Source organism: Pogona vitticeps, chromosome 1 (assembly GCF_051106095.1).
Source record: "Pogona vitticeps strain Pit_001003342236 chromosome 1, PviZW2.1, whole genome shotgun sequence".
Classification (NCBI taxonomy): domain Eukaryota; kingdom Metazoa; phylum Chordata; class Lepidosauria; order Squamata; family Agamidae; genus Pogona; species Pogona vitticeps.
Window position 1 is genome coordinate 11,455,525 of NC_135783.1, and position 144,179 is coordinate 11,599,703.

The 144,179-nt window shown below is 40.3% G+C and overlaps 3 protein-coding genes across 5 annotated transcripts; 2 read left to right on the forward strand and 1 right to left on the reverse strand.

The window, feature by feature from the left end:
* The first annotated feature begins 2,329 nt into the window (after positions 1-2,329).
* On the forward strand, positions 2,330-36,652 carry PNPT1 (polyribonucleotide nucleotidyltransferase 1). 2 transcript variants are annotated; one of them, XM_020808503.3, is made up of 28 exons: positions 2,330-2,694; positions 6,029-6,089; positions 6,213-6,287; positions 6,933-7,038; positions 8,438-8,487; positions 9,854-9,917; positions 10,017-10,064; positions 11,656-11,769; positions 13,311-13,497; positions 15,429-15,480; positions 16,560-16,617; positions 18,206-18,302; positions 19,053-19,155; positions 21,878-21,948; positions 23,257-23,293; positions 23,810-23,876; positions 23,959-24,048; positions 24,437-24,490; positions 24,591-24,700; positions 25,007-25,078; positions 25,177-25,240; positions 28,732-28,815; positions 29,454-29,537; positions 32,024-32,130; positions 33,146-33,201; positions 34,036-34,114; positions 34,609-34,656; positions 35,855-36,652. In XM_020808503.3, exons 1-28 carry the CDS (start codon positions 2,345-2,347, stop codon positions 36,029-36,031), a joined length of 2,565 nt encoding a protein of 854 aa, XP_020664162.3. In that variant the 5' UTR covers positions 2,330-2,344; the 3' UTR covers positions 36,032-36,652. The 2 variants fall into 2 exon arrangements, with proteins under 2 accessions (XP_020664162.3, XP_020664163.3); XM_020808504.3 differs by having other exon boundaries at positions 2,557-2,694; positions 6,217-6,287.
* Positions 36,653-43,926: 7,274 nt separating this feature from the next.
* Positions 43,927-86,162, forward strand: PPP4R3B (protein phosphatase 4 regulatory subunit 3B). Of its 2 annotated transcripts, none has more exons than XM_072987169.2 (16): positions 43,927-44,298; positions 46,319-46,374; positions 52,664-52,762; positions 53,879-54,502; positions 65,667-65,744; positions 67,545-67,661; positions 68,468-68,584; positions 70,969-71,118; positions 73,113-73,215; positions 74,720-74,761; positions 77,104-77,262; positions 79,419-79,588; positions 80,463-80,602; positions 81,841-82,013; positions 82,525-82,727; positions 83,704-86,162. In XM_072987169.2, exons 1-16 carry the CDS (start codon positions 44,157-44,159, stop codon positions 83,797-83,799), a joined length of 2,469 nt encoding a protein of 822 aa, XP_072843270.2. In that variant the 5' UTR covers positions 43,927-44,156; the 3' UTR covers positions 83,800-86,162. The 2 variants fall into 2 exon arrangements, with proteins under 2 accessions (XP_072843270.2, XP_072843279.2); XM_072987178.2 differs by having other exon boundaries at positions 70,969-71,100.
* A 2,140-nt stretch (positions 86,163-88,302) lies between these two features.
* Positions 88,303-106,414, reverse strand: CFAP36 (cilia and flagella associated protein 36). Its single transcript, XM_020808516.3, has 10 exons — positions 106,090-106,414; positions 101,601-101,665; positions 100,951-101,052; positions 99,701-99,815; positions 98,433-98,520; positions 94,429-94,486; positions 92,223-92,331; positions 90,499-90,626; positions 88,847-89,005; positions 88,303-88,515 (listed from the first exon to the last, which is right to left on the reverse strand). Exons 1-10 carry the CDS (start codon positions 106,208-106,210, stop codon positions 88,429-88,431), a joined length of 1,032 nt encoding a protein of 343 aa, XP_020664175.3. The 5' UTR covers positions 106,211-106,414; the 3' UTR covers positions 88,303-88,428.
* Positions 106,415-144,179: the final 37,765 nt, after the last annotated feature.

The window sequence follows — 144,179 nt, forward strand, 5'->3', positions numbered from 1 at the left end:
TACCAAAAGGTTGAGCGTTTTTCCAGTTTCCTTTAGTAGCTAATTCTGATATCATTCACTGGAATATTTCTGTAAAGATACAAATCAAAGAATACTTCCCTTAGTGCTAATGATTGCTTAGAGACTGACATTACACTGGGATCTCTATAAACGTCCTTGAAAATAACATTGAAAAATAACTAACTGCTAGTCCTTATGCAGGAGTAATTACCTAACTTATAAGTTACTTGCAAGTTACTGATTACACCTAAAAGTTATACTACTTATCACCCAAAGTAATTAATTATATGTAGCCATGTCACTCATAAATATTTACTTTCTTGTTCTGTCCAGAATACACCCTTTAAAATCAGTATGTCTTAAGCTACTTACAGTTAACAACTCTCATAATAATAATAATAATAATAATAATAATAATAATAATAATAATAATAATAATAATAATAATAATAATAATAATAATAATAATAATTTATTGTCATTGTAAGTATACCCATACAACGAAATTCACAGACACCCAGAGACCAGACACACGCACACACATAAAATTCCCCAAACACTCCCCACCCACTAAAAGTCCCGCACTAAAAATACAAACATATACACCGCAGGCCAAGTAACGCAGTCCAACTAATTATTCACTCCTGGTGGTCTTTAAGCTCATTATTAATTGCAATTATAGCTCTGGGATAAAAACTATTTAGAAAACGTGTGGTCCGAGTCTTAATTGTTCTATATCTTCTGCCAGACGGTAACAGTTCAAAAAAGTTATAAGCAGGATGGGAAGAGTCTCTCAGGATGCTGTGTGACTTCCTCAGACAGCGGGATGTGAAGATGTCATCCAGGGTTGGTAGCTGGAGCCCGATAATATTCTGGGCAATTTTAATGGTTCTCTGTAGAGCTTTTTTGTCCGCTACAGAGCTACTCCCAAACCATGCCAGAATGCCATAGGTTAGGACACTCAATGGTGCTACGATAGTAGGACAGAAGTAAATGCTGAGATAAATTTAACTTGCCAAGCATTCTCAGGAAATACAGTCTCTTCTGTGCCTTCTTCATTAGCATGTTGGCATTTATAGTCCATGAGAGGTCCTCTGAGATGTAAGTACCCAGAAATTTAAAACTACCAACTCTCTCCACTTCCTCACCGTTTATGTACAGTGGTAAATGTACATTTCTCTTCCTTCTAAAATCAATTATGAGTTCTTTAGTTTTTTTGATGTTAAGTGTGAGATGATTTTCTTTACACCAAAGTATCAACCTTTGTACTTCCTTTCTATAAGCAGACTCATTGTTCTTATTTATGAGCCCCACCGTCGTATCATCCGCAAATTTAATAATTGTGTTGGTGTTATATAGTGGGGTGCAATTATGTGTGTACAGGGAATAGAGGAAGGGACTCAGCACACAGCCCTGGGGAGCTCCTGTACTTAGTACCAGGGTAGAAGAATGGTGAGATCCCATCCTTACTGACTGTGGCCTATCTGTCAGAAAATCCTTTATCCACATGCAGATCTCCTGAGGTAATCCCAGGTTGATCATTTTTAAAAACAACCTATTTGGTAGAATGGTATTAAAAGCAGAGCTATAATCCACAAACAACAGCCTCGCATAGGTTCCCTGATGTTCTAAGTGGCTCGATACAGTATGGAGCACAATGGACACAACATCATCAGTAGATCTATTTTTCCTGTATGCAAATTGCCATGGGTCCAAAAAAGGTGGAAGACTAGCCTTAATGTAATTTGTTTCAGTAAATAGAATCAGCTTTAGGTTTCGCCCATCATTATTTCTGCACGCTTTTCCTGTCTTTCAAACCAACCTACCATGCATCATAGGGATAATGCAGAATAAAATTAATCAATTTTGTGTTTTATTCAATCATATAATGATCCGATACACCCGTGATTCCCAACCTTGGGTAACCCAGGCGTTATCGGACTGCAGCTCCCAAAAACTGCAGCCAGCACAGCTGGTGGTGAAGATCTTTGGTCCAAAAACAGTGCCTTAGGTCTCTTGCTGCCTAGAGTTCGATTCCCCCGTTTGCCTCCCTGACAAGGGCTGGACTCCATGATCCATGGGGGTCCTTTCCAGCTCCGCAGTTCCAGATGATGATGATGATAATGTAGCCGCCTAGGATGAGGATGCCGAAAAGTTGCTCAAAATCAGACTTGGACCAGCAGCATAGAGACCGAATTATTAGACCTTCACTCCTCGGTATAAATAGGTGACACAGCATCGGCCACTAGAGGGCGGACGCGCGCTACTCCTAGGCCATCACCCGAACAGACTCGGGAATCGAAAGCGAGCATCGTGCCGTACTCCCCGTAGGCCCCGCCCACCAATGGCCTCCTCCATTCATTCGCTCCTTCCTCCTCTTTCGTCTCTTGCGCCGCGCGAAGCAGCCAATGGCGCGGCCGCTTGTTGCGGCGGCCCAATCAGTTCGCGGCTTAGTCGGAGGCGGCCCCTTTACCCCGGTGTCATGGCCGCCGCCTGTGTGAGGGGTGGTTTTCTGTTGAGGCGGAAGGCGACGGCCGGGCTGCCGAGGGTCGCGGCGGCTTCCCAGGCGGCGGGCGCTATGGGGCCCTGGTGGAGGGCGCCCGTCGGCCTGTTGCCGGCGAGGCTGAGGATGGCTAGAGGCCTGTGGAGCTCCGCGAAAGGCCCCAAGTCGCTGTCCGTGGACGTAGGGGGCAGGTGAGGAACCGGTCACGCGGCTGTCTCCTCAGCTTGGGAGGGGGAGGGAGGCTCGTTTTCGCCCCTCAGCTGGGAGCCGGCCCAGAGATCTCATCCCAAAGAGGCGTGAAGCTAGCTCCTGAGGACGTGCAGAGTGCCTTTCCCTTTAAGTGCTAGGAAACCCCTGGCCGCTTAAGCAGCAAAAAAAAAGGCGCAGTATTACCTGCTGGGACACTTTGCACCGAGATTGCTTTAAGAAGGTGCAGTAAACCAAGGGACTTGCAACATTTTTTGGTTCTTCGTTTTTTGCTTCTGAAGTTGAAACACCTCTTTCAGACACGCGTGAAATAGGTTTCTCTCAGCCGAGCGCCTGGAGGATCACCCTAAAGTCAGTGAATGTTTTACTGATGAATTCTGCATTTCATTTTATTCTATATGTCTGAAGAAGTGGACCTTATCCCCATAAGCTCACATTAGAATGTATAAGAGTTAAAGGTGACACATGGGTTGTTGTTGGTTTTTTCCATTTCTATTTTGCCTAAGACCGAGGATCTGTGGAAGCATATTTAATCTGTGGAAGCTTCTAGGGCAGATAGCATGCCTCTCAACTTGGCTTTGAGCCTCGAGACATTTTGAAAATAAACACATATTTCTTGTAAAGTTGTAAAAAGCTGAACTCTGCTTCCGTTCCCTCGCCCCCCGCAAAGTTCCAAAAAAAATCCTGTGTGGATTCACTTGAAGTAGAAAATTTGACAGGAGGGGGCAATCTGGAGAAGACTCAGGAATTGACCGCCTTTGACAGCTCTTTGTGTGGCGGATTTTAAACTTCATTTTGGTGGGCTTTTTATTTTTGAGCCAATACTCTGTTTTGAATTGTTTGGCTTAATGGCAGGTTTTATGACACCTTTTCCTGATGCAGAGTTATGAAGCTTATCTTACCTGTAACTTTTTGGTGATCCAGTAAGGTATTGCTCAACCTTGCGCTTAGTTGCTATAAATGGATCACAAGATTGTTTTCTGTATTTCTTGTTCTGTTTTATAGTTTTGCATATGTGCATTTCTTCCCAGGCACTTTCCTCTTTGGTTCAGGATTTTTCAAGCTTTAGTTATGGTTCACTCGAAAGGGAAGGGGAAGTGGAAGACCTAACATGAAATGGATTCACTTTATAAATGAGACTGTGTTGCGGGCTTGAGCTTGTAAGATTTGAGCAGGCTTGTAAAAGATAGTACCTTTAGGAGGTAATTAATTGATCCATCATCATACAGTAACTGTTTAACACGCTTTAATCAACCTATCTTTGTGTTCCTGGTTCCAAGGCTGCCACTGATATTGTGTGAAAAAATTGCCAGCTGGTGTTTGCCCAGGGGAAAAAAACAGATTTTATCTTTAATATTCAGATTTTTAAAAACTTTTCAGGATGTCTAGTGTATGGTGTACACACAGGTTTTAAATAGAAGATTCAATTTCACATACACCAGCCGGCCTTTCACTTCTATTGTCCATTGTTTTTGGGCTACTGAAATAAAGATCGCTCTGTTTCACATAACACAAAATGTTTATTTTATTTATTTATTTATTTATTGTATTTATACCCCGCCTATCTAGTCATTTCGACCACTCTAGGCGACTTACAACATAAGGATAACAAGTTCTAAAAAAATTTATAACAATTAATTAATTAAATGATTCGATAAGATGGGAAAAATAAAAATAAATCAAATAAAGAGGGGGGAAAAAGGAAAGAGGACAGGAATTAACTGGAAGGGAAGGCCTGCCTATACATCCATGTTTTTAGTTGGTTCTTAAAAGTACCCAGCGAGGGTGCAGTGCGAATCTCCGGAGGTAGGTTATTCCAGAGACGAGGAGCCACCACCGAGAAAGCCCGGTTTCTAGTTCTTTCTTTCCGGGCCTCCCTCAGCATCAGGCTCCTCAGCCTCACCTCCTGGCTCGCGCGGGTGACATGGATAGAACTAGTTGGGAGTAAGCGTTCCGCCAAGTATCGAGGTCCTAAACTGTTTAGGGCTTTATATGTAAGCATTAACACTTTGAAGTCAGTGCGGAAACGGATGGGCAGCCAGTGCAGCATGGCCAGAGTAGGAGAGATATGTTGGTATTTTCTCACTCCAGTAAGGAGTCTGGCCGCTGCATTCTGCACCACTTGAAGTTTCCGCATCAGCTTCAAAGGAAGCCCCACGTAGAGCGCGTTACATTGTATTTGGTTGTATTTATATTGTATATATTGTATTTATATTGTATATAAATGTTGATTGTATTTGGTTCATAACTCTATGTGGAAAATGAACTGTTGGAAGTGTGTAGTCATGGAGCAGAACGTTTTGAGTTGGAAGCATTTTGTATATTTTGCTTTTTCTGTGTGGAAAGAACATGAGAGGGTTGTGTAAGTGGCTGGAGGTACAAATGAACATGTAGGAAAACATACACACTGAGCAACCTGTACTTGGCAAAGCCAGAGTAAGCAGTTAATACACTTTGTAATAGGTTTACATTTTTTTCTTGCAGGATCACTTTTTGAGTGAATGCTCTCAGATAGTGGACTGCTAGCTAAAATGCATTGTACAGCTATTAGCCATTCTGAAAACATATGGAAAAACTGGTGAAAAACAAAGGAGGGCTACATATGCAAGATGTTATCTGGACCCCCTGTAAAACTTTGTGAATAAAGGAGGACAATTGTAGAAAAAAATACATTAGTAAGAAGTACCTAGAATATATTCTGTTCTTCCTGGTAGTTTCCTTTCTATGCTTTCTTGCTTCCTGTACTGTATCTCTTTTGAGATCATCAGTTCCCAGATAAACAGAACTAGATTTGGAAGGGATCCCAAAGGCCATGTAGTCCAAACCCCCACTGACAGGAAATAAGACAGAGTATATTATATAGGAACAGAAAGGCTTAACAAAGTAAAGGTTCCCTTTGACATTTAGTCCAGTCGTGTCTGACTCTAGGGCGCAGTGCTCATCCCTGTCTCCAAGCCATAGAGCCAGTGTTTCTCCATAGACAGTTTCCATGGTCGCGTGGCCAGCACAGCTAGACACAGCATGCTGTTACCTTCCCACCAAGGTGGTACCTTTTTATCTACTCGCATTTGCATGCTTTCAAATGGCTAGGTTGGCAGGAGCTGGGACAAGCGGTGGGAGCTCACTCCATCGCGTGGATTCGATCTTATGAATGCTGGTCTTCAGACCTTGCAGCACAGAGGCTTCTGTGGTTTAACCTGCAGCGCCACCAAGTCCAATAAGCCTTAGCTAAAGTAGGCTTTCTTTCTTTACTTACTTACTTACTTACTTACTTACTTACTTACTTACTTACTTACTTATTTAAATTCTGTTTTCCAGGACACTGGAAATCTCTTCTGGAAAACTAGCCAGATTTGCTGATGGATGTGCTGTAGTACAGGTAGAACACCTTTGTATACCTTTACTGTGAGATGTTTGAGAAATAGACATGCATCTGCTTACTACTGTGAATTCAAGCAGTATGGTTAATAGCTCTTTTCCTTTTTCCTTTTTAAAATGTAAGCTAGGTGATACAGCAGTGATGGTGACAGCAGTTAGCAAAACAAAGCCTTCTGCATCTCAGTTCATGCCTTTGGTGGTAAGTATTACAAGGAATCATACTGAAGTGTTGCACTTAGTATGTAACTGTGCTTATAATTACAGAAGCTTGATATACTCTAAATCACTGAACAAAAAAGTAACCGTAACATTATTTCATAGCTCTATGTGGACCATATAAGCTGGTATCTTAGTATGTCTGTATGTGCAGTGGTGCCTCACATAACGAGCGCCCCGTTTAACGACAAATCCGCATAACGATGCGGATTTTGCAATCACAAAAGCGATCACATTGTGATGTTTAAATAGGGAAAACATTGCATTGCAATGATTGGTAGGCGTTTCGCTTACCGATCTTCGCACTGTGGTGTTTTAAAGCAGCTGATCGGCGGTTCCAAAATGGCCGCCAGGTCAACAGAGTGGCCGGCCGCAGTGTTTTCACGCCGATTCCTCGCTTACTGAGGCAGCGAAAATGGCGGCCGGATGGAAGATCTTCACATAACGGTGAGTTTATCACCCATAGGAACGCATTGAAGGGGTTTCAGTGCGTTCCTATGGGGTTTTTTGCCCCAGATAGCGACATTTCCGGATAGCGACGATTTATCCAGAACGGATTATCATCACTATGCGGGGCACCACTGTATTAATAAAGTAAGTAATAATAATACTGTCTCTCCTTCATAAGGTTGATTATCGTCAAAAAGCTGCTGCAGCAGGAAGAATTCCTACAAACTACTTGCGAAGAGAACTAGGTCTTACAGACAGAGAAATTCTTACAAGCAGACTAATAGGTATGCCCTATAAAGATTGACCTGTATTCTGTTATAATGATTGCAATAATTTCTTTGAAGCATCAGAATGACTGTTTATAGTTTGTTTACTGGATGCCCAGCATACTAATCACACCTTTCTCAAAAGAGAGTGAATTTAACTGAGGAACAAGAGGAGTTAAAATATTAAAACAATTAAATTGAAAACAATTTGAAACGGGAACAAAGAAGACAAGATATGAGCTGAAGGAGGCTTAGGTCCAGAATAACTGTTTGCATCCCACCTCTGGCCTTTTTGAACTCCTCTAATTCTCCCTCCCCCCCCCTTTATTTATTTTAAACATAATCATCATCATGTGCCCCTGGGTCAGTTTTGACTTACAGCGACCTCTTTCAGGGTTTTCCAGGTTGAGAGTACTCAGAAGTGGCTTACCATTCATTTCCTTTGGGGATGTCCCACTTTATATTGCAAGCTCTCAGGGAGGATTGCAGAGCCATGTAAGACTGTTTAGAATCCTACATTCTTGAAAGCAATTTAAAATTAAAACAGTTTAATACACATACCATTAACATTTTTGCATCAAAGAAGGATGCTTTGATTTGGCATCAACATGTCAATGTTGGTGCCAGTGAGTCCTCCAAGGGAGGGACATTCTGCTTTCAGTGTAGTACAACTGAGAAAGCCTTCCCTCACGTTTTCGTATAATACACAGTGCTCAATGGTGAGATGCAGAGGAGGGCCTCCCCAGCAGATCTTAGTGATCAGGCAGGTTTTATATAGGGAGAGGCACACCTTCAGATATCCAGGTCCCAAGCTGCTTCAGGTTTTATAGGTAACCATCAGTGTCTTGAAGTCACACGGCAGAAGTACATTGGCAGCTAGTGCAGATCTTTCAGAACTGGTGTCATGGCCTTTGAAAGGTGTTCGTGTTAGCAGCCTACATAGGATCGCCCTATATAGAGTGCATTGCAGTAGTCTTAAGTTGGAGGTTACCAGGGCAAGGTTGCGCCTCTCCAGGAATGGTCATAGTTGACAAACCAGTTGAAGCTGGCCCCAGATGCTCCAAGGCACTGGCCTCATATAAGCCTTCAGTTAACAAAGATGAATCCAGTAGCCTACACATCCGTTCCTGCAGTGGGAGAGCAACTCTATCCAGATCACGGCTCCTACCCAACCCATGGAACTGTGAATCACCAAACTACAGACAACAGTTGCTTGGTTAGTATGAGGAAGAAAGATTTCCTGGATCCCATTATTACAGGCTTTTTGGAAAGCTGTGAACACCTATCTGTTTTCCATGCCTTTTTCTTGATAGTTCTTTATTGTAGTGTTACTGGTTTTTATTTCCCTTGTGCTTAAAACAATATGAACATATTTTAAATAAATTGAATCTCATTTTTATTTATTCTTGTTTTACAGATAGATCAATTAGACCACTGTTTCCAGAAGGCTATTATTATGATACACAGGTAAGTTACTTTAGTCAGTTACTCCTTTTAGACTCACTATTAGTGTGCTGTTGATGTTATAGAACTATGAAATGGCGGTTTTGTATTTTAATCCTATTTAAATATCATGGGCAATGTCACTTTATTGTTAGACCTGGCCTCCCTTTAAGAGGCTATATGATGAAGCATTTCTCTTTTCCTTTCATACAATGCTAGAAAATTGTGTATAGCTATCATGGCCACACTTGAAAGCACATAGCATTGTCCAGTTTTACATGTGAAACTTGGATGGGAGTCCAAAAGTTTAATTGAGTGGAAACTGTTCCTTTTCTCTGTTTTTAAGCACATATCATAAGATAAATAACATCAGTATTGAAGCTCAAACTGAGCTAATAATGTAAACAGTAATAAAATTATGAGCAGTATACAAAGGATATTTGATTCTAATCAGGTAGGTAAAGTGTGGCATCAGAATGAGAGACTAAGTCTCAGGATGTAGAAAAATATCTTTATTCTGGTTTTAAAATGCACAACACATTTCAACCTTCTTCGGGAGCGATGTATAAAAACAGAAATAAATTATTTATAAACAATGCCGAAATACATTGAGCATTTTAAAATCAGAATAAAGATTATATACATTTGTCTACACCCTGAGATCTCGTCTCTTATTCTGACTTCTGATACCATTGGATGTATGAGTTCCTTGTGTTTTTGCGGTAAAGTCTGGAGCCATTATTCACTGTCCGAAAACAGACAGATTGTGACGAGGCAAGCGAGAGGAACACGAGGCTGCAGCCAGGTGGGCATCAGTGAGTGACAGTGGCATTCAGTAAAGTTGGTGCCATAATTGAATGGATCCTCCTGAAAGATGTGGAAGAGCATGGGGGAGAAGGCAGCCCTTATCCACGAGTTCTTGAAGGCAATCCATTCATAAAGTAATTGGTTTTTGATTATGGGTAGAGATGGGCATGAACCATGACAAACCAGCAGCTTATTTCCTGGCCAAACGGCTGATCGGTTTGGTGCCTTATCCCCTCCAGCAGGCACTTGAGTGGGTGCTGGCTGGAGTGAGCAGGGCACCATCTCTACTTATCTCTACTTATGGGCCACAGATCTGTTGGAAATAACACATGGAACATTTAATTGCACAGGCTTTCCACCCTCTTTTGACAGATTATCTGCTGCTCAGTCACTTGACTGATTTCTCTCTACTATTGCGTAACTGTTGTGCACACAGCAGATGACTTGACAAATGGGAGAAATCCTGGCCCAATTACTCTTCTGCACCCGTGGTTTTTCTTTTTCCATAGCAGGATTCTGGCCATGAAAACTACCTTGAAATACCACTGCAAGAAACCATGTTTTCCTTTTTTTCTTGTACTAGATCCTTTGTAATCTTTTGGCTGTAGATGGTGTCAATGATCCTGAAGTCCTGGCAATCAATGGAGGTAACGATTTATTGCAACCTCTACCCTGTCCCCACCCACTGAATGTATAATCTTAATGAAATGAACAGTTTCAAATTTTAAAAATCTTACTATTTTTAGCTTCCGCGGCTCTTGCTTTGTCTGATATTCCATGGAATGGTCCCATTGGTGAGTAAAAATGTTAATGTAGAAACACAAAAAAAATGTTTAAATGATAATATATTTCAAAAGAAAAAGGGTGTGCTAGTCTTACTAAAGTGTTAAAAGTAAGATAAGTAAATAATTCTCAAATTCATATACTATGATGACTAGAACTCAGAATTTTAGTAGCGTTAGAGAGTTTAGTTAGAGTTTTAGTTTAGTTAGAGAGTTAATTTCATTGTTTTCATTATTTCCATTATTTTTCTCTCCCAGGATTGTTATTAAGTACAGTAGTCGTATTAAGTTACTGTTTCGAATATGTTTTTAGTATTACTTTTGTTTACCATTCTCAGAGTGGTATTTGTTTAATCCTTTTAGTATTTATATACTTACTGGTTTTAGCTTCAAATAATTGCCTTTTAATGATCTTGGGTCCTTTTTTTAGAAGAAACATGGGGTAAAAAATTAAATTCAATAAATTTAAAAAAGAGTTTGAAACAACTGAGAATATGAATATTTCAGAATATATAGAAAAATGGGGAAATACTTGGAATACGAATTCGTATAAAACTTTTAGAAACTGCAATTTCAGAAGTAATTTGCTGTGCACCAGGTAGGATGATGATTACTACTGCTGCTGCTGCTACTACTGCTACTAGGATGGGGAACTGCTAAAAATGCTGTAAGAACTATATCCAGAATTGCTTTTTATCTTGCTTACAATACCCTGTGTACAGGAATGTTGCCTTACTGGCAAATAACAGCCAGCTCAAGCAACAGTGCATTTACTTGTTTAGATTGTTACAAATCTACTCCATATTGATAGTGAGAAGAAGCAAGCTGTGATTTATTGACATAGCTAGAGTTTAAAACAAGAAATCTTTACTTTCCCATTCACAACGAGCAACTCAGCTAGGGGTGTCTAGTTAATTTAAGAATATTGTGATGCAGAAAATGTTTTTCTGTGATGGAGAACACATTTTGCTCCCATCCATGTTGTTGCTTTTGTGTATTTTTATTATTGATTTTATTTACCGTTTTTAATAAGATACTGTATTTGTTTAATTCTTTTTAAATATTTGTATACTTACTCTTTTTAGCTTTTAAATATTGTCCTTTTAATAATGTAAACTGACTTGGGTCTTTGTATAGGAGAAAAGGAACAGTTAAATAAATATTGTTAGCTTAACACCCCCAATGTAGGAGAAGGCTCAGAATAAGCCTGCACTTGAATCTTCTGATATTCCTCCTCTACTGTTGAGACCAAGCCCTGTAACTGTAAAAATAAGTAAAATTGATCACTGTATTATAAAAGGACTGAAATTAATTATCAAATGACTTATAAGTTAATATACCTATGCCTAATTATCAGAAAGTATTGATGATCAGTAACTTGTTATTGTACTGGTTATTTCCAAGCTTTGGTTGGAAACTTGCATGCTTGAAAGCAAAATGTCAGGAATAAATTACCTTGACAAATACTATCCAACTTTATGCGTCAATCTTTCAGTGTTACAGGGACTTTTGACAAGTAGTTGCATGAGCTCTTGAACTAGTTTTGTTTCGATTGCAAAAACATAATGAATGGACTCCCTTAACTTCTGGAGTATCTCCTTAGGTGCTGTAAGAGTAGGACTGATTGATGGAGAACCTGTTATTAATCCTACTCGAAAGGAAATGTCTTCCAGTACTTTAAATTTGGTGGTTTCTGGAGCTCCTTCTAGCCAAATAGGTAAGTAATTAAAAATCACTTTTAATCGTCAAGTGTCCAGAAAATAATCTGAGACTGTTCCAAAATTAAGCATTTGTCAAACTGTTTGTTATTGCTTCAAAATCTTCCTTAAGTCTCTTGGAGGACCAGTTTATGCATGCCTGTTCGTTGATGATTGTAGCATCAAACGATGACTCGCAGATAGACCTCCCATATTGGCTTGAGTAACTTCAGAGTGATTTCTGGTTCTCATATGGAGTGTTGAGGGAGAAGTGAAGTCTGTGAATGTGTGAAGTCAGATTATTCCTGTGATTAATGCTTTACTGTATTTTGTATTAAGTTTGTTAGTGAAACTTCAACATCCATAGTGTTTGTGCCAAAGGAGGAGGGGGATTGGAATAGTAGTAGACAGAGGGAGTACATTTCAGGCAGATTTATTGTAGCTGGTTTGGGAGAGTGAAGTTAGAAGCTACAGGATTGGAATAAGAGGGGACAGGAAGATGATGGGTCAGTGGGGAAAACATGGAATATGTAGTTTGTAAATGGGAGGTATGTAGAGAGATCTGTAGATACTAACTTACCTGGATAACCTGCCAAAATACATAGTCTAAAGTTAATCCTAAAGAGGAGTGAGAGAGAAGCTTTCTAAGAACAGAGGGATCAAGCCAAGAGAAACTTTTTTTAATGTGTACAAGTCATTACTTGAACCTGCAATACTGGGCATCTGTTTTCAAAGCACACACTGGCCACTTGGATTTCTTTAAGATAAAGTAGGCAACCACAGTATGTCAGTTACAGACTTTGGTAATGATTGATTTTGATCTTGTTCAAAATGCATACTGAGGGTTTGGTAACAATTCTGATGTATAACTTAGTCGAAGAAGAGAGCAGTCACAATAATGTGCAGCATTAACAAAAGCATGTAATCGTAAAGCTCACTAACGGTGTGCCAGGCATACATAACCACACTTATAATATGCCATGTTTGCTATATTTTAAGACATATGTTTGGTACATTTTATGTGTGATTGTGCATGCCTCGAGTGTGGCCTGTGACATAATTTTAATGAGCTGTACAATAATAACATATTTGTTAATATATCAGGCAAAAAGAAAACCAAAATGAAAAAATAAAAAAGACAAAAATGTTGTGGCATCTTAAAGACTAAGTACTATATTTTAAGGTGAGCTTTTGCGGACAGGTCCACTTTATTAGACATTACAGATCCCATTCTCATGTCAGAAGAAGTGGACTTGTCCAGAAAATCTCACATTAAAATATAGCAGTTAGTCTTTAAAGTGTTTGAATTACTGTATTTTAGTTTTGTGCATTGATTAATTGACTTGCAAGATATATGAAGATTTTATGGGTAATGACTTTAAGATATAACTTTTTTTCTTATTTTCCTCTGTATTAGTGTTGTGACTGCCTTAACAGTGTAATCTGAATTATGTTTAATGTCTTTTGCTGGTCTTGGACAACAACAACAATGATAATAAAAATGAAAAAAAATAATAGTATTAGTAATAATTCATTGACTTCTATCTCTCAATTTGAATAGTTATGTTGGAAGCATCAGCGGAAAACGTATTGCAGCAAGATTTCTGTCATGCCATCAAAGTCGGTGTGAAGCATACACAGAAAATAATTCAAGCCATACAACAGCTGACAAGAGAGCAAAAGGTTACAAAGAGAACGGTCCAGAAATTATTCACTGCTCCTGAGGAGATTGTGGAATATACCAAGAAGTAAGTGGGCAACCAATACATTAATGCGCTGGCTCAAGTTTTTGTTGCTGCTGTTTATATGTTACAAAGAAATACACCTACAGGTGGAGTCTTTCGGACTCCACTTTTACATTGACTCCATGACAAGCCTGAAATGTAGGTAAAATGTGTTTGTTGAAGTCTTGGAGATACAACCTTCCCAGAAATCGTTGAAACTGTGGCAGTTAAACTGTTTGAAGGAAAAACGGAAGAGGCTGTTAACCAGTAATAAGTCTCAACTAGAGTAGGCCACTTAATCAGTGGAGATTTGGTAAATCAGCTCCTTCTGAGTTCCATTGATTCAGTGGACCTGCTCTAGTTGTGACTTACTGCTGGATGTCAGACAGAGTATAGTAGTAAGTTTCACTAGAGTAGGCCCATTGAATCTATGGGGATTTATTGAGTCAGCTCCTCTGTAAGTTCCATTGATTCAAATGGGCCTACTCCAATTGTGATTTACCATGCTAAAGTAAGTGGCAACTAGAGTAAGCCTATTTGAATCAATGTCGCTTATGGATGAGTTAAACTCTCTAAATCACCATTGATTCAGTGGGCCTGCTCTGCAGGATCATAATCTGTGGAGTGAGGAAAGCCCGACTACAGCCGGGCTTTTGTCTCTATTTTATTTTATAAATAAAACAAAACATGCCCTCCCTCTGGGCCTCTTCTATCAGCCCATTTTTGCCCTGGAAGTCTTATTTCTCTCCTCTTGGATGTAACATATTTAGTTTCCCTGATCAGTGCCAGCCCATGCCACTCTACACACATAACAGCTATCAGATTATCAATGCTGGATTGCAATTAGTGACTTCACTGTGTTAAAGTAGAAGTTTCTTACAGAAATCATGAGCTGTTTGTCAACCTTAATATTCATGTTTACTTTGTTCCATCTTATGTTAGCAAAATCTGGTGGGTGCATGTAGCTTGCAATTTCAGATGGGACGGTGGGGAATAGTAGGCCCTTAGTGGCAGAGTTCCTGCTGCTCCTTGCTCATCTCAGCGATTTAACACAAAAATAGGGGTGGCTTTTGGGTGATCCTTCTGATTGTGTTGACGGGATAGTTTAAATGTGGAAACTGCTGCATATATTAATGTAGTTCTTGCCATGGTGAAAGATCGCTCTGCAGTAAAGAAACAGTGGCACCAAGTAGCTCAGGCTTTCATACATCAGTGTTTGCAGGGAATTGAAGAAGGAGGAGTTAACAGAGGATATTAAAGAACTATGCTCTTTTCACTTTCCTCGGGGGATCATCGTGGTCTTTTGATGTCGTTGTGTGTGTTGTGTGCTGTCAAATTAATCCCAAATTATGTCTGTCTTTGTAAAGTTTCCAAGGTAGCTGACATATGTAAGGAGTGGTTTTACCATTTTCACACACACCCCAGTGTGTTTCAGTGGCTGAGTGGAGACGTGAGCCCAGGTCTCCTGAATCTTAATATACACTCTAGTCACATGCTACATTGTTCCTCTCTGATTTCATTGAACAATCCATTTGCCAAATGACGGTTTCATTGGCCAAACAGCAATGTGACCCTCACAGTCACTAGAGATAAATAACCTGAGCTCTTATTTACCAACAGAGTTGCTGTTTTCTTGATTGCATTGGGAGAAGAGCCAACCTGTGCAGCTTTGGACCAGCTACGCAGGCATAGAGCACCCCAAAAAGAAGGGACTGTTGAACTGCTTCTGAGTACTGTGTACATGGAAGACCCTGTCACCATCAATCAGAATTGACTTGAGGGCACAGAGTCATTGTCACAGTCCGTTTCAAGATGTGTGGGATGCTTCTATAGATGTAGTTATTTATCAATGCCATTGGATAATTGTTTAGGCATAGCCCTTGTCTGTATTTGAAAATTATGGAAATGAGCAATTTAAAAAAAAGTCTTTCTTCTCTCCCACTTGCTCTGCACAGCCTTGCGTCAGAAAAGATCACTTCAGTGTTTTCAGACATCACCCATGAAAAAGTGAGTAATTAAATTCATTTTGATAGAGAGAACCCAACTCTTCCGTTTTTTTACCATCTGTTTTCAACCTGTTTAACACGTCCAACTCCGTTTAGCTGTTTGCACTCTGAACATCTTACTCTTGTTTCATGAAGTGCAAATGTGCATGTAAGAAGTGTTCCCCGCCTCTTGTCCTTAGTAGCCAGCACACTTCTGCTGTGCAGTTCCCTGGTGCTGTGATCCAGAAGTACCTCTGAAGGCTGCAGGTCCACTGATTTGCTCCCCCTTTTCACAAAATCACTTGAGATGGAGAACAGAAGCCTCTTGTTTCTTCATTCGTTTCTAAGTTTGGGAGGAGCCTGCAGGAAAGCCTAGGTACAGAGGCAACAAATGTTCCTCCTTGGTGATCTCAACACAAAGGGGTTATTTGCATTTGACGCGATGTATAGACATTTGTCTATCAGATGAAATATTCCATGGATAATTCTGTTGTCCTTTTCATTTAAAGCATTTATATCACAGTGTAGTATGACATGGCTCATAGAATGAAATCCTTAACAAGAAGCAGCTTAACAATTAAAAGTTTAAAATTAAGGTTTGGGACAGATTATAATGTCTTGGCCTGGCACTGAAAAGATGATAGGTTTCAGATAAGCCTCTTTAAGGGGCATTTCATAGACGGGCACCACTGCCAATATTTTTTCCTTGTAAAATAATTTACCTCTAGGAAAGGGGGTATCTAGAAAAATGTCCTCATTAAAGATCTTAAAATATGGGTAGATTGATATGGAAAAAGAAGTGTTTCTTTAGTTATTTGGGCTTTTATCTTGAGTCTCAGGCAATGTTCCCTCTAAGCTGAGTAGGTGTGCGGCTGTGCAGCACTGCATCGGAGCCATGCACCCACTGCCAGTGTTGCTGCATATTTTGTTGCAGTTACGGCCAGCACCCCACCCGTGCACAGAGGGCAGGGCCCCTGCCCAGCGCTGGTGGAAAAATTAGAGGGAATGTTGCTCTCAGGTATAGGATGTGGTTAGTGATTCAGAATCTTATTTTAATTTTCAAATATTATTTGGAGTCATAATGCAGATCTTGCTTTCTAGATTTCCAGAGATGAAATGATTAACAAAATCAGACTTGAAACAGAAGAACAGTTGAGAGGTTAGTCATCACCTTTTAGACTATACATAAGATTGGCCGAAGCGTTCTTGAGCCGTCGGTCTTATCAGGCAGCCATACCTTACCGCACATATCATCCTGCAGCAAGGATGATGTGACCATTCCCCCTTCGGGAGGCTTCTCATGCAGTTGGACCGGTCCTGGCCAAAATCACCCTCTTCCAAGGACCCCGTCCTCGAGGGTGTACTAAAACTGTCCATTCCTCTGGTCCCAGTCCTTCGATGATTGGTTTCCCTTCTTCCACCTTTTTCTCCGTCTCCTTACGGTCTCAGCTTTCGAAGACCTATTCCATTCTGTGGGATCTAGTCAGTCCTCTTTCAGCAGCACCACCTTTCATGTCTCTCCCAATTCCTTCCCCTCCTCCAAAGTTAAGAAAACGTCTACCTCCCTTCTCTCTCTCTTTCCCGACTCCTCCTCCTCCTTTCCCACCTTTAACCCTTTCATCTTTGCTATGACTTTCCTTATATCTTCCTTTCCAACTTCTCTATCTTTTTCCTCTTTTACAGACGTATGAGGGGACGGCTCACTCTTCTCTTCCTTTTTATCTTCTTGCTCACACCGGCAGTGCTGTCTTTTCTGACTCTGCCTGGCACAGAGGCTTCATCTGTCACACAGCGTGCTAGGCATAACTTAGGGTGTACAGTGGTGCCTCGCTTAACAGCGATAATCCGTTCCAGGAAAATTGCCATTAAGCGAAAACATTGTAAAGCGGAAAAAGAAACCATTGAAACGCATTGAAACCCCTTCAATGCGTTCCAGTGGGGTCAAAACTCACTGTCCAGCGAAGATCCTCCATAGGGCAGCCGTTTTCACTGCCTGTCTTGCGAGGAATCTGTCCCAGAAAACAGCGGGAAGCCATTTTGTTTACCTAGCGGCCATTTTGAAACTGCCAATCAGCTGTTTTAAAATCGTCGTTTTGCAAAGAATCATTTCCCGAAGCAGGGAACCGATCATTGCAAAGCAATCACAAAAAGATCGTCGTAATGCGGTTTTGTAGTAATGCGGGGCAATTGTAAAGCGAGGCACGACTGTACAGTGTTTCTCCTAACCTCCCAATCCCTCATCTACTAAATTACCAGAAGTGGGCTTTTTGTTTCTCTTGGGGTGGGATTCAGTTTCTTTGACAGAAGGATTGATGAGACTGATGTAAGATATGAAAGACTGAGAGACACTGCACTAGGAACCATTGAACTGCACCCTAAGCTCATATTATTGTCCCCTTTGTGTGTGTTCTGGTATAGAAGCATGTGCTCTCTCCCTTCCTTCTCCCTTGCCCCCACCCTTCCCTTTCTGACCTTCAATGGCACTCCAGACTCTCTTCTTGCACCCAGTACTTGCTGAAAGCAAAGATACACAAACAGCATTAACAGTTCCTATTGTTTTAGGTTCTTGAAGCATGCCTCCGTTCAGTTACTAAATTTATAACAATTGTGGAGGGGGGAGAGGGGCACAAAAAATTTTTGAAACAGCTTCATGTTTGGGAATTTTTCTGTATCTTTATCTTTTCCTTGTGTGTTTTTGTTGGGAATATAACTACATGAAGCTTGTGTTTTTACTCTTTTATCTATAGAGAAGTTCCCAAGCGCCGAGCCTTATGAGATCATAGAATCATTTAATGTTGTTTGCAAGGAAATCTTTAGAAATCTAACTCTGAAAGATTATAGAAGGTAAGTAGGGGATGTGCTGTCACTGTATTGCAACATGTTCATCCACAGAATAGGAGTGCTAGGAGCGCAGAGGCAGGATGGCTTTTGCACAAGCTTATGATTAACCTATGGGACATGGTGGCGCTGTGGGATAAACCGCAGAAGCCTCTGTGATGCAAGGTCAGGAGACCTGCGTCGTAAGATCGAATCCACGCGTTGGAGTGAGCCCCCGTCGCTTGTCCCAGCGATTCGGTTCGAAAGCATGCAAAATGCAAGTAGATAAATAGGTACCACCACAGTGGGAAGGTAACAGCATTCTGTGTCTAGTCGCACTGGCCACGTGACCACAGAAGTTGCCTACGGACAAACGCTAGCTCTATGGGTTGGAAACGGAGATGAACACCACCCCCTAGAGTCGGACACAACTGGACAAATTGTCAAGGGGAACCTTTACCTTTACCTATGATTAACCTTGCCCATCAGCAGCATGTGCACGATGGTCATACTCCTTCAGTTTTACTGTACACGTTAGATTCTTAGAAATACATCCTGTGTAAGACTTGTATTTCAGTTTGATACTTAATGCATGTTGTTCTTGGGGTGGAACTAGAGTGGCAAGTCATATTCCTGCTTTCGTGCCACATATTGGATCTATAAGTTTAGGCTCTGCAATAGACGCTTAGAAAATCAGACTAGAAGATTTTCTGTGTATCACAGTTAAACAAACAGGAAACTGCCCTGTTTGTGAGTTTCTTGACTTCATTCCCATAGGTGTGATGGCAGAGACTTGACGTCACTCCGAGATATATCCTGTGAAATAGACCTGTTCAAAACCCTTCATGGATCAGCATTATTTCAGAGAGGTCAAACCCAGGTACGGGGGGGGGGGGGGGGGGTTGGTCTTTTTTGAAACGTTAATGTAGTTCAGAATGGCTGGGTATGCAAGATGTTTGTTTATGATGATCCTGTATATTTTAGTTCCTTTTCTGTATTTCTGGTTACCAGTCGAAGATTCTGGTCAAAAGTCTGAAAGGAGATGCATTGCTCAACGTTTGAATCCAAGCATTTTACGCATCAAGTCTCAGGTTTAATTTCCTCGTAGGCTTCATGTCAAATAGAAGAAGGCATCTCTTTGAAACTCTGAAGGATTGTTGGCTGTCCTTTTCTAAACGAACTCATGATCTTACTCAGTGAAGTCAATAAAATAAAATAAACTCAGGGTTCAATCCAGCAATTTTACAATTGTAGTCATTTCAGTAGAAGAGGTCAAAGTGTGTTCTTAGCTTTGTTCAGAAATTAGTGGTTACTCAGTGTACTCAATGTTGTATTTAAATTTATATGGTTTTGAATGAAGTTAATAAATGAAAGTGCATCTGCCCTGAATATTTGTATTAACAAAGGTGTAAGGAGGGCCTTCTGAAGTATATTTATTTATTTATTTTATTTAATTTAATTTAATTTAATTTAATTTAATTTATATGCCGCCCACTCTACCCAGAGGTCTCTGGGCGGCTTACAATATTCTTTCCCCCCCTCTTATAGACACTAATTTCTCTATATATGGTGTATATATTTAGCTGTTCTGATTCAAGGCTAAAACAAGGGTATCCTTTGCCTCTGTCTCTTCCAGTCACACAAATTATTGAAATGTCTTTGGAGCTAGGAAACCCACGTCCTCCACAGGGTGACAAAAACCTGTTTTTTAAGACCATTGGCTGCTGGTTGCGAAAGGTTGTGCCCAGTCTCTTGTAATACATGTGGCTCCCTCTCCAAACCCCAAAATCCTTAAATAAGAGCTCCAAAGACAATGAAGAAACCAAATGACAGAATTGGAGACCAACAAGGTTTTGGGGGACAAGGATCATTATTTGATCCTGCGTATCACTTACATGTTTTCCAGCCTTTTTGGAGTCATAACCCCCTTTTATGATAGCCATGTAACCTTAAGCTTTAAAACAGTGGTTCTTAACCTTTGTTACTTGGATGTTTTTGAACTGCAACTCCCAGAAACCCCAGCCAGCACAGTTGGTGGTGAAGGCTTCTGGGAGTTGCAGTCCAAAACTCCTGAGTAACCCAAGGTTAAGAACCAGTGCTTTAAACAAACCAGGGGTTTTTCCCCGTTTGCCTATAAGTAAGCGAACAAGTTATTCTAGAATGTCTTATCTCTGTGTTAGACACCGTAAGGCAATCCACCAGTAAATACTTGGCGACCTTGGGGTTTGCGAGCTTCAAGTTGGGAACCCATGATTTAACAGTATATAGTTCTTTGCTTGTTGGACATGGTTAATTTGGTGCAATAAGCCCCAGCTATTAAGCTGTAATGTGGTAAATGGTAGCCTTACCTCTGCCTCTACTAGACCAGGACGGCATTGCGACAGCTGTGTTTCACTGAGGTGGATTCCTACCTTATTGAGATTTTTTTATATGCTGCAATGTTGTTAAAAAGAATCAATCTTGCAATGGATGGAAATACTGTTTGTAAGTGGAAACGCTACTGATGAGCAACCTGAGTGAAAAAAACAGTACAACAATAAGAACAAAATAATAAAACAGTCACAAAATCATACACATAGTTAGGAAAAGCAATTGTTTAGACCAGAGGTCTCCAAACTACGGCCCATGGGTCACATCCAGCCTATTTATCCGGCCTGGCGTGCGTATGTACATGCGGGCGGGTGCGAGTGCAGATGGGCAGGAGTGTGTACGTGCATGTGCATACACATGTGCATCTTCCTTAATCCTTTGAAAATGTGGTGCATATATGATATGGCCCTCCCACTGAAGAGTTTGGAGACCCCCCTGGTTTAGATTGATAGGTGTTTTGTTTTGTTTTGTTTTTGTTTTGTTTTTTAAAAAATGTTGGTGCATGTCCTTTTCTAAGCTACTGTAGAATATTTTGAAATAAAATTAGGGTCCCTGCAGAAATGTAGAGCCATTCCTAACTTTCTCTGTGTATATTTATAACATTTAACTGCGTATGCTCTGCATCACTTTTAAAAGCGGTGTGTGTGGGATGTGCATGTCAGTGAATGAAAAGGTCCCTGTGGGCAAACTGCCTAAAATAGCAATATCTATGAATCAGACCTGCTGCTCTGCTTAAATTAGCAGGTGGTAAATTTTATTTTTGCTCTAGGTTTTCTTTTTTCCTTTTTTCTTCTCCACTGAAAACCAGTTCCTCAGAAGTGTATGTGACTGCAACTTTTTGTGACCTATGAAAAGTTAGATAATGGTACACATCAAACAGTCTCTGTGGCTTGTGCAACTGAAGCACAAGTCAGGTGGTGACCTCCTTCTGTAGAGGATGTTCAGAAGACTTTGCCTGCCAATGTTTTCACCCCTTCTGGGTCACTTTCATCAAATGGGCCTGGAAAGTAATGTAAAATAAAGGGATAGCAAACCTCACAGCAAACCTAACATGTGGACCAGCAAATAATCACAGGGAAGGGAGCTTGAAGTTGTTACCTTGAAATGCCGACATCTTGCGTATCTGAGTTCCATTTGATGTTAGCACAGATCTTCATATGAGGAGCTGTGTTTTGCATTACCTTCATCCTACAGCCACCAAACAGCCATATTTTTCTTTGTTGTGTTTCTAGGTTCTCTGTACAGTTACATTTGATTCATTGGAATCAGGTGTGAAGTCTGATCTCATTACAACCGCCATAAGGTACCTGTCACCGTTTCTGTTCTTTCCAACCCCTTTTGACAAGGGTAGTATCTTTGGGATCTTCGGTCATCATTTTCAAGGAAGTGAAGGGAAGCCATCTCGCAGTGGCTGGAACATTTGTTTTGGCATTCACAAAATCCCAGATTCCATCCCTGGCATCTTCAGTCTGAAGCCTCTCTAGAAGGTTCTCTGCTGGAGACCGCAAAGAGCTGCTGCCTGTTGGCTGCACTGAACGCACTATTAAGTGCCTAGTGCGTTCAGTGCAGGCTTCCTCAGAAGTAAAATTGAGATGTTCTCTTGAAAGAATCCAGACCAATCCTACCATTCAAAATAATATACAAGACCTGTCTGTTACATAACCAAGCCAACCTCAGAAATGTGTCTTGTAGCATTTGATCAGAACCACACTGTTGTTTAACCGACACTGGTTTGGGTAAACGGACATGGTCCTCCTTACTGTGTTGAGGGAAAATGATGGAAAACATGAGCTCTTTTCTACTCATGGTATGAAATCATTGTTCAGCTGATTTTTTTCCAGCCCGGCGTCCTCTAGATCCCATTCTTTCCAGCCTAGATACCACTGGCTGCATTGACTAGGAGTTGCAGCCTGATGCATTTAGAGAGTGCTGGGTTGGCATAGGCTGGTTTCCTGTTGCATATGAGCTTAACCAATGGCTGGTAACTTACGACATGAGCAAAAGTGTTATTTTGCATGCTTTCTGATATCATAGGCAACCACTTCTAGCTAAAGTACATGCTTAATTGAATAATCAGTAAAATAATCAATAAAATAATGCATTTATGTATATGCTGTCCTAAGATCTGAACACTAGATGTGAGTGTGTGTAATCCTGTTTATCCAAGATCACTTCCCATTGAAGCACCCAGAGGTCAGGCTCAGACCTACTTAATTTAACAATATAAAAGCATTCTGTGTCCTCAGATGACTCCCTGATCCCTGTTACGTCATGCAGGGCTCCCTGGGACATGAGCCATGTGGGATTTTTTTTTCCTACACAAAAAGGACGCACCGTGTTTTCCTAGCTCATTGAGCAACGCGGCTAGGTTGTAATTAAAGCATGATGTCTTCTGAAGATTTCAAAGAATTTGCGGGCCCAACTCACTGGAAAGAAACACTTCTAAAACTGAAACCTCTCAGGCTCTTGTGATAAATAACTCACACCTCATGTGTAGTCACCCATATTCACGAAGAAAAGACAGGATAGACAGCTTTATAAAGCTATTCATGGATGCGTTAAATTATGTGCAGCTTATCTAGCTTTACATAACACTGATTTCTATTTTCAGCGGAATAAAAGAAAAGAACTTCATGCTCCATTATGAGGTATGATAGACGTTGTTCTGCTTGAGATTTTTTTTAAAGCGTCTGTGCTTAATCATTAGATGTAATTACTTTAAAACTTAAGTCTGTCTCCACTTTAATATTCTTAACAAAACATGTAATCTGGATCAAAAACCTGTTTTTGTGCCTAAAGGCAGCATTCATAGTATATACATACCCCCTTTCTAGTAAGCCTTCAATAGCCTATGCGTTATTTTTTGACAAAGGGAAACAACCCCCACTGCTGATGCGCCTTGCTCTGTGTTTCTCATTTGTTTTGATAGAAGTTTTTCTTCCTGAGCAGACAAATGGAGAAACAGCTGTTTCTCCTTTTGTTTGTTGTGGCTTTTAAAATGTTAAATTAATTTGTTTAACCTCTTCTGCATCTTCCTCTGCAAATGACTAAATACATTTCATAGCCTGCAGATTTTTATACTTCTTGATGAATTGGGGAAGGGTTGCCTTAATATGAATACTCGTGGAAAAGGGGCATTACACAGTCTTTTCTTTCTTTTGTAGTTTCCTCCTTATGCAACTAATGAGACGGGCAAAATTTCAGGTGTAAATAGAAGAGAGCTTGGCCATGGTGAGTAGAAGCTAAGGAAGCAGAATATTTACACTGCAATGAAAATATTCTTTGTATTTATTGTAATTTTTTTAATCCTTAGGTGCACTTGCAGAAAAGGCTTTGAAGCCAGTGATTCCCAATGATTTTCCTTTTACGATAAGGGTTACTTCAGAAGTTCTGGAATCAAATGGTACCTATCCATCCATCCACCCACCCATACAAGGGAAAGAAGAGAAGAGGACTGTTCTTTTTGTGATGTCTCTGTAACTTAGTTAAAGAAGGCTAAAATTTCAGGGAGTTTGCAGATTTCATAATGGATCCCCTATTCTTTCTTTCCCCTTTAAAGTACTGTACAGGTTTCTAGCCCATTTAATGTTATAATTCAAAAATCCTGCAAATTTACACCTAATCAGTTTGCCAGTTTAAAGTGGCTACTGTCGGTACTGTAGATGTCCAACAATTGTAGATGTCCATTTTGCTGTCAGGAAACTTACCCATATGTAAGTCAGCTAATTTGTGTGTGGGGGGGTAACTACTCTAAAAAGATTGTCAGTGTAACATACAATCTGTATCTATAGGATCATCATCAATGGCCTCTGCTTGTGGTGGGAGTTTAGCACTGATGGATGCAGGTATGCAATTCACAATGATAAATTTGAATTTTGTATGGCTTTGCACATGAAATGGCATTAGAATAGTATCAAAAGTCAAATCTTTCTCTTTTACTGTCAGGTGTTCCAATATCATCTGCTGTAGCTGGTGTGGCTATAGGTTTAATTACTAGGCCAAGTTCTGAGAACAATGGAGACATAGAAGATTATCGTTTGCTAACAGATATTCTGGTAAGACTTCCTTACTGAGTCTGTTTCTTAATTTGAGATTATAGTAGTTTGGAAAATCTGTACCTTGCAGCTAAGATCATCAGCATCCTCCACCAAAGTAATTAAAATTCAGAATTTAGAGAGATTCTTCCTATGTAAAGATTGTGTCAGCATAGGCTTCAGTTATAAAGAAATTGATCTACCAACTGCAATGGAAGTTGCAATAGATGTTATAGCCATTTAATATGTTCAGCACTGGCATGTAAGGCTGTTTAGTCTGTGAAACCTCTAGTCTTGGAAGATATTTCAAATGTACTTGTTTTTTAGGGAATAGAAGATTATTATGGTGACATGGACTTCAAAATGGCTGGAACAAATAAAGGAATAACTGCTCTACAGGTATCATTTTCCGATCCCCTTAATTCCAAGAAAATATATTCTAGCAAAAAAAATACTCTTGTTAGAATATTTAAGATCCTTTCATTTTGTATTATTAGGCTGACATCAAGATACCAGGAATACCCCTCAAAATTGTGATGGAAGCTGTTCAGCAAGCCACAGGTAATTACAGGGTGCACAGAATTCAGTTTTTGGCTTATTTCTGGGACTTGTTAAAGTAAAAGAAGATTGATACATAGGTAGATTGGCCAAAATCCTGTTGCACAGCTGTGCGCACACAAGGTTGGGCCAACAACAGTTGCAATAACACCAAAGGGGACATTTTGCACAGCTGGTCATGTCAGGTAGGTATAAGCAATTGCACCAACTGAAGAGCGCAGTCCTGCTAGTGTAACTTTACATTATGCTGGCACGAGCAGGATTTTTCTCAAGGTTAGACTCAGTTGCCTGTTTAGGTAGCACTCCATGCAGATAGGCCTTCCAAATAAGAGGCTTTTATCTCTATATACTACAACAGTAAAAAGGTAAAAGTTCCCCTTGACATTTAGTCCAGTCATGTCCGACTCTAGGGGCAGTGCTCATGTCCGTTTCCAACCCAGAGAGCTAGTGTTTGTCCGCAGACAATCCTCCGTGGTCACGTGGCCAGCGTAACTAGACACAGAACGCCGTTTACCTTCCCACCGAGGTGGTACCTATTTACTCCCATTTTTGCATTTTGCATGCTTTCAAACCACTAGGTTGGCGGGAGCTGGGACAAGTGAGGGGAGCTCACTCTGTTGCATGGATTCGATCTTACGGCTGCAGGTCTTCTGACCTTGCAGCACAGAGGCTTCAGCGGTTTAACCCACAGCGCCATCACGTCCCAATATTACAACAGTATTGTCTGGCAAATTAGGTTCCTTATTTTAGCTTGTGGGGCTTGAGCTATAAAATACATTGCTGGTGAGAGTTGCTAGCTATGCCACACTTCATGGTTGAGCTTTCTTCATGCACAGTTTAATGCAGCGATGGCAAACCTATGGCATGCGTGCACGGAGAGCCCTTTCTATGGGCATGTGAGCCGTAAGTCCCCGGATCGCTACTTCCTCCCCCACCACAGACACTTCAGGAGGAGGTTTCAGCTACAGTGCTGGTGCTTCGAGAGGCAGCGGGTCAGGATCTGGAGCAGCTGGCTCTGGCAGCGGATCCGGAGTGGGGTCTCCAGGCACTTCCGTGCCTGGGATTCCCCCTTCTGCCGCCATTTCTGGCTCTGCCGCTGCGGCACGCCACCCGCTGGGGTCCCTCCCCCATTTGGGCATTCGGGCCCAAAAAAGTTCACCACCACTGTTCTAGTGCTTAATCTGAACCCATTAAAAATACCTTGCTTTGAATACGTATCTATATTGTTAATCCATACACCTGAGTTATAAAGCACTGGGCTATAGAAAGCCTGCCATTATACACTGCGGCAACTGTGATGTATTTTGAATCATTGTACCATATTTGCAGACATTTATTGGAGTTTTTTAACAGAAAAAAAACCAATCTCGTCTTAACTTTTAAATAAGTTGAGGCTAGGAAAAATGAATAAACACAACAGAACATAGAGAAAAGCATTCAGCAGTAAAGGGGGGTGTCTAAAAACATGCTCACCATTTAATTGACATGTATTTCAATGCTATATACTATACTGTATGCTTGATGTCTCCAAAATGTTTTTAAAATTATGCTCTCCTAAATCAGATATTCTGCATTCCCATTCTCCTGTTCCAAATACAGAAATCTCAGGGGAATGGCAGTAGTGATTTTGATGCATGGGGAAAGATCCACCCCTTTTTTGAAAATAGCTCTGTTCCTTAGTAAGTAACTTAGCGATGTAATATTAGTTGACTCTTGGACGTCTGATTCTATATAAGCAGAGAGATCTTAATGGACAAAATCCTGTAATACAATTGGCTTAAGTGGTGAATTGCCACAAATTAAGGCATTTGTGTAGGCATTTGCTGCTGTTCATTGAGTTGCATGACATGCTACACAACAGCAAGCATCTGCACTGGCTTGCAGCAATTTGCCACCAAGATTTAGGCCAACTGTGCTTTAAGGGTGGGAATAACTAGCAGGTTTTTGGCCAGTCTACAAAGAAAATTAACAATGTTCGAAAAGTTATTGACTGACTTAACATAATCCACAGAGATTTAAAATGTAGGCAGTATTGATAAATGTGTAACCCAGAGCTCTGAAATAGAGGATTAGAAGAGGAAAAAGGATCCGCATATGACAACAGACTGTTCATTAGTCAAATATAGTGCTGAGGTATTCCTTGCACATAATATAAGATAAAAATGTTAAGCTACCATTGTATCAAGTATCTTAATCATTAAATGATTTTAATTGCTTGGATGACTTCCCTTTAAGCCAATTGATTGATCATATAAATTGGAATACATTTTCATATTATGAAACTTTAATTTGATGTCTTATTGGAGTATGAACTTACACTTAATAAAGAAACTAACTGTTCACTGGCTATAATCCAGTAGTAAATCATTAGACTAGACCCACTGAATCAGTGAAATGTACAAAGGAGTTGACTTATCAGTTCCCCACAGATTTAATCGGCCAACTCTAATTGTGATTTACTACTCAGTTTCAGCCATTGTTATCTTGAAAGACTATATTTAATGTTTTCATTCATATTTGTATCTCTGTCCTTCTTAAAGCAGAATAGCCTTTAGAAAGCTATAATAACCAAAAGTGCCTGCAGTTGCAGTTCTAGCAATTAATCAGCTTAAAATTGTAGCTAATTTACCTACCAGTTAAAAGTGATTAAAGTTGCAGGCCTCCTCCATTTGGGAAATCTTCTTTTTGAATTCTGAATTTTGATTATCTGCTTTGATCTTGATCTTGAATCCTAGTCTGTTTCTTTTTCTAGACAAACTGTGGCTTATGGCTAGTGAACTGTGTCATCCAGCATGCTTGCTGTTTCTAAAGAAAGAAAGTTCCTCTCCTTTCTTTGAGGAAAGGATTTTTGCTTTATTTGTATCTGCTGTCTTGCCTACTTGTAGAAAACCCAGCCAATGGCTTATGCAAAGCCAGATGTAACTAACAGTATCAGGGAATTTATTGAAATAAATGTGAAGTGCTTGTCTTTTCTGTGCAGACCCAGTATTTAGGTGGTAGTGAGGATATTGCAATTAACCTTGAACACTTATCTTTTTTTATTTGAAAAAAAAATCAGAAAGGTGTGTGTCTGTGTGTGTGTGTGTGTGTGTGTATAGCCATAAAAGACAAGAAAATAGCATAAGAAACAAAAGAGGGGTTTTGAAGTAAGAGTGCTTTATTGCACAGTGGGCTTAAGCTGTTTGAAATGTGACATCCTTTCCCTGGGGGCAGATAGGCTTTTAAAAGCCCTGAAAATAATACACAGAGTTGGATACAAAAATTCATTGCTCTTAATGCCCATACGAAGCATAGGACTGGAAACTTTGCTTTTTGTTTAATACAGGTCCTGAAAAGTGCCTCAGAGCTTTCCTTTGCTACAAAGGTTGGCTTGGTTAGTCATGTTAGGAGCTTAACAAAAGAAGCTTAACAAAAGAAAGAGGCCACTTTCCCTGTTAACCAATGTATTTTCTTTATTTGAGTTAGAAATGTCTTTTCTTCTTTTTCCCCCATAGTGGCAAAGAAAGAGATCTTGCAAATCATGAACAAAACGATTGCTAATCCCAGAGCGAAGAGAAAGGAAAATGGACCGCTCGTCGGTAATAATGCACACATCTAACTGGGGGAATTGGGTGGTAGGGAGACTGACTGTTTGGTTTGTCTCTGAAAGAATGTATATTAAAGAAACATCTTTCAGTAGGGAAAGATGCAGTCTGAGTACAGTCAATGCAAAGACTGTTTCTTCAGTTCCCACAAGAGGTCTGTCAGAGGTCAGTTGGGCACAGGAAAAGACCTCTCAGAAGGATTTTGAAGCCTAGGCAGGCTTGTATAGGAGAAGGCAGACTCTCAGTTATCTGTTCCTAACTCCAGAGCTGTTTAGGGCTCTCTCAGTCATGACCAGAAAGTTGTTGGGATTGTACCTGGAGGAGATATTGTGGCTATTGTGACCCAGGAGTCTCTTCTGGAGAGTTATGTCAGCCTGTGTAGTGCTTTAGGGATGTCGTGGGAAGGAGAACTAGTGAGAATCTTCTCCAGCAGGTGCATCCTGCTAGCAGGGCTCACTCATAGGAAGCACTCCTATGAGAAGAAGAAACTGATGGGACCCCAGGGAATAAATCTCAGGCTTCAAAATATGAACGTTTGTTTACTGAGCCAGGAAGAGTGGGTGAATTACAGCAAACTGGCCCCATAATCTCATTATCACAGTGCAGGTGTAACTTGAACCTCTGCATTTCAGAAACTGTTCAGGTACCTTTATCGAAAAGGGCAAGATTCATGGGCCCTGGAGGATATAATTTAAAGAAACTTCAGGCTGAAACTGGTGAGTTTTCCATTATTAAGATACGTACATTTACTATACTATGTTCATTTCTGCTGGGCATGGGTTTTTCTTCATATAGCAACCCTGAAGATGCAGACACACAAAGGAAGTGAACTCTCTGATAGTGTGAGGCCATCACCTCAACCAGGATCAGGAGAGTGTGCTGTCCGACGCTCAAACAAAGACAGAAGAGCAAGAGACGGGAGTGATAGAAAGGGAATTAAGTAAATTAGAAATAAAGGAAGAGGAAAGGGGGAAGAAAGTGGGGGAGAGGTAGAAGCATGTTGGGGAAGAGAGGAGAAAGAAGATCCAAGAAGACCCTTGGACAAAAGAGAGTGGGTGGAATTCAAAGTGCCCCGTGAGTACACTGAAAAGGAATGGAGATGGCAGATGTATAGAAAGCCACCTTACTGGGGGGGAGACTGAGGAGAGAAAGCAAAGGAAAGAATGCAAAGCCTGGGTAAAAGGGGGAGAAGAGAAAGGCAGAGATATAATAAGTCCGGGGACATCCCGTGGGCCCAGCGCCTTCAGACCCCGACGGAGAACGGTTCATGGCTTAATAAAGGGGGAATGCCAAGAAGGTTCGATGTCCAATCCACAAAACTGAAGTGGGAAGAGAACACATCAGAGTTGATGAGTGCCAAACCTAAGTGGTCTCACGGTGTTACTAGTTAATCCCCGTTGCCATACCATGAAGAGATGCCCAGTTTTAATAACATTAAGACTTACGATTTATTGTGGAATTTGGATGATGAGAAACAAGACTCAAAAATCAATGGAAATATGTTAAACAATACAGCAGTTTCATTAGAAGAATTGTGTGTGACAACTGCTTCTTTTGACAAAGTGAAGAAAAGAGGTAGATGGCAGGTGGCAAGATTACAGATGGAGCGAAGCTTTTTCTCATATCTTGGTCAGAGATATTCAGATATAGGACATATTTTAATAAAATGAATGAGTAAACAATGTAGCTGATACACATGATAGTGCTAGGAGATGTTGAAGGCAGCAGGAAGAGAGGAAATATGACCCATATTGATTGTAAGGCCTTGAGTTTGCAAGAGCAAGGCTATTGAGAAGATCATTAAGAAGTCATTCATTCATAGGGTTGCCATAAATCAGAGGCAGCTTGACAGTGCCAAACAACAACAACATGTGACAGAAATGGTTTCTGTTTTTTGCAGCTGCCAAGGCACCCTTGTCTTAACAGACCTAAAACACAGTCACTTTCCCCATGAAATGTTTTATAGTTGAACAGTACACACTGGAGTCAACAAGAGCCAAAAAAGGTTTCCATGTTCTGGTGATGATGGGTTGTGGTTTATCTTGCTGCAAAGGAGACTGTTTTCAAGTGGAGAGAAACAGACTAGGAAAGAGTTGTTCTGGGTTTTTCGGGCTCTTTGGCCGTGTTCTGAAGGTTGTTCTTCCTGACGTTCCGCCAGTCTTTGTGGCCAGCATCTTCAGAGGACAGCAGCCTGTGCTCTGGTGTAGTTGGCCAAAGAGCCCGAGAAAAACGGCCAAAGAGCCTGAGAAACCCAGAACAACCATTAGATCCCGGCTGTGAAAGCCTTCGCGAATATAAATAGACTAGAAAAGAATTAGACTATAGCACAGGAATGGTAATGTGAGGTTTTCAGACCATGTGTGGTTCCTAGGACTATTTCTGTAGCATTTCTGTGACTCCACCCACCCACCCAGCAAATCTCCATCTCCTGATTTTTAAAAATTTGCAGGAAAATTGCTCAAAAAGTCCCCTTGAAGCTCTTCTAGGGGATGAGGGGTAAATTTCACCACGTCTTCAGAAAAGGTCCCAGTATTTCCTTGGGCCCCAAAATCCCTTCCAAATGTGCAATGTTTTAAAAGAATAATTTTTGACCATAGAAGGGAACAAGGCAGCTTTCATTTAAATATATATATATTTAAATTAACCCAATTTTTTCAGTTAACAAAGCAACTTTTACAGTCCATAACCTTTCCATTATTGTTGTTTTTTTGAACACATCAGATGGGCAGCTTAGATTCTTTGGTTGCACCATTCCTCTTGAGTTCTTCCCTTTTGGGGAGGGAGCCCTCGGATTGCTGCTAAACCTGAGAAAGGGCCCTTGGCCCAACTGAGACTACCCACCCCCACTGTGTGCAAAGAAGGAAAACATTCTGCCCTGTCTTGAGTAATTCCCATCCCTCCCCAGCTTGGCTTAGCCTCAACAACAGGGTTCCCCAAGTTAGCTGGGTTCAAAGTTTGGTTAAAATGGGAAGCCAAGATATCATTTGAACAATTTGGTAAATGGTCAGAAGCGGGATTCGTTATAGAAAGGGTGGACTTTCCAGAGCTTCTGACTGAACTCTGGATGCTGTGCAAGAGACTGGCTTATTATTTATTTACAATATTTCAACTGCACTCCTGTTTAGTAGCTTAACATTTAGTGTATAAAGCTCAGGATTTTTTTTAGAATAAATATTAATTCTACGCACTTTTCTATTCCAAGGAGTAACTGTGACCCAAATAGACGAAGAGACTTTTTCTGTATTTGCTCCGATACCGGCTGCTATGCACGAAGCACAAGAATTTATTACTGAAATCTGCAAAGATGACGTAAGGGTCTACTTTTAATAACACTTTTTTAACATTTTATTCATGTCTAAAAATACAAACTTGAAAAACATGAAATTATTTTACAAATAATTAACCAAAAAATCCACAACTAAACATCCGTCCTTCCCCTGTGGATCAGAGATTTCACCGTCATCTGTTCATCAGAGTATCTTCAAGGGATTCCAATGAGCACTGATTCGCTATAGAGTAATTTCCCCCCCCCCCCAAGTTCCTGTCGTTTTCTGGGCCCAATTATATATCAACTTCCAGCTTTGCTTTACAGAGTCTCTTGGTTGATCCCGTAGTGCCTCTGAAAGCATGTCTAGTTCTGCAATGTCCAATAGCTTCTTTAAGAACTCATCCATCGTTGGTGTCTCTTCCATTTTGGGGCCCAGAGTAACCTAGCTGCTGTGAATAGATACAGTAGACTATATTTTATTTTATTTTATTGTCAGTAATTTTTGGCATGATATTCAATAATAACATTTCAGGTTTAAATAATTTAATAACTTTAGATGTTTATCTTTATGAGGAAAAGTTTCTATCTGCCTTTCAGGGCAGGGATCTTTCTTGTATGCAAAATAGTTCAGTGGTTTAGCTATCTGGTTGTGGAGCCAGAGGTTGGAAGTTTGACTCTCCACTGTGCCCTGACAGGGGCTGGAGACTCAATGATTCCCTAGGGTCTAAGATAAGAACCTTCCTTTTCCCACCTTATGGTCCTGTGTAGAAGTGACCTTACAGCATTTGAATCAGTGGCTAGGATCCAAAGAGCTACCGTAAATAAATGAAAACCTTTCTTAGGAGCCCCGTGCAGAACTCTGAATTTTTCTTTGAACAGCTTCCTCCATGCCGTATCAAACACTTAAAGGACTTACAAGCTGGTCTCTTTTTCGGAAGCGGAAGGCTGAGGAAGCCCTGGATTTGCAGGACTAATTTTTGGATCTTCAACTGTGTATAGGTTTGTCATGTTTTTTACTGCTTATGAATTTTTCTTATCCTTTCTCTTTTTCCACAGCAAGATTACAAGTTGGAATTTGGAGCTATTTATACAGCCACGATTACTGAACTGAGGTAACCAAAACTATATTTCAAAGATGGTCAGATGTAGTAGAGTGTGTGTGTGTTTATGTTTGTCTGTGTATACACATACATACTTATACACAATCTCTGGAAATAGTCTTTTCAGCTTTTTTGTACATAACTAAACCGTTTCTTAAATAGGCACTTATTTCATTAAGTCTGAGCTAGCATGTCAGGCAGAAACAAACTTATGAGGATGTGGACTTACAGCATTTAGTCCTTAAGGTACTACAATGTTTTTGTCTTTGTTTTTTCTTTTGTTTTGGGCCTGATATATATGATTGAAGAAGTCACAAAGCAAAAGTTTGAAGCTAGTGGTGTGTTCTAATTAATTATAGCGGGGGAATTTCTGCATTCAGCTGGTAAAGAGATTGTTTTAAAGCAGCATAGGCGGCAACTTACAGTCTGTCATCTTAGATGGGATTAGAAGTGCAGTAAAGAAAGGATGTGTAAGTATCTTAATGGAGCTTATCTTTAGTCTGATATGACCCTCACCTCATGATGGACTGATCCTGCATACTGGTCAACCACTAATTTTTGTAAAATGAATAGTGAATTACTTTGCTATTGTAGCCACACACAAAGGAATTAGGGAATGGAGGAGTAACAAATTCTACTATCTCTTAATTCAAGCACCTGGTTAGGAAGGATGCAATACATCATACGTAAATAAGATTCTTATACAGTTAGATAAAATTAGTTCATTTTATAGAAGACAAAATAAGGATTGAAATGGGATTAGCTTTGTTAAAGAGCATTTTATATGGGTGCATTTCCTCCTGTCATGTCCTACTGAACTAATACGAGTTTCATTTTTCTATGCAGAGATTCTGGTGTAATGGTAGAATTGTATCCAAATATGACTCCTGTTTTACTTCACAACTCCCAACTGGATCAAAGAAAGGTATTTTTGTTATACAGTACTTAAGTTGCCTCTTATGATTGGTGCTATTTCTGTGCCAGAGATGTAGCATTAACTATGTGAACTTGTGCCTGTGGATCAAGAAAGACCCACTTTGGGGAGGTCCTAACAGAGAACAGTCAGATTAAGCAGCCATTATTAACTTCGTAAATTTATACTTTTAAAGTTTGTTCCCCATGCCTTTATTTATGTTATATAAGTTCACATAAAAGAATTCTGTCCATTTATTTATTTATTCATTCACTCATTCATTCATTCATTCTATTTGTTTCCCGCCTGTCTGGTCGAAACGACCACTCCATAATGGCTACTTAGGAAATTTTGCAATTGCATGCTAATATCACACAAATGAGAGACATAATATTTGGAAATCAGTTGTCCTTCAATTGAATGTCGCAGCAAGTGCTTTTCTGCTGGGTTGAAAACATGCTCAAGTGGTTAAAAACAAATTTCATAATTGGAACCTTCTGTTCTAGATCAAGCATCCTAGCGCTCTTGGGTTGGAAGTTGGTCAAGAAATTCAGGTAATGTTTTAAACCTGTAAAACATAAAAAAATTTCTATGTGGGTCTTTGATTTTTTTTTTTAAGAGGGCAAAGATGTATTACTTCAATCTGTGACTGAACAAGCCAAATCAGAAATTACTACCTTTTGCAAATCTGGCATCTCATTAGGTGTGTGATCATTTAGTACTACAATATCCATCTGTTATCTTTGAAGTACACTGGTAGGATGAGGTGGCATGGTAGGAGACAATGGCTGCAATCCTGTTGCTTAGTGTTGTAACAACTAGAGTAAGCCCATTGAATCAGGGGTGATTTGGTGAGTCAGCTCCTCTGGAAGTTTCTTTGATTCAATGGGCCTTATTCTAGTTACAACTTACTATGCTAAGCAACAGGATTTCAGCCATTCTATTTGACTCTAGACATTCACAAACCTATTCATTGAGATGCCAGGAGCCAGTTCTTTCAGACAGAGCCCCTGCTTAGAGTTTTTTGTTTTGTTTGGTTTTGTTTTGTTTTTTTGTCATTGTGTTTTGGGGAAGAAAAGAAATAGCAGAAATCTCTTCCAAACAGCAGGCTAAATCCTGGTTCCTTTTCTCAGTGTTGTTATTACGTGTTGCCACGTTGTTTCTGATTTATGGCAGCCTTAATAATCTTTTTGAGGTACGTGAGATTATCAGTTTGTTATTGACACCTCCTGCTAGGTTTCTGTTGTTGAGTGGAGATTTGAATACAGGATCCCATTCTGTCTGCTCCATGATACTGGCTTTCTTTTGCATTACTAAAGTACAAACAAGATAAAACCTCTTTTCCAAATGTTTTTTTGCATGAGAGAAAACCATTGGTGGCCATAAATAACAACTGGCTAATAAGGTGGTTGAACATTGTACCTTTGGATAGCATTCTCCGTTTCTGATTCCACTCTGTATTGAGGCCAGTTTTTCCACCATTCTGTTTGGGACATGTCATGTAAACCTCATTCAGAGCAAAAAAAATTTAAAAAAATCACAAAGACTTACCTGCACAAGGGTTTCCACGTTTGTGTGACTGATCTAGACATTTAGAGAGGAATCCTCAATTACTATATACACGTCACACATGTCTTCAGAGAAAAGTTTTCACCAATGGGTTTTCAAACCATTATCTCTGTTTTGTACCTACAAATTAAAACAGTAACCTTACCACAGGCTGAGATCAATCTCATTTCTTCCTGTGATCAGGTGAAATATTTTGGACGAGATCCAGCTGATGGCAGAATGAGACTTTCACGGAAAGTGCTTCAGGCTCCAGCTACATCTGTTGCTAAAACGTTAACTGACAGGAACAGTATAGTAATGGGAAGTGCAATTCCAGAATCTGCTTATTCATCTTCTTCTTCATCATCATCATCATCATAGCAGTTTATAAAAGCATAGGATTGCTGTTGGACTTAATCAGAACTGTGGACTTTGTAAAGAGACTGAGTAACTGTTGTGGAAGCATAGATTCTGATCATGCAGGTTTGTATACACTATAGACACATTTCAAATTTTGTATAATTATAACTGAGGATGCTAGTTACTTTTCAGTTATGTTTTTTTTCTCTCCCGTGAGGTTTTTCCTTTGATATGTCCATAATATGTCAATAATAGCACCATTATAAATCAGGGGAAATTTTGATAGATATTTCAAAGTATTTGGAATGGTTGCTTCTAGAATACAGTATATACAAAAAGAACAGTGTGCCTGATTAATTTATTGCTAAGAGGTGTTTCAAAGACATGCTCCCCATTTTCTTCTGTATGTTGATCTGCTTGCAAGAATGCTAAAAAAACAAGACGAAAAACTCTTACACAAAAAACTTTTTAGGGATGAGATCAGGAAATGTACCCTGAAATGTTTTGGAATGTACAGTGAGAAATCCTTTTAGGAGAATTCCATCTTTTCTGTTAAAAACTAATGGGGGAGAGATTCTGAGAGTTGCAAAGTTGGGTCAACTGTGTGACATGACTTGCAAATAAACTTTTTAACAAAATGTATTTTTCAGCTTCATTTGAAGTATTCTGTTGGAATTCTGACTTGACGGAACTGCAATTTAAGTATATTGTGATGGATTTCTAAAGGCATTTCGAAAAAAGGATGTCAGGAAAATCAAATGAAAAAAGAGAGACGGAGCAAAATGCTGTTGTCACTTTTAGAACTAAGAGATTTGTTTCAGTATGAGCTTTCATGGATCAAAATCCACTTCCCCAGGTAGAGGACGTGCAAATACATGATCTCTATATTTATCTGTATCCTCATGTATGAGTCCTGTCAACCCCATTTCCCAGGGACCCAGCAGCTGAGGTGGTCAAATATTCCATGGGTTCCAGCCTGGTTTTATTACTCATGGCGGCTTTTATTAAAGCCACAGAGCCTGTACTGCCCCTTCCTTCTTGTTCGCAGGAGGTTGAGTTCATACTCTTACCCCTTGCGCACAGTCAGTCCAACGGGGACCCCAGTTGACTGAAGTGGAGTCCCTGAAAGCCAGTCTAGAGAGGGAGGTGGGAAGTATGAGTCCCAATCTGGGGTGAAGCCCTTTTAGGGATGGCTAGTAAAAATGAGCTGCTTAGCAGCCTTTCTTCTTTGGGAGCTTCCTTGGCCATGCCAGTTACTGCTTTTATCTCCAGCACTGAAGCTGGGTTGAGGTAGGTGTAGCTCCTCTTGGGTGGTGAAGAGGCCAAGACTGAGATGGCACTGAATCAGCCTGGGGTTGTGTTGTCAGAGCCTCTAGTGCCGGATCCCTTCTCCAGCTGAATGGGCTGAACAAGAGGAGGTGGCTCCACTTGTCCTCTATCCATTTGCATCTCCATTTAGGCACAGAAGATGGGGTCCCAGTGCTTGACTGCCCTGTCTCATGTCTTCCTCCTCCTGTTGTCCTGCACCTGTGTTAGTGCATTCCCACCATCTAAGGGCCCAGGAGACTCACTCTCTCCTTGGCTCCTCTGGGCTTGTGGGGTATGGCCAGACAGACTTCTGTGGGTGCTGGAGGCAACCCCCTCACACCATGACAAAGTGAAAGTGGTTCATTAACAAATGAATTTGACTTATCAAGACCTGTTAATTCAAGTAATTAACATCAAAGAGGGCCTTTTTTGAGATGTGGGGACCAGAACTGTATGCAGTACTCCAGATGTGGCCTTACCAGTGTTTTGTACAATGACATTATAATGTTGGCTGTTTTATTTTCAATCCGTTTTTTAATGATACCTAGCATGGAATTGGCCTTTTCTGCCGCCGCACACTGGGTTGACACTTTCATCGAGCTGTCCGTCAGCACACCAAGATCTTTTTCCTGATCCATCACAAACAGATCCGAAAGCTGATAACTAAAGTTTTGATTACTTTACATTTTCCTATACTGTATTGAAACACATTTGCCATTTTACCTCCCATTCTCCCAGTTTGGAGAGATCCTTCTGGAGCTCTTCACAATCCTTTCTGGTCTTTATCACCCGGAAAAGTTTCATGTCATCTGCAAACCTCACTGCTTATCCCTGTCTCTAGGTCATTGGTGAACAGATTGAAAAACACCGGTCCCAGGACAGATCCCTGGGGCACCACCGCTTTTCACCTCTCCATTGAGAAATTTGCCCTTTGATACCTACTCTCTGCTTCCTGGTTCTTAACCAATTCTCAATCCATACGAGGACCGGCCCTCTTATCCCCTGACTGTGGAATTTTCTCAGCACCCTTTGGTGAGGGACCGCATCAAACGCCTTCTGAAAATCCAGATAGACAATATCCACTGGTTCGCTCGCATCCACATGCTTGCTGACCTTTTTAAAGAATTCTAATAATTTTATGAAGCAAGACATACAGAAGCCATGCTGATTATCCCTCAGCAAGGCTTGTTCTTCTGTGTGTTTTAAGCTTTTATCTTGGATGAGGCTTTCCACCATCTTCACTGGAACAGACGTTAGGCTAACCGGCCTGTAGTTTCCTGGGTCCCCCTTTCTTCCCTTTTTAAGGATTGGCATGACATGTGCTATCCTCCAGTTCTCTGGCACTGTGTCCACTTTAAGGGATAAATTGTATATTTTAGTTGAGATCAGCAATTTCATTTTTCAGTTCCTTAATAACCCTTAGGTGGATGCCACCTGGGTCCGTTGACTTATTGATCTTCAATTTATCAATTAGGTCTAAAACATTCTCTCTTTTAACCTGTATCTGATTTAATTCATTAGTCAGGAGGGCCATTCGGGCAGCGGAATCTGAAGAACTCATTTAATTTCTCTGCAGTCTCCAAGACCCTTTACCTCCCCTTTCCCTCCTTCACTATCCAGAGGGCCAATGGATTCTCTAGCAGGTTTCCTGCTTCTAACATATTTAAAGAAGGTTTTATTATTCCCCTTTATATTGCTGGCCATATGTTCCTCAAAGTCCTTCTTTGCCTTCTGTATCATCTTCTTACATTAGTTTTGCCAGAGTTTGTGTTCCTTTTTATTTTCCTCATTTGGGAAGGATTTCCATTAATGGAAGGACCCCTCCTTCCCCTTCAAAGCTTCTCTAACTTGGCTCAATAACCATGCCGGCACCCTCTTAGTTGAGCCCTTCTTTGTTTGCGGTATACACTTCCGCTGAGCTTCTACTACTGTTGCTTTAAACAGGCTCCATGCACTCTGGAGAGATTGGTTTCTTTTTATCTTCCCTTTCAACTTCTTTCTAACTACTTTCCTCATCTGACGGAAGTCCGCCCTTCTTCATTATGGAACTTTGTGCTGAGCATTTTGGAGAACAGTAAAAGTGCTGGAGTGAATTTAACTCCTATATTGCTTAGCATGTAATTAGTCTTTAACAACCTGCTTAAAGCATAGCTTAAATATGGTATGATACTTTAGGCCAAGACCATTCACACTCTGGTGTTCCCAGTTTCTTCATATGGATGTAGAAGTGGAGTCAGGGTTGGAAATGTTGTTATGTATAGAATGCTAAAATAACTAAGAGGAGTGTAAAAAATGCAACCCTGAAAAATGTACATTGTTCTTTAACAAAATGAGGTTTGAGCAGCCATACAGTAAAAATCACTGAACAACAATCAGCTAGCTGTCTCCATCAAAGTCATCAGAGGGAAGGCAAGGTCAATGTAAAATAACATTCCGGTCACAAAGTAACTAACTCGATGCCTTACTGCTGTGGTGCCCAACCTTAGGTCACCCACATGTTCTTGAACTACAATTCCCAGAAATCCTGGCCAGCACAGCCAGTGGTGAAGGCTTCTGGGAGTGGTAGTCTAAGAACATCTGGGGACCCCTGCCTTACTGGATCTATTTCCTAGCAAACTAACACTTCAGCATGGACATATACACAGTGATAAGGAAAACAAGAATATTGAGAAAATCATGAACCATGAAACTCCTAGAGTACTTAAACTGCAGTTGTAGGAAATTGGAACTTAATCAGATTTGTTCATAAATATTCTGCTTACCCAGTGGGGCCGTACCCAAGCAGACTGATGTGGAAGCAAATTGCTCCTGCTTCCTGACTATAAACAAATATGCTAGTTCTAGATCAAATCAAGCCTAAATTTGTACTTGAACCTAAAATGACTAAACTGAACTTACCATGCCTTGGACAATGAATCATTGGAAAAGACAATCCTGGGAAATGTGAAGGCAGTAGGGAAGGAGGAAGACCTTACATGGATTGTTCTGATAAAGGAAGTGATGGCCTTCTTGGAAGAGTGAGCAAATTGTGAATGATAGGTTTTGGAGAACAAAAATTCTTAAGGTTGCTATAAGTCATAAGTGATTTGATAGCACACAATATGTAAATTAAGCTGGTTTGAATGTGTTTTGGCGTTAAGTTTTTTAGTATGGTATTTGATCCTTTTTGTATTTTTATACTCAACATTGTTAACTTTAAATACTGTATTTTAATGATGTAAGTTGCCTTGGGTACTTTTTGATAGGTAACGGTAAAGCTTTCCCTTGACATTTAGTCCAGTTGTGTACGACTCTAAGGTGCGGTGCTCATCCCTGTTTCCAAGCCATAGAGCCAGCGTTTGTTTGAAGATAGTTTCTGTGGTCACGTGGCCAACGCAACTAAACACGGAACGCTGTTACCTTCCCACCATGGTCGTACCTATTTATCTACTTGCATTTTTACATGCTTTCGAACTGCTAGGTTGGCAGGAGCTGGGACAAGCGACAGGAGCTTACTCCGTTGTGTGGATTCGATCTTACAACTGCTGGTCTTCTGACCTTGCACCACAGAGGCTTCTGCGGTTTAACTCACAGTGTCACCACGTTTAAGGAGATTGGGTGGGGGGTTTAAAATATTTTTTAAAAATAAAAATACATGAATGTTTATACCATTTCAGGATGTTGGAAAACTGATATGTTGAAGTCTGAATTAAGGATTTTCTTATTGTCCTTATGTTTTGTCTCTCTGGACAACTCTCTGTCTTTGTTGGGGGATGGGTTTTTTACTAGAATTCTTAGCACAATTCCCATATTTTTGGTGAAGAGGGGAGTAAAAAATGTGATGTTAGGCATATGGAGAGTTGGCTCGGGCACTGATACAGCAAAGTATTGGACATTATGCCTGCTTATCTGACGTCAAACAGTCCAAGTAGTGACCAACATGAGTGCTATACATTATCTAAACAAGCAGGGTGGCACATGTTTGTCCCTCCTACTCTGCCTCACTCTTCAGCTCTAGATGTGGTGGATCACCAATTCTGTCTTCCCCATCTCAATTTTCCTTGCTGGCTCTGCCAATACTCTATGGAAACCCTAAGCAGGGTGCCATCACCAGTCACGAATGGCAATTCAACCAAGAGCTCTTTGCCAATATTGTGGAGCAGTTTGGTTTGCACATCAAAGATGTATTCACCAATGCAGAAAATATGAAACACTCAAACTCCAGCAGAGTAGATGTTGGCCCCAGTTCAATGGTGATTCCTTCATGGTTGACCAGACCACAAGCCAGTGATGGTGAACCTATGGCACACATGCCACATCTGGCATGCGAACCCCTTTCTTCTGGCACGCGAGTGAGTGGCCCACTCACCCACCCTTGTGGAAACAAATCTTTTGTTTGGCTGCAGCTGGGATTCCCCTTTCTCTTCCTGTTCTGGGTCCTTTAACTTCCTGTTCATCCCCATGATTCACCCTTTAACTTCCTGTCCGTCCCCATGATTCCCCCTGAAACTGCCACTTCCTGTTCCGGTTCTGGTCTTCCGGGCGGCACAGCAGCCACTGTTTTCTTCCCCACCCCCTCATTTTGGGCACTCGAGCGGAAAAAGGTTTGCCTCCACTGCGTCTACTACGTTTCTACTGTTCCCACTCATCTTCAAGAAAGTAGCCAAGCTTAGGGTCTAGGCAGCATAAGTCGCTCTCATCACACCATAGTAGCCAAGAGTTTTCGTCTTGAATATGTCATACTTCAGAGATCATAAAATTTATTTTCTTGCTTAAGAAGAAAGGCTTGTCTTCCTCGACCATAAAAGTTTACCTCTTGGCAATGTCTGCATTGCAGTCTGCTCAAGACGATGCTCTCTTTGTAGAACCAGTTTGCAAACGTTCCTTAAAGGCTTCAGAAATCTCCTTCCATGGGTTTCCCAACCCACACCAGTGTGGTTAGGACTCATGTACCCACCATTTGAACCTCTGACTACCTGGCTTATTCGCTTACTTACCTGGAGGACAGCTTTTTTGGTTGCTGTGACTTCAGCCAGGTGTGACTTGGAACTCTGTGTGTTGCGTTCTGACTCTCCTTACTTGACTTACCACAAAGGCAAGATTATCCTTCACCAGGATATTTCTTTTCTGCCTAAAACTGTATCTTTCCACCTTCTACCCTTTCCCCCCCCAAAAAAATCCTTATTTTTCCTTGGAACAATTCACACTTTGGACGTGAGGAGAGCAGTAGCCTTTGGGGTGGATTTGATTTAAATTGCTATTTAAATTTTAAAAATTGGATTTTTGACCATTTTTAATTTTTAAAAAGGTGTGGTTTTTTTCCATTTAAATTGTGATTTAAAAATTGTTGATTTTTATCCATCCCGCTCCTACCTCTCCTGTACCCCACCATCACACCTTTTTCTCTGTGATGGCAGTCAAAAGCAAGAAATACTGTACCAGTCTCCTCCCAGAGAGCCACCCACTGACAATTCACCTTGTCTACAGGATTGCGAAGGTGTCCCCTCCTCAACTGTTAGAGGTCCTTCTAGAATCTAGAAAGCCACTGGCCACTGCTGTTGCAACCTTATACGGAGCTCCATTTCACGACATTTGCAAGGTTGCCTATGTCAGCCTACAATCTCCCATCCATGTGATCTGCAAAGACCACAAAGGAGAACGACAGGTTGCCTACCTGCAACTGTGGTTCTTCAAGTGATCATTTGTTGAGTCACACTACAAACCCAAACCTCCATGCGGTGCTTCATCTAACTTTGGTGCATGGGAACAAAGGTCTCCGTGTTGCATATGTGCAAAAAAATGAATGTGCATATGGTTGCACATGTGCAAACAATGAACCACTCCACTTGGGAGTGCTCCAGACAGACTGCGCATGTGCAGGTTCCCCATCAGTGTGACTCCACATATGACCCCTCAAGAAACAACAGTGACAGGTAGGTAACCTGTCGTTTTCTCTCCTCCCAGCCTCTTCCTTGAGGGAACATTCTGAAGAAAGAAGCACCGCTGGTCACCAGCAGGCCCTACACAGGTTCCTGCTCCCTGCAAGAAACCACTGCTGGCTCGAAGCCCAGCACTCCAACTGCTGAGGGAGTGCAGAAGACTCCTCACCATAGAACAGTGGCGAAGAGACGCCCGATGAGGCCAGCTTGGCCTCTGAGGAAGGCCTATGCTCTGGCGAGCCCAACATGTCTAATCTAATAAAGCAACTTTTTTTCTTTCTTTCTTTTTCTTTTTCTTTTTTCTTTTCTTTCTTTTTTTTTTTTTTTTTTTTGCAAATGAAAACCCTGTAAATATTCTTATTTCAATTATGTAGGGCGTGCAGGGTGTCAGAAGCGCGTCTACCCTCCTTCCCCTGAAGCTGCGTTGCCACGGCAACGCGGGTAGCCGCGCGCACAGCCAAAGGGAAAGGCAAGGCGCTCTTCCCGCCTTTCGCATGAGGAGGCGTGATGCGCAGGCGCAGCCCTTGCTCTTCTCCCCCCCTCCCCTTCTGTTCTTCAGGTTTGTGACGGCCCTCGCTTTCTGTTCTTTTTCCCTTCTCGGCCGCCGTAGCCCCTGCTAGTGGAGCCCGTGCGCAGGCCTTCCGCCCCCCCCTCCTTCCCTCGTTCTGAGAGGAAGAGAAAGGCAGGGACGGGACAAGCGTCGGATTACAAGATGGCGGCCGCGCCGCGGCGGCGGCGGTGGTGGCGGTGATAGTAGGAGTTGCTGCTGAGGCTGTTTGGTCGGGGTTTCGCTGAGGCGGAAGAAAGGCGGCGGGCCCGGGCGCCATGAGAAGCAGCGAGTTAAAGGCCTCCTGAGCGACGCCCTCGTCCCTCCCTTCCCCACCGGCTGGACCGGGCTCCCCACCAGTGCCGCCGCCACCATGTCGGATACCCGGCGGCGGGTGAAGGTCTACACGCTCAACGAGGAGCGGCAATGGGACGACCGGGGCACCGGGCACGTTTCGTCCACCTACGTGGAGCGGCACAAAGGGATGTCGCTGCTCGTCCGGGCCGAGTCGGATGGTGAGGAGGAGGAAGGAGGAGGAGGAGGCGGCGGGGCCGTGGCGGTTGGGCTGCCTGGGACAATAGAGACCGGGGAGGAGGGGGTGGGAAGCTCCTCAAGCCCGTGAGTCCACGTACACACACACACATAAGCACACGCGCGCTCACACACACACCCCTACCTTCCCTTCCCCCCCCCATGGCAAACGGGGACCCCAGTTGCCCTCCTCTATCCTCTCTGTGGCTTCGGAAAAGGGTTTCCAAAACGGGGGGGGAGGGGGCTCTCCAGGTAGCTGGAGCATTTGCGCACCTCTTCCCGCCTCTCTTTTATTCCTGCCCAAGGCAGAGTTAACTGGTGTTTTTCCTTTCTTCCTCTTCGCCCCCCCCCCAAACTCATCTCACTTCCACCTCGCAAGGCTCACGGAGTCTACTGCCTCTGCACACGCACACACACACACACACATAGGGTCCCCAAAAGCTCAGTGTTGATGAGCTCTTTCGGACCAGTTTTTGCCTTGTATAAATCGCCTTGTCTCACGAGGGATCCCTGTAGAGAGAGAGAGAGAGAGAGCGTGCCTTGATTTTTCTTCAAAAGCTAGAAGAAAGGCATTCCTAACCCCAGCTATCCGAATCTTGATCAGTGTGCCTGGCATGAAAGGAAAGGAATTAAAGTCATTAAAAAGAAGAAGGCTTACCTATTCAAAAGTGGCTGCACTTTAGTTACCTGCAGGAGATCCTTAGTCACCATAGAGGACCATACCAGCGGCTGTTTATAATCCTGTCGTAATGTTATACTTTATTTTTACCCCTGCAGAGCTCTTTGTACTAGATACTGTTAGTCCTTCCATTTCCACCCTGTCCAGGCATGAATTTCTTTTCAGAATTCCTCTTTGATCCCTGCATTTACAAAAAGCCTTCCTCCGAAGTTCGTCCCAAGGAGATGACCTGTTCAAAGGCATTCCGAAGTTGATTCATATTTCTTTCAGTTCGTTGGCCTCCTCAAATGACCAGTTTATTTCTGCACATTGTCTTGTTTCCCTGCACATAACTAAACACTTTCTTAATTCCAGAATGCAACCCTTGTTTAGCCTGCAAAAGCAATGAATCTTGTGGCACCTTAAAGTCCAGCATATATGTTGTGCTTTGCACTACAGCAGTTTGTTAATTTTTCTCATAAGAAACAAGAGCGTACTATGAAGGAATACTCACATTGCTCCTAGACTACCAAGTCCCCTATTCTGATGTCTGTTTGAATACATAGAGTATTGACTTATAAAGTTTTGTGTATAAATTCTTAATGTCTTAGTCCTAGGTACAAGATACTGTTAGTTTTATTTTCATCTATATAGTCTAACTGCATGTATGTGTTGTGTATTGTAGTCTGATAGACTGGGGGTTTGTTTTAGAAGACAACAGCATGGTTCTTTATACAGGTTTTTAAAAGGAAGGTTTGAAGTCTTACTGTAACAACTTTTATTTCTTTAAAGATGAGGAAAGCAGCTTATAGCAGAAAAAAATATATTGGCAGTGTTGCTAATGAACAGGTGTTAATGTGCTAAATAAACCTTGCAAGAGCTGGAAAAGATTACTGAAGAGTGGTTGCCATGATACACGATTGCTTAGACACATAGTACAGAGTTTTAGGGTTATTGAGTTTAATGTTCTGAATATAGCTCAGAAGAAATGTATGTTAGCTACTACAAGAAGATAGGAACATAATCTTAGGTGGGTAAATTCAATCAATTTTTTAAAATAGTTGACCAGTTATATTCCTATGGATATTTATGCTTGTATGGCACACCATTGTTTTGTTTTAGTTGTCCTCCAAACATCAGGCTTCTTAACTAGCTTATAAAAGTAGGTGTAGTTTTTAAAATCTCAACTGCATTTAGTTTTATTTGTATGAAACTTCCTGAATGGAACATGAGGTTTTGAACCAGATACTGTTTTTAAAAGACATGGGGCATGCCTGATTTTTACGAAAGAGATTGAGAGAATTTATTTTGCTTAGATTCCTAACTAATTTTTCTCATCTTTTCAGGCTCGTTGTTGTTGGAATCGAAGATAAATCCAAACACTGCATATCAAAAACAGCAGGCATGTGCTTTTTGTGTGTATATTTTAACTGTCCTTCTGTAGTACGACTCTCCCTCCACCCACTTTTCACAAAAGTCACAAAAACCACATTCAGCTCTCATTTTGAGGCATGTTAAGACCTGTCAAATATGGGTTAGTGATACTTTAATGTCAAAGTAGAATAGATTTTGATATAAGTCAAGAAGTGCATGTGTGTGTGTTCAGCGTAGGCAAGATCTTGTTCTCTTAATTTGATAATCAGCAGAATTAATCTCTGTTGGATGAGGTCTAGCATTGGTTTACCTTCTACTGAGAAGTAACTGGTCTTTGGTGGATACATCTTAGATAACACTGGCCAAGAGAAATAACAGCAGAAGAATATGTATACATATATCTCAACATTAGATTTCCGAGATAAAGGGATAAAATAGTTTGTCATTGTATCCAGTTCTATTCATATTAGTATGTTTCATTTTAACCAGAAAGGTGTCATTTATGTTGTAATGTATCTGTAGTTTACTTAATACTGCCCTGCCCCATGTATGACCATCCAGATTAGACTGAGGTCTCCAGTCTTTTATTGCAGCTCACTTGGAGTTTGTGAAAACATTAGATTCTGTTGCTTGTCTGCAACTACAGAATTAGGGACTGGTGAGTCCATAACAGGCTGCAATACATGAGTAACAGTCTACATCTGGTTTGGTGGATCACAGTTTCTGATAATATTTATCTTTTAATTTCCTTTCTGGTAATTATTGTTTTGCACCCCTATCGTTTCCATATATTCATTGAACTCTTACTGGATTCATGGTATTTAGAAAATGTTGTTATGATGGCCATTTGTCTTAAGGTTCTTTTTGCATGATAGATAGCTGCTAATTGAAACCCTTAATTCATTCCTTTATTTATTTATTTGTTTATTTATTTATTTATTTATACCTTGCCTGTCTAGTCGAATGACCACTCTAGGCAGTCTTTTGTATACATGTTCAGATGAGGAATGTGTAGTTAACTTGATCATAGATGCAGTGTTCATAGACGTTCTTATGACAGATCTGAGGAGTTGCAGGTTATGTGCCTGAATATGTGACCCAGTTGCATGATTCAAACCTTGTCACATCATTGCAATAGTGCAAGCAGTTAATGCACATAAATGTAGAACAAGATACATGCCACAGATCTCTCTGTCTGACCTCTGTAGTGTTGGAATCGTCACTGGGACAGTTTGTGACAAACTGACTTTAGTAAACCAATTTTGGGTCATGAAAAACAGCGCACAGTCATTCCCTCCTTTGAATTTGTGTAATTCCTTGCAAACCCTTATTGATAATTGCTTCATAGAAGGTACACCATATGCTGACTTTACATCATGTTTCCTGGCTTCTTTAACCTGCTTTGTTAAGTAAAGTAAAAACTGAATTATTTCCATGTAGTCAGGCATCAGACTTCAAAACAAGGAGGCCATGCAGTCAGTTCTAATGGTCTTTTCATTCTTTATGGGCTATGATGCATAAAGCCAGGGAGGTGAGGCCAAACCCAAGCACAGAGTTAATTTCTTGAGTTGTCATAATAATCTTCACTTCAGTGAGAAGTGGCCCTGTAAGAACAGGAGTTGAATCCTTTCTTCAGCCATTAACATTCTGAAGACCAAACAGTGCAGAGATGAAAAAAATTATACCATGCAGGAGTAGCCTATTCTGTTTGCCTGTAGTGCTTTTGTTGTTGTTGATTTAAGAGTCAGCAAATTGCAGTTGGTAGCAAATTGATGCATGTTTAAAAGCTACCATAGACATTTCCTGATGTGTGCTAAGTCACGTGACTTGTAACACAATAACAATGGTCTATGCTAACATCTTAGTTTGTGTCAGTTTACCACTGAGATTTATGGTAGTTGAGTTACACTGGCATAAAACCATTACAGTATTTTAGCTGATGTCTTTCAGATTGCTTAGTGTAGGTATTTCAGGAAAACCAGTTCTCCTTCAAAAAAACAAAAGCAATCATTTTGTAGCGACAATGGAATATATATCATGGAGAGTTTGGAAAGAAACTGGGTGACAAAAGATGTACAAGTAGAGATGGGACATTTGTATTCGTCTTCCAGGAGGCTCACCATCCCGCCTCCTCGCTGGATTGGTCAGCAGCATAAGGAGGCAGGGAAGCTCCAGCTGGGCTACTTCCATAATTGGTGCATTGCAGACAATGATGTTTGCGCGCTGCACTGCCATCAGTAAGTGGATGGTCGAAATCTGGGGGTAGGATCCAGTCAGTTTGGCCATCTGTGGTGACAATACTCTTATTTGTCTCCCCAGGAGACAAATATGAATGTCCATCTCTATTTACAAGGCGTATTGATTAGCAAAACTCACTTTATTTTATTGGTGTATTCTGAGCATCATGAGTAAAACCACGACATGAATACCATGTCTTCAGTTGGATCCGTAAAAAGTGAGCCAGCTTCTGTGCCTTTCAGGAATTATGCTGACTTCATTTGAACTCTGCTGGCACAGAAGAGTGTCTTGCATGGAACAGAATAGAGGATCAGGGCTCAAATAAGTAAATCTTATCTATACATAGGTGTATAGCAAGGCTTGAGTACAAACTTAAAAATACATACGTTGCATTTCCTTGTTATTCTTTACAGCATTAAGTGTGTATATTTGTACTCGGGTGTTGGACATCTGAGTACATTGAACAAGAATAATTAGCTTATAGTTTATTTTTGGTAATGAACCAGTGCTCCTTTCTTAGTGTGTCTAATTTCGTCATTAGAATTTTTAGGACAGCATATATGAAGCTGTTTTACATCCTGAATTTAGTGTGAGTGCTATATTGTAATTGACTCTGCTTGTTTTAAAATAACAGGAGCATTTCTAGTGAAAAAAAAGGAAAGCAGCAGCCCTCCTTTATTATGTGTACTCGTCCATTTGGAGGTCAGTTCCCAGCCTTCTAGTGTGATGAAGGGCAGGTCCCGAAGGTAGAGTTGATTCTCAAAATAGGAGGCAAATGTATAACCACCCCTGTGTCCCCAAATGGTTAGGCATCAAAATAAGCCTATTGGGAATGTTTTATTATTTTATGCAGTATTTTGAGAAAGAGTCTGAACATCTAAATAAACCCAAGCAATCAGAAATGGAACTGATGCATAAGCACTGGTGGAAGTTAAGTTTGTAGTTAAGCATTATTGATACCAAATGATGAAAGTAAGTCTATAGTTAAACATTATTGATATAAAATAGGTGTATAAAAAGCTTACCAGTTCAAACATTAACTGAAATTATTTAAACAGTAAATTTATAAAGATGAATTTACGTTTGTATTACTGGAAATAATAACAGCAGTAGTATTTTATCTGAATGTAGCTTGCTTTTTTAAAAATTAAATCTAAGAAAACAATGTAAGGTTAAATTGAGTTGTTGGCACCTGTAGTGGCCCTTTTGAATCAATGAATTTTCAATAAGTCTTTGGTTTTGCAAGCCTCATTGATTAAGTGGGTAAAAGTAGCAATGGATTTTCCACATGGTCTGTTTGAGTATATGCAAGATTGTTTTTCTGTTAGATCGCTTTTCCCAAGGGAATAATTACAATGAATTCATTTAAAATATACCTGTCCCTCTTCTTTGAAATCTCAGTAATGTAGTACAGCATAGGTACTCTGCACTTTGCTTGTGTTGTTGGAATCACTTAATTTTAGCCTTTAATGTATGGTAAGCATCCATTTGATCATACCACCATTTAAAAATCTGCTTTTATAAAATGTAACTAGAATTTGTTATTCTAGACTGACATTTTTTTCTTAAGAATATTCATTATTTATTAAGTTTATTTAGAGGTACTGTGCTACGTTCTTTGATGCCTGAGAAAAGCTTTCTATTCGAGCTCTTCCTGGCCTTTTCCACATTCTATGAACAAAATTATCAGAAGAAAATAATGTACCTGTGTATCTATACATACAAATTGGAACTGTACTATTAGCTCATCCATCTACTAAGGTGCTTCTGGCAGGATTGGATAAATGCCTTTTCGAGGTAGCCAAGATCCTGCCTCTTCGTAGTATTACAAAAAGTAACCACAGTGTGCACTGAAAAGAATTATGCATCAGAAACTAGTGAATAACATATTATGACGGCCTTTCAGCACTTAGTAGGTACTAACAAACTTGATAAACAATTTTTGCAAATTGGATTTCTGTGAAAAAAAACAATAGATGAGATGACCTCCCTATTCCATCAAGTATATTTTCCTGAGCAACACATGGAGTTTGTCCATTGTGAGGCCTTGGTATGGTATTTTAGACCAAAGCCTACATACTGTAATACAACCGTGCCCAAATAGGATGCTGTAAAGTTGCTTATGGATCACAGAAGGTATTTTGTCATGGGAAATCTGGGTTTTCTTTCCTGTTGGGAGTCTTGCCATTCCCTACCTTTTTCCATATTGTTTATCAGGAATATTAACTACCTCCCTTGTGCAGTTGTAAGAATAAAAAAACATTTTTGTGAAATTAATTATATGGACATCTAGTTTCTGTCCATGGAGTTTTCTTGGCAAAGGTACTGGAGTGGCTTGCCAGTTCCTGCTCCAAGTGGATCGCATTTAGTCAGAACTCTCCACTATGACCTGTCCATCTTGGGTGTCCCTGCACGGCATAGCATCTCTGAATTACTTAAGCCCCTTCACCACAACAAGGCAGCAATCCTTGAAGGGGCTGGAAACCTGGAAAAGACCCTGATGTTGGGAAAGTGTGAGGGAAAGAGGAAAAGGGGACAACAGAGGACGAGATGGTTGGACAGTGTCAACAAAGCTACCAACATGAATTTGACCAAACTCCGGGAGGCAGTGGAAGACAGGAGGGCCTGCGTGCTCTGGTCCATGGGTCACGAAGAGTTAAACACGACTTAATGACTAAACAACAACAATACATGTGTTGGGTATAATTTTAACTATTTAGCTAGTTTTTTAGCCTTTTAGGCAGACATGTGTAACAAAAAAAAAATAACTGGAAATTCTGTATTTTGCTATCGTCTCAGTACAGTGGTGCCTCAACTTACGACCATATTCCGTTCCAGAAGATGATCGTAAGTCGAAATGGTTGTAAGTCGAATCAAAACAAAACACATTTTAAACCAAACACCATTTAAAACCAAACAAATTTTAAAGCTATCCACCAACACCTTGTTCCAGCTAACAGACCCCCCTCAGCACAAAAAGAGAGAGAGAGAGAGGACAAGGGGGGGAGAGACTTGAGTCTAAACCCCATTTTACACCATGATTTTAAAACAAAAAGACTTCGGAGTCATATTTTAAACCCACACATTTTAAAACAAAAGAGAGGTCACAGTACACAAACCTTAGGAGCCACAGAGCCACAGAATGCAAAAATAAATAAATACATTTTACATTTTAAAATTACAGTCTAATTTTCACATTTAATTTTAATTTAATGTTATAGTCTAATTTTCACATTTTAAATACACACTGCAAAACTCATCAGAGCACAGAAACATAACCCCCCACCTAGCCTAAACACAAACTGCAAAAATCCTATATAGTAAATAGTGTACTCACACACCCAGAACAGGTAGTCTCCCTATTTTAAAAAAGAAAGTAAAAAATCCAAAAAGCAAAAAAAAAGGAAAAAAAATACAGTATGTACAGTACAGTACTAGGCAGTCTGAAGTCTCTTTCTGTATCCACGCTCTAACCACTGGGGCAAACGAGGTACAGACAAGCAGCCTCTTCACTGACCAACGTTAACTGAAAGCAGTTCAAATTTCCCGCTTTCCCCGCCATACACACATTTTTTTCTGGTTTCAAGTCGAAGCTCTGGTCGTAAGTTGAAGCAAAATTTTGCGACCGGAGATGTTTGTAAGTTGAAATGATCATAAGTAGGGGCGTTCGTAAGTCGAGGCACCAGTATACGTGATTGGTTTTTAAATGTTTGATGATGAGTGCTGCATTTCAGCTACACTGGAAAGAGATTGTTGACAGTATATGTTGCAAAAATTTTGTTTTCCTACATAAAGTGTATTTTCAAGATATTATAAATTGTTGCTTGTTTAGTGTCCCTGTATAAATTCATGTACACTGTCTATAATAATATACATTAAACTGGAGAATTAATATTGCTAACTAAATATCTGTTCCTCTAAAATGTAACTGTTTGGGGGATATCGTAGACCAAGATCAACAGAAGCAATGGAAGTCATTTTGCTGACAGTTTTGTGAACCTTATGTTGAACCCAGTTGTGTCACCATTATAATTGTGTATGGAATCAAATAATGAGTATAGTATTTCATTTTGAAATAGGATACTTTGATTGTTTGGTCTGAAGCAGAGAATTATGATCTAGCCCTGAGTTTTCAAGAAAAAGCTGGCTGTGATGAGATCTGGGAAAAAATTTGCCAGGTAAGGCCAATATTTAAAAATTCTTTCCACACTTTAATTTACCTTAGAAAATCAAACCTGAGAAGTAAGGTACTACTGGTCCAATTAGCTGCATCTTTATGTATTTAAATGTAGCATAGGAGCAGAATTTCATGGTATTGGGGCTTAACTTACTGTATAGTTGCATATGTTTGTTCATTTGGGAATAAGTTTTTCCTATGGAGAACAGTGTTCTGCATCAGGATTTTTCACTCTTTTACCTTTTAAACTGCAGCAAATGTATTTTTGGCATTAAAAGTACATATTCCAGAGAGCCTAAATCAGTCCAGGCTTTATTGGCACAAGTACAGTATCTTGGAAGTAAAGTCCACCTGAAAGCGTGCTGTGATGTGCATGGGTTACAGTTGTACATTTAAATGCTTTAAAATATACTTAGACATTCAACATGTGAACCATCTTTAATATGACTTTTAAGCATAGTGTAGTCCTTCATCTGTAATTACAGCCAACATTTGATTGTCTAATATGGTTACACTTGGTTGACACACAGACAATATTGTTAACCCTTTGTCAATGTGTCATGCTTAGAATTGCTCATATGTATCATAAGGAATACAGATACAGTTCCTTTGACTGTATAATTTGTTAGGACAGCAGAGCCAGAGTTGGGCATAGATTATTGGTCCTTCTGCATTTCCAGTCAGTTCACAATATATGAGAATCTTATCAGTGTTACTGGGATTTTTTGTGTACGGTAATCAACAGAGATATTGACAGGTTTTTGGGTTTGAGTCCTGAGTTTTTGGTACAAGTCTCAAGTTTTGAGGTTTTGGTACCATGTCCTAAGGCCCAAGGCGAAGTCCCTATTAATTACAGGCTTTTTTCTTCCCAGAAAAAAGGGAGGGGTGAGTGGGTTTTGAGTTGTGAGTCGGATCTGAGTCTTTGAGGAGGAGGAGGGGGGAAACAAGTTGAGTCCGAGTCGAATCACTGGTGTGATTCACTGACTTTACAGCGAGTACCACGATTCAAATCCCCATCCCTAGTAATCAAGTGATTGGTTTTTCCCTTTTTTGGTCGCCACCCTCAGTTACCAGTGTGTTTGTCAGTGAATCAGCAGTTGTTCGTGTTCTGTTTTAGGTACAAGGTAAAGACCCTTCAGTGGAAGTCACACAGGACCTCATTGATGAATCTGAAGAAGAACGATTTGAGGAAATGCCTGAAACAAGTCACTTAATTGATCTCCCTACTTGTGAACTCAACAAACTTGAAGAGATTGCAGACCTTGTTACCTCAGTTCTTTCATCACCCATTCGTAGAGAAAAATTAGCCTTGGCTTTGGAAAACGAAGGCTACATTAAAAAATTGCTGCAGCTTTTCCAGCTTTGTGAGAACCTAGAAAATACTGAAGGCTTACATCATTTGTATGAAATTATTCGAGGAATTTTATTCCTCAATAAAGCAACTCTTTTTGAGGTTATGTTTTCAGATGAGTGCATTATGGATGTTGTGGGATGCCTCGAGTATGACCCTGCATTAGCTCAGCCGAAAAGGCATAGGGAATTCTTGACCAAAACAGCAAAGTTTAAAGAGGTCATACCTATAACAGACTCTGAACTTAGGCAAAAGATTCATCAGACTTACAGGGTACAGTATATTCAGGACATCATCTTGCCAACCCCATCTGTTTTTGAAGAGAATTTTCTTTCTACGCTCACTTCTTTCATTTTCTTTAACAAAGTCGAGATTGTCAGTATGCTGCAGGTAAGTAAACTTGGACACTTGACTGGATTACCTTTTGAAGATTCCAGACATAAGCTGGATTTTAACAGGAATATATATTTTATTCAGTATTGTGTGTTTTGTATGCCTTTGTGCTTTGTTTGTTTGTTCATTTTGCTGCCTCTCCCAGTGATATGGGTTAGTTTTATTCTTTGCTATTCCATCTCAGTTGTATATTCCATGGGTCTTTCATAACCCTGGCATATTCCTCCTAAACCAGTTGTTCTGCGTCCTGACTGTTCTCTGTGATGTGAATGGCAAGTGGTAGTGGCCTTAACCTCCTGACAGACAATAATAGTTTCACCAGGTTTCAGGTTGTTTGCTGTGTGCGATGTTAAAGCAAAAGGTGTCTTTAAATGGTGATCGTATTTCTGTTATTCTTCTTGGTGTGCTTATAAACAGTAATGTATGGACTCTTAACACATTCTCTGAACATTTTATACCTTCTGTTTAAGAAAGAATGCAACTATGTTGCATTCTCTGCAAAGTAATATACAGTAATATGACTCGGGGGCTAAATCAGAAATAATGCCAAGCAGTTGACAAGCTTAACCTTTAATACATACCCCCAAACCTGTGAAATAATAAGAAACAAATTTAATGCCCACTGTGTGTACCCTTCATTGTGGGGGAGAGTCCTATAAATTTTGATACTGGATTAAAATGAAAAACTAAACTGACATAGAACTAGAGAGATGAATATAAGGAGCTGCTTATGTCAGATCAGCCCGGTTGTCCATCCAGCCCAACATTAGTGTTGTGGCATATTTTTTAAATATTGTGTTGGGCAGTAACAAAAAGTTTTCTGTCACATTTATTGCAGTATATAGAAGTATTCTGAGGCAGTTGCCTTGTTAGTTGTATATAACTCGATCTCTGTTTTTTTTTCACAATTACTTGTGTTAAAATCAACATGAAATTGATCTGGTTAGTAGTCAGTGAGAATATGGAGTTTTGACTCAGTCTTACCATGATCATATGATCATTGTTCCCTGTGTTGCTCGCTACATGGCAGAGTAATTGAGCTCATACCAAACATGGGACATAAGCTAAGAACAGTGGAAGGTACCCTGATTACTTTTGAATGTATTTCTGTTACACATAATAACACTGCTGCGAGAATTTGAAGAATGTATACAGTTAGACTTCCCTGGAGTGGGAGGAGATGGGAAATCAAAGCCGGGCTCCATTTGTTACTTGAAGTAGTCAGAATGACTAGTGGAAAGAGTGTGAAAATATTCTCACTCTGCTGATGACATTACACTTTGTGTCTCTGTCCTTTTTCAGTTCCCAAGATTCTTCTGCTCGTGTGGTGGGAGGCTGAGTGGTATTCTGTTTTCTTTTATGTGCTGGGAGGCCGAGTGAGAGGGGTTTTAGGAACATAGGAATCTTCCTTATGCCAAGTCAGAGCACCCTCCCCCTAGCTCGGTATTCTCTTCACTGATTGGCAGGGATCTGCATGTCCAACAGAAGCCTTTCTCGGCTGTCCCTGGAGAGGCAGAGAATTGACACAGGAGCTGTTTCATCTGTTGAGTGTGAGTTCTGAGTTCTGTCTCTTCTGCAAAAGCAAGGGTGAAGAAGCAACTCTTTGAGTGCTGGATTGTATGGAAATGATGTCAGGGGCTTGGCCGCATCTTTTATGTCATGTCCCTAGGTATTTTCTCATGATGTTAGAAGTTTCCTAGTTGAAGGATTGAGTCTAACTGGCATTGCAGCTGGGGAGCCATGGTTACAGCCCTTAAATCCAGGCAGTGGGTGCAGGATCACTCCAGAAGCCCACTCAGCACATTGGGTCGCTTCAGTCACTCTGAAGCTTCCTGGTGTTATCTCTGATTTTAGATGAAACAACAACAAAAAAATTTCTTACATGCTGCTGGCCTCCCCATTCGGAATATTTTGGAGGAATTTCTGTTATCTACAGCTGAAAGAGACTGGGGAAAGAATTCCACAGGGGATCTGTCTTTGGTGGAAAAGAGGGCATCCCTGAAATCCTTTATGGGCCAGTTTGGGACCACTCACAGGCTGGATGTAGTCTTCTGCCCTAAAGCAAAATAACTTGTTGGACCTTGTGGTGGTGGGATTAGAATCAATGACAAGATTCAGCTTCCTCTGTCTCCTGAGTGGTATATGCTGTGCCTTGAATATTGCAGTGGTGGTAGCAACCAGGAACACTTCTTGCCAACGCCATTGGTATAAATACCTCATTTTCCTTTTAATTCAGACTATTCATTCCTCACACAAGTCACTCTAGTGGTGTGATCAGGCTACTACAGTGTATGAATGTTCAGTGCAGTAATTAGTGTGGTCCCCAACCTCTTTGCCTCCACGGACCAGTTTAGCATGCGGGGGGGCAGGGGGCGTCTGTGCATGAGTGGGAGGGGCTGTGAGTGGGGTCATGCATGAGTGGGAGGGGCTGTGGGTGGGGTCATGCATGAGTGGGAGGGGCTGCAGGCAGGGCCGTGTGGGTGTGAGAGGGGCAGGGGGCCTGGTCGTGTGTGTGTGGGAGGGGCCGTGTGTGAGTGGGAGAAATGGGAGGGATTGTCTGATTGGGAAGGGCCGTGCATGTGTGAGAGGGGTCTTGCGTGCATCTGCACATGCGGAGGGGAGAAGATTTGTCTCCGCTGCCCATTCCTGGCACGGACCGGGACCGGTCTGCGGACTGGGGGTTGGGGACCCTGGTATAGAACATAGTGACCTGCTACCTTGTAGGAATGGGTAATCTGCAGTACAATGTGTGAGCACCTGCCCTGGTTTAATTTGCCTTCTAAGCATGGTATAAAATGCTCTTTATTAAATCTACATTTGAATTCCAAAATTAGCAAGGTTGACTGTTTCCTCCCTGTTCTGCTCTGGCCACTGGGACTGCCCCAGTTCCCTCTTGGCCAGATTGCTTGTGACCCAAGTCTCTCCTACAGGAAAGTGTAATTTGTGTCGTGATGGCTGTCATGTCTTTCTTTGCCCAAGTATGAGCAATTTCCACTAGCAATGTTGCTCACAGGCAGAGTGAATAAAAATCAATGTGTGTTTTTTTAAAAAATCAATCTAAATCACAATTTAAATCCATAATATTTAAATCCATTTTTTAAATTTAAACCATGAAAAAAAAATCCAATTTAAAGTATTTAGATCGTGATTTAAAAGTTTCGTTTAAATCAAATCCACCCTATTGCAAGACCCTTCTGTTTGAGTTTTTTGAGTGGAGGCTACATTGGTCTTGGGTTTGAGCTTTAACTAGGATGAAGAAGCAGGATTGTTCATATCTGAAATGGTTCTGTGCTTGATCTGTAACTCATAGCTTGGTTTTAGTCCTACTGAAGACACGGTTTCTGTGACATTGACTGGGATAAACATCTAAATGCATAGTAAATGAACTATAAATGTTACAAAATTAGGCTTGGAGCTTTTCCTTGGCATGCTCCCCTCCCCAGTTCCTTCCACCACCCACTTGTCTTCCAAGAGCAGAACACATGGAAGATATTTTCAATACTTGCCAACAACTGTGTTTTGGAAACAGTTTCCTTCTTTATTTTGATTCTTGTTGTTGCTGCTGTGGCAACATGAAATTGGTGTGCTTTTTGAGGTTTCCTTCTGCCTCCAAGCTGAAAGTGGAAGATCATGAATGATGAAATGTTTGGCAGATCTGTTTTCTGATTGACATCATTGTGAGCAGCAGTAGGCGGAAAGAAACATATATAGAAGCCCATGCAGGATCCTCCTTTTATTTCTTTTGTGGCTGAATTCCAAATAGCTGCTTCAGAAATGAAAGGTGTTATGCACACCTACAAAATGATTTTTAGCTTTCTTTCTTTTTTTAAACAGTCCTCCCAGTGCCCGTGACATGTTGTAAGCTGGCCTTGAAGCTTGTCAGTGTTTCAGAGGCAACCATGGTAGATTGTTAATTGAGAAACAGAAGCCTAACACTGATCTCTTCATGCACGATCACTTCATTCATCTGCAGAAGCATGCTTAGACAGACAAAATGTTTGTAAAAAAAAAAAAAAAAAACTAGTTCGGCTTAGGTGTTGTGTGACTTTGGATCTTCTCTGACGTCTGCTTGATGTTTTGAAAATTATCCTCATTTGTAGTAACCATTCAGCCAGAGAGAATAGGAGTTGTTATATTGGGCTCCCTTTGTGGAGGTTGTTTTGGTGGCTGCAATAATAATTAACCAGTGAGTGGAGGAGTTTGTTTAAAGGTCAGTTTGCAATGTTAACAAATGGAGACATTGTTGCCAAAAAGCATTGTTGCAACTTACAGATAAATTTGTTTTTGGATAAAAAAAAGTACAGTCTATTGCTTTCACTGGGTTTTGCGGTTGGTTTATTTATCCCCTTCTTTGAAACATTGCCTGCCCGTGTTGGCTTTTTATGTGGTGATTAGGTGGCATCATTTGATGCTTCAGAGACTTGGGTTATGGGACTTGAATATCCACAGAAGGGAATTTCAGAACAGCCTTGACCTAGGACTTTGTTCTTCTTGAGCTTCTAATATTGCTTGTTATTTTAACACCACAATAAGACTATAAAGCACTGGAAAAAGTGAACGTGGTTTCTGTCATAAAGTTCAGCCTTGTTTTTAATGATTTCCATGGTTGCTGAATCCACATGGGCAAGTGTCAGAAATGTCCTCCAAGTGAGCAAGCAGCCTGGCAATGGAGGCCCAATGCATTCTGTTTCTCCTTTGTCAGCTCTCTTGTTTTCTCTACTGACTGTGAAGGAAATGAAACTTGGCCAAAGCACATCGAATGGCAAAACGAAACAGAGCACTCCATCTCTCCTTTGCCAATGCATTGCTATTCTAGATTTTTAAACAGTAGTGGCTCATCCTTTGAGTAAGAAGCAGGCAAGTTAAACATTTAGCCGCCCAGAGTAGACTTCAGTCTAGATGGGCAGGGTATAAATTAAATTTAAATAAATAAATAAATAAATAAATAAATAAATAAATAAATAAATAAATAAATAAATAAATAAATAAAGACTATTACTTTTGCAATGAGGGGGGCTTAATAACAAGGCTGACATACTGTTATATTAAGGTGAAATGCTAATCAGTGACTAAAATAGAAATGCCTGTTGCTGTCAGTTGATAACAGTATAGGAGTCCTGAAGATGGTACATCATCTTTCTGTGTTACAGTATAAGAAGTTTAAAATGTAGAAACTGCAACACACTTCAGTTGTTTTACACATAAATGAGTTTTGGTTACATTCCTAACTGTGATCAAGAAGAAATGAATAGGACTACTTGTATCTTGAAAGTTGCTTCATTGGAAATACTTATTTATTTAATTTATTTATTTATTTTATTTATTTTATTTATATGCCGCCCACACTACCCAAAGGTCTCTGGGCGGCTTACAACAATTAAAATACAATACAATTTAGAACAATTAAAATACAATTAATATATATATATAAACCTATCTGCATAGGTCTAATGTTGCTTTACATAACATGGAGCTGCTATAGCATGTATTCATAGTCCATATGGCTGTCATCTAGAAGCTCCAGATTAAGCAGTGAATTGATGGAGGAAGATGCCATGAGTATGACAGCCTCTGTCACAAACATTTAGTTGAGGTCAGAAAACCCAGGAGGACAGCTCACCAGCTTCTGTGGCATGTGTGTATCTTGTCAGTTTGGCATATGATGCATTTCCAAGAGGTAGACAGACACTAAAAATAGCATACAAACTGCAGTCAGATAGAAGGAGCTTTTCGGCTGTTTGGGGAATGGGTCGGTACAAAGTATACAGTGGCTTCAGAACCCATTTATACAATTCCTACTCTCAGTTCTGAAGTGAATTTCATCTTTGTTTTGGTTTAGCAAAGTTGCATGGATTTCTAAGCAGCTGAATGGTTTTGGGGGTTGGGGGGCTGGAAACATCTATACAATATAACAGTTGCCCCGTTGCTATGGTGTCTCAGAATTGGGGAAGATTGATGTGTTATGAGACAGCAGGTTTAATCAATATTATTTTCACAATATATTTGCAGTTCTGCATTTCTTTTAAAGGCTGAAGTTCTATAAAGGGTGTTGCAATCTGGAACTATGCCTACTGTTTCCTTCTTAAAGTATATTAAACAAAGACAAAGCAGGTGTAATATTTTTACAAGAAGCTCATCAAAAAAATAAGGTTTTAATGAAGTTAAACTAAATTGGACTGGTATTTATTTAAAATGGTGGCTGGATAGCTCAGTGAGGTAGGTATTTTAGCCGAGGAACCAGATTTCGGCTGAATATCAGGAAAAACTTGCTAACTGTTAGAGCAGTACAACAGTGGAACCAATAACTTGGAGAGATGGTGAGTGCTTCCAATACTGGAGGCGTTCAAGAGAAACTTAGACAACCACCGGGCAGATCTGCTTTGATGTGTATTCCTGCATTGAGCAGGGGATTGGATTTGATGGCCTTATAGGTCCCTTCCTTCTTCACAATTCTATGATTCCCCACTGTGCTTCCAGGGAGAAGAGTCAGCCCATGTGACCTTGGGCAAGCTTAGTCCCAGGATGCCCCCAGACGGGAATGGCAAATCACTTCTGAGTGTTCTCTGCCTGGGAAACCCTGAAAAAGGGGTAATAAAAGTCAGAACTGACTTAATGGCACTTGCTTATTATTATTAGACAATAGTCTAGCTTAATGTTCTTTGCCACATTTGACTGTTCACACACCTACCCACCCATCAGACTTAATAGCACCTGTGAAAGTGGTGATGAAAGTAATTAGTATTAGGGAATTAAATAACCTTAAAAGAGAATGATAAAACCATATAAAATATTGAGGGTGAAATACAATTGCTGTGAAGAAAATATATAATAAGGATTTTTTAAAAGTATAGCAGAGATATTGGCAAAAAGGAAAGATTTATTGAAATGGAACAAATCAGAGAAATTTGATATACCTAAGAAGATAGTATTTTGAGTTTAGTAATAAAAATTCAGGAATATTGGCCAGAGCTGCGTAAGTTTAAAATGCTAAGAACCTTATTGGAGCAATTAAAAATGATAGAGGAATAAAATGTAGCTTGATAACAGATAAAGTCCTTCCAATATTTTTTTAACACTGGGGGGAGGTCACCTCTGGAAAGAATTAAGGAATATATAGAGAAAAATTGGGGGAATAGACTTAAAGAATTGGATAGAGCTGTAATGGAGTAGCCAGTAAGAGAAGATTGAAGAGGAAACAGTAGCTTAAAACTAGGGAAGGCACTAGGAATGGATAGATCGGGACCAGAATGGAGATGTACACGAACCTGAAAAATGAACCAGAAGCCAACTGGAAAACTAAATCAATTCTCATTTGGCTTTCAGTTCATGCCCGGTGGGCGGGGGTACCTTCTCCTGTCACGCTGCCGTCACGGTTGTGAGTGATGGTGGTGGCACATCCTTCTAGGAGGCGAGGAATGCCCTGATCAGCCAATAGGCAAGTGCATGTGCAGAGACAGTAAGCCTTAGCTCCTGGAAGAGAAGCTGGGCCTGCTGTCTCAAGATGGCGGCAGAGAAGGAGAAGGCAGTAGGACCAGGTTGGGAGTTGACAATGGCAGCCAAAAGAAGGCAGCTAGCTGGGCATCCATTTTACCAAAGCAAAACGAAGCACTTGAGTGGAAAAAAGTTTGATGTTTAATTTTGTCAGAATGGGTTTTTTTCTAGTTCATAGTTTAGTTTGTGCCCTCTCTAGATCAGAGTATTCTAAAAAAATTGAAAAAATCTTAGTACTTAAAGTCCCTTTTCAATAAAATAATGGAAGGAGATGAGATCCTGTTATCCTGGAAGCAATTGATTATCGTATTAGTCTCAGAAACCTTAAAAGTGCAGAGCTGGATGGGACCCTCTGGATCATCGTGTCCAGCCCATGTCTTGGAGGCATAGTGGAAACTCAAAACTCCCGAGCCATGCCTGTACAGCTGGATGCATAAACCACTGAACTATCTGGCAGTTCAATTAATTTTTTAAAAGATTACTGATCATGAAGCTTATAGACCGATTTCTCTAAAAAAACAAGAGGCTAAGATATTTACAGTGATATTAGCAAAGAGAATGCATAGAAGATCATTACTAAGACTGATCTTACTAAGAAGATCAGAGTCGTTTTATGCCAGGAGAGTAAAATGGAATAGCTAAGCGAAAAAGGTAAAGGCAGGTATAAATTAAGTTCATTTTGAAGGCATTTGTTTTTGTGAAATGGTTAACATTAAAAGCAATAATTGAAGTATTGTGTTTTGGTAAATGTTTTAAAGGAATAATAGATTAATTACGGTATATTCAGAAAATACTCCAGCAGTACTAGTAAATGATGAGATAACAGAACAGGTGTCTTTAGGCGAAGGTGCTAGACAAGGATGGCCCCCTTTCCCTGGTTTGCTGTGGTGATTATAGAAATATTAGCAAATGCTATTATAGAAATTAAGGAGACTCTAGTTATTATCTAAAACAATACCTTACTGACAATAGGAAATCCTTTAAAAGTTATGGTGATGGTAAAACTACATTTAAAAGAACTTTGAGAAATAGCCCAGCTGCAGATAAATTGACAGAAATCAGAAATGATGGTGTTCAATTATAACAAAGAGGAAAGAGAGGAAAAAATGGATGTTAATATTTAAAGGACTATCCAGGTTTTAGGTATAAATATCCGGATTAATTTGAAAACATTGAAAAAAGAATTTTAAAATACTGGGACAAATAATTAAAAATAAATTTTATGATTTAAGGAAAATTGGGTTGTCAGCATGGTAAATGTAGGAACTTACAAAATATGAAGGAATTGTATTAGAAAAGGAAAGCAGAGGTGAAAACAATGCAGTGAAACATATATAGTAAGTAAAATGTATAATACTGTATACAGTATTACTGTATTGGAAGCAGAAGATCAGAAGGACTTACTGTACTCAAATCATTATGGGAATTTTATATGGGAGAAGAAATAAGCCGTAGTACTTGGCAAAATATGTAGAAAGTCAGAATACTGGAACCCATGTCAATAAGGATAAAATAAAATGCTTATAAGTTAGTTTGAAGATGGTATTTAACTCCAGTGAAACTAAACCAAATATATGGTAGTTTTTCTAAGATGTAAAGGGCGCCAGAAAGTAGGTACTTGCTTTGATATGTGGTGGGAATGTGAGAATAAATTTAAATTTTGGCGATTTGTTTTCAAGGAAAGACATCAAGTGAACAAGTTAAATATAGCTTGTATGTCCTAAAATAGTGCTTTATCAATATTTGGGGGGGGGGGGGGAGTAGGTAGTTGGACAAGTAAAGAATTAGTTTCCAGTTAACAGCAACAAGATAGATTGTTGCCAGGAATTTGAAAACTATGTGATTAAGTTAAGTGGTTAAGATAAGGAAGTTTGGAGTATACGTATCAATGTTAAATTTACATGTAATATATAAGTTAAGAGGGGGTAACAGATAGACATACATTTATAGATACATGAGAATTTATTGATTTCATATTAATTAAGGGTAATGGACAAATGCCAATGCAAGAGTTAATGCAAATGTGGAAAGGAGATGGATTTCCATAAAGGTATAGGTGGTTACTCCCAAATGGTCCCAGTGGTGGAGAATAATATGGATTTCTTTCTCTTTCTTTCTTTCTCTCTCTCCCCCTCTCTCTCTCTCTCTCTCCCCTCCCTCCCTTCCTGTCTGTTTTAAAAGTATTCATATAGTTTTTATATAGGCATGTTTTTGACAAAAGTCATACTTAATAGGAGAGAAAGGATTGGATATAATGCAATTTACCGTACAGGTATTGTGTTCTAGATTTCTGAGGTGAAATAAGGTGATTGAGAATGAGTCTAGCATCAGCCTGTTGAATCTGCAATGGCTTTTTTACTGTTTTGCCTTTTAGGACTGCCTACTCTAAGTCATACATAATTTCTTTCTTGGACATCATTTAACTGGATGTTTTGTTATGTTTGCCACCTTCAAAAGTGCTCTTTTGAGTAAAGGTTTTTGAATAAGGGTAACATTTGAACTTTCAAGTGACTTCTAAATCTAATCAGCGATAAAATGTTTCTAATGGTACTTGAGATGCTACATAAAACAAATACTATTTATTTATTTATTTATTTATGCATGCATGCATGCATGCATGCATACTCCACACCATCTGGCAACCAGGCCACTCTGGGTGGCTAACAACAATATAAGCAGCAATATTAAAACACGATAAAAAATAAAATAATTACATACTAGATTGTTACCCAACACTTCCACTTAGTACCGACATCACTCCAGAGCATGTACTGCCTTTTTTGGGCACCTTAAAATTCTTTTACTTTGATATGATTTAATTATTATGGCAATCTGACCTCCTATATATACCCTTTGCTCTATGGGTTGAATGAGGCCATTTTGCTTTAGCTTGGTTTTTTTTTTTGGGGGGGGGGGGAATAGCTGTGAGAAGAATGGAATCTGAATGAAGGGAGGAATCCCTTTCTCCCTGGAAAACATGGATGAAGAAGAAACACAAAGATAAACTAGCAAGAAGAGTAAGAGAAGTTTGTCTTCTCTATCCTTCAGTACTCATATGGAGTGGCAAAGGCTGTACTGGAGCACTTCCTCAGGCCATTAAAGTTATGTGCAAGGGAGAGTCAAATAATACTTCATAACCTCCATCACATCCCTGTTGACAAACACCCTCCACCTTATATGTTTGATGATGTGTGAAGCAGAGAGCGTGATGCTTCTCTGAAGGCTCTCTTGAGTCTATGGCCCTGTTCTGCCTGTTCCCACAATTCTGATCATGTAAACATTGAGCACTCAGATAAGGCTAATATCTAACTACTAACTGTGGTCTGAATTTGGTTTAATTTCATGGATACTTAAAACCGTTTTTAAGTCAGTGTTCTGTGTCACCTGGTTGCATTTGATCAATATGTGTGATGGAATTGTATTTAGTACAGTCGAAATTATATTCTTCACATTAGTGGTGTTTTAAAGCAATATGGTGTGATTTGAAAAAGATGTGTAAATACATAACGTTTTTCATATTAGAAAAGCATGAAAGCATAAGCAAGACAGTACACATAAAAGTGTTACTTCTGTGATACACAGAATGAACCCATTGCAATCATTTTATATTGCAGTTATGAAAATAAAACTCTTTGTATCATAAATGTGTAATAACTAATATATTCTACAGGAAGATGAAAAGTTTTTGTCTGAAGTTTTTGCACAACTAACAGATGAAGCTACTGATGATGACAAAAGGCGTGAACTGGTAAGCCTGGTTTGGATTACTTTCACTTGTGATGATGTTATATACAGTACTCCAGACTCCATTGCCATCACAGTTCCAGTCCCATAAGAGATTTTTCTTGATAACAGCAGTTTCAAGGGGCTTGCTAAAGAGGACTATTTATCCAGTTTAATTGAAATATTTGAGCACATATGGAAGTTTGTACTGCAGTTAATACAAAGTAGAGAACAGCAAGAGAATACAGTGGCCAAAATCCTCTTGCAGAACTATGCAAATAGTGTAACATTTGAAGGCAAATTAAGAAATCATCATAGACAGCAGTTGTATGCACAACGCAGTATACAGTAGATAATGACTGGTTTCAGTGATTCCTTAGCTTAATGCAGTTTGTCTCCAAAAGTTGCACTTTTTGTATTGTGCCAGCATAATTAAGCAAAAGGACCGAGCCAGTAAAAGAAACTTTGCTTCTGTGTTCATGAAGAAATGGATTGTAATCCATGAAAGCGTCTATTGACATAATTCTGTTAAAGTTACAACAATACCCTTTATATTGTTTTATACGCTTACACATAAATTGTTCAGAAACACATCTAAGATTTTTACAAACACATTAAAATATTAATCAGAACTGTTTAGAAGCATGGGTATTATATATGTGTGCATGTCACAGGTTCAGGTTCGGTAGCGTTTCCTATCAGTTCACATTCAATAGCAGACTCGGATTTCCTGGCATGTAATCTGTGGAATCACCACAGTCATCACTGTTTATGTGTGTCTCCACAATGCAGCCATGGGATCCCGGACAAGTTGCCAACATGGGACTCCAGCTGTTGGATTATTATTTGTTTATTATGTTTTTGTGATTGTTGTGATTTATATCTGGAAATGTGAGTGCATGTTACTCATGGGAAAAGAAGCTGAGGAACCCCCAAGATTGCGCTTTAGAAGCTTCGTATCTCACATCCTTTATGTCATTATTTGGTGACCCTTTCATTTTGAGGCTGAATCTTAGTATAATAGACATAATCCAGGCATATGATACAGATTAATTCCTGGATTGTGTCTGTTATTCCAAGACACATTTATTTTGAGTCTTGGAATAATAGGCACAATCCAGGCATCAATCTGTATCATAGCAAGCAGCAGCATTCTCTGTTGCAGTGCCTTTTCTGGACATTTTTTCCTTTTTAAAAAGTACGGAACTCCCATCCATGTATCAATGCACAAATAACTTTGCTATAATTTTAACTTGTCCAGACTTGAATATTTCAAAAAGTTGAAACACGTAGATGAACCACATTTTCATGTGCTGTGGGTATTGCAAGATTAAGAACATAAAGGCTTAATTCATTAGATAAGCTATGTTTATTCAGTAGTGCTTGACAGCAATTCATCCTAGGTCTTTCTCTGTTCAAAGGTGTTGGGGAAGAGTTGATTAATAGAGACAGGATTTTGGAAGTTGCTTTAAACAGAACTACCTGACATGTACATTAAGCCCTGATTTTTGAAACCTTTATGTTTCCTCTGCATCATCCCTAGTTCTATGATGCCAAACCTTATGAAGACTTCTGTGGGAATTGAAAGCTACCTTATGTTTGTGATATTTTAGTGGTCTAATAAAAGGTATCAGACACCCTTATTTTCAGAGATAGAATAATGAAACTTCTCGTTTGATGCTTTTGCTGCTTATATTGCCTCTGCAAGGTATATTCTTCGTATTGAGTAAATTGAGCATTAGAGTGCTCATGTTCACATACTAGCAGTGTATTGGTATTCTATTAATTTTGTTCTCTTAATACTGTACTTCTTTATATCCTGCAGGTTAACTTCTTCAAGGAGTTCTGTGCATTTTCTCAGACATTGCAGCCTCAGAACAGAGATACTTTTTTCAAAACTTTGGCAAAATTAGGAATTCTTCCTGCTCTTGAAATAGTAATGGTAAGTTGAAAGTGATGCTTCCATTATGTCCGTAATTCGTTTTAATATTTTTGAATATTCGTGAAGATCTCAGAACTTTTCTGGACTTTTGATATTAACATTGCTCCTTAATATTTGGGGAACATTTGAGAAAGATACATATTAAACACAATTCACATAAGTAATGTACGGTTCATAAGTCGAAACGTTCGTATGTCGAGCCGTTCGTAAGTCGAGACCCCACTGTACATTGTTAAAGCTCATTTAAATCTACAGAGACATGTAGGTACTCTTAAGATGTTTTTCTCATTCTGGAATCACTGAACCTTTGCCTAAGTTTAACAAGTGTGTGGCATGTGTATATGTAAAACTAAGGTTCCATGTTAACTTTAGATACCTTGACTTATGTAGGAATCCATTCTTCAAAAAGCTGCCATTTTATCAATATGGGATATTGTGTTTCTGTATCCACAATTCAGAATACCAGGAAATGATCTGACATTGCTGCACAATATTGTGCCTGCATTGCCAGCAGGAAAAAAGGATGCCAAGTTTTACATAGCAAGGAGCAGCTTGAATGTTGACAACACCAATGGCAGCAGTCAAGATGATCTACAGGATGACCTCTCGTGCTCACAACAATTCACAAAGCAAGGGAAAATTCCAGAAGCTGACTCCATAAATTAGCCACTTCTCACTCAAACACAAAGCAATTGTCAGGAATGTTTTTCAACAAGTATCTAAGGTTCATAAGAATAGATGTCATAAATGTCATTTCAACATTTAAAATAAAAACTTGACTGAATTTTAATTTGCTTTTATTTTAGGGTATGGATGATTTGCAAGTTAGATCAGCTGCTACAGATATATTTTCTTATCTGGTAGAATTCAGTCCATCCATGGTCCGGGAATTTGTTATGCAAGAAGCCCAGCAGAGTGATGATGTAAGAAGGATGCAGCATAATTATATGATATGTTCCATGTATAAAAATATTAGCCCTTCTGAATACCAGTGTGTTTATTCTCAAGCCAAAATACTAGTTTCTCACAGTGTTATGAGAACATCAATTCCTTCGCTTTATAGTTCCAACAGCAAAAAAGTCTAGATATATTTTCGCGAAGGCTTTCATGGCCGGGATCTAATGGTTGTTGTGGACAGCACTGTCCTCTGAAGATGCCGGCCACAGAGACTGGTGAAACGTTAGGAAGAACAACCTTCAGAACATGGCCAAAGAGCCCGAAAAACCCACAACAACCTCTAGATATATTAATAGCCAGCTTGCAATATTATATCACAGATGATGCTAAACGATGATATAGTGCTACATGAACAATTCCAAGCAAAGCATTGATCTTCTCTTCCTTCTTCTCTCACATAGCTAGCAAGGATGGCTTTGGCAGAGTTTAGTTTCAAACTTGGAAGCATCCCTCCCCCCCCCCCCCGAGTCTTGGTGTATGACATGTGTCAGGTGTTAAAGGAAGGCATCTTCAACCTATGCAAAACTGGCTTGTTTTGTCCTAGGTTGCTTGATTCAAATGTAACACTGAGTTGGATTTGTTTAAAAGTGAAACTAAACATAGCCAAAGTTATCTTCATGACCATGACGTGATAGTGGAGGAGGAGTAAGCAATCACAATACTTTGCTTCATCTCATTCAGCCTTTTTTGTTTTTGTTTGCTACTTTTAAATGTGTTTTTTTAAATACTAGTTTTCATTTACCATTTTAATATAATAGTTGTTTAATTCTTATTAATATTTATAAGGCGTTTGGTGTCACCAATATGCAGATGACACCCGATTCTATCTCTCTTTTCCATCAAAATCAAAGGAAGCTGTTTTTGCTTCTAGGTCAGTGACTGGTGCCAGCAATGGACTGATGGGGGTGAATAAATTGAAACTTAATCCAGAAAAGACAGAGGTGCTCCTGGTCAAGCGAAAGGCAGATCAAGGAATAGGGATTCAGCCTGTGCAGCCTCCCTCTGAAAATACAGAGGTGCAGCTCTGGGGTGGTCCTGGATTCATATCTGAGTTTGGGTGGCCATGTGTGCATTTGCACAGTTAAAACTAGTGCACCAGCTGTACCCATTCCTAGAGGGGTGTGATCTGATCATGGTGACATATTCCTTAGTTACATCCAGGCTGGATCACTGTCATGCATGTGGGGCTGCCTGTGGGAAATGTTCTGAAACTTCATTGGGTTTTTGAAATGGATTTTTGTGCCTTCTGTATGGGAGGACATGGGGAGGAGGGGCTGGCAGCATTAAGAGGTCTGTAGTTTCATTTCTATGACTTGTGTCTACCTTGATTTGCAATTATGAACCTATTCAGGAGTCATTCTGGCCTGAAAAGTGGGTCTAAAAGAGAGGTCGTAGATGGATTCTTGTCTTTGGTGAAATTGCAGCCAGGGTAGATAATTCTGAAGTGTATACTAGAATCGGGAAAGCCAGACAGCTAATGCTGATGAAGGTCCAAGCAAGTGTGTGAGGACTGGGAGTCCAGAGCTTGTGCCAAGAACATGAATGGCAGTGTTTGCCTGTGATAAAGAGGCTGTTTATTTATTATTTATTTACTTAATGTATATACAGCGGTGCCTCGCTTAACGGGCGCCCCATTTAACGACGAAATCGCATAGCGATTAACTTTTTGCGATCGCTTTTGCGATCGCTTTGCAATGTTCCCTATGGGGAAAAATCGCTTTGCGATGATCGATATCCTGTTTTGCTTACCAGTCATCGCAAAGCAATGATTTTTTAACAGCTGATCGGCGGTTCCAAAATGGCCACCGGGTTAAAAAAAATGGCCACCCACTGTTTTCTGGGACAGATTCCTCGCTTACCGGGCAGCAAAAATGGCCGCCGTATTGAGGATTTTCACTTTAAGGTGAGTCTGAAGCCCATAGGAACGCATTGAAGGGGTTTCAATGCATTCCTATGGGCTTTTTAATATCGCATAGCAACGAAATCACTTTGCAGCGATTTTTGCTGCACCGATTATCGTCGCTATGTGAGGCACCAGTGTACTGCACGTCTGGTTTTAAAGGCCACTCTGGGCGGTTTATGACAAAAGCAAAACGAACAATAATCAACAGTTACAATTAGACTGCCAAAAAATTATATCAACGTGAACCTCAATTAATGTAAGAAATATACATAAACAAAACATTCTAACTTAAAATGCAAGACATGCCTCCTCACCTGTTTTGCTTCATAAATGGGCTTGCCAGAGTGGATCTCTTGTGTGCAGAAGTTGCGGGGGGGGACGACACAGTGCCATGATCTACTCTTAGTAAACTTCTGAAAGGTCTTAATTTGTCTTGATTTGTTACAGGATATCCTCCTCATAAACGTAGTTATTGAGCAAATGATATGCGACACTGACCCCGAGCTTGGGGGCGCTGTTCAGTTAATGGGACTCTTGCGTACTCTAATCGATCCTGAGAACATGTTGGCCACAGCTAATGTAAGAAAATGGAAAGGGGTAAAGAAACTTTACTGTCTAAAAAACATGTTGAATATGACCTCCTTTGCTTTCCGCACTCATTCTCTTCCCTCTCCTATTCATAAACTGCACAGTGACCTTGCAGCTCTGGCAGATAGACTTTAAAGCATGGCTTTTCCGCTCTTTAAACAACATATCTACCATTGAGTTTGAGTGGTAGTTTTAGTTTTCAGACATGTCTCCTGTAGCATGGTGGTTGTTTTTCCGTAGTCTGTATGTACCCCTTCTCAGCTGCATGGGCCTCCATTCCATTTTTTCTTGAGTTCCAAATACAGTAGTACCTCGGTTTGCAAAACGGATCCATTCTATGTGATGTTACATAGTACGGAAATTTCGCAAACCAAAATGCCAATTGCACTACGAAAGGGGCTGCACTGTAGGCGCAATGCACCCTGGGAAAACCCTTTCATAGTGCGGGGGGGGGGGAGAAAACAACGTAAACTGGGGCTCTGTTTCTTACGGATGTTGGTTCGTAAACCGAAAATTACGTAAACTGAGGCATTGACAAAGTGAGGTATTACTGTATCACATACTAGCAGAAGTGTTACAGATGCTTGATTGTTGTGTTTGGTGGCCAAGATGGGCATGTGGCTGTTACCCGCCCTTTGATCAAACAATGAACTTTGCTTCAATGATTGCTGCTGAGAAGATTGAAAAGGCATCAACTACACTATATATACATGTATATGGGCATGGGTAATACGGTTGCCTAAAACTTTAGTAACATGTTGCATTTTAGTGCTGCACAGTAGAGAGCATGGGATTTTATCTTAAAAGGGTCAAGTTCATGTTTTCACATGAAATGTAGAGGTTAATAGCTAAACATGTTGTTGTCTTTAAGCTTGGTGCCTGAAAATATAGGTAAAGGTAAAGGTTCCCCTTGACATTTAGTCCAGTCGTGTCAGACTCTAGGGTGCGGTGCTCATCCCCGTTTCCAAGCCATAGAGCCAGTGTTTGTCCGAAGACAGTTTCCGTGGTCACGTGATCAGCGTGACTAGACACGGAATGGCATTACCTTCCCACCAAGGTGGTACCTATTTATCTACTTCCATTTTTACATGCTTTCGAACTGCTAGGTTGGCAGGAGCTGGGACAAGCAACAGGAGTTCACTCAGTTGTGTGGATCCGATCTTACGACTGCTGGTCTTCCGACCTTGCAGCACAGAGGCTTCTGTTGTTCAACCAGCAGCGCCACAACGTCCCATTTTGCCTGAAAATATAGTTAAGCCATAATGTTAAAATACATGATGCCTTTTTATTTCATAATGTGTGATTTTCAAGAGAGAATAAAAACAAAAATGGTTCTCCGTCAGCAACGTCCATGTATAGTAAACGTATTTGTAACTGTTTAAAAATATTTAGTTGTATCAGTGTTCACTGCATATGTAGATTTGGTGATATTGAACATAAAAAAGTGAACAGTGGCCCATACAGAGGGACGTCCCCTTCTCTTCTGCCCCATACCCTACTTAGCTGCATGGGAATTGTGGGGCAATGACATCCAATCTTTTGGTGGACAGACACCTGTAGACTTCCTTTTCTCAAGTCATCTAACAGCACATTTGAAACCCACTAGCAGTAAAACAGTTTTTAATGGGAAATGAAAAACACAACTAAGTTTAGTAGCAGTCATATATCAAGAGCCATTTAATTAAATCTTGCAGCTATGGAAAGCTGGAGTCATCAACCAGTTGAGAAAATTAAAAATCTGTTATACTGAGAAGGCAACCATTTGCATTCTATGCAAACAGATAAGGGAGGGAGTCTCGATAACTGAGGCACCGCTATTAAGAAGGCAGCCTCTGATTCTAGGCTGCCATGCCTGGGCAACCTGATTTTAACCAAAGAGGAATGTGGTGCCTTTCAGTTCTTCATGCGTCATCATTGTTTTCTTTTGTTGCTTCATTTGTGAGCTGCATGACTTTGTACGCTCTTATACTAGTTGCTAATATACTTAGTATTTTGTGTTTCAGAAAACTGAGAAAAGTGAATTTCTCAATTTTTTCTACAACCATTGTATGCATGTCCTTACTGCTCCGCTTCTGGCAAATACATCAGAGGACAAAAATGACAAAGGTAAGATCAGACGTTAGGTTGGCTTTTCTGCTTTATTCCCTTTATTCACCTCCCATAGTAAACATGCCTGATGGTGTTCTATGAAGTTTGCAAGAGGACTTATGTTTTGTTGAATTCTGTGAATCAGTTAATTTGTGTCAACGCAATGCATGTTTTTATATCCTAGTTACATAAACATGGATTGTTTTCTCATTTGCAGAAGTTTCATGGAAGAAAATTACAGCTTTGTTAATGTTAATGTTGTGGTTCTACCCTGAGCTTGAAAGGGCTAAGTTTTGAAACAACAGTCCCAGAAGGCCCACTCTTGCCAACCTACTTGGTCACTAGTCATGCTGGCTAGGGGATTCTGGGAGTTTTCATTAAAACAGCTGTTTTAAACTCTGGCATAGGAGTAGGCCTCTGATACTAAGAGTTGGTGCCTTTTCCAAGGTGGTCTAGCTCAAGGGACGTGGTGGCACTGCGGGCTAAACCGCAGAAGCCTGTGCTGCAGGGTCAGAAGACCAAGCAGTCTGTAAGATCAAATCCATGAGACGGAATGAGCGCCCATCGCTTGTCCCAGGTCCCCCCAACCTAGCGGTTCGAAAGCATGCAAATGCAAGTAGATAAATAGGGACCACCTTGGTGGGAAGGTAACAGCGTTCCGTGTCTAAGTCGCACTGGCCATGTGACCACGGAAGATTGTCTTCGGACAAAAACGCTGGCTCTATGGCTTGGAAACGGGGATGAGCACCGCCCCCTAGAGTCGAACACGACTGGACAAAAATTGTCAAGGGGAACCTTTACCTTTACCTAGCTCAAATGCAATTCTATCGTAATGGCTCAATTTAGGCATAAATTAGGCTTAGGCCTGGGAGTTCTCCCTTTCCCTCCTGGGGTCCTAGAGGATGACAGGATTCCAGTTTTGAATCAATCACCTTCCTTTGACACGTGCAATCTGAATAGGGTTGCAACGTGAGAATGAGGCAAGGTCTGCCACCATGCTGCGACCCTGAAGATTGTGACTCTGTGTGCGTGCGCGCGCGCGTGTGCACACGCACACGCGCACGCACGCACGCACGCACACACACACACACACACACACACACACACACACACACACACACACACACACACACAGGGAAACCAAACTGCTTTCTCTGAGGCATTTAAGTTCTTCAGAAAAAAAAATCTTGTTCTTTGAGAATTTGAAAGCTTTTTTTAACCTGAAACAGAATAGAGAGCATAACATTTGCAGACCTATCCATGACCATGGGGCCAATTTGTGCAGCTGTTTTTGTTAGGCAACCACTTTTTACTGCCTGTACCCATTTGCTGACTTAATCCTGGTTGTGTGACCTAGAGTTACAGACAAGAATGGTGGGGCTTCTGAAGCTGTGTTTCTGGTACCTATGTGGGTTGAACAGTTGTTCTGCCCTGAAATATATTGTATATCTAATGTTCTGAAATGTCCTATGTTTGCCACAGTAATTCACTTATGCTATAAAATCTTTTCCATTTTTCTAAGATGCGGTAGTTGGAAGCAACAAAACTAATACGATTTGCCCAGGTATGTGGGAGTTTTTGTTATCTTTTCTGAAAATCTTACTTAAAGATTTTGCTTTATCCAAGTCCAGGGTAAGGGGTAGAGGGCAGAGAGAGGATGACCATGCATTCATGCAAAGCACTGTGAACTGGAGTGATGTAATTTAGCCAGCGTTTATACTTGATGGGTTTGGGGAAGACTTTTAAGGCAGACACAGCTTCATTATTACAAAAAACAAACACCACCGCCCTTTTATTATTTGCACAAGACAACTTTCCAGGTGGTTTAGTTTTCAGTCTTGGAGCCCATACCAGTGTGTTTATGTGTGCGTCTATGGTAGCTGTATCCGTCTGTGTAAACGTTACAGGTAAAAGCAAAAAATAAAAGAACAAATTTAAAAAAGACAAAAACATGGTGACACCTTGAAAACTGTTATATTTTAATGTGAGATTCCTAACATAGCAACATTTATATTTTAATGTGAGCCACGAAAGCTATAACATAATATGTATATTATATACATATAATATGTAATAGTTAGTCTTTAAGATAAAGTTTTTTGTGGTTGTTGTGAGTTTTTCGGGCTCTTTGGCAGTGTTCTGAAAGTTGGTCTTCCTAACGTTTCGCCAGACTCTGTGGCCAGCATCTTCAGAGGACAGCACGCTGATTTTTGTCTTTGTGTAATTTGTTTTATTTTTATTTTGCTTTTATCATCTTTGTATATGGTTTATGGTACACAATGGTAATCTGTTTCATACATCTTTAATGGGAAACGCCGTGGTCATTGTAGTTTGGTAAGATGCTAAGAATTTTCACCTAGAGATGATAGATGTTATCCTCAGAACCACAGCTCCCAAGATACCCTTGGAATAAGCAATAACTGTTAAAACAAAATCAAATTTGTGATTTAAATGTGACAAGTAGAGCACTTCATTCTGCGAAGCTACTTCAGCTTGACTGATGCAGGCTGTATGGAAAAGCAGGATCCTGTTCTTCCCAGGTGCGAGGTCACGACAAGCACAAGAGTGAAATATCCAGCCAGAATTGCTTACTACAAAAAAATATAGGGGTAGGTGCCAGTCTAAAAGAGTGCACAAGAGTCTGTGTCAGGTAGCAAGTCGCATCCCCTTGGTAGTACCGTGCTGCTTTAAGGAAATAAACTGATGGGAAGGGACAATGTCAATTTATTCAAATAGTTCTTAAAATCAGAATGCCTCCAGAATTGGGTTAGTATTTTTAAAAAACCAAATTATTCCAGATTCAGTGTATGAAATAGTTATTTGGTGAATCAAATCAAGAAAATGGTGACTTGATAGTATTTCTGTGATACTCTTTTCATGTGGCCGAAGTTACAGGGCTTGGCTTTCATACTCTGAAGAAATCACATCAACTCCTTCCATTTCCTGAAGCATTCAGGGCACCACTGACCCACCGCAAAACACTGGAGAGTCAGGTCTTGAGTTCGGAACAGCCAGGCTACTTTCAGACATCAGATTCACTCATCTTTTGATTGGATCAGTTCGAACTGAGTCCATCTCAATCCAGTACATATTTGTATGTTGCTCCTTCACATGTCTTCCTAATCTTCCGTGGTGTGGAGGATAAAAGAATATGATGTCAACTCTTAAAGAATGACCCAGAATTAGCCAGCCTGTTGATCCACACAGCCCTTTCCCAATGTTATTTCCATTCACTTAGATGCAAATAAGAGCTTCTTACCCAGAGGTTCCAGCAGACCTTTCAGATTTTTCCCTGTGTTTTTACTTGCTTTCAGAAAAAAAATGAGGGCTTCTCTTATTACGGCAAGTTTCATTGGGATATAGCCTGTTGCAGCAAAAAACAATGGGTTGTGGAGCGCCATAAAGACTAATACATTTTATTTGCCACAATATTTCACGGACTGTGGCCCATTTCTTCAGTTGCATCTGAAAAAGGCACATCCAAAAAAACTTCTGCTAAATAAAACTGTTTAGTCTTCAAAGCGCCAAAGGCCTTTGTAGAATTATGGTGGATTTGTGTTCATTTTTATGAGGTTTTTAGTGATGCTAGCAAATGCACTGAAATAGCTAAAAATGTTGATCGGCTAGAATCTTTGAATCATGCCTTATGAACCTTTGAGGAAAAGACTTCTGCATGGTTCTCGGTGTTCACCTTACTAGACAGGATATCAAGTCTGAATAGAGTCGTATTGTTAAAGCAGAAGGTGAGAAACAGAAAAGCCACCTAATGCTAGGGGCTACATTCTTTGGTAAAGACAGAAAAGTCTTTCTTACCGTAAAATTGTGTTTGTGCATAGCCAGGTATCGCTATCCCTGGAGCATTCTCATGGAGTCTTCATACCTAACAGTTTTTGGTTTATTTTTCAGATAACTATCAAACAGCACAGCTGCTTGCCTTAATTTTGGAGCTGCTCACTTTTTGTGTGGAACACCACACATACCACATCAAGAATTATATTATGAACAAGGATTTGCTGAGAAGGGTTCTGGTCTTGATGAATTCCAAGCACACCTTTTTGGCCCTATGTAAGTAACAAGTCAGATGTCTTAGGGATATAAGTAGCTGCTTTCTGCAGAGGGTTGATGTCATCATCTAGAAACAAGCAAAGGACAGATAAAGTAGAGATAATTATATATACAGAGGGTATTGCAGGAGCACAGAAAATTCTCGGAATGTGGTATCTGGTAGTTTATTTATTTATTTATTTATTTATTGGACTTATATACCGCCCCATAGCGCTACAAGCACTCTCCGGGCGGTTTACAATTTTAATTATAAAGGCTACACATTGCCCCCCCAGCAAGTTCCTGAGAGTGGCTGTGCCTCCTTTTTAAGTGTAATTCTACACCAACTTTCCCACTGCCAGAACCTGTCGTTGGTAGTAGGCACTGAGGCTTACAGGAATTAAAATCCAAAATATCTGAAGGACACCAAGTTGGAGAAGACCAATTTATAATGAATGTCAAAAGCCTGTGACCAATATCAGGTCATACCTTTGGATCCACAGAGAAAGTGCTGAACAAGATTCTCAGTAGTCATAGGGTCTTGTTCCTCGTCGCGATAACCAGAAGTAGGATAAACATATGCAAAATGAGATGACTGTTTCAATATGCATAATTTAGACATGTCATAATTTAGCATTTCTTCTTGCAGAATCTGAAATCATTGGTAGAATGTTCCTTTCAAATTCAAGGTGTGCACACACACCAGATACTCCACTATTCGGTGTGCTGTGATAGTTTCAAATGAGTTTCATGACAGTTCTTGATCCCAAGATGAATTCCTGTCCTGCTTTGAAATAAAACCCTTGTTGTAAAGCATGCCCTGACAAGACTGAGTACTTCTTTTTTTGTGCATTGGTTCAGCAAAACTCTTAACTCTAGTTTTGCCACTGCAAGGCCCATCAGTAGTCAGCTTCTTGGGTGAAAAGAATTCCCTTTCTCCACTCTGCAAAGCCTGGGCTTTCGTGGAGAATGTGTCAGTTCCCTTGGCCATTGAAACCGGTATACTAGCAACGGGTGCTATTGGTCAGCTCTTCTGTGTTTCAGCCTGTCTTCTACAATACATGTTGCTGATAGGGATGGGAAACTTTGGCTTGTGAATGTCCCTTGTTTGCACTGCTTGATAGTATACCGGTTTCAATGGCCAAGGGAACTGACACATGGAAACAGTAGTCTTGCTACTGATTCAAGTCCATGGGGGAAGTTTCTCAATTAACTACCCTTCCCATGGGGCAGTGAGACGATTCCCAGCAAGCCGTGCTACTGAGGGCCATTCCCTTTTGCTTCCCAGCCAGCACATGTGTAGTGAAGCAGATAATGGCGGCGAGAAGAGTTCTCTATTGCCTTTTTCTTTCCCCTTTCTCAGTCCCAGAAGTTTCCCTGGGGAATTCTGGACGACATCTGGGGCTTGTAAGCCTTATGATTATGAGAATTCTGTATCTGGTTTCCGATGCTTCTGCACAGTAACTGCAAAATATTGGGTTTGCAAATTGCATTTGGACTTAACAGCCAACAGATGTTTCTGTTGTAAGTGGATGTATACCCAACAGGGCCTCTGAACATAATGCAGAGCAAATATATTCAGTGAGCAAGTGGAGCCTGCTCCCTTCATACAAAGAATTGCAGAACAGCATTGTTGCCCCATAGTCCATGCGTATCTCTTTCTGGAAGTTCAACACAGCTTCTGTCTCCATCTTGTGTCTACCTAGATTGAGCTGCTGCATAGCTCAGTGGTTAAAGTATCTGGCTGTAGAGCCAGAGGTTGGGAGTTCAATTCCCACTAGGCCACCTTGACAGGGCTTGACTCAGTGATCCATAAGGTCCCTTCCAGTTCTACAGTTCTAAGAGGAGGAGGAGGAGATCCCAAGCTTATTTTATGCCAGAATAGAGTCCAGGAGGAATCCCACTTTTCCAGTGGCAAACATAATTTCCCTTCATGGAGAAAGATTTTCCTACCAGCTTCTCTTCTTCGCAAACTAGACTTTTAGGCAAATCCTTTTTACCTTAGTGAACATATGAGTGAATCACTGGTTAAATGTACTGTATTTTGTGCTACCCATGAAATCAGAAATTTTCAGATCGTGTAAATGATCGCATGCCAGTGATGTGGGAAGAAATTGCTAAACATGAGCTTTGGAATAGAGAAAGGAACACTCTTAAAATGCTTATTAACTTTGTAGGTGCTCTTCGTTTCATGAGGAGGATAATTGGCCTAAAAGATGAATTTTATAACCGTTACATCACCAAAGGAAACCTCTTTGAGCCAGTCATAAATGCTCTTCTGGATAATGGAACTAGGTACAATCTCCTGAATTCAGCAGTGATTGAACTTTTTGAATTCATTCGAGTGGTAAGTTTTTTGGTGGTGAATGGGTTGGACATTCCAAAATAATTCTTTTAGAAGGAGTATGCCTGTAAATGAAGTGTGAACGCAAGATTTGGATCATACTATCTTGATGTTGGGAAGTGGGCTCCAGTTTATCATGCTTTACTAAAATAAAGTTTGGCAGACTGCACTCCTGTTCTCACTTACCAGGGAGTAAACACAGTTCTATTGCTGATTGTGCTTCTTTCCTTGGTATTCGTTTTCTCTTGTTACGCTTTTAAACATGTCTTAAAATTGTTTTGATTCAGTGCTTTGCTTACTAACACAACTTATTTAATCATTTAATAGCTTTTTTGTAAGGGCAAGGGTTGGGATGCTCAAGTTCAAGGAAGTTGTGATTGTGTTGGTTTTACAAGTCCGGAGTGGACTGCAATTGCAGACGGTGGACCTCTGGTGTAAATATTCTCAGATTTCTCCCCTACGTTGGGTAGCACCCACGTGTGTGTGGATACAGCCACTAGAATGCCCTTATATGCACAGGCTACAGGTGGTGTCATTCTTTTTTGAGGGGTAGAGTGGGACTTCACATCCCAGAACTCCCAAGAATTTATCAGGCAGAATTTTGGGAGTTTCAGCCCACAAATGCACATATGCAGATACCTTCATTGCAGTCACCTGGATAAAGCTGTTATCCTGTTCTTCAAGGAAGCTGTTACTTCAGGAAAATATTTCTGATTAAACAAGTAAAAACATTTGAAGCTTACATTGTTTCATCTTTTTTTTCTTATTGTAGATTCTAGTGGGAAGATAATAAGTTGTTTGTTGTACTAAGAATTGCATTGCTATTTCTCGTCTTCTCCAGGTAGATAATGTTAAACTTTGTTTTGCCTTAATACAGGAAGATATCAAATCTCTTACTGCACATATAGTTGAAAATTTTTATAAGGCGCTTGAATCCATTGAGTATGTTCAGACATTCAAAGGATTGAAGACAAAATATGAACAGGAGAAAGACAGACAAAGCCAGAAGCTGAACAGGTATCCATATTGAGACAAAAACACCTTGAATGCCTATCATTTGGACTTCCTGAAATGTTGCTGTTCTGTTAATGATGCTGTTACATTCACATTTTCTCTTGCAAAGATTGTTTGGAACGTAGCAGTAGGTTTTTATTTGCTCGCACAATTCTGTGTTTAATCAGCTTCTCTCTCCAGTACATCCATCAGATTTTGGAACCTTTGTATTTTGTTTCTTGATTTGTTTCAAAAATCGTGTTCCTAAAGAGAGGTGAAGAAACCAGATTTACGCTGCAATTACTGGGAAGGATTTCTTTGTCCTAGTTAACCTAAGAAGTCCTTCTAGTACGACTTCCAACTGCCCCCTTAGTGCTAGCTAAGTGCAGCATACGGATCATGTAATATTTGGGGGGGTTGAAGATGGACCCCATGTTTCCTTATTAGCATGTTGGAATTTTGTCAAGGGGAACAGAGTCTTATTTCAGCCCACAATTACCTGGTCAAAGATGCCCAGGTGTCTTGGAATACCTAGGAGGTCCTCGCTATGCGTGTGGCCCCATCCTCTGTGTAGAAGTTCATGCCTCCATGCATTGTTATAACTTCCGTTTTGCAGAAGAATTGAACATGGCTCTCTTTGGTCTTGCTCAGTCCTCTCAACATGGGAATACTTGAGATACGTTGGGGTTGGCATGGGCACTTCACCTGTCATGGTAAATATTTGTTACTTAGATGCTGTATATACATCAGAATAAACTGTCCTTGCTGTTCAGAAGGCAAAAGAGGGTAAGTTAGATTTTTTTAAAAAGATAGCAGAAGGAGATTATTTTGATAAGCTGGAATGAAGGTGTTTTCCTGGCATTTAAACATTTTTGTGTCCCAGCTGGTTTTCCCATAAAGTGCAAGATTATATGTACCTGAGTTTTATATAGACAGAAACAGCTGCCTTCAACCTAGTGCAGAAATGACTTACTACTCCTTCTGTTGGTCTCAGAGGAGGAGATTGGTGTTTCTTAGAGCAGTGGTTCTCAACCTTTGGTCATCAAGATCTTATGAGCATTAACTCCTGTCACTCTGACCATTGAACATGTTGCCTGGGGCTCCTGAGAGTTCAGGTCCACAACATATGGAGTAACAAGAGTTAAAAGAAGCTCTTATCTTCCTCAGAGAAATACCAAGATACTAGTATTCTTAGGGAAGATATACTTTGGATTGCTTCTTGCCAGCCAACCAATGTTGAATGTTGTGTATGTGTTTTACAGTGTCCCATCTATACTGCGTAGCAACAGGTTTCGCAGAGATGCCAAAACCTTGGAGGATGATGAGGAAATGTGGTTCAATGAAGATGAGGAAGAGGAGGGGCAAGCCATAGAGAAATCCAAATCAGAGGATGATTTTCCAGAAAGTTACGAGAAATTCATGGAAACAAAAAAAGGTACCTTCCTCCATTTTTGCAGCATGTCATGAGTTTTCTGAGTCAAAAGTCTCAGGGCAGAATTTGGAGAACTAGTCTTGCCGAGGCCATTTCCTCTCCTCGGTGCATTCTGCCCCTGATCTCTCCCAGGTTGCCACTCTCCTTTCCGTTTCCCGAACCTGAAACTCTTCTACCACAACAGAGAACGGAACGTTGCTACTTAACATGAAAACTTGTTCCTAGTGGCAGTCACAAACTCAGTCCTGGCTTGCCGGCTGCTGTACTGATGACCTGAGTTCCATAAGTGCTGACTAGAGGCTGCCAGCCAGAGCTAACTGCCTACTTAGAAGGCCTGACCTCATCATAATAAATGTAATGTGGTTTCTGGGGTTCACCATACCTGCATTACCACTGAATTAATTTTCTCCACTTGACTTAAGAGGGGTTAATTTGATATTTGTGTATATTTTGGCTTCCATAGATACATTTTCTCATGGTTAACATTTCAAAATCCTTCCTCATCCCCCATTAGCAAAAGAGAGTGAAGACAAAGAAAACCTCCCCAAAAGGACTTCAGCAGGTGGCTTCAAATTCACTTTTTCCCATTCTGCCAGTGCAACTAATGGCGCCAACAGCACCAACAGTAAATCGGTAGCAGCTCAGACTTCACCAGCAACTTCAAATGGTTCCTCTTCCAAGAATGCCAATTTGACTGCCGCAGTCACAGCCGCAAAGGTGAGACATTTGTGGAAACGGTCTTGCACAAAAATACTAATGTCTGGTAAGAGCAGATTCTATTCAATATAAACATACTGTTATTATCTGCCAGGGCTGCTTCATCTCCTGCACATGGATATCTTAGCCTATGAATTACAACACCAGTATTTCTGCCTTCTGTACATTTTGTTATCAGTGTTTGCAGAAAGCTTTTTGGCATGTTTGGAGTCTTCTGAGAGGGTGTTTTGTTTTGTTTCTGCCATAGTCACAAGAAGGCTGTCATGGATGGCCTGCCCATTCACAACAGAATGGCCGCCAGACTTAGAAGCCAAAGAGAGGAACCTAGACAGACAAGGGAGTGGGGGAGAGACCCAAAACTCAGGGCAAGTAGAGGAAAAACATATGCATGTGAAGATACAGAGGAAGTACAAAAACATTTCATAGCCGGAGAGGGAATGATTGCGCAGAAAGAAACAGACACCTTCTGCTCTTTCCTTGCCCCCTCTTATAATTTCATCACTCCATTTTCCTCCATCCTCCCAGTACTTTCTTTCAGTCTGTCCCTAATTGCCCCTTTCTCACCTCTGATAGGGAGGGAGAAGCACAGGCACTCATGAGGAGTCTTTTATGAATGCCTTTGTGACCATTGTGTCGTGGATGGCGGCCTTAAATTCATTGAAATTTTTTTAAATAAACCTAAAAGCAGCTTGCAGTTGTCTTAGTTAATCCTACCAGGGGAATACATATATCATTTATAAGTCAGCTGCCTACATAATATTTGTATACAATAGTAAAAGAAGTGTTTTATATTAAACACGTATCAATCTAAAAATAATGTAAAATCCTTCCATTTTACCCTTTCTGGAAGATAGCAATGCCAGGCATTCTTCTACAGCGAGGGCTCATGCATTGGCCAGTGGAAGGCAGGTTGCAACAGTTGTTTATGCCCCAACATTCTTATTATATGTGAGCTTATTTCCTTTACATTGAACAGGGAAGTTTAGTTGGCCTTGTGGATTATCCAGATGATGAGGAAGAAGATGAAGAAGAGGAAACCTCTCCAAGAAAAAGACCTCGTCTTGGCTCTTAAAATTTTGAAACAAACTCCAATTGAGGGCGCTTAAATGCTGGGACTGAACTAGTCTGACTCGGAAAGCTTTCTTCCTGGAAAATACATGAGAATACAAGGAGTAGCAAAAGAAACTCAGCTAGAAGGATTTAGTTCTGCGAACACCCACTTCCAAAGAACGTCATTTCTTTCTAGTCAACGAGTCTGCCGTTGAGGCTGTTAAATATTCAACGGGAATGGTGGGTTAGCGATCAGCACCCGGACGACAGCTTGCTGGCAGATGGATCATTTCCGGTTCTGTGAGGGGATGGGACGGGACAGGTGACAAGTTGTGTTATTGCAGAGTTCCCCCCAGTCTGTATCCAAGCTAGAAGGAAATTGTAAGGCTTCATTTGCAAATTTAGTCACATAACTTTGTAATGGTGCTGTCCATTGTGGGGTTTTTTTTAGCAATTGCCTCTTTTAAATGATTATTTCTAGTTTCATTTTTTTAAAAAAAATCTGACTTTGGGGGACCATTATTTGCACAATGAGCCAACTTATAGAGGGTAGCACCTTGATATATAGTGCATGTTCAGTGGTAAATTGGTCCCCCCCCCCCCCAAAAAAAATCCATAGTTTGGAAGGAAAAGAGAAGCCGGGTTTAAAATGTAGGATGACTTGAAACAGCTGTTTAAGGAAACTGGTATCATATCAAGGGTCATAAGTTTTGAGTGGATGGAGAAATCAGGAAACCCTAGTACTTGAAATGTCATTTGAGTTGGAACTGCTAATGGCATTTTAAGGAAGCCAACCTGGAGTTGCTCCTGCTAGCTTCAAAAAGTACTCTCAAGCCATCTGCATTTCACATTTGCAGGAGTAAGAGCTATAGTAGAGTAAAATGACGTGTGAAGGTTTTGAAGCCTACTATAAATTGAGGAGTATAATCATTTTTTCTTTTTATCTGTAGTAATTTGGAGTCAGATCAGCATGCAGCACATTGAACCTAGAGGGTTTAATGCTAAGGCTGCTTCTTAACACATTCCATGTATTTAAGCAAATTTCAAAAAAAAATACCTTGGATAAATTGATGGAGGCAACCATTTCAAGACCTTTTTTTATTTTCAGAGCAAGTGAACTGTAAATATTTTAATGTTAGTTTGGCCATATATGATCTGAGATCATGTAGAAGAAAGAGTTCCCCAAACTACAAATTGTGTTAAGAGTGATATGAACAATGAAACCAGCAGCAATCCATTATGATAGATCACTCTTGCAATGTTATGGGTCCATTTCTCCTGACAGTTACTGACAGTTTTTCCCTGTTTTGGAGACTTTGTAGTTACTTTTGATTTTAGCTATTGTTTGCAAAAGATGGGCTGTCTGTGTAGATATATGAAGTATAGTTTTTCCATGAAACAGAAGTTTATTTTGTACTGAGAAGAAAAAAAACCACTGTACTTGTTTTACACCATTTGTATACATGTGGTAATATTAATGCTGAACTGTAAAATTCAGGAATTAAAATGTGACCCTGTAATTCCATAATTATTGGTTTTGTTTGGTTTGTTGTAAATGGTAAGTTAATTCTGATTTTGAAATGTGGCCATTTTAGAGGATTTTAATGAGATAGTTATTTGTACAATTTAATCATTATGTGCAACTGAATCAGATCTTGCAGACAAAGCAAAGGAGGTCCTGGGTTTGATTCAGTATGCTGTGATGACTGACAGTTTGTGGCCCGAAGAACATCTCTCTGCCTAGTGAGGGCTCCAGGCAACCAAAAATGGGGTTTGCTTCTCATTTCAACTAACCTTCTTGGTGAAAAAGTACATGGAGGAGCAATTTGGCAGGTTCAGCTGACTTGCTGGTGTAGGCTGACCCTCTTATGTTCGGTTTGTAGACTCCTGGCAAGTGTTCTCTCCAGTCACACACATGTAACAATTTTCCCTAAAGCGATTTCCCCAAGGAAACAGAGTAGTTTCCAACTTACCTGGCCCATTCCCAGGCTTTTCAAGAATTTGCTGAATTCCTTTTTCACAGGATGTTACAGGAGCTATAAAATACCTGCCAATCCTAATCACTAATCACTTCTGTCACACATATAAACAAGTTTTATTTTAACAATCCAAAGCAGATAAGAGGTGACATGTCAGCCAGTATCTGAACACTTAACAAAGCTGTGAAAGATGTATTTGAGCAATTCCCTTTCAAGTTACATACACTGTCTCAGGTGTATTGGTTCTCACTTCTGCCAACGTCATTTCCATTTGTATGAGGGTTGCTTTTACCGCAGGACAGCCCCCATTGTGAATGCCTGGAGCCCTTCACTTTTTTTAAAGAAAATTATTACATCTGCCAACATGTCTCAGTTAAATACTATTTTAATAAAAAGTTACATTAAATCTGGATGGTCTCTGTCTTTACTGTCCTAAAATTTTGAAGGTAGTCTTATCTGCAGTTTGATGGAACTTGAAACAATTCTGATTTAAGGGTGAGGTATAGAAGTTTTGGAATAAGTACTAATTGAGCCAAGCAAAGTACAAAGGTACTATAGCAAGAACTGCTGGATAGCTCAGTGGTTTAGGCATCTGGCTGCAGAACCAGAGGTTGGGATTGACAGGTCTGGACTCATGATTAGAGATGGTGATTCGTTTTGATCCATTATTCATCAAGGTTAACGAATACGAATATATGAATGTTCTTCTATAAATCAATCCGTCGATTCATCTGCACTTTAAATGGATATAACACTGCCCCCTGATGACCTAGAGATACCACATTTGCAGGAAGCTTCCTAGGACGGTTTTCTACAGCCCCTGAAAGTTTAGTGAACATTGGATCATGGACCTCTGAGTTATATAGTCATAAGGAGGATCCCCCCCCAGGTACTTAGAGACTCCAGACTCACAACACAACGCCTTGTGAGTCTTGTGAGTCAGTGCTGCCAACATGTTCCGCCTAGAATCTGTGACCATGTGACCACAGGTCACCTCCCCCTCTGGTACCCACTCCTACAGTGCGGACAGGAACTCATCAGCAATGTTCCTCCCCGTCGCCTGAGCTTCCATGTGCCACGCCTGCAGCAGAAGAGACTGAGGAAATATTCATCAAGCCATAGTCATCCTGATTTAAAATTTTACAAATACAGATCGACAATTATATGATGAATCAGCTATATTAATCAGAAAAACTGATCGGTTTTTGTATTCGTCCCCATCTCTACTCATGATCTACAGGGTCCTTTTCAGCTCTGCAGTTCTAAAATGATTATGATTATTAATTTTATTATGCTGTAGTGTAGCAGGGCTGGACAACTTTGCTTTTTTTTCAGACTACAACTCCCATAACCCCTCACCATTGGCTATGTTGAGGGCTAATGGGAATTATAGGCCAAAATAACCTAGAGAAACAAAAGTTGGCTGCCCTGGCAGTATAGGCTCACTTAGACTATGTCATAATACGCCAGTCAGTATTTTAATTTTGGCCCGTATGTGACCTGTACAGCCTGTTACAGATGTGCATGGCAAAAACGTTCATTTTTTTTTGTGCACAGGACTTCTGTACAACACACAGGGGAACACCAGTCATCAAGTCTTCCTCTGTGCTGCACTGCTACACCAGAAAGCAAAGGCAAAGCAACAGCACATCAAGCAGGCAGCACAATTGGCTGATGAAGCGAAGACTGACCACAACTCCTTACTCAGTTACAACCAATCCAGGCCCTTTTACCAATCTGAAATTCCTGCTCTCCCCAGATGTTCTGATTGGCTGGCTGCTGACAGCAACCCTAACAATGCTATTGAGTCCCTTTATCGGGAGAAAGGTGCCCTATAAATAAGAAAAATTAATGGATGCTGGGTGATTGAGACAACAGGTGAAGGAAAAGTTTAATGAAAGAAACACAAAAAAACCTACACAATTTTGTGTGCCCTTTTCTTGAAACAAATCATGTGTGTTTAAGAGCTTCTCTTTCAGGAATTAATAAAGGAACCTGAGAGTGAAAGTAAGAGCCTCTCGTGATATTTTCCTTTTGTTTTTAACTAAGTAAGTAAAATAGTTAATTTTGTTCTAATTCTAGGCTGGTGTAGCAAGTGTTAAAGTCTGTCATGTGTAAAGCCAATTCACTAATTCTTTTAAAGGTGCATACATCACACACTGCAATAATGTGGCACTTCTTGTCTCCCATAATTTTCATTATATATGCAGTGGGGGAAAGCATGGTAGCTTTGCATTATGGCAGGATTCAAGTAGCCATGACATAGTAAATCAGTGTGTGCCTGTTTATGCTTGATTGATTTAGTTTACATCAGTTTAGCTCTCACTGAAATTAGTGGGCAAAACAGTTGATCAAAACAGGCAGCTGTGTGAAATCGTGGTAACAAAGAGGTAACATATTCTCATCCAGAAATACACCATGGAAATGATATAAAACTGCTGAGTAATTAATGCTTTGGAGCAACCAATACTGTATTTTAGGAAAATCATTCTGTAATGAAGTTACTGTACTAATTTTTTAAAAGCACAAGAAAAAGTTCACCATGCTTGTACTATATGAAATCAATTTAATGTATAAGATTGCTTGCAAGCAAAGAATTCAGTTCATGGTTAAATACTGTATATACTAAAAGTAATTCTTATTCCCAGCTCTTCTTAAAAGCAGTTTCTAAGCTATCGTTTATTAATGACTTCTTCTTTTAGTTTTGATGCAAGGATTCTCTTCTTTAACAATTTTTGTTCTTCCTCTTCTGTCATTCCCTAAAAATAAAAAGTAAAAAAACACAAAATTATAGCAACTATGTATACCTTTGGAGGACAAGATGTACAGTTTGTGAGTGCATGGCACCATGGGACTACCACAGCATCTGCCCTCTGTCGATCAGGATGCTGAGGTCCCAACCTTGGTCCCGAACCTTGAGCCTCCAGTTCTTGGACTACAATTCCCAGAAGCCCTCAACACCACCTCTACCACCGCCTCTGCTGGCCAGGATTTCTGGGAGTTGAAGTCCCAGAACATCTGGAGGCCCAGGTTGTGGACCACTGACCTAAACAAAAAGAAACAATCCCAGCCATCAAAAACTGAATTCACCTCTTTAGAAGGCAACTGCTCTTCCTTCTGTTCTGTAGTATTTTGTGGTGGCAGCGTACTGGCTTTTGACTCCTTTTTCAGGGCCATCAACGCATCTCGTTTCTGCTTTAGATAGTCTTCACGCTCCCTGAGCTCTTGTGCTCCAAGTTCTGATAATTTCTAGTAGAATTTAAAAGGCCATTTCACTACAGTTTGTGAAACACTTTTAAATCTATTAGACAAACATTCAAAGACATAAGGTACACTGTGTTCTTTTAAAAGCTGATGGTTTAACTGTAAACCTAAATTTAAACATCCCCAGCACCAAAAGGCCAAAGCAGAGGAGAAAAATGACAGAAACATTTGTTAAGATCATCCAGTCACAAGCATTAACTGACACCTCCCCTCAAGCCAGGTTCTTCTACCTGGGTTGCTGCTGTGGTCCTGGCAAGAAAATCTTTCCCAAAGCTTTTCCCCACCTCCCAATCCTGGAAATAGGTCCGAATGGCGGCCTTGGAGAGGAGATGGACAAAGAGGTAGACAAATGGAGATCCTCTGCCTCTGATTCCGTTTGAACTTAAAAAGGATTTGTGGGCAAAGGCTGTTCATTTTCTAAGGCAATCACTTCAAATAAGTGGGAGAAATAAACTATGAGTTGTAAATCTCAGTATTTTATGAATTACATCACATACCAGCCACAGATCTATTTTGCAGCACTGGGCTGCGCACACCCTGGTTCCAGATAAGGCACTGACAAAAACCAGACACTCCAGCAGGTGTACAATCCATCCACTGGAGGCAACAGCTCAACCTCACCTTCCTGATAAGTGCAGTTATTTGATAAGCATTCCCAGGACTATCCTTTATTTATAGGTACAGTGAGAACAAAGTACCATACTTCTGGTACTTATTTCCACCCTATACACTAACTCCCTCTTGTTGCTTAAATTCTACTTGTTTGCATATATTGAAATATATATCCTCTTGTTCATATCTACCTGCTCTTCTTTCAGTATCGTCACAGTTCCAACTACAGTAGTACCTCAGTTTACGAAGACCCTGGTTTATATAATTTTCGGTTTACGAATGGAAATCCATTGAAAATAATGCCTCGGGTTACATTTTTCCCTGGTTCTTTTCGGTTTACGAAGGAAGCTTCCCCAGGATGCATTGTGCCTAGAGTTTCTAGTGCCACCCCGTTCCTATGGCTATCCACGTTTCGGTTTACAAATTTTCCGCATTACGTAACGTTCCGGAGAATGTATTAATTTTGTAAACTGAGGTCTGTTGTATCTGCTGGTCTGTCACTGGAACTCACCAGCCTCAGCACCTAACTGGATTATTCCATTATTACATTTACGCACTCTGTAAAAACTTCCTTTCTATTCTGATACAGTATTTAACTTATCAGGCACACTGACACCTTCTGTTATGTTCTTTCTTGTCTAGTTTGTAAGCCAGAAGTCATGGTCTTTATCTTATTTTCATTTTATATCCATAACATTTAGTTCTCAAAAGTAATGATATAACATAATAGAAGTAGTATTTCTTACTAGTGTAGGAATAAGATTTCAAACCATACAGATGAAATATTACAAAGTAATCCAAAATTAAATATTAGTTACAAAAGTGATATTTGTCCAGATATTTTCTATATGAAGCCAGCAACTTACTCGTACTTCAATCCCGGGTTGTTTTGCTACATATTTGGAACAATTTCCAACCACCTTGCAACTATTTTCCTTCGCTTTTACAGAGCACATTTCTCGGGTAGATGGACCCTTGTGTTTTGCCTCTGGACCTAAATTTATATAAAGAGAAAAAAGAAACCAATATATTTTTGCTCGCTGTTAAGGTGAAAGAGCTAGAATCTTTATACTTTGAATGCTTTAATAAAAAATTTTGCAGGCCGCACAACAAACATTACACTTTAAGTCCATCATGTCAAGATCCAAAACCAAAACCTAACTCTCTTGCTACTGAATCACATCTACTAGGATTACAATTACAATGGTAAAGAAACATCAACTGCAACCTAAAATGAATAAATGTTGGTTTGTAAGACACTGTTTAAAAAAGCACAGAATTCTGACACCAGCTCTCTGTAAAAGCAGCAGGAAGGAGATACTTTTCAGATGCATTTTAGGAAAAAAGTCAAACAGCAGTATTACCTAACATTTACCTCCCAAACTCCTATTTCTAGGCATGCTATGTCTCAGGCACGTATTAAGATGACAAAGTTTGGCAACTTAAACAGGACACCTAGCTAGATACTATAAGCCTTAACCTGTGATCTGTTTAGTAGTTTTCGCTTTGTTTCTCTCTCAGAAAAATACAAGGAAGATGGAACATTATATTGTGTTGCTTTGGGGAACGTATTCAAATCCTTTACTCATATGTGATTGATTTTCCTTCTCAGAAAAACAGGCATTCAAAACAAATTGGGACTTGAAGTATGTTATCTCCACAAACAGTATAGACACACTTTATCTACATGTGTAGAAAACAGCTTCCCTATTTCTTCTCCCACAGACACATTGTATAAATATATTTATTTGTTTGCTTGTTTATTGGATTTCTATCCTGCCCATCTAGACCAAATGTCTACTCTGGGCAGTTTAACAGATATAAAACCAATAAGCATATATTATAAATCCAAGGTGGATTTTCCTTCTCTTGGGAAAATTCAAAACTATCTAACTATGGGCAGCATGTTTAGCCATTTAAAGATATCTCATTAATTTCTTGTGAAGTAACAAGTGGATTTCAATCCTGCCTGGGATCTGATGAATTACTATAGCAAATGGCCACCTTGTGCTTTTTCACAGTTCATGGGGACAAAACAAAGTTCGATGTCAGTTCAGCTAACATATATCAGAATAATCCCACAATTTGTGTCATGAAGAGGAACACACATGGCTGGGCCTTTTAAGGTATGCATGTCAGATGCTTATAAATACACTGATGCCCCGCATAGCGACGATACTCCGTGCAACAAAAACCGTCGCTATACGGATTCGTCGCTATGCGAAAAAAACCCATAGGAATGCATTAAAAACCGTTTAATACGTTCCTATGGGCAAAAAACTCACCGTTATGCGAAAATCCTACATGCGGCCACCATTTTCGCTGCCCGGTAAGCGAAGAATGGGCGCGAAAACACAGCGGGTGGCCATTTTTTTACCCGGCGGCCATTTTGGAACCGCTGATCAGCTGTTCTAAAAACATTGCTATGCAAAAATCGGTAAGCGAAACAGCTTACCGATCATCGCAAAGCGATATTTTACCATTAAAAACATTGCAATGCGATCGCTTTTGCGATTGCAAAAAAATCGTCACTATGCATATTCGTCGTTAAACAAAGCTCTCGTTAAGCGAGGCACCACTATAATCCTACCTGATGAAGTTTTTGTAGTCTGATCCACATATTCTTTAGTGTCAGTGCTTTCACGTAAATGTCTGGGAGATTTCCGGGCTCCTTCAGATGATGTCTGTTTATCGTGTGACTATCAATTTAAGAAAAAAATAACATTCAGTAATACATTTAGGGAATTACAAAGCAACAGACACAGTGAAAGATGTATAAGTGTTTTTCTGGTCAAGATGTAATAAAAATGTGGACTTCCAGTTTGACGCTGCCACAAGACAGCAACAGGGAGATAGGAAAAGTTACAGAAAATTGAATGCAGACTTGCAAAGAATACCAAGGAGAGACAAGAGGGCCTTCTTAAATAAACAGTGCAAAGAAATAGAGGAAAAGAATAGAAAGGGAAAAATCAGAGATCTGTTCAAGAAAATTGGAGATATTAAAGGAACATTTTGTGCAAAGATGGACACGATAAAGGACGAAAATGGTAGGAACCTTACAGAAGCAGAAGACATCAAGAAGAGGTGGCAAGAATACGCACAGGAATTATACCAGAAAGATCTGGATGTCCTGGACAACCCAGAAAGTGTGTTGGCTGACTTTGAGTCAGACATCCAGGAGAGTGAAGTCAAGTGTGCCTTAGAAAGCATGGCTAACAACAAGGCCAGTGGAGGTGATGGCATTCCAGTCAAACTATTTAAAATCTTAAAAGAGGACACTGTTAAGGTGCTACACTCAATATGCCAGCAAGTTTGGAAAACTCAGATGGATACGAATTCCCAGTTCAGCCCAGTTCATTTGCCAGTCAAACAGCTGATCTGTAGTTTGGCTCCTCCAGTGGGTGCCCACTCAGACCCACCGGTTTGTGCCCTTCTCTAACATTAGTTTGCCTTTAAGATGCCAGAAGACTCTGTTGTATCGGAAAGAAGTAACAAGCAGCAGCAGAAACTAGGTAAGAATGTTTCCAATTTGGATAAGGTGTTTTCTCCTCCTCTTCACCTGGGCTAATTAATACGGTAAAGTCAACTAGTGTTTGAGTAAATGCCTTCCTCTGTGTGTCTGGATGTATAAATGTTTGCCTGCCTTAAGATACTTGAGATTAATGAAGACGTTTATTTTGCTCTGCATATATATTTTTGAAGCAACCCATGAGAACTTGGTGCACAACCAGAGGAAGATTAATTATCATCGAAAGCTCGCTGTTTGTTTTTTGATGGTCCAATAAAGATATCATCTATTCCCGCATTTGTGCTGCTCTGCTTGGCATCTGTCTATAAACATGTAGTTCCTTTTTAAGCTCTACATGTTAGATGCTTGGAAATAATCGTATCCAATGGTAGTTTTGTAGTGTTAGCCTGGAGATTTGTGTGCTCCATCAGTTGATTTCTGTGAATGGTGTTGTGTAGGAATACCCACTTTTGCTCCTGGTTCTGCCTGTTACCCTAGTTCCCTTCCCTATGGGCTGCTGCTATGCCTTCTGCCCCACCTAACAGAAGTGGCACCAGCTGCCACTGCCTTCTGGGTTACATCGCTTTAGATTAAAGACCTGATGGCAGAGACTTAACAAGGGAGTATCTTGCTTTTATTAATCTGTAATCCTCTCTGGAAGCCCTTCCAACTGGTGGATACAAATGATTTGCATGAATAAAACTCCACCACACTATGCAACCCTCATTTTCCAGCAAGGCTGCACCCCAATCAACATAGGTTTGCAGGCCATGTCCTGTCTCCTCCTTTCCCAACACTAGCCATTTTGGCCACTAATACTTTATTTATTTATTTATTTATTTATTTATTTATTTATTTATTTATTTATTTATTTATTTATTTATTTATTTATTTATTTATTTATTTATTTATTTATTTATTTATTTATTTATTTATTTATTTATTTATTTATTTTATATGCCGCCCACTCTACCCAGAGGTCTCTGGGCGGCTTACTTGTATATGAAGTGACTACTTTGTACTGTTATACTGTTATATAATGTCTGATCCTCTCTATTCTGGTGCCAATATACAGCCAGAGTGTCATCATGACTAAACTATGCAAAAAGAAAAAAGAAGAAGAAGAAACAACTGAGAGATGCAAAAATCAAAATAGTATTCCTGTTTGTTGTGAGAAGGTGTTCATCATTTTATTATGACAGCAAGGACTACTGAAAAACAGCTGTGTTCTAAGACAGAATTTACAGACCTATAAAGCATCAGTGAATTTATCTGAAGCCAAACATACCTCTTGGCTTTGAGTTCTTTTCTTTTCTTGTTCTATATCATATTCTTCTTTAGATTTTCTGAAAAACAGAAAACAAGGCAGTGTGCTTGGATCTCTTCAGGGACTCACTGTGCACTAGCAATCAGCTTGTTCAACAAGCACAATGACTTCAAAACGGCACACGTCCCTGATAATCATGTTCCTCAGGCACCGTGTTGCAATTCTCTTCACCATGTCAGGGAAGGTCATGGAATATGACAGATGAGCCCTTTAAGTTCAAAGGAATGTTGATTTTTCTCTGGTGTGCCTATTAGCCAAATCCCTGGGAATGAAGTCAGAAGTCCATTCATCCTGAAAGGTGGCCCGCACTGGGACTGGAAATGAATTAGTCAAAACCCACACCATCTCTATGTTACATCAACTCCACACAATCATCAGCAACTACCGTATTTTTACGTGTATAAAATGACACTTCTTCCTTAAATAATTTGAGAAAAAATTGAGGATTGTTTTATACATGGAAGGCAGCTCTTTACCACTGCCTTTTGTGAAGGCACGGGGCTTAGCAGAAAGGAAGAGGAGGCATTCCTTTTTGCTAAACTCCATGGCTTCTCAAAAGGCAAGGGCATGCAGGGCTTAGCAAAAAATTAGGTGAGATGATGTTCTCTTCCTTTTAGCTAAGCTCCGTGCCTTCTCACTCTGACAGCCGTTTTCCTTGCCTTTCGCCAAGGCACAGGGCTTAACAAAAAGGGAGCCCTTTGATCCCTGCTTTTTCTAATTTGGGGTTAGAAAAGGGGGGATATTCTTATACATTGGGTCATCTTATAAACGGAAACATACAGTATCTTGGGGTATTTACACAATGCCAACTAGAAAAATGCAGAACTTTTCTTATGAAAGGATGAGAAGGATGAGTAAATAAATATGCAATTTTCATCCATTCCTAGGAACAGACCCAGAATTGCAAGCAGCCTGAGTACTATGGTTCTCACTCTCTTCTTGACTATTCAGGTATACATAGTTAACAAAAATCCAAAATAATTCCATTATTATTTTAAAAATTACCTATGCAACCTCCATGTAGGTGTAATGGAGGCAATTTACAGTATATTATGAGCAAAAGGAAATAATTTGGGTCCCAGAAATTTAAAATAGTCAAGAGTGAGGATCAAGAAAAGATGGAAAGGAAGAGACAAAGGTAGCAAGAGAAAATGTAGTTATACTGTGGGTAAGGAAATATGTATTGTTCTTTATCTAACTGACTCTTGAGTGGTTTCAAACAAGCACACACAATATACCACATAATATTAAAATATACAGTGGTGCCTCGCATTACAACGTTAATTCGTTCCAGCGAAATCGCTGCAAAACAAAAACGTAATGCGAAAATAAAAAGCCCATTGAAACACATTGAAACCCCTTCAATGAGTTCCAATGGGCTGGAAACTCACCGTCCAGTGAAGATCCTCCATAGGGCAGCCATTTTCAGTGGCTGTCTTGTGAGGAATCCATCCCAGAAAACAGCGGGGAGCCATTTTATTTACCCGGTGGTCATTTTGAAACCACCGATCAGCTGGAGGAAAATCATTGTTTTGCGAAGAATCAGTTCCCAAAGTAGGGAACTGATCATCGCAAAGCGAAAAAACCCCATTCAGATTGTCATAATGTGGTTCGTCGTAATGCGGGGCAATTGTAAAGCGAGGCACCACTGTACCAGTAAAAACAACAAAATAACAATTGCCAAATATACTTTAAAGTCAGTTATAGTTGGTAAGGAAAAAAAGTGAGGGAGAAGCCAAGGATCTCATGAAAAAAGTATGTTTTGCAGAGCAACTTGGACAGAAAGGTACATTCTAAATACAGTGGTGCCTCGCAAGACAAATGCCTCGCAGGACAAAAAACTCTCAAGATAAATGGTTTTGGCAATGGGGTTGATGACTCGCGAGACAAATGTTCCTATGGCCATGCTTTGCAAGAAGAATGTTTTCCGTTTTCTGTTCCTGCCTCATGTTTGCTGATTTTAAATGTTTTTCTATGATGTTTAAAAAGTTAAAGCTTTTTGACTGAAATTTTTTAAACCATCTGCACAATGTGTATGGCTTTAAAGAGCACTTAATAAACCCTTTGTAAACCAAATTTGACTTTGTTCTGACTCTTTTTGCCCATAGGAACACATTAATTAGATTTCAATGCATTCCTATGGGAAAATGCGTTTCGCAAGACAAATTTTTCATCAAGACAACATTAACTGTGGAACGAATTAAATTTGTCTTGCGAGGCACCACTGTATATTAGAGACATTTTCTTTGACAATCTTTCTCCGTTCTACACATGGGAGCAGCGTAATTGCCAAAATGAATGTAGATTTCGAATCGAAACCTATGCAGTTTACTTAAAAGTAAGAACTATCTGCAACTTCTTCAAGTACATACATGTGCATACAACAACCAGAAATGTATCCCCAAAATCTCTCAGTAATACACCAGCACAATGCTCCCCCCCACCAAAAAAAAACTGCAAGTTTGCTCACATGAGAAATACATTACACATGAATTCTGGAGAGTTAATTAATTAAAGAAACATTTAATCACTTTACTATAATACTGCCATGTCCTGGGGCTTTCATTCATAATTTTTCTACTCTAAGCCTGAGGAAGTGAATTTTATTCACGAACGCTTGTGTTTAATGCTTAATTTTTGGTATTCTAAATAAAGATGTAGCCTCTTCTACTTTTGGGTTGCATAAAGGACCACGTGGCTACGTCTACTGTTTTCTTGAATACAAGAAGATTTTAAAAAACATTCACCACAAATTCAGCCAAGCAGAAAACCCATTATGCACGGAATCAAGTATTTTACACTGGATCCAGAAAAGCACTAGCAGGAGGAAGCAGAAGATGTGTGTGACATAATCTCACTCTCTCTTTTATGGAAAGACCTCCCAAAAAAATTCTCCAGAAGATTAATGGACCTATCTGAATGAGGTAGGCTCTATTACACAGATCTACTGTCTTCACAAAATTTTTGATCCCCATTCTTTGTGCCACAATATACCTTATTCACAAGGTTCCCCTGAAACACAAGAAAGGGTTTTAAGATTTTAATCTGAGGAGGAGAAAGGCAGAAATCAACCTTTTATCTTCTACCTTTCATCAGTATTTCTCTGGATTTAAGCCTATACACTGACCGTTACATAGTAAAATCAAAGCATTGTAACGGTGGTTTCTGAATGCCTCTTCTACAAAGGTAAAGCACCAGATCTGTTAGCACTATGCTTTAAAAAAAAACAACTATGTCACCTCAGTTAGTGCAATAGAGGACAACCTCTTCCCAAGCACTGGGGGCTACGAAGCATCTTTCTGGGAAAGAGACACATCCTTCTTATTCTACAGTTCCATTCAAGCCTAATTTTGGGGAGAAACAGCTTGCATCTCATAATGTTACAGCACTATTCATTCATTCATTTATTCATTCATTCATTGCATTTGTATCTTGTCCATCTAGTGATAGAGCATTACCCTGGATGCCTAATAGCAATAAATAATAATAGCAACCCAGCTACTAGCATATATTCCCAGTTATAAAACCAACAAAAGGGCACTAAAGGCAATGGCAAACAAAACTCATGTAAAAACAAATGGGTCTGTGAAAATATTAAAGGAGGGAGATGTTACCAAAAGCTCAATTTTCACCTATTTATTGAAGGTCAGAAGGGAAGAGGCCTGGTGAACATCCATTCCATAGCAGTGCTTCCACCACTGAGGAAGTCTGGTTCTTTGTGGTAGCTTTCCAGAAATCTCTGGGGTGCAAAAGCGAAGCCTGGACAGATTGGATTCCCTAGATGGAGCGTCTCTCCCTAAAATAATCTAACAGGTTATGAGAGGGGCTTCACAAAATCAACCAAGTATTTTGGTAATATCATTCAAGCATTGTGTCAAATATCTACCATCAAACAACAATGTGCATTTATGGAAGACACCGTAGCAAAACCCAGACAAAAAATCAAAAAGAAAATGTATTTTTACCTAAGAACCTCCCTTAATATTTTCATTTCTTCCTCTTCAATTTCAGTGTATGCATCAAACCCATCTTGCAAACAGTCAGGTAACACACCTATTTAAGAAAAAGAAAAGAAAGAAAAACACAAAGTGCAGTAAAGGATGAAATATTGCCTTTTGCAGATTACATTCTTTCTTTGATATCATTTTTAAAATCAAACATGAACCAAAACAGACAGAAAATCCTGAGAATAACATCTCCCCAAAAATATGACCTAACCTGAAAATAAGCCCTAGCATAATTTTTCAGGATGCTGGTAATATAAGCCCCACCCCAAAAATAAGCCCCAGTTAAGTAAAATCCCACCCTCCACCATTGTGCAGCAACCAAAAGAAGACGACATGAGTGTACTTGAATAAATGTAGATTCAAATACATGGAAAAAAATAAAACATCCCCTGAAAATAAGCCCTAATGTGTTTTCTGGAAGAAAAATGAATATAAGACCCTGTCTTATTTTCGGGTAAACACAGTACATTTTGACTCATTCCACAGGATTGCCACAGGTCTTTTCTGAATTTGTGAGAAATCTAAAGATGTTCTGCTGGCAGAAATCTTGGTAAGCAAATTCAGAAGCAGAACTTTTGAAAACTCAGATATCCATAGCTGGTTTTATAATTGGCATAAAAGAGAAACAGATCACATGGAGTAATATACTTTGCTACTTTCAAAGCTCTTCTCCTGTTCACCTTTTTCCTGTTTCTCATTTCGAAATGGCTACAAATGCAGCTCCTTTAGAAATAAAGGAGAGAGCTAACCATCGTTGCTCGTTCACGTTCATGAACTAACTCCCTCCTGCAATTCATCTGGTCCCTTTGCTGGTGATTTTTAAAAAGTCATTAAAAACCTTGGTATTTAGGCAGGCATTCCAAAACATTATACCTGCGGATTCAGCTGAGCTTAGCCTACTTGAACAACTCTGCCATTTAGCAACTCAAGAGAGATTAGCTGACCAATGTACTAGCCAGTAAACAGACACAATCTTTCAACAATTTTCTTCCTCTTCTGGCTTTTTGCTGCCTTCTCAACTTGTCATTAACTGTCTTTTCTGCTCATCTCGTCATCTGTATCTGCCTCTTTCATGCCACTTTTTCTTTTACCTCTCCTGCCTCTTTCTTCTTGGCTTCTCCTCATCCAGCCCAGTGAAGATGCACATCCCGGAAAAGTTGCAAGCCAAGCCTTTTCACAATGAATGAACACATGAGAAGACAATCTTCTCATTGAGCTTCTCTTACCGTTTTGCTCCTGAATTATTCTAATAGCTTGTAACTGCATTTCAATGTTTTTCTGGACCATCATCTTTTTGAACAATCCAAAATCTTCCACTGCCAATACTGGCTGCAAAATGGCCTGGATGGGGAAAGTGTTTAAATCTGACAATGCCAACAAAATTCAGTGTTCAACTGATTCAAAATAAGTTATTATGAAAAATGTAAGTAAAGTTATTGCAGATTAAAAACCAAGACACATCTAGCATTAACGCTACAATCCTATAGTGGTGCCTCGCTTAACGGGTGTCCTGTTTAGCGACGAAACCGCTTAGCGATGAAGATTTTGTGATCACAAAAGCGATCACATTGCGATGTTCCCTATAGGGAAAATTTGCTTTGCGATGATTGGTTCACTGTTTCGCTTACCGATCATCGCATGGCGATGATTTTCCAACAGCTGATTGGTGGTTCCAAAATGGCCGCTGGGAAAAAATAGCCGCCTGCTGTGTTTAGGGACGGATTCCTCACTTACTGGGCAGCGAAAATGGCCGTCGTATGGAGGATCTTCGCTTAAAGGTCAGTCTTTAGCCCATAGGAATGTATTGAAGGGGTTTCAATGCATTCCTATGGGCTATTTAAAATCGCATAGCGACGAAATCACTTTGCAGCTATTTTTGCTGCACGGATTAACGTCGCTATGCGAGGCACCACTGTAATCACCTACCTGGGAAAAAGTAGCACTAAATACTGAATAGATATGCATATAATTGTTCCGTAAGTGAACAAGCTATTCCTGCCAGTTACATCTTATTCAACTAGGCAAAACATTTTATGGGCAGATCTGCAGGAATCTTTATTAACAGAGTGTAACCATGATAAACATTAAACAGTGTGTTTAACAGTAATAAACGTAGCACACACATGCATGACTGTGCATGCACACATGCTATTCTCTGCACCTCACTAGCCCATTAGCAAAAGAATAAAATAGGTATAAAAACCAAATGTTATGTTATAAAATAAAGCAATCTTCTAAGAATAAGCAGCTGGGGCACAGACACTAGCCAGACAGTAACTAGGGTAAACCTGGAAATAAAACTTGTTAACAGCAAAATATTCCCCTAAATAAAGACTCCAAAATAGTGTTAATCTGTTGCCTGAAAGATCCCAAAAGTCTGAAGCAAAACGGTTCATGATTATATTACATACATAACAATATAATGAAAGAAGGAACTCCAGAACTTGTATTCTAAATTAATTAAAAGAAGATTTACCTGAGAGGTATGAGTCTTGGCAAGTAGTGACGTACAAGCTTCCTGGAATTTGTCTTCATTAATTTCAACTTCTTTAAGGTAACTGTCTAAGAGCCTTTCAACCTGCAAAATAATTATCAAAAAAAGAATATTTGATAAAGAAGCTTATATCAATTTTTGCTTTTTTGATGGTAGCATGAGAGCAAGATATGAATTCTCAGATAAAGTCAGTCATGTTTTCTTCTCACATACATTATACAGAAATCACAGTCACAACGTTTTTATGTTTATAACTATGTATGTTAGTTGACTTGCCTTGGTGCTGCCCTTTCACTCTGCTTCTCAGTAACAACAAAAATAATGCTCTTATTTATACAACAACATTGCAACCTGTGGGCTATGTTTAGACCTTCGAAGATTTTCTACCAAGGACCTACAGTATCTGTAGGAAATCAAGGTGTTCAGTACTAAAGGACAATGAAAATCTTACTGCTGAAAAAAGACTCATTGTTAGAGCTAGTTAACAGTTCTTCTGCAATGACTCATTAGTCAACTAACATTTCAAAGTGCAACAATTTATAAAATGCCAAAACAGACATACAAAGCATTTCCAGTTCATCAGAGTGATTTTTTAAAGGTCAGCAAACAATAAATAATTATTACTCACTCACCAAAGCTTTATATTCTTGATGAATCTCAGTGTATGACAATTTGCTTTCTTCTTCATCATCAAAAACTGAAAAGACAATGTGATTTCCAATCAGTTTCTAAAATATTCTGCATATATAAGGAACTTCAAATTATATTCCTAGTATGGTGAAATTTAATTAAACTAAGAAAGCCATATCTGAAAATTACTTTAGCTCAATATATAAGTATTTCCTAAACTGCACGTAATTTGATCTTTATTTTCTGATGTATTACAACTTCCACAATTTCACTGGATACCCAACTTGCTTTGTTCAATACTTGCCAAACACCTTTACCCCCAATCGTCTTGGCCCAGTTCTTCCCTACTCATGTCTAGCCTGAGCATCCTCAGGCGACGAGACTCACAACTCAACTTGACTCTACTTGGCTGTTTATAGGAGGGAAGGGGAACTTCCACCCAGGAACCTGTTCCCCTGGCATGGCCCACACACTTTCAGAAAGCCCTGTCTGGTTTCCACTGCTTTCTGTCATTCTGAGGTGGGCAGAAACCTGACTCTACTCTCCAATTTTTATCAGTGATCTGGAGGAAAACAAAACCTGAAATCAAACAGCATCAAAAGGCAGAATTTCGGCATGGAGACAGGAATCTAGTCTGCTGGGTCAAAAGAATTCTCACAGTAAAATGTCATAAACAACTTTCTGCACACAGATTCCAAAAATACACGCAAACATGTTTCAGATATTCACAGAACTGTCGTTAGTTTCACTTTGTTTGTATGTATGTATGTATGTATGTATGTATGTATGTATGTATGTATGTATGTATGTATGTATGTATGTATGTATGTATGTATGTATGTATGTATGGTACTTTTCGAGTTACAGACTTCTCTGGCCGCAAAATTAATTTATTTATTTATTTATTTATTTATTTATTTATTTATTTATTTATTTATTTATTTATTTATTTATTTATTTATTTATTTATTTATTTATTTATTTATTTATTTATTTATTTATTTATTTATTTATTTATTTATTTATTTATTTATTTATTTATTTATTTATTTATTTATTTATTTATTTATTTATTTATTTATTTATTTATTTATTTAACTTATATGCCGCCCACACTACCCGAAGGTCCCTGGTTTGTTTTTCCAATAGTCAAGGACATCCATAAAGCTCTCGTCCAGCAAGACATTTCAAACAAATTAATTTTTTCCCTGTCTGCAGTCTTAAATGTCCAGCTTTCACACCCATAAATGGTGATTGGAAATATGATAAGTGTGGATGGTCTAGGTCTCTAGTGACCACATCCTTATACAGTACTTGATTATCTTTTCTATATCCTTCACTGCTGCCCTTCCGAGCCTTGGTCTTCTTCTGATTTCGTGGCTACATCTCTGTTTGGATTGATGACTGAACCAAGGTATAAAAAATCTCAGACTGTAACCCATCCCAGTTTCACATGAAAAGATCAATTTCTACATTGGCATGACTAAGATATAAAACATGTCCAACTTTTCTTAAAAAAGACTGTGGGAATAATTTCTACCTCCTTCAAGAATTCTTGAAGAAACAGGAGAGACTGTACTTCTACCCCATCTAGCCATTTTAGGGAAGGAAGGTTTCCTGCCTTTTCAAGCAAAGTAATTTTTCAATTCAGTGAACAGAGGAAACATCCTGCCAAGAAACTGATAGGGCACCAGAGTCAGTGAGGAGTGGGGTGGGGTTCTTTCTTTTCTCCAGCTGATTTTTCTTCCCCTCCTCAGCACAACAATAAGGCAAAAACACCTCATCTATTTGAACGTGGGAGGGGGGATTCTGTGCTTGTGCCCGCCCTTTGAGATGTCTCAACTCATGCTATGTGTGGGGAAGGATATTTACTTTCTCCTCTCTGTGTGGGTATGTAAACACATCTTCCTTCTACTCATTTTTTCTTTCTTTTGTTCATGAATTCCTCCATTTCTTGGGGTTTGGCTTTCTTTCTGTCTCAGCTGTTCTCCTTCCCATCTTACATTCTCTATTCTCCCATTGTTTTACAGCCATCATTTTCTGTATATATACACGTGTGTAAGAGAGAAAGAGGGACAGAAAAAAACTAAAAGGACAGAAAAAGAGGCACTGCTTTCACCACGTCTCGGCTGGGACCATCAACAACAAACACCATTTACTATACAACCAAACAGGGTGTTACAGACAGCCTCAAAAACAACCGCAACATAGTCTTCAAAGAAGCAGATAAGGGCGGCACTGTGATTGTCGCAAACAAAGCAAGCTGCACACAAGAAGCTGAGAGACAATTTTCCAACTTTATATTTTAACAGCCCCTAACCTCAGACTTAATGACCAAAAATCTAAAGGAATTACAAAATTTCTTATGAAAAACTTCTCTGAAAACATATGTGAATAGGGTGAATGCACTGATCATCTCCTGGATTGACTATTGCAATGCTATCTATGTGGGGCTTCCCTTGAGGCTAACCTGGAGATTACAGCAGGTCCAGAACGCAACGGCCAGACTGGTGTGCACAAATTTGAACACATCACTGCAGTTCTGGCTCATTTCCACTGGCTAACTATTGTGTCCCAGATCAGATTTAAGGTTTTGATGGTCACATAGAAAGCCTTACATTGGTTTGGGAGCACACTACCTGTCGGAACTTATTTTTTTAAATTTAATCTGCCTGACCCAGCAGGGCTTTCCAGACTAGAACCCATGAGATATTGGGCCTTGTTCACAGTGGTTCCAACTTTGTAGAACCAGCTCCTGGCAGCCCCCTTCTTGCTAATATTCAGAAGGCAACTTAAAATGTTGCCATTCAGGGAGGCTTTCCTCACCAACTCTATTTGATTTCAATCTTACACTCCTTGTTCTGCCATCATTTAGATACAGTGGTGCCCCACTTGACGATGATAATGTGTTCCAGCAAAACCGCTGTTAAGCGAAATCGTCATCAAGTGGGGAAAAAACCCCATTGGAATGCATTGAAAACCAGTCAATGCGGTCCAATGGGGGGAATACCTCATCGTCCAGCGAAGATCCTCCATAGGGCGGCCATTTTCGATCCCTGTCTTGCAAAGAATCGGTCCGTAAAATAGCAGGGAGCCATTTTGCGAACCGCCAATCAGCTGTTTCTAATCGTCGTCAAGCGAAAAAACAATTCCCGAAGCAAGGGACCAAATCATCGTTAAACGAAAATCACCCATTGGAACCATCGTTTTGCAATCGCTATAGCGATCGCAAAAAGGCTGCAATCTCCAGTAATTTCGTTGCCAAGCGGGATCATCGTCAAGCGGGACACCACTGTAATTGTTCTTGGTGCCATTTTTTTTATTTATATATTTATTTTTGTTAAATTATTATTTAGTACTGTATGTTTTAACAACTGCTGTAAACCGCCCAGAAGAGTGTTCTGCATTAATGTGGTAGCATATAAATCAAATCAATCAAACAAACAAACTTCACAACTGCAAACAAGGCACTAGGTAGGAAGGGGATGGAGAGCCATATTCTATAGCAACAAAAATTGAGGAAACATGTTACATACTGCACAAAAGTAAAGAAGCAGGGGCATGTTTTTGTGCTACAAAGGAAACACTGTTGAAGGGTTATTTATCTTGCAAGTTTTAAGATCTTGGAGAGAGGCAAGGGCTCGATTTCAAAACATAATGTGGCTAGGTTACACACACACACACACACACACACACACACACACACACACACACAGAGGCAAGGGCTCGATTTCAAAACATAATGTGGCTAGGTTACACACACACACACACACACACACACACATATTCCTGGGGAAGTGAACACTGCCATTCCTGTATGGAGGAGAATTCGCCATGTTTAAGGACAGCCCTGCTTCCTCCACCACCACCCCCAAAACTGGAGCCCCGATCTTCCTCCCCACCTACTGACGCTTTACAAAACGTAACAATGAAGATCCACAACAAAGCCCATGTGAAGCAAAAGCACTACAACTCGGATTCACTACTTTCGGGTTACGAACCCATTTCGTAAAACAAATGGGGAAAGGGGGATGAAGGGGGACAACCAGGCGGAGGGTGGCCTTCCAGATGTGCCCCACGTGGATGATGAATGGGAGAGTTTATGAGGTGATCCTCCATCATCCAACCATTTCGCTTCCCCAGTCTCTCCCCTTCGCTGGGGCCCGTTGACAAACACGCAAAAGATCGGATAAATCTCAATTTAAAAGGAACGTTTGTGTGTGTGTGTGTGTGTGTGTGTGTGTGTGTGTGTGTGTGTGTGTGTGTGTGTGTGTGTGTGTGTGTGTGTGTGTGTGTGTGCGTGCGTGCGTGTGTGTGTGTGTGAGAGAGAGAGAGAGAGAGAGAGAGAGAGAGAGAGAGAGAGAGAGACCTATTTCAAGGTAACGAGTTACGATGAGGGGAACGCAAGTGGGGGGCCCATAAGGAAGAGGGGAAGGGATTCTCCACACCAGGGCCCAGCCCAGCCCAGCCCAGCCCCTGCGCGTCTCTCACCCTCGCACTTTTGCTCCATGAACTCCAGGATGGGGATGGACCAGGCGGGGCTGCGGAGGAAGCCGGCGATGCCGTCTACCACCCACTCCACTTCAGCCTCCGCCTCCCCCTCGGCCGCCATCTCATCTCCCCTGCCCTGCCTTCGCTCCCTCACGAACACGGGGTGCCCGGGCTCGGGGGGCAACCAAGAGCGAGCATGCGCGAACCCAAGGAGAGGAGGGGGGGCAGCCCCGAGAGAACCCCGGGGGCAACGGTTAAGAGAGGAAGGGAAACCGCTTGAAGTTCCGGTCGCTAAGGCAACCGGCGTCACAGAAGGCAACCGAGAGGGCGCGCCGCGCAGGCGCCGAGCCACGCCACGCCCCCTTCTTCCGCTCCCTGTATTCGAGAGCCAAGCTCTCCCCGCCTGGGACAGGAAGGCGCGCGTGCGCATGACCCAATTGGGGAGGGGGAGAGCCTCTTCGCTCCGTTGGCCGTTGAACAAGGCACGTGGCCAGCCGCCAGAGTGGGGCGCGCGAGGTCCGTAGAAGCCCTAGAGCGCCGGCTAAGTCACGTGGGCGGAGTAAGGCTCTTCTGCGGCTGCGCTGCTCTTGGACGTTGTTCTTTTCGCCTCTCTCTGAGGAGCTCCTAGAATGCGCGGAGGACCTCATGGCCGGCCCTAGCGTTAGAATGGGCTGGGTGTCTTGCTTGTTTATTTAAAATATTTTTACCCCGCCTTTCTCCTTGAAAAGGACCATTAGGGAGCTAATCCTGAGAATGGGGAAAGAATTGATTTACAGTAATTAGTTTAGTTCGGAAAGAACAAGGAAAAGGGTGTGTGGTTCTGGAATTTTACCCAAATGTAATGGTAGTCCACCTTTTATTGGACCATTAAAAAAATTAAATTGCAAGCTTTCATGAAGAAAATCCTATTTTTTCAGGGTTAGCACAACCCTTTTATGGATAGTGGAGAAGAATTGTACACAAGAGTCCAAAAATTTGTGGTACAGTACATTGTATGTGAGAATTAATGTCACTCCTTTGAGGCTAAGGTCTCAAGCCTCTACAGCATAGTTTAGCATTTTGTAAAATAGTGTGTAAAAATTCCAAACCATGCGGCAAAAAGGCTTGAGGACGCAGCCTTCCTAAAAGTTATTTTATCCCAATTTTTCACTTTATGTCTATATCACAGTTTACACAGTAATAAAGTGTCCTAGATCCACATATTGTTCCACTTGGCCTGTATACAGTATTAGTTGTTGCACATAATACAGAAGTTGTATTGATATTATACCATTAAAATTCTTAAACCCAAGAAGTATGTCTACCAAGACTGGTTTGATGAGAAAATTGCAAAATCTTTTAAAGACATCAGTTACATAAAGCATATCAACTCAGCGAATAAACTGCCAATAAAGCTGCTTTCTACAAAATTTGTCCTAAGGTGCAGTCCAAACTGGGAAATGCAGAACTCCTAGCTCAGCAAGAAGGCAAGAGGAGCTTTGGAACTGTGCTGATCGTGGAGAAACTAATTCTTTGAAACAGTCAAAACTATATTTGGTCCGAACCTGACATGATCTCTAAAGCCAGCACTTCTTTCAGAACACTTTGATCTTCTGTGGAATCGATATGGAATAAATCTTTCTCTAAAGCTGAGGATGTACAAATATGTACTCTCTTCTTTATTGAGAGGAGACTTGGACTATCAATCCCATGCAATAAAATTCCAATCATTTTCATTTCATCTGTCAATTCTCAGTATCAAATGGCAGGATAAAATATATGCCACTGAAGCCTTGGAGCAAACACAGATCTGTCAAGCTTTAAAAGACTGGCCTTGCTGTCAAGGTATCAGTTGAGTATCTCAGCTGATACCTTGGGGGGGGGATCATGCACAGGATGGCATCCATACATTTCATTTCCCCAGCCTCGCCTCTTCCATAAACGGACACTTGGGTCCATTTAGAAACATACAAAAGATCAATTAAACAAGGTTTGTTGTTGTTGTTGTTTAGTTGTTGTGTCCGACTCTTCATGACCCCCATGGACCAGAGAACACCAGGTCCTTCTGTTTTCCACCACCTCCCGGAATTTGGTCAAATTCATGTTAGTCGCTTTGATGACACTGTCCAACCATCTCATCCTCTGTCGTCCCCTTCTCCTCCTGCCTTCACTCTTTCCCAACATCAAGTTTTTTTTCCAGGAAGTCTTCTCATGAGATGGCCTAAGTATTGGAGTCTCAGCTTCAGGATCTGTCCTTCCAGTGAGCACTCAGGGTTGATTTCTTTCAAAATGGATAGGTTTGTTCTCTTTGCAGTCCAGGGGACTCCCAAGAGTCTCCTCCAGCACTACAATTCAAAAGCATCAATTCTTTGGTGTTCAGCCTTCTTTATGGTCCAGCTCTCATGTCCATGCATCGCTACTAAAAAAACCATAGCTTTGACTATGCGGACCTTTGTTGGCAATCTGATGTCTCTGCTTTTTAAGATGCTGTCTAAGTTTGTCATCGCTTTTTTCCCAAGAAGCAGGCGTCTTTTAATTTCATGGCTGCTGTCACCATCCACAGTGATCATTGAGCCCAAGAAAGTAAAATCTGTCACTGCCTCCATATCTTCCCCTTCGATTTGCCAGGAGGTGATGGGACCAGGATGAGATCCTGAAGCTGAAGCCCCAATACTTTGGCCATCTCATGAGAAGAGAAGACTCCTTGGAAAAGACCTTGATGTTGGGAAAGTGTGACGGTAAGAGGAAAAGAGGACGACAGAGGATGAGATGGTTGGACAGTGTCATCGAAGCAACCAAGATGAATTTGACACAACTACGGAAGGCAATGGAAGATAGGAAGGCCTGGCGTGCTCTGGTCCATGGGGTCACGAATAGTCGGACACGACTAAACGACGACGATGGGACCAGTGGTCATGATCTCATAGAGTCACCTTAAAGTGAAAAGCAATTTGGTAGAACACAACACTCAAAATCCCCTCGGCTCGAGAAACTAGACCGCCAAAAAGCAAGATGAAGTTTAAATTTGTCACTGGACAGAGGTAACATGGACAAATTGGCACTTTTTCACTCCCAGCTCTCAAGTGCCTCAAGTGAGTTCCCACAGTCCCATTAGCAAGCTTAAAGCAGAAAATGATGGAGCAGGGCCTCAATCTTTACATCGGCAAAACAGGAGAACACCTCTTTTTTTGCACTAACTTAATCTGAAAATACAAAAAGAAGTGGTTGTTAATTGATACTCATAGAGGAGGTGTTGGTGTATGCCTGGGCATGTGACTTTTGGCTTGTTAACTGGCTTCAGCTGGCAGCCCACAACTAATGCTTGCATCAAACACTAACAGGATTTACAGTAGCTGTTATGATAGATTACTACTTTTTATTTTGTTTTAACTGCCAGGAAGCAGAGAGCAAGAGAGTTGTGAAATTTTTCAGCTTTGTGTGCTAAAACAGTATGTCCTGGCCTTGGAACTACCTTAACGTTAGTGAGGGGAACATTTGCTGCTCCACCTCAGGCAGCAAAATGTCTTGGGTTTTTCTGGATGGAGGTTACAGCTAGAGATGGGCATGAACAATCTGGCAGTTCATGCCAGTTTGATTCTTGGCAGAACAGATGTTCGGCGGTTCCAGCCCCACCTCCTGAGGCAAGCACCCAAAAGTGAAAAAATTGCCAGTCTCTCCTTGTTAGCTCTGTCCCATGACAAATTTAAACTCCATCTTTCTTTTTGGCAGTCTAGTTTCTTGAGCCGAGGGGATTTTGGGTGTTGTGTTCTACCAAATTGCTTTTCACTTCAGAGGGTTCTTGCCCAGAGGAAGTGGGACAGGGACAGCAGAGCACAGCCTATGAATGTGTGCCCACCTATTCAGCCAAGAAATGAACTGACAGAAATGGCCAAACCAGCAGTTTGTGCCCATCTCTAGTTACAGCACATAAACACACAAGAGTGTTTTGCAGATTAACAGGTCTATTGTGCCATACCTTTAATAAAGCTTATAGCGAACATTTCCCCTGAAGTGTTACCCTAACTCTAAAATAATATGCCATGATGACTTATACATTGATGCATAAAACTCAAACCTCATTCGGATGAAATATGTTCCACTCAACCAAAGTGTCTCACAAAATTAATCGGGCACCTTTTAAAATACCTCTCCCTCACTCTGTTAATATAAGAGTCAGACCGCAGAGAGCTCTTTGAACAAGATGTAACCATAAATATGTTACACCTTTAAAATATCTGAAGTGTTCTCAGCAGTACTATTCATCATGTAAAGCAAAGCTCTTTCTGTTCACCATTAATTCCCACCTTTTCTTCAGTGTATAGTTTTTTTTCTTGTGCCATTAGTAGGCACAAGGGTGTATTCAAGATAAGTTGTGTTTATTGATTACCTGTGGATGAACTCAGGAAGAATTATGCAGGCGTATTCATACAGCCATGAGGTAATGTTGCCTCCTTCATTGCAGTTTTGGTTGGATGGCCACCTGCCAAGGGTGCTTTAGCTGTGGTTTTCCTGAGCCATCAGGTGGGACTTGATGACCTGAGGGATCCCTTCCAGCTCTACAATTCTGTGATTGGAGGAACACCAGAATACTAGCAACTGTTGTTAATTTTAGCTCTTGTTAACCGTTATGATTGGTATGAGGAAGAGCACTTTGGTTTTTAATGAGTTTTCAGTTTTGTCATGGAGGGGAAATAATCTTGGATACAAAATTGTCTCAAGATAAAACATGCTTCCTAATTTGGAAGGAAGTCCTAGCCCAACAGTCTGAAATATTCTCCAGATCCATGACAATCATGTTGTTGTTCCTTTGCATCACCAGTGTACAACAGAGTGGGCAGCTTTGGGGGCAGACACCTGGCTATTCCTAAACCACCTGGCCATTCCTAAATGCCACACAGCCATTTTTTATTTATTTTAAAACTGGGATAAGCAAAGTGTGGCTCTTCAGATGACGTTGGACTGCAGGCAGCTGTGTGGAGTTCCCGTCCAACACTGCCTGGAGACCCTCTACTTTGCCAAATTCTACTTTGCCAACACAAGGCACGTGGGGAGCACGATATATCTGAAAAAATTTGTGTGCTTCTTACCTGCCTCAGTTTACAATGAGATTACCATTTTGTTGCTGCCACTGTATCCAATTCAGTGGTGACAAGAGAGGGTTTGAAAAAGAAAAAGGCTGTGAATACATGCAGTCCGTACTCTTACGTATTGCATACCCCTTCCACATGGGTTGGTGTTCCATACAATAAGATAAACAAGCTGCCCTGAGAAGTCACATTGGGTGAAGATAAGGAATGGTTGAATACAATTGTCCAGATTTGTGTTTTTGGCCTACAGCTTGTGGAATTAAACATGACCAGAAAGTTGTGGCCCCAAAACACAAAGAAGCACTCTTCAAATTGCGAACATATACAGTTGTAAAGTACTTTTAAGTTCTATGGGGCTATTTTCTTGCTATTGATGAATCTTGCAAACACAATTTCACAAAATTAGTCTCTTCCTATTTGCATTTATATAACAGATAACATGAGTGATTATAACAACATCTACAACTTGTGCATCCAAGGCCTTGGCAACAGCACCAAGACAGGAGTTGCTTGTTGACTCTGCAAAGTTGCAGCATCGCTTTGATTTGAAAATCAGAAAACAAAATCCAAGATATTTTCCTCAACAGGGTTGGGTGTCCATAACACAGGAGAGTCTTCAAAACCCAAAAATAAATGTAAGTACAATTGTATTCAATTTATGGATGTGCTATGTAGATGCACTCCTCCAAAACAAACACAAAAACTACACGTTGGCCAAGTTGGCAAGAGCTTTAGTAGTCCAAGTGGCAACAACAGTTCCAGACTCTTCAGCTTTCCTGCCATTTCTGAGATTCAAATTTCTTACTTACAACCCCGCTCTTTTCTTAGTCCCACCACTTCAGACTGAACTAACATTTCATAGGGGTTCAATTCTATGTATTATTCTGGATTTCATACTATAAGATGCAGGCCAAAGGTTAAGGGGGAGAGTGATATTACCCAGGAAGAAGACTGTTCTTTTGTATTCACGAAGGCTTTCACAGCCGGGATCCAATGGTTCTTGTGGGTTTTTCGGGCTTTTTGGCCATGTTCAGAACACGACCAAAAAGCCTGAAAAATCCACAACACCCATTAGCCTGTTCTTTTGTTGCTTCAATTCTGCCAGGAAAAGTTAAATCCATTATGAACTCAGAACTCACAACAGTAAGAAATGTTGTAAGCCGCCCAGAGACCTTCGGGTAGCGTGGGCGGCATATAAGTTAAATAAATAAATAAATAAAATAAACTAAGAGTGAGCCCATTGAATCAATGGAACGTACAGAGGAGTTGACTTTCTAAATCCCCACTGATTGAATAGGTCTACTCTAGTTGCAGTTTCCTACTGGATTTCACCCATTGAATGCACGGATAAAACAACAGAAGGTAAATAGACGAAATTATCATAAAACAACATGAAAATAAATATATTTTCCTATAATCTAGTGTAACTATAGTGTTGCTATATAATTGGCTATCTGTCTGGATAGACTTGTGCAAGTTGTCTAATCCCATAGGGCAGTGGTCCCCAACCTTTTCCCAACTGTGAACCAGTTGGGGGGGCGGAGTCCGTGTGCGTCGGGGGAAACAATGAGCTCGTGTGGGGGCATGGTGTGCTCACGGGTAGGCGTGGCATGCTCGCGGGAGGGCACTTGCATGGTTGCACTCAGGGGGCAGGTGATCTGTGTCCACAGCACAGTCCTGCCTAGGCCACAGACCGGTGCCAGGTCACAGATCAGGGGTTGGGGACCCCTGAAATAGGGTACCTAGAAGTAAATGGTAAAACTCTTCTGACTCTATATCTGAATCTAAACCAAGTTGGGACGTGGTGGCGGCACTGCGGGCTAAACCGCAGAAGCCTGTGCTGCAGGGTCAGAAAACCAAGCAGTCGTAAGATCGAATCCACGTGATGGAGTGAGCGCCTGTCGCTTGTCCCAGCTCCCGCCAACCTAGCGGTTTGAAAGCATGCAAATGCAAGTAGATAAATAGGGACCACCTCAGTGGGAAGGTAACAGCGTTCCGTGTCTAAGTCGCACTGGCCATGTGACCACGGAAGATTGTCTTCGGACAAAACGCTGGCTCTATGGCTTGGAAACAGGGATGAGCACTGCCCCCTAGAGTCGAACACGACTGGACAAAAAAAATTGTCAAGGGGAACCTTTACCTTTACCTGTGAATTTCGTTGTACAGTGGTGCCCCGCACAGCGAGGTTAATCCGTTCCGGATTAACCTTCGCTGTGGGAAACATCGCACTACGGAACAGAAAAAGGCATTGGAACACATTAAACATCGTTTAATGCGTTCCAATGCCATAAAATACTTACCGTTGTGCGATGTTTCCCAGGGGCCGGCAGCCATTTTCGCGCCCTCCCCTCGCACAACGAGGGCACCAAAATGGCTGCTATCAGCTGTCCGGCGGGTCCAAAATGGCCGCCGGAACAGCCGAAAGGGCCCGGGGTGCAGCGTTTTCGCGCCCTTGGTAAGCAAGGGGAGCGCGCGAAAACGCTGCCGGAAGCCCCGAAATGGTTGCGCGCAGCCATTTTGGGGCTTCCACAGCGTTTTTGCGCGCTCCCCTTGCTTACCAAGGGCGCGAAAACGCTGCACCCCAGCCCGTTTCGGCTGTTCCGGCGGCCATTTTGAAGCCGCGGAACAGCTGATCGGCGGGTCGCAAAGCGAAGGTCGGTAAGCGAGCAGCTTACCGACCTTCGTTCTGCGATTTCCCGCCTATACGGGCACCGTTTTGCGATCGCATTTGCGATCGCTAAAACGGCCTCGTAGAGCGAATTCATCGCTCTACGAGGCGCCCGTTGTGCGAGGCACCACTGTATGTGTATATACTTACAATGACAATAAATTATTATTATTAAACCCTGTAAAGTTTAAACATAAGCCAGATTCAACTGGATGACACATAATAATTATTATTACCACTGAATAAAAACTTAAATAGAAATAAGATAATTAAAGGCAAAATCATCAGTTTTGCAGTTGCTCTAATATGAAGTTCCTTGACAGTTTTGATGAGTTCCATGACCGGGACATAAAAACTAAAACAAAGCACAACGAAAACAAAAACATACTTGAACTAAGATCCAAAACTATAATGTTTAAAAATAAATTAAAAGGTTAAAACTAGATAATAGTAAAGTCTTACCTCAGTAGAACAGAATAATTTCAACATATTCAAGAACGAAAATATGCCATCTCATTGTTAAAAGAGATGGCAAGATGACCGATATACGCTACTGATAAGTATAAACATTTAGGATATAACAACTAATGCAACATATTCTTCCATAACCGCTTTCAGAGAGGTATTAGTCTGCTCCAGAAAAAACAAGAGTCCTGTGATATCTTAAAAGATACAACATAAACTTTCATGCTCTAACAGTCTAGTTCATTTTTCAGTACTTCTTATCCAGATCATAGTTTTGTTCCCTTATTGTTGTTTTGCATATTGAGCAACTTCCTTTTTCAAAATCAGCAATCTTGTATGTTTGTTTCTCTTTGTTACCCTCATGTATTGGGCAAGAGTCAAAATAAGAGAATTTGTTGCTCTCTTTTTTGTCCTCTGCTAGCGTGACGGAAGGGACGTGGTGGCGCTGTGGGCTAAACCGCAGAAGCCTGTGCTGCAGGGTCAAAAGACCAAGCAGTTGCAAGATCGAATCCACGCGACGGAGTGAGCGCCCGTCGTTTGTCCCAGCTCCCGCCAACTTTGCGGTTCGAAAGCATGCAAATGTGAGTAGATAAAGAGGGACCACCTTGGTGGGAAGGTAACAGCGTTCTGTGTCTAAGTCGCACTGCCCATGTGACCACGGAAGATTGTCTTCGGACAAAACGCTGGCTCTATGGCTTTGAAACGGGGATGAGCACCGCCCCCTAAAGTCGCACACGACTGGACAAAAACTGTCAAGGGGAACCTTTACCTTTACCTTTTAGCGTGACAGCAGACCACAGACCCTCTTCATCTGCTATTGTTCTAGAACAATGGTGGAAAACCTTTTTGGACAGAAGTGCCCAATGTGGAAAACAACAACAACAACAACAACAACAACAACAACAACAACAACAACAACAAACAGCGGGCAGCGGGCAGCGGGCAGCGTGCTGCGTGGTGGTGGAACCAGAAGTGGTGGCAGAAGGGGGGATCCCGGGCATGGAGGTGTCTCAAGACCCCACTCCGGATCGTGGCCCGCTGCCTGTCAAAGTGCCAGCACCACAGCTGCAGCCACCTCCAGAGGTTCGGCTGCGGGGGGGGGAGGGGAGTAGCGGTCCAGCGATTTATGGTTCACATGCCCACAGAAGGGGCTCTGTGTCCCTTTATTAGTTCTTGAGTAGAGGTGGGCACGAACCGAATGGAGAAGCAGAAAAACAACAACAACGAACCAGCTGGTTTGCTGATCGGTTCGTGACCTGGTTTGGAGATCCCATTTTGCTGAAGCAAAATGAAACTTATTCCCCTTGACCCTTCGTTTGCCCTGGCCTACCTGCTCCTACCACCACCGCCTCGTGCTCGGGTGCCATGCTCCAAGGCAATGACCTGTTTTTCAGGTCAGTGCCCATCTCTATTCCTGAGCGTCACAATCTTCTACATGAATCAGTGTACATTCACACATGCATTATCTCTTTACCTCCTCCCTCTCTCCCCCCCACACATGCGATGAGATGTTGTACAGGGCTTTGTGGACACTGTGAACTGCCAACAATTTTCCTTTGCTATTAAACTCTCTCCCACCCCTCCACAACCCTCCAATTTTATGCTTTAATACACAGATCTCCTGTCATCATCTCCTCTTTGGTCTTAAATGTGCATGTACAGTATATTAATGCAAGCAAATTTAGGAAGTACATAGACAATACAACACTCAGTGTCATATTTTCTAGAGAGCTTCTTTAAGCAGAACAAGGGAAGAGTGCTCATTTGAACTGCAGCAGCAGATGGCCTGACTTCAGGCATGCGAAGAAATTGTGCCACACTACTTAGAATCATTCTGGGACCTCTTGTTTAGAGGGGATCAAAAGAGGTTAACAAAGGGCTGTAATCTTTTGTCATGACATACTGATGAAAGCCTGAAAGGAATGAGACAGGAGGAATTAATGGGAAGTACTGCAGATATTTAAAGGGCGGCCATTAAAAAATGAGGAACAATAGAGATTTTCTCTTACAGCTGCAGCTGTATCATTAAATCGGTAGTTTTAAGTTCTAGGAAAGAGACTTGCATAACATATTAGAGGGGAAAAACAAACCAAAGCACCAATGCAAAAAAAGTATGCCCCCGCTGATTTTGCTGATACTAAGGTTTTCTGCAGAACGCTCTCTACCTAGAAAAACTGTGAAATGAGCTTAGCTGGAAATTTGTAAGGAAAAAATAGATATTTCAGCATGTTTTGTTATTATTAGCATTTTTAGATTTCTAAAATGATCTTCCAGATTTAAGAATATGATCTGTTAATTAGCCACTTCTGACCATTGTGCTTAGACAAAGGTTGGTCAAAATAACACTCCTCAGAAAGCTGTGATCGAATCCGTAGCGACTCTTGTCATGGCACATAATGCCAAGCCATACATTGCTTCAAAATGGAGCCCAGCTGGTTCTTTAATGCTCAAATTTATTTGAGTTTTTTAAGGATACACTTCAGTTTTCAGCAGTACAGGATTATGCCTTCCCCCCCCCAACAGTTGTCTGCACGCCCCATTCAACACCCTTCTTGTTCCTTAATGTCTTGATGTTTTTTTTTCTTTTGTACCTACATTTGCACATCTGGAGGAACAATTGCTTTTTTAAAAAATTAAACCCATATTTAGAATCATACATTATAGAAGGAGACACTGGCGGTGACATAGTGCCCAACACACCTATGACAACAGTGTGCACACCCACCCACACTAAAATAACTGCTACTCACACAGCCCAGTGGCACACCTCCTGGCCTGCCCACTCACTACAGATATAAATAATAGACCCACCCCAAAACAACAAAATATACAACTTTAACAGAATAAATAGACAGTAAATTAACTAAGTAACCTTACCAAAAATAAGTCAAACAGAGAAAGCAACACACACACACACACACACGCACACACAGAGAGAGAGAGAGAGAGAGAGAGAGAGAGAGAGAAAGAGAGAGAGAGAGAGAGAATAACTAATACTCTAGAACAGTGGTCCCCAACCTTGGGCCTCCAGATGTTCTTGGACTACAACTCCCAGAAGCCTTCACAACCACCTCTGCTGGCCAGGGTTTCTGGGAGTTGAAGTCCAAGAACATCTGGAGGCCCAAGGTTGGGGACCCCTGCTCTAGAAGACAGAAATAAAATTCGAAATGACCTTTATAGGATGGAGCACTGGGCCGAAAGCAACAGAATGAAATTCAATAGGGACAAGTGCAGAGTACTGCACCTCAGAAAAAGAAAACAATTGCACATTTACAAGATGGGGGATATCTGGCTCAGCCAAACTACGAGCGAGAAGGATCTTGGAATTGTCGTAGATCACAAGCTAAATATGAGCCAACAGTGTGATGTGGCTACAAGAAAGGCAAATGCTATTTTAGGTTGCATTAATAGAAGTATAGTTTCCACATCCCGTGAGGTGCTCATTCCCCTCTATGCAGCACTGGACAGGCCTCACCTTGAGTATTGTACAGTATCCAAGTTCTGGACACCACACTTCAAGAAGGATGCTAACAAATTGGAACAATTTCAGAGGAGGGCAACAAGGATGATCAGGGGGCTGGAAACCAAGCCTTATGAGGAAAGGCTGAAAGAACTGGGCATATTTAGCCTTGAGAAAAAAAGACTGAGGGGTGATATAATAACACTTTTCAAATATTTGAAAGGCTGTCATACAGAAGAGGGGCAAAATCTGTTCTCGATCATCCCAGAGTGCAAGACATACAACAATGGGCTCAAGTTAAAGGAAGCCAGATTTCAGTTGAGTATCAGGAAAAACCTCCTGACAGTACGACAGTACGACAGTGGAACCAGTTACCTCGGGAGTTGGAAGTGCTCCAACACTGGAGGTATTCAAGAAAAACCTAGATAATCACCTCACGGATATGTTTTGATTGTATTCCTGCATTGAACAGGAGGTTGGACTAGATGGCCTTGTAGGCCACCATCCAACTTCACTTTTCTATGATTCTATGATAAGCCCTAGTATGATTTTTCAGGATGCTCATAATATAAGCCCTATCCCAAAAATAAGCCCCAGTTAAGTTAAACCCTGCCCTCCACCCTTGTGCAGCAACCAGAAAAAGATGTCATGACTGTATTTTAATAAATGTAGATTGTTGTACATGGAAAAAAAATCCCCTGAAAATAATCTCTAATGTGTATCTTGGAGCAAAAATCAATATAAGACCCTGTCTTATTTTTGGGGAAACATGGTAGCATCTGATAGCTGAAGTGTTCGCCTCATTCAAGGGTTGGGTCAGTCAAGCTGGCACCCTTCCTATCCATCACATTATATCATGAAATCATCAAGTGAATAAAAAGTATTTTGACGTAGTTTTCCTTCTATCCTCGACTAAAGTCAGCTGTGGTGGAAGCAAATCCCTTTGGTTAAGAAACCATGCAGACCAGCTCACAGCTGGATTATTCTGAATTGTCCCTAGGGATGTTCAAACATCTTGAAGGCAGGCTCTGTGTATTAAGAGTATTAAGAGATTCCTCCTTATCACATTCCATTTTTAGCTGAAAGGTTCATCACTAGGACAGTACATCTTGAATTATTTACTTCAGAAGTATTAGAATTTTTTTTTAAATACTTAAACCTAGTGATGACAGTAAATGCATCTCAGGCTCAGAATTAATATTTCCAATGCTGTATTTCAACTCTCTGTAATTTCAGACAAGTCAAAAAGGAAAGGAACCTTTAACTTTCGCATGAAGTTTCAGTTGTAAAAACTTCCAACTACTGGAATTGTATTGGTTTTTCAGATAATAAAACATCACTTTGAGAGCCCTTGACTGAAGGGCCTTAGAAGAATGTGTTGATAAATAAATAACAAAAAGGCGGTCAGCTGTAGCTTTTCCATAAATATCTTCTACCTCATTTTCCTGTCCTCCTGCCCTCCTGTTCAATCTGCAAATGGTGCTCTTTTAAAGGAATTCAGTGAATAAAAATGTCACATTTATGTAATGCTTTGGAGCAACTGAAGCACTCCACATACATTAGCAAATAGCTTAATTAAATGCTACATCAGATTTGTTGCATCTAACCATAACATCTTTCCTGTTTTGCTGATATGTTATTACACACGATAGCTCAGTGGTTTAGGTATCCGGTTGCACAGCCAAAGGTTGGGAATCTGATTCTCCACTGTGTCTCCTGGGAGAAGAGCCAGCTTGTGTGGCTTTGGACAAGTTGCACAGTTCCAAAGTGCACCCAGAAGAAGGGAATAGTAAGTCACTTGTTGTTGTTGATGATGTTTTGTTGTGTTTTTCAATGTATAAGACGACCCATGTATAAAACACCCCCTACTTTTCTAACCCAAAATTTCTTTCTTTGCAAAAAAGTTGAGGGAGAAAGCAGCGATCAAAGTGCTTTGATCCCTCCCTCTTACTTCTGTGTATAAAAGAACCCTCCATTTTCCCTCTAATTATTTTAGGAAAAAGTGTCATTTTATACACAGAAAAATACAGTTGTTATTATTATAAAACACTAGGCATAGTCAAAATTATAAAAACATTGACTGTTATAACAGATACAAATTTTAACCAAAAACCTAAGTATCTGTTAAATATTGGCACAGTATGTATGCTGTCCCTAATATTGCTGGTTTTTGTAGCTATGGTGGTGTGATTTCTGCTTATAGTACTGTGTGAAATTTCTTGATATTGTTCCCAAAGCCCTGATGACTACGGGGACCACTGAAGTGTCTTTCATCCACAAACAAGATGTTTAGATTGCCAGGTCTCTGTACTTTGTTAATTCAACTGATCTGCCATGTTTGTCAAGGGATGGGGTTACATAAATGAAAATTCCATTGGGATCAATAAAGAACCTCTGAGAATTTAGTTTTTTAAAACTGGCAGGAAGGAAAAGGTTTAAGCCTCTTCTACCTTCATGTGATGAGCCTCATCCAGATTACAACCCCACATGCTTAACTGTATCTCAGACCCACAAAATCTTTGTGTGTTTTTTTTACTAGAACTGTGAGATGCAGTAAGTGGAACACATTGCAAAAAAAAATCATTAGAGACTAGTGATTTGAATGGAAGAACAGAACAAACCTCAGTATCTTTTCACTCAAAAATCCACATCTGGTTAACCCAATCTTTCTTTGTTTCACCTGTTTAATTTGGAGTTAGGTTCTATAATTGTTTTGTTCTAGCTGTTGGTGCATGAGGATTCCCAGTATTGTGTAGTGGATAGAGTGAAGGACTAGGACTCTGGAGTACAGGGTTCCAATCCCCACTTGGCCACGGAAATTCACTGGAGGAGCGGAACTGGTAAAACTACTCCTTAAATGTCTCACTTACTTTGAAAACCCTATTAGGGCCACAATGATTCAGTTCCAACTTGACAGCAGAGGACACACAGAGTCACATTGGCACATAAATGAGAATCAGACATACTTGCCGATCTCTTGCAATTCACTGAGATGTCTACCAGTAGAACCCGATTTATCTTCTACTAATGCCTGTGTGTTATGGAGAATAGCAATATATGCACATTGGGGGGGGGGCAAGGTTGCAAGGTAATGCTTTCTTTTCCTAGGATTACTTAGTGGCCAAAATCCTGTTTGTGTAACTTTGTGTGATGGAAGCTGATGACATCATCAGCTTGTGCCACTTAAATTTATATTAAATTCATTCAATGTTTCCTATCCCCATTTTAGTCCCGAGGCTCTCTAGGATTCCTTTTTGCTCTGAGGGAGCCTTGGTATAAGGGGGAGGTTTAATCATAAAAAACTAGCGCAGGTGGTCCTGATCCCACCAGTGGTAACCTAGTGGGAATTTTGGGAAATTAAAGCGCCCGCACTTCTCTTGAAGCTTCCAAAAGTCTTTCCAAAAGCAAAAGGGATCCCCAGGGAGTTTTGGAACTTAAGGTGAGGATTTAAAGTTTTTAATTTCATTTATGGCATCATCTGACACACACAGTTGTACTGGTCAACTGTGTACGCTGGCTTGGGCACGTTGTGAGAATGGCTGATGGTCGGATTCCAAAGGATCTCCTATATGGAGAATTAGTGCAGGGAAATCGCCCCAGAGGGAGACCACAGCTGCGATACAAGGATATCTGCAAGCGGGATCTGAAGGCCTTAGGAATAGACCTCAACAGATGGGAAACTCTGACATCTGATCGTTCAGCCTGGAGGCAGGCAGTACATCACGGCCTCTCCCAATTTGAAGAGACCCTTGTCCAGCAGGCTGAGGCAAAGAGGAAGTCACAAAGGAAGCAAAACCAGGGAGCTGGACAGGGGACAGATTGGATTTGTCTCCAGTGTGGAAGGGATTGTCACTCTCAAATTGGCCTCCTCAGCCACTCTAGACGCTGTTCCAAGTCCTCCATACAGAGCACGCTACCATAGTCTTTCGAGACTGAAGGATGCCTACTACTGGTCAAACGAGAGAACTACAGCCAGGCTTACTAGCAAAGGAGGATTTCAGCCTGTGTTTGAATTATTTATTTAGTGTTCTTTATTATAAGTTATTTTAACATCTCCTCTGCCTGATGAAATTAAGGCAATATATAAAAGGCTTAACACACATGATTATGCCAATAAAGCCTGAGAATATCTCAATAAAAACAGACCAGAGAGGCAGCATTAGCAAAACAAGTTAGAAGGCTGGGCCAATGAATACGTTTAGCCTGTCACAGCTTTAACACAAAAGGTATTCCAGAGATGGAGTGTCACTACAAATAGGAGGTTTTTCTTAGTTTCTACACAAAGAGGCTTCATGGCAAAGGAACCTAGGGAAGAATCCCCTATTAATATCTTAATAACTGTGCAGGTAAAGGGAGAGATGCTTTTTTAAGGCATCACGGTGCATCACGGCCTCTCCCAATTTGAAGAGACCCTTGTCCAGCAGGCTGAGGCAGAGGCAGTCCCGGAAACAGCAAAATCAGGGAGCTAGACAGGTTACAGATTGCATTTGTCTTCAGTGTTGAAGGGATGGTCACTCTCGAATTGGCCTCCTAAGCCACACTAAATGCTGTTCCATTCTCAATACAGAGCAGGTTACCATAGTCTCTCCAGACTGCAGAATGCCTAAGACAAAAGGTGAAAACAATGAACATGATTTGGCTAAAGGGGATAAAGTATCGTACCTTGGATAGCATATGTAAAGTTCAGGGTAAAATATGGACTGGATTCACAGAACCCTTAAAACTGGAGTCATCAGCAACCACTACTGAGAACTGAGGAATGACTATAACACCTCATTACACTGGACACTGTTTTGGTCATCTCTTCTATGGCAGCCAATAATAACTGGAGCATGCAGTGCCTGTCTTATCCTTAGGAAGTGTTTCGGTGGCAACCTCAAAGTGGCATCTCCCAGCAAGGTAAAGAGGGGCATTTGGTTAGGTTTTTTGTTTGTTTGTTTGTTTTTTGTTTTTTGGTAAATGGAAGTGTGAGGCATCCTTTGCCTGAGGCGGCCAAACATCTTGTGCTTGCCCTGGGAGCAAGCTGGAGTAAATGACCACACAGTAGCTTCACAAATTTCCTTAAATACGGTGTTACAGTGAGACAAAAAAGAGCTGGAACTAGATGTGCTTGCGGGCTGTTTTCAGTAGCAGACACTCATTTAAACTAACTTCTCCTTTGATACAGAAGGCCACACACATTTGCTCACAAGGAGATCATGTGCTAGTAATTTTTGTCGACAAAACCGATTAAATGCTACTTTGAAATTTAAATCTAGCCCGCTTGATTAAAACAGGTAGAAACAAGTAAGCCCCTTTTCATTTTGCCACACTTTAGCCAATGCCAGCTCCTGTTCAGAGTTGAACTTCATGGTGACAACCAGTCTAATCAAGCTCAGATGAAGAAATGAACTCGTTTGCCCTCTTTTAGAGAAGCCATTGTAAGTTTTATAGTGTTGGGCAGAAAAACCAGTGGTGTGTGAAATGGCCTAGAACAGATTTACAATGGAGGAATCTAAAAATAAAATCCACAACAGTAGGAGAAAATTAAATAACTCCACAGCTAGCCTTTGTGTTCCTCATCGTAATTACCATCCCATACAATTTCCTCGGGTCATTATTACTTTTTTTTTAAAAAGAGAAAGATTTTAGAAAGTTGACACAACTTCTTCTTCAATCTGTCCTGCACTTCTTTTAAAGAAAGTACGGCAGCTTTGCAACAAAAGCAAACTATTAAAAAAACCACAGAGTGACTAGATGGAAAAACACTTACACCGCATGGGAAGGAATCCAGGAACAAACTGGACCACAGAAATGACAGGAGTAGAGACCTAACTGACAAAGCAGAGTTATAGAAATCTATAAGAAAAAAAAATATTTAGCATAGGTGTCATAGAAGGCAATATTTAAATAATGTGACCTATCATAGGTGCTGTTGAGTTCTGATATAAAGGGGGGGGGACCTAAGAATATAAGATAAAGAAATGTTCAAGGTCTGAGGGAGTGATGGTTGTTGTAAGGAATTAAAATATGGCATTTTAAAGCATAAAATGGCTGCTAATGCAGCAAGAGAGACGGAGACTGAATAAAAATAGCCGAGGACTCAAACATTTGCACAGTGATTAGAGTGGATTACATGTTTTATCTGGAGCACCCATCATGTTTTTCTGAAATTTTAAGCTCAGTGGTAGAAACTGAAGTTTGCCGTGATTTTCCAGAGCCCTTGCCCTCTTTTCTTTGTGAGTTCTCATAACATGAAGAGACCTCGCTAGTAGGTCTGGCAGTTCTCTTGTTTGACCAGTACAACTGTGTTGTCACAATCGATCAGTCTTTAGATGAATGCAAGATTTCTGATCACGATCATCTTTAAAAGGTTAAAAGAAGCAAGGGAAGAAAGAACTGTCTGGTCACTGAAACTCTGGAGGAAGTGGTGTTTAACAATCTCCCTCCCTCCTCCATTTTTTCCTAGTATAAATCCCCCTTTTTTTTCAAACCCCACTGCAGAAAATGCACACCTTGGTTTGCCTGTATGAGAGACATACAGGTCAAAGATAATGCAGTGCAGGAGCACCTCCAGACTAGAGGAGTCTTTGGCAAAAGGCCACCTGATAAGGCCACTTCTTAAGATACTGGCCCATTTGACAGCAGTGGTAGACTGCTAGGAAGCCTTCAGCTTAAATCTCCAGTAATTCCTAGAAAAGACTCAACACAGAGCTGTTCTGGGGCCTTATGAGAAATTTGAAAATATGTCATCCCAGATTCAACCATGGGGAGGTTGCAGGGAAAAAAATATATAAGGGCAGGTGAGGCCTACTCTAATTGGACAGCCTTGGCAACTATTTAAGGATGTTGTATGCCGACTCTGTGTCAGAAGGTAAGGACCAGTACCTCTGAAAAGTAGTCCTAAATCCAGTATGTAGAGAAAAACAGCGAGGTAGACCTAGATATACTCCCTTCATGCCTCTCTCAGTAAATACTGGGCATGCAGATTGCTGTTCAAAGGTTCTACTTCCTTCCTGCTTCTTCTCCAAGAGGTGGTGGTTGCTAGTTTGTCCTAGAGGGCAATAACCTCATGTGTCTGCTCTATAAGAGCTGCAAGCACACACTTGTAGTTATGTGAAAACCATTTTTGCAGGTTTTAATAAACAGACAGTGTGATTAGATGGCACAATTATCCCCACCTGAATCGGTCTGGATTGTGCTAAACAGGGTCATTTTGAGATTTGATATGTAGTTTGGTGAAATCCTTGCATCCACATTGAAGGACTGACTACACTGTGCCTCAAGAGGCCCTGTTTAGCACAATCTAGACCAATCTTCTTAAGCAGCCTAAGCTACTTAATGTTCTTGAGAAATTGGGAGCTCCCTTGCTGCTCGCCTGCATAGGGGAAGAGAGAGGAAGTTTTCCATTTCTTTTTAATTATTACTCACCAACACTGTACATCAGTGATGGTTTGTTAAAAAGAAAAAAAAGCCCTTTGCAAAAAGCCCTTTCAAAGCATTGCTGATGCATTAGCGACAATTAAAAAGAAATGAAACACTTCCTTTCCCTTCCCTCTCCGCAGACAAGTGACAAGGAAGCTTCCCATTTCTCAAGATATTAAAGTATCTTCAATTAACAGACAGTCAATCAGCAAGTTTCATTTGTTCTCGGTTATCATATACACTGGAACTGAACCAAAACACAGCAATCCAACCACAGACAAAAAGTAGCTTCAGAGAAGGTCCCCAAAAGGTGCATGTGGCATTAGTCAGGGCAGGCTGGTTGACAATGGCACATATGTCATGTGGTCGCTAGAAAGAAGAGTGAACAAGCCTGTCCTCAACTGGACCAAACTGCAGGACAAATGCCTGTCTGATCACTTATGTATGATCACTTCTCTTCTCATCTATCCCTGAATTGATTCCCAGAAAAATTTAAATGTAAATTTATTTTTTCAGCTATCAGCTCCCAAAGTATTTGTTTTACTGATGGTTATAATTTGTGCCTTGGACTAATGCAATCCCCAAAGACATTTGAAAAAAGTAAAATATTGACCAGTTGCAACCAGCATCAGTTCCACAGCATCAGTTACGGAACAGGTAAGTATGAATGAATGAGTAATGAAAACAAACTGGTTCATATTCAGTCATTAATTGTGGCATTTGTTTCAGATTACAAGGAAACTGAATTGAACAAGTCCCATTCCATTTAATTTTTCATTCATTCTAAAATTAATGGGCAACCTTACTTGAAAGCCATCTAACTAGCTTGCCAAAAGACAGCCCACACCAAGTATCTTTGGATAAGGACAGAAGGAAAGTTTTTTTTTTTCAAAGGATGCCAGGAATAATCTTAGAACTGCAGAGCTACAAAGGACCCTATGGATTCCTGTCAGGGGATCACTTTGAGCCTTTTTACAATATTAACACAGAAATCTAAAATTGGTGTTCCTGTATTTGATAAGGTTCCAATTCTAGGAGAAAAGTGAAAGAAAGAAAGAAAGAAAGAAAGAAAGAAAGAAAGAAAGAAAGAAAGAAAGAAAGAAAGAAAGAAAGAAAGAAAGAAAGAAAGAAAGAAAGAAAGAAAGGGCCACAATCCAGAGAAAATAAAGCACTTTGCCACCTCAATGACTACAATAAAAAACAGGAACAAACCCTTATTTGTCCCACTGAAACCACTAAGATTTCAAAACTGCAGTTTTACATTTATGTAAAAAAAAAGTGCAAAGTATGTCACACACAAATTCCCATAAAAATAAGAAAAGCTACATCTCAAGAGAACATCAAGGATTGAAGAAGGACAAAAGAAGAAACCACGTCACTTCTCTTTTCCAATTCTTCTACACATGGATGGTTCGTATTGTATATATGCACTCACATACCTACTGATTGATTCTAATGTAAGAAAATGTTGTGAGGCTGTGCTGGGTGGGGGAGGGGAGCTGGAGAGGAGAAATGACCCGGCCAGGAAGGGGTTAAACTCTTCCTACTCCTTTCTGCTCAAAATAATCCCCTGAAGCTGTTTCTCATTAAACAGACCAGCTCTAGAGGGTTTATAATACACATCTGTGTACAATCTATATTTTGTCTTTTAATTTCCGTGCGAAAGGTGTCTATCTAATAAGGAATTGCATTCAGTGTCCATCTGGGAACAGTTTTACCATGTCATGAGCTAGTTTCATGTCCACTTGTGTGCTGGAAACAAACTGCCTATCACACACATGCCTGTATCAAAACTCTACAGGTTTGTGTTGCCATTTTAATAAGAAGCAGATTTTCAGCAGAAACATTGTGAGAATAGGCAGTAGCACGGTCGGGTAATTTTAGACTCTTAGCTTAATAGCATTAAAGAGGAGCCTTCTTCAGATGGAAAAACAAAATGGGTCTTGTGGCACATAAAAGACTATCTTTATTTACCATTAGCTTTCGAGGACTGCAGTCTGCAGTCTATGTCATCAGATGCATGATGATACATATTTCTAATTCCAGTCAGAGCCTTCAGGAAGCTGATGGTTTTCCAGTCTATACGGCTCAGTTTTATGCATTCTATTGCAAGCACTTGGTTAGGAGTGGGGAGATGGCTTAGTCTGTTACAGAAAACAACAACTTGTGACATCCTCATGACCAGTCAGTTATTATGCAAGCTTTTGTGGACTGCCACACACTTCATCAGAGGCATCTAACCAATGGCATGATCACAAAGAGGTTTGTCCCCGGCTCTTGTGAACTTCTTTATATGGCATCTTAGCCTTTAAATCACTGCCACAGTTCACAAAGAAATGTTTAATTATCCCAGCAAGGTGCATTTCAAGTCTCCACACATGGTATAGCTCTCTTTCTTCCTCACCTTTCTATGCCATTATCACCACCTGCCAGATATCGAGGTGCTAAACCATTTAGGGCTTTATAAGTAAGCGTAAGAACTTTGAAATCAGCGCAGAAACAAATGGGCAACCAATGCAAGATGGCCATCGTGGGGAAGATATATTGATGCCTCTTCAACCCAATTAGAAGTCTGGCCGCAGCATTTTGCACCATCTGAAGTTTCCGCGTCAATCTCAAAGACAGTCAATGCTCAAAGGCATCTCAAATTAAACAGTGTTTAACTGACAAGACATGGTAAGCATTTTAATTAGTGCTGTATCAGTTTAGTGCTATACCTGTACCTGCTAAACCAGAAGAAAAATATTTTAAAATATATAATTTAAAAATTGCATTGCAGTTGGAGTCCTTACTAAAGTCAACAGAAGACAGGGGAAAGGAATATGGTTTATTTCCATACCCCAGTCCATTCTCTGTGCCATTTTTACGTCGTTCAGACACATCCATCAATGCTTCTAAAAAGTCAATATAGGTGATTACACAAGACAAAATCAAGAAAAATAATGCTTGCGGAAATGCTAAAAAACACACAAGTCTTCCTAGCTGAACAAAATATGCCACACACACTCATGCCAAAAGACTGAAGAATGAGGAACACAAATACCCATCTAGTCACTCTCTAACATGGCTACACTCTGAAAACTTCTTCACATAGAAAAATCACATACTTTTAATGTTGACAATGAAGAAACTGAAATAGTTATTTTTTAAACGTGAGCTCAATCATTAACAATAATAGAGAGTACAGCCAATAAATCAGAAGCCTGAGACTTGGAAGGGCACCTATGAAAAAACTAAAATCTAAGGATATGTCATGTGAGACCAAAGCCACAATCATCCATACTTTGGTGTTCCTGATTACTATGTATGGATGTGAAAGCTGGATAGTAAATAAAGCTGACCAGAAAAAAACTCAATTCATTCAAAATATGGTCTTTGAGGAGAGCTTTACATCTACCATGTACTGCCAGAAAGACAGATAAGTGGGGGCTAGAGAAAATCAAACATCCACACTCTCTGAAAATAACAATTAAAATTGAAGCTATCATACCTTGGGCACATCATGAGAAGACAAGGCTCACTGGAAATGACAATAATACTGGGAAAAGTTGACGACAACAAGAAAAGATAAAGACCAAATAGGAGATGGTTTGACTCAATAAAGGACACTGTGGCCTTGTGTTTACAGGAGCCAAAGAGGGCTGTTAATGATAGAACTTTTTTGGAAGACACTGATTCATACAATTGCTGTAAGTCAGAAGCAACTTGACAGCACATAACATGTTCCTCAAGTTCAGGTATGGTTTTAATTCCTCCAGCTGAAGCCATTAGGAAGGAAAATATCAATTAAAACTCAAAACTGGTATAGATTTGAAGTCTGTACCAGGAATGGATCTGGATTTGGCAGATCTATAGGTGCCCCATGATGGAGCCTACAACCAGCAGGAACACTTCTTGTGGTAGATCTAGACCAGTGATGGTGAACCTTTTTTGAGCCCGAGGGCCCAAACTGAAACACAAAATCAACTTATTTATTTCAGTGTGCCAACACTGCAATTAAAGCCCAAATTCTGAGGTTTTTGTTTAGAAAAAAAACACAAATGCTCCTGCACTGCAAGAGTTAAATGCTTGTTTTTTTTTCCTATGGGCGGTATTAACAAAGAAATATTTACTGGTCCTGCAATCCCCCATTGGGTTAGACCAGTAATGGTCGCCATTGCACCCCTCCGCTGTACCATTGCACCAGCAGAGGGGAGTAGCAAAATCTGGGATCGGAGGATGGGTAAGTATTTCTCGATGGCGACTTATGGCTCGCGTGCCCGCAGAGAGGGCTCTATGTGCCAGCTGTGGCACGCATGCTATAGGTTCGCCATCCCTGACCTACACCCACAGAAGCTTACATTAAACTGAAGAGACATTGATATGATCATGCCACCCAGTTTTATTACTACCCTGAACAACAAAAACAAACTCTTCTTTAGATTGGTTTTCTTTTTAGCAAACAGAGCTATCTTATTGAAAATTATATGTAATAGACTGAATAATATTACCTCTCTTTTATATTTTTTTTCCTGTAAAGGAATTGCAGTATTACGTAGCAGCTGCTGTTTGGTGTCTAAGGATGCATATTCTTTTACGAAGACTTGGAGTATCCACAGATGCAAATACATTGAGTTTTCTATCCAGCTTGGCTGCTCTTTGTGCTGGAAGTCATCTGAAGTTACCAAGGCAGCAATTAGAAATAGTCCGTTCATTTCTTCTTTGGGATGTCACAATATAGGTTTCCCGATGTGCAAATGCAGGCGATCCCTTCTGAAAGATCTGGGCCAAAGTGACAATAAAAGCATCTGCTTCACCCAAGAAGCTCTGATGCATAGAGTCTGAGTCTACGTCTGTTGTATGTAGGTCTCATCTTCAACTTCCTATATACTGTATTGTGCTGGCAGCCACATAGCCTGCCTGCAAAGAATGGATGCATTGAGTAGGAGAGATGGACAACTATGGGTAGGAAAGAAGGGATCAGATTAGTAGGTGGAGGCTGCAAGAGAGAGATTATTTGACTGAGAAGCTGGGAGAGGGAAGACAAAGAAACGGGCATGGGGTAAGTGATAGAAAGGCCACTTACTGCCAGGAGGATAAAAGGAGGAGACAGATGTGCATTCAATGGTTAATATGTTAATTTATAATTTGTAAGTGCAAATTTTAAAGTGATGCTTGCAATATAAAGTAGAAATGTCATGCGTCTTGCCATGGTGGGGAAGACTGTGACTATTAGGTAATCTGAATGCTTTCTCAGCTTGCCTTTCAAATGGACGTTTTGAACTGTTGTGTGATTAGCAACAATGCTATTTGTACTTGTTCTTTGCTGCTGCCTGTTGTTGTTGCTGTTGTTGCTGCTTCAGCTCAGAAGGATGGAAGACTCAGTCAACCTTGAGCCGGCTACCTGAACCTGTCAGAATCAAACTCGGATCATGAACACAGGGCTCACTGGTGGAGTGCTTTCCAACCTGGGAGGCTCATCTTCCAGCACTATCTCTTCTTTCATTTTGGACTGCCTCAACACAGTTTTCATTGTAAAGAAAGTTTACCATTGCCACCTACTGAGCAGTATCCTGTTTCCCCAAAATTAAGACCTAACCTGAAAATAAGCCCTAGTATGATTTTTCAGGATGCTTGTAATATGAGCCCTATCCCCAAAAAAGCCCCAGTTAAGTGAAATCCTGCCCTCCACCAGGGACTCATTGTGTAGCAACTGGGATTGCCCCCGTCTCATCTGCGTGGGCTATCAGGATTCATATTTCCCCCTCCCTCCACCACCCCAACAAGCAAGTGTGTTCCCGAAATGAGACAGAAACCATCCAGTCCTGTGATTGAAGGGGTTTGAGGCCAATTCATGTTGGGGCCAAAATCAGTACAGCCACCAGCGCTCCCCCCCCCCCCAGAGGGAGTCACAAGAAACTCAGGACAGAATTTGGGGTTTGGAGAGTTATGACGATGTTCCAGAAGAAGAGGACATGACTGTATTTGAATAAATGTCAACTGTTGTACATTTTAAAAAAAAATATTCCCTGAAAATAAGCCCTAATGTTTTTTGTGGGGGTTTTTTGGGGGGGAGGAAAAATTAATATAAGACTCGGTCTTATTTTGGGGGAAACAGGTACTGACCAAGGATACCTTGAGTGACACAGTAATTGTCTGTGAAAGATCCTCCGCCAGCGTTATCTTCAGCTACCGCTGCTGCCCCGTAGCTGTGCTCCAGACGTTTCTCTGCCCCATCCCCATTGGAACTGCTCATTTACTTCTGCTAATGTGGCTGTTACTCCAGAAAAGAGTGGAGGCCTTTTAAGTCTGGTGCTTCAGCTGTGAACATTCCACCTTGGGTGACCTGGCTAGGAGTCCAGACTCATAATGGAGTCTAGCCTCCTAACTGCATTGTTCTTAGCTTCCCTGACACACTCAAACCTCCTCACCACATTAAGGTGTGCCTCCAAGGCTCCCTTTGGCTCCTTTCTGCCCCATTTTTTCCACCACTGCAGAAAGTCTCTGTATGTCAAAAATGAAGGAGAAGGCTTGATAGATCTGAAGGTTTCAGTGGAGACTTCATATTCTATGTAACATTTTCCCTTTTGGTCTTGCAGTTTGGTCAACTTTGGGGCAGGCTGGGTTGTCCCACTTTCCAGTGACCACACGATGTACAGGCAGTCATGAATGAAGTTGACCCCTTCTCCATGCCCACCTGCACCTTTCAGGTTCCTGGCAGGGACTCCTGCTTTTTTAGTGCAGGTAGGATCGCTTGATTTTGGTTCGGTCCCAGCACGTCTGTGATCCCTGGTACTGAATCAACATGGATGGCTTAGCTGTCATTTTACTTAAGCTGCTGCAGAAGCTGACCTTCATGAAGATGGCAAGCATGCCACTTATTAATAAATACAAAGCTCCCTCACTCTTCTGCAGGGAAGGAGACAGAAGAAGATGCAGAGGATTTTTTTTAATCCAGTGGTAAATCAGTTGACTGGAGTTCAATGCACCACCATCCATTTCCTTACAAAAAATAAAATAAAAAAAATAACAAGCCTGCAGCTTTACCCAGAGGGGGAGACAGGAAGGGACATGAAAAAGAATTTTTTGGGGGGGTCGTATTTTATTTCCCTTTAAAGGAAGGAATGAGCTAATAGGATTGCTTGAGGTACAGTGTGATTTCCTGCCTCCAAACTACCTGATGCTTGCATGTTGATGTAAGGATCACCCCAAGAAGGGCCATGTGATCCAGCCAAGGACAATTTGGGTGTCTAGTGGCCAAGAAGAAAGTGCCAAATTAGGATTGCAGCTGAATGTTAAGAAGAAAATTATGACTACGGAAGAACTACACAATTATTGTCAATAGTTAACAATGAAGAAATGGGGATTTTGTACAACTTGGTCCAGTCATCAATCCAAATGGAGCCAAGAAATCAGAAAACTGGAACTAGGAAGGGCAGCAATGAAGGAAGAAGAAAAAAATAATCTAGTGTAAGGATGTGCAACTGGAGACCAAGACCAAGATCATCTGCACTACAATCTTGTAGTTCCAATCACCAAGTATGGGTGTGAAAGCTAGACAGTTAAGAAAGCTATCAGGGAAAAAAACTGATTTGTTTGAAACATGGTGCTGGAGGAGAGCTTTGCAAATACCCTGGACTGCCAGAAAGACCAACAAGTTGGTCCTAGAATAAATCAAGCCTGAAGTATCTCTGCAGGCAAAAATGTTGAAGCTGAGGTTGTCCTACTTTGGGCACATCATGAGAAGACAGGATTCTCTGGAAAAGACAAGAATGGTGGGGAAGATTAAAAACAGCATGAAAAGGGCAAGCCCAAATATGAGAGGCCATGGGTTTCAGTCTGCAAGAGTTGAGCAGGGTGGCTGAGGACAGGATATTTGGAGAGTGCTCATTCATAGGGTCACCATGAGTCAGAGGCAACTTGATGGCACATAACAAAAATAACCGTGGCACCCTTAAATAATTTAATTTATTTGTGCAGCTGCACCCACATTGCCATTTTCTTTGTTGTCATACAAGTTTTAAACAACAGATCTATTATCTCATCAGTTGCCATTTTCTTTGTTGTCATACAAGTTTTAAACAACAGATCTATTATCTCATCAGTTCGACATATGGAAGGTCCTCAGTTCTCATTTTACTGCTTTCAGTTACTCTTGTTGATATCAGGCATGCATGAAGGTGCACTGCAATTGCTGAAGATATTTCTTTAAGACCAACAATCTGCCACATGTGGTGCTGAATATATTTTGTATAGCTAGAATGTCTTCCTCTCTCATAAAAAGGCTAAAACGTTGTGATCTCCTATAACCTATACTGGAATAGGTTCTATATTTCCCCAGAAGAACTGCAAATAAGCTATCCTGGCATCTTGGTAAGTCTTGATATGAATATTCACTGGATTCAGTTTTCCACCCTTCCTGTTTACAGATATAGAGTGAGATATTCCTTCACAGTTCATCTGGGTTGTGTCCATAATCATGAAGTTCTATATTGGATCAATCTATGGTACCAAAATATGCAGTACTGAAAGTAGGGTATGCAAACCTGAGAGCAGCAGGCTTGTTGTTGAAGAAACAGTGATCAGTGACGCTGAGCAACACTGCTCTGACATTGAAACCATTGATCCAACTGAAGTTAGGTAAAGACTTATTGGTATCTGTGCCGCTTATTTAGTTGGAGGACTTACTGCAGAGCCAAGGGTTAGGATTTCAAATTTCCACTATCCCTTCCAGGAAGGAACTAGTTTATAGCACTTGGAGCATGTGCGGTAGGTGGAATTATATGCCATGCTACCTGTGTGGCCTTGTGCAATTCTCAGAAGGGGAGATTGTTAAAGCACCTCTGAGTACTTTACAACTGGACATCCAGGAAAGGATGGTGCAAGTTAGAACAGACTTAACAGCACAAAGTTAATCAATCAATTAATTGGACTGTACTGGTTGATGGTTCTTGTCTATGTTCAAACACAACCCTCTGTTGTCCTCTATTATCTTTTGCTACACTGGACTTGTGGGTCTGCTCCCTAATTTGGAAGACTGCAATGTCAAGATGAAAGTAATTGAACTCCACTGTAATTTCTCTGGAATTATTCTTTACACAGAGATCTTGAAATGTACCAATGCTAGTTAAAGGGATATTGTGTATCATACTTAGCCAATCCTTAAACATGATCAGATGCAGGTGTGCCCTTGCACCCACCTCAAACACGAGTAGGAGCTCAATATGGATGGAGACGAATGAGCCACATGCAGGAAAGTTCTAATACAAGATTCTTTTCTAATACAACGCTACTTCATTAGAAAAGGGCTAAAGGTCTCCTAATGTAGAGTACTGAAGACTGCTACTTAAAGTGCATTCTAAGTTTCAATTTGCTGCAGTGCCGAAAAAGCCATGGTCTGCATGGCATTAGGGACATAGGTTTTGAAACAGCTATCTTACCTGAAGAAATCAGTGTCAATGGCTGGACAGTGACTGGAGCCAAAATAGATCTCTCTTGCTCTTTTTCCTTTCTCGTCTCCTTCTTTAGTCTCTAGTCACTCTGAAGCACATATTACCCTTTCTTGAACATTTATTATCATTCTGAGTAGATTCTGTTTTCATTAGATGTTGTCAATATCAATGTCAGTTTGTCTGATACTGAAGACACGGTGTACACCACCAGAATCAATCTTTCTTCAACCAACTGTGTAGCAATTGTGGAATCTAGCATTGCCAGAAAGACTATTTGAAAGCAGAACTCTTAGAAAAAGGTAGACGCAAACAGTAATGGTCAGGTTTGTGCAGCCAAATCTGCAGTTTTAAGTGATTTCTTCCTAAAAATGAAGTTAGTTTGACTCTTTATTTCTAATTTCCACCTTAGTGTAGCCTTAGCAAATCCTGAGTTGAGATTTCCTCTCCAAGGCAGAACACTTAATATGTTTTTCTAAATAGGTGATTTCCCCCCATGCACACAACACACTTCTTGAGAAAGACAGCGGACCTCATGAAAGAAAAGATGTTTGTTCTCAGACAATGTCTAGAAGTAGTGTGGCATTTACTAACAACGGTACCTATACTGTGGTACATACGTACAGTGGTGCCTCGCTAGACAGTTACCCCGCATGACAGTTTTTCGCTAGACATTGACTTCTTGTGATCGCTATAGCGATTCACAAAACAGTGATTCCTATGGGGGAATTTCGCTGGACAATGTTTGGTCCCTGCTTCGCAAACCAATTTTCACTAGACGATTTTGACAGCTCCCGCCACACTCGTAAAACAGGTGTTTTCGGGACCTAAGCTTCGCAAGACAGCGATTTAAACAGCTGATCGGCGGTTTGCAAAGCGGCTTTCCTATGGCCGATCTTCGCTAGACAACGATGATTCTTCCCCATTGGAACGCATTAAACAGGTTTCAATGCATTCCAATAGGGAAATGCTTTTTGCTAGACAATGATTTCGCTAAACAGCGATTTCAATGGAACGGATTATCATCATCTAGCAAGGCACCACTATAATAACAAAAGCAGCAGAAGTCCCCTCCCCAAATTCCCTCAAATGGAGGGTCTTCCCTTTATTATACTATTTATGAACAAGTGGGTCTGCCAAGCGTTGGTATTGATTTCTGTAAATTTAAGGTGTGCACCTAAGTGATGGGAGACAGCATCCAAAAATTCTTGATAAATGTTGGACTCCATTTGTTTCTTATTTGAGATGGACATTCAGTACGGACATCAAGAAACAAATACTGTAAGGTTCATATTTTAATTTTCTCATTGCTACCATACATATCAGGTTCTTTATTTATTAATTATAAATTATAATTGGACAATAGAGAGAGCAGATATATATTTTGTATTGTTATACCTTGTGTTGCTGTATGTAATTTACTTGCAGTCGGGGGTGCAATGAAAGTTAAGTATTTTATGTATTATAGTTGTATAATTGTAAAAGTCCCCAAATGCAAAGACAATGTGTAACATCAAATAACTTCTCAGGTACAGTTATTCTGCTCTGCTTCTTTTTCTTATATTGATGCCTGAATTTAATTTACTGAATAACTGTTTTGATTCCCTGTTCTTAAGCCTCTTTTAAAATTCCTTGAAATGGAAAGTATGGGACATAAATATTTCAGTCAATCGATAAACAAAATCCTGGCTAGTAGCTGACCAAACAAAATCCTCCCAGTCTGGAAGGTGCACCAAAAGATTTTTTTCCTACCTCCACACATTCATTACTTTTAGTTCCCCTGTTACAGAAGTCCAGACAAGCCTCTCTTTCCTGTTTAGCTTCCATCCCTCCCTACTGCTTGGATCAGGCTCCTGTATCCCACAGCACTGTGTATTCTATGTTCTGTGTGGATGAGTAGTCAGCTGCAGTCTCACCCTAGTCTCCTTGCTGGTGTTTGCTACAAAAAAAGGGAACTTGTGGTGTTTTCTTTTCTTTTTTAGCTTCCTCCTTTTTTGTAACCTAAAAACTAGAAAAGAACATTTGTCCAAACTTCTCACATGGATGGATAGAAACGGCCCTGTTATTTTAAAACTTCACCAGTTCTGGCCTTCCTAAAACCTCATCATTTCAATAGGTGGGGGGGAGAGAGAGAAGAAAAGTGAAAGTGTTTGAATTTTAATCTTATATACAGTCCTGCTGGACTATCAACCCTCTTTAACCACAAAAACATTAACATTTCCCTGGAACATATGCCAGAGGTGATTTTGCTGGAGAAACATCAGGGAAGAGGAAAACAGCCTCTTTCTGTTTGTTTCTGATGAGATCAGCAGACTTTTTCCATAGTGACATAACAGGGTTTTATGTCTGCCAAAGCTAACTTTGATGGCGGGCAAACTGAAAAGAAATGTCTACCTGTGTGATTTTTAAACAAAATCTCACTTTTAAGATAGATAACAGTAAAGTATTTCAGTTTCCTTACATGGTTGATTTAAATAAGGAAGTTTAGGTACAAAAATGTAACATACACACCTTAAGCTGATGAATAAAATGTAGTTTTTATAAGGAAGGTAGCACTGTTTGGCCAGTTTGTTGCAGGAAGAAGGAATATAGCTACAAATTGTTTGTTCTTATGTTCATGGAAACATGAAAAGGGCATTTGCAAAGTTTTGAGCACGTTTTCCATTACTCCCAGGCAAGTAAATGATTCATATATTTTTACAGCTTGTTTATACTGTCATGCTAATGTGCATGTATTAAAAGACAGGTATGAGAGGTAGGATGCCAATTGAACTTAATTGTTGTCATGTCAATTATCCTAATCTCTCCCAACATATTCCTATAGTGAACCACCTCTTTTTGACCTGTCCTGTATGTAACACACCCTGCCTTTCATCCAATGATCAATCTAGAATTGGATTCATTGTCTCATCCCATGTCTGTTTAGTTTACTTAGAAGCCTCCAATAAAGCAACAGCCACATTTGTATCCAACAATAAGCCAGACTTCTGCAGTCTCACTTTGAATTCCGACTTCCTAATTTTATCCCCAAAACTTCAGCACAAACGTATTTTCTTGATGGTTCTGTCAGTGTTGATATAGGGACCCAACTGGTATCTAGGTTTGTGACAGGATTGTGTCATGGCTCAAAGTGCCTGGGGCACTCTTGAACTGGCCTGCCAGCTGCTAGACTGCTAGCTGGAACACCTTTTAGAGACCATATGACACCAGTTCTGAAAGAATTGCACTGGCTGCCATTATATTTTCAGAGTTCAAGGTGTTGATGATAATACCCTATAAATCCTTAAACAGCCTAGGACATGGGTATCTGAAGGACCTCTGCCTGTATGCACCCGAGCAAGCACTAAGATCTGCTCTGGGGAAGGACCTTCTCTGTATTCCACCATCCACTATGCAAAAACACATGAGATGGCATTCCTGGGTGTAGCACTCCAGTTACAGAATGCTCTCCCCTTAGAAACTTCATTGGTACCAGCATCACCCTGGATGTTGTCTGTAGAGAAGTTTGGCCTGGGAGAGAGAACAGTGGGCCATGGGCTGCAGATCATTGACAATATGCCTCAGTTGGGAGCTGTAGATGACTACTAATGGTATTCTGCTGTTCTGTTTTGGGGCTGCTTTTCAGCAGGTTACTCCTGGACATAAATCACACTTTTGTTAAAAAAAAAACATTTTGATTGGGTAGTGTAGTCTAAGAAATGTCTGCTCTAACTCCTTGAATTCTGAGTGTCTGATTCAAAGCAAATCTGATATTGGAGAGTTTGGCTGTAGCCAAGAGAGTTGATGGTATCATTGTTCCTTTGTGTCTACAAATTCATGGGCAAAAGAAATTTCATAGTATTTGCAGACACAATTATATACTGTATACAGTACTGTTGATGAACACAAAAAACTTAAGGTAAAGGTTCCCCTTGACATTTACTCCAGTCATGATCGACTCCAGGGCGTGATGCTCATCCCCGTTTCCAAGCCAAAGAGCCAGCGTTTGTCCGAAGACAGTTTCCGTGGTCATGTGGCCAGCGTGACTAGGCACAGAACACCGTTACCTTCCCACTGAGGCAGTACCTATTTATCTACTTGCATCTGCATGCTTTTGAACCGCTAGGTTGGCAGGAGCTAGGACAGGAGGTCATTCCATTGCGTGGATTAGAAAAGCTTAGTGGCCCACTTATTCATGCTGTTTCAAACATTCTTTTGTAGTTATTATCAAGAGCAAGAAGATTATTGGCAGTTATTTTACTCATACTCTAGCCCCAAACAACCAAACCTTATTTGTGCTCCCAATTCCAGCCCTTATTTCATCTGGAGCTTTCAAGAGCTGGTTTCTGACAAGAAATTAGTCTGTCTGGTGATAACTATAGTTAAAATTGAAAAAAAAAATCCAGTCTGATCCTGCCAAAGGAATCTATCAAATCTGGGTTAAATGATACTATTAGTGCTCTATAGAAGAAAGGGTAGGGCTAGGCTTCTACAACCTGTAATATATTTTTGTTTTCCATTAAGACATTTTTTCATTCTTGAATAACATAAGTCAGTGAAAAGGATCCCTCCCCTCCTCCACTTTCTAATCTTGAAGAATTAGGATGTTTACAGCTTCCAGATATTTGGGTTAAAAGCATAATCTGTTTAAGTATTTTACCCTACTTGGAATTTCTTCAAACATTTCTTTTCAGCTATCTCTAATCATCACTAGTTTATTAATTTCCATTCAACAATTGGAAAGCTCCATTGAACCTAGATACAAGTTATTAAGGAGAAAACAACCTGTTAGAATTATACTCCTTTGCTCTGTGAAGAAATTTGTCTCCTATGATATTTTGTAAAAACAAAATACAGTACAAGCACTTGTGACTATTAAGTACATGTAAATCCCAAGGTTAATGCAGTGCTGGGGAGTTTAAGAATGCCAACCATGTAGGCAAATTAATTGACTTGGTTTCATTTGCTTTTATGCAGCAACTTATTTTCTCCTCTGCATTTTAATGCAAAAATCTGATTTCTTATAGGAATGCAGGTACAGAAATGCCTTTGTTACAGTGATAATCTGAACCTTTATTACTTTTGACTGTAACATAGGAATGTTACCAATTCTAGATATCCTTTGTGGGTGTCCTGGAAACCCAGGGATCAACTAGATATGAATCTAACTGGTTCACTAGCAACCAAATACTGTATTAAAAAGAATGGAGGAGCAAGAACCTTCAAATTTGTCAGTATCACAATGGGTGGAGAAATACAGTAAATGTTTTCTTACTCTTCTGTTTTGGTAAAATCTACATCAAAGATCTTCTGTGTTCACTTTGGTATATTCAAACATTTGGGGTATATGTCTTTGGGGGCATTCACAAACATTAACTAGATTTGTCAGCATTTACATATGGTTTTTGACATTTGAAATGTAAATGAGTGTCAAATCTTATTTTACAGTATCACAAAAATTACTACAAAATATGGCAGAAACATAGTTGTTTCATGAGCGTAACATGGCATACATATAAACTTGCAGAAACTACGCGATGCTACATCTAGTCAGTAGATGGACTGGAGACTGCCTGGAAATCCTAGACATATTGTTTTGAATTCCATGTGGGAAAAAGAAAAAAATGTAAATTAAAATATACACAATCGAATAAATAAATTTGGTCTTTGGCAATGTATTTCCTCAACTACATATGCTCATATATTCCCTGTATTAGGATCACAAATGCATCAAAAGTCAGTTGGTAGCAGCTGGTCATGAATACAATGCCTCCAACATACATGATAATACTATCAGCATACTAGATGACTTTAGTTATGTATAAAAGAGTGGGAAGAACTCAAGCTCAAGAAGGGCAATGATAATCAGAATTCACTGAATTCGACATGGTTCACACACAGCAATTTAATAATAATAATCCTAGAACTGCAGAGCTAGAAAGGACTCTATGAATCATAGAGTCCAGCATTGCTTTTACACATAATTTTTATTTATTTATTTATTACTTTGATGTATATATTAGTGCTAAAACAGTATTCTGGGTGGTCTACAAATAGTTAAAACCACACTAAGCTAAATACAACATAAATACTAATGGGAAATGTTTATGACTATTCTCAGGAAATGTTTGGTGCGCAATACTAGGAGTAATTCCAATGACCATCCTAGGTAGAATTAATGTTCTTTCTGAAATTGCTGCCAGATCTGTATAAATTCACTTCATAAAATAAATTTTGCCACACAAATAATATATAATTACTGGAGTGTTTCAGGGTCATTGGTGTGCTCTGATTTGGTTTTGTTTATGATTGTTATCATATTACATCTGCGGCGACTGAAATGTTTTTCATTATGTTGGGGGAAATGGAAAGAAATGCTACACACAGGAGAAACACATAGGACTTGAAACATAAGGCATCGCAACTATCTTTGTGTCCTCTGCCACAAGGACCAAGAAGAATCATAGGGCGCATTCAGCAGAATTATAGTCTAGAATCTTGTATTTGCATAGGGTCAGCATAAGTTGCCACGACTAATTCATGAGATGCCAGGGTGCATTATCTTGCATTCTTGGCCATATACCCAATTGTGCAATCAAGATGCACCCCAACATCTCATCACTTAGCTATAGCTAGTTACATAAACCTTATATGAATACCAGCAAAATTCTTTATAACATGAGGGACACTGTACCTTTAATTTACCCATTTATTCCTTCGGGCCCTAAGAATTAATTGATATCATTAGTACAAATTATCATGAAGGAGATGATTTTGGATGGAATAACTAATACCCTGGATTGGAAGTCAAAAACAAAATTAAAAATGATCTAGATAGGTTTGAGCACTGAGCTGAAAACAACATTAAATTCATCAGGGATAAATGTAAAGTACTGCACCTAGGAAAAAGAAACCAAATTCACAGTTACAGGATGGGAGATACCTCGCTCAGCAATACTACAAGCAAGAAGGATCTAAGAATTGTCATAGATCACAAGCTGAATATGAGCCAACAGTGTGATGTGGCTACGAAAAAGGCAAATCCTTTTTAGGATGCATTCAAAGAGGTACTGTATGGTCTTCAAATCCTGCGAGGTACTCATTCCCCCCTATTTGGCACTAGTTAAGTCTTATCTTGAGTACTGTGTCCAGTTCTGGAAACCACACTTCAAGAAGGATGCTGATAAATTGGAACCAAGTTCCAATAAATTGGAACCATGTTTCACTGTAACAGAGGACTGCAACAAGGATGATTGGGGGCTAAGAGATGATTAGGGAATTTAGGTCTTCCCTAAGAGAAAGACCGAAAGAACTGGGCATGTTTAACCCTGAGAAAAGAAGACGGAAGGGAGATACGATAGTACTTTTCAGATACTTGAAAAGCTGTCCTACAGAGTAGAGGCAGAATCTATTCTCTATCATCCTCAAGTGCAGGACACACAATGGACTCGAGTTCCAGGAAGCCAGATTTTATCGAATATCAGGAAAAACTTCCTCACTGTTAGACCAGCACAACAATGGAACAATTATCTCAAGAGGTGGTGAGTGCTCCAACACTGGAAATATTCAAGAGAAATTTAGACAACCACCTGGCAGATATCCTTTCATATGTATTCATGCTTATAGGCCCCTTCCAACTTAATGATTCTGTTTTCAAGGGAGATTGTCACAGAAGGAGGAAATGTTAATTTCTTTTTGAGAAACTGCAAGATGTATATGTTTGTGTGTGTAGAATTCCTTCCATTGCTAACTCTGGTAGAATTTTTTTTCTAAACTAAATTGTGATATGGGAGGGCAGGTTTCCAGGGGATCACAATTAGAACCTGAAAGAATAACCCTCCTTCTCTGAACGGTGCAATACTCCAGACTACGTCCTTCATAGCAATTAAGTTTAGGGGGAAAAAAACAATCCTTCCAATAGTCTCAGTTGGCTCCTGTAGTACTGATTCCACTTACTATGATGGCAATAACAACGTTTTCCTGTTTAAACTCCGGTGTGACTTGTTTCCAGTTATAACTGGGTTTTTCTAGTATAAACCAAGGTGTACATTGTTTACAAGCAGACTGCTCCCCATATGGTTCCAGGAGTATAATTTCACATGTTGCTTCCAGTGGGGGGCAGAGAACAAAATGCATGAGGAGCATGCACATTGATTTAAACAAGAACATTTGTTGTTGCTGCGCTTCACCAGTTCAGTAGGGGTAGAACCTCTGGAGACCCCACAAAATAGCCATGTTTCCCACATGCAACAGATTTTATCTCCTTCCAATTGCCTTCTAGTCCTCCTATCACCATCCCTCTGGATTCATTTTGAACTTTTCCACCCACATATTTTATTATTTTGAACCCATTGCTGTACACTATATTTTGAATTTAACTGCATTATTGATGTATGTACAGTACTTTTTAACTGAGGAAAACTACCTACATTTTGAAGCAGGATTTGAGTGTGGATTTGAAAATTAACTGAGCTGATTTGTCCCTGGTTTGCTTTTGGATTAGTTATACCCTGTCTAATTTTTGAAATTTGACTCTGGTATATGTGTGTAAGACAGAAAGGACACTTGAAAAAAAATCTACCAGCAAACCTCTCATTTGCATTTTTTTTGCTCTAGTGCAAATTAATTGTAATTAAAAGGGAACTCCTGATTTGAAATTATCTGGACCAGGATGCAAATTAGCCAGAATTTATCTTTCATTTTTTTAGATTATCTGAATGAGCAATTAATTGTCTGGCTTTGCCTTTTGTTAAATTTAAATGAATCCTGCTAATGATTCATTATTTGCATTTAGAGATGTAAATTAGAATGGGCAAATTTCGTGTCCTATAGATCCAAGCCTGACATATTTTAAGAGCCCCTAGCAGGTGACAAAACTCTAGTCTACTATCCCATCTCGGTGGAGCTGCATGTGGTATAGGAAAATATGGCTTTCACTGTAAGAGATACCCTAAAGATATTTTACCCCTATTTTCTCCAAATAAAATCAAATGGAAATCACATATTTGTGAGGAAGTAAAGATACACATACAGAACATGAAAACCTTACTAATGAGACCAACAGGTGCATCTAGCCTAGAAGCCTCTCTGAAGCCTCCAAACAGTCTACCACCCTGATCCATCTTTTGTGGTTACCAATGATATCAAGTGGCACACCGCCTCCAAATCTGAAGATTCACATAACCCTGTTCATGCACACATCTTCTGTGAAATCTCCTTTTACATTCTTAAAAACTCATTACTATTATCACACCTTTTGGCATCATCTTCCATGCCCTGTAGGAAACACATTAGCTTTGACAAAAACACCTTTGGGATTTCCTTCCCGTCTAAGCCACCTGATCACCGTCTCCTCCTCCCCATATTTTATAAGGATACTGTACTAGCTTGCTTAGGCAGGTATGTGTCATTTGTCTGATGAAGCAGACTTGATTCCGTTCAAGCTTCCGACACAATAAATGCCTGAGGCTCCAAGGTGACATACTCTTCTGTCCTTTGTTCATCCTTTAAGTGTCAGACACTGAGGGGCAAGGACTGTGTCCCAGACATCAGCCCATTTTTCTTTTAATCCCCAGGATTCAGTGAGAGCTGTTCAGAACAGAGTCCGCTGGCATCTGCAT

What these genes read in the sequence shown, in the direction of transcription:
- PNPT1 (XM_020808503.3), top strand. Translation starts at nt 2,345, where the DNA reads ATGGCCTCCTCCATTCATTCGCTCCTTCCTCCTCTTTCGTCTCTTGCG. An exon ending in TCCATGGAATGGTCCCATTG is followed by an intron (nt 10,065 to 11,655) that starts GTGAGTAAAAAT and finishes GTATCTCCTTAG; the next exon opens with GTGCTGTAAGAGTAGGACTG. An exon ending in TTTAGCACTGATGGATGCAG is followed by an intron (nt 24,491 to 24,590) that starts GTATGCAATTCA and finishes TTTTACTGTCAG; the next exon opens with GTGTTCCAATATCATCTGCT.
- CFAP36 (XM_020808516.3), bottom strand. Translation starts at nt 106,210, where the DNA reads ATGGCGGCCGAGGGGGAGGCGGAGGCTGAAGTGGAGTGGGTGGTAGAC. An exon ending in CCAAGACTCATACCTCTCAG is followed by an intron (nt 99,816 to 100,950) that starts GTAAATCTTCTT and finishes TTCCCCATCCAG; the next exon opens with GCCATTTTGCAGCCAGTATT. An exon ending in GACTACAAAAACTTCATCAG is followed by an intron (nt 90,627 to 92,222) that starts GTAGGATTATAG and finishes ATATAAATTTAG; the next exon opens with GTCCAGAGGCAAAACACAAG.
- PPP4R3B (XM_072987169.2), top strand. Translation starts at nt 44,157, where the DNA reads ATGTCGGATACCCGGCGGCGGGTGAAGGTCTACACGCTCAACGAGGAG. An exon ending in AGATTGTCAGTATGCTGCAG is followed by an intron (nt 54,503 to 65,666) that starts GTAAGTAAACTT and finishes TATATTCTACAG; the next exon opens with GAAGATGAAAAGTTTTTGTC. An exon ending in ATTCATGGAAACAAAAAAAG is followed by an intron (nt 82,014 to 82,524) that starts GTACCTTCCTCC and finishes ATCCCCCATTAG; the next exon opens with CAAAAGAGAGTGAAGACAAA.